General features: G+C 35.6%; 20 protein-coding genes, 1 long non-coding RNA gene and 1 pseudogene across 42 annotated transcripts in view; 9 read left to right on the top strand and 13 right to left on the bottom strand.

Annotated features, from left to right (window-relative positions):
* Positions 1–708, bottom strand: part of LOC118042037 (AT-hook motif nuclear-localized protein 10) — a 4,398-nt gene extending 3,690 nt beyond the window's left edge. For 2 of the 4 annotated variants that reach the window (XM_073407634.1, XM_035049569.2), the window contains exons 1-2: positions 553–708; positions 1–110 (exon numbers count right to left, since the gene is read on the bottom strand). The exon at positions 1–110 is cut by the window's left edge and continues 485 nt beyond it. In XM_073407634.1, coding sequence (XP_073263735.1) covers positions 1–80 — 80 coding nt within the window. In that variant the 5' untranslated portion in view covers positions 81–110; positions 553–708. Of the gene's footprint in view, positions 485–552 lie in introns of those variants that run through there. The other 2 variants (XM_073407636.1, XM_073407635.1) reach the window with 2 other exon arrangements.
* A 3,164-nt stretch (positions 709–3,872) lies between these two features.
* LOC118042035 (serine/threonine-protein kinase ZRK1) lies at positions 3,873–5,445 on the bottom strand. The gene has a single exon (XM_035049567.2). It carries the CDS (start codon positions 5,214–5,216, stop codon positions 4,197–4,199), a length of 1,020 nt encoding a protein of 339 aa, XP_034905458.1. The 5' UTR covers positions 5,217–5,445; the 3' UTR covers positions 3,873–4,196.
* A 3,602-nt stretch (positions 5,446–9,047) lies between these two features.
* On the bottom strand, positions 9,048–10,999 carry LOC118042034 (serine/threonine-protein kinase ZRK1-like; annotated as a pseudogene).
* Positions 11,000–11,440: 441 nt separating this feature from the next.
* On the bottom strand, positions 11,441–14,469 carry LOC118042033 (SWI/SNF complex subunit SWI3B). The gene is made up of 6 exons (XM_035049566.2): positions 14,174–14,469; positions 13,650–14,092; positions 12,989–13,399; positions 12,387–12,525; positions 11,774–11,904; positions 11,441–11,695 (listed from the first exon to the last, which is right to left on the bottom strand). Exons 1-6 carry the CDS (start codon positions 14,340–14,342, stop codon positions 11,486–11,488), a joined length of 1,503 nt encoding a protein of 500 aa, XP_034905457.1. The 5' UTR covers positions 14,343–14,469; the 3' UTR covers positions 11,441–11,485.
* Positions 14,470–16,145: 1,676 nt separating this feature from the next.
* On the bottom strand, positions 16,146–20,913 carry LOC118042032 (uncharacterized). 3 transcript variants are annotated; one of them, XM_073407656.1, is made up of 9 exons: positions 20,045–20,913; positions 19,717–19,840; positions 19,463–19,595; positions 18,298–18,334; positions 17,952–18,195; positions 17,452–17,562; positions 17,251–17,350; positions 16,388–16,982; positions 16,146–16,308 (listed from the first exon to the last, which is right to left on the bottom strand). In XM_073407656.1, the coding sequence occupies exons 1-6, from the start codon at positions 20,273–20,275 to the stop codon at positions 17,465–17,467; spliced, it is 867 nt and encodes a 288-aa protein (XP_073263757.1). In that variant the 5' UTR covers positions 20,276–20,913; the 3' UTR covers positions 16,146–16,308; positions 16,388–16,982; positions 17,251–17,350; positions 17,452–17,464. The 3 variants fall into 3 exon arrangements, with proteins under 3 accessions (XP_073263757.1, XP_034905454.1, XP_034905455.1); XM_035049563.2 differs by having other exon boundaries at positions 16,146–16,982; XM_035049564.2 differs by having other exon boundaries at positions 16,146–16,982; positions 17,952–18,192.
* Positions 20,914–24,236: 3,323 nt separating this feature from the next.
* LOC118042030 (cinnamoyl-CoA reductase 2) lies at positions 24,237–26,288 on the bottom strand. Its single transcript, XM_035049561.2, has 6 exons — positions 25,968–26,288; positions 25,643–25,818; positions 25,316–25,501; positions 25,044–25,206; positions 24,717–24,906; positions 24,237–24,544 (listed from the first exon to the last, which is right to left on the bottom strand). The coding sequence occupies exons 1-6, from the start codon at positions 26,077–26,079 to the stop codon at positions 24,406–24,408; spliced, it is 966 nt and encodes a 321-aa protein (XP_034905452.1). The 5' UTR covers positions 26,080–26,288; the 3' UTR covers positions 24,237–24,405.
* Positions 26,289–32,346: 6,058 nt separating this feature from the next.
* On the bottom strand, positions 32,347–35,039 carry LOC118042031 (cinnamoyl-CoA reductase 1). Its single transcript, XM_035049562.2, has 6 exons — positions 34,695–35,039; positions 34,213–34,382; positions 33,938–34,123; positions 33,612–33,774; positions 32,913–33,102; positions 32,347–32,739 (listed from the first exon to the last, which is right to left on the bottom strand). The coding sequence occupies exons 1-6, from the start codon at positions 34,810–34,812 to the stop codon at positions 32,607–32,609; spliced, it is 960 nt and encodes a 319-aa protein (XP_034905453.1). The 5' UTR covers positions 34,813–35,039; the 3' UTR covers positions 32,347–32,606.
* Positions 35,040–39,805: 4,766 nt separating this feature from the next.
* On the bottom strand, positions 39,806–41,141 carry LOC118042029 (uncharacterized). Its single transcript, XR_012169123.1, has 2 exons — positions 40,534–41,141; positions 39,806–40,391 (listed from the first exon to the last, which is right to left on the bottom strand). It is a non-coding gene; the product is annotated as an uncharacterized lncRNA (long non-coding RNA).
* Positions 41,142–42,796: 1,655 nt separating this feature from the next.
* LOC118042028 (3-hydroxy-3-methylglutaryl-coenzyme A reductase 1) lies at positions 42,797–45,584 on the top strand. The gene is made up of 4 exons (XM_035049560.2): positions 42,797–43,891; positions 44,136–44,317; positions 44,427–44,773; positions 44,924–45,584. The coding sequence occupies exons 1-4, from the start codon at positions 42,897–42,899 to the stop codon at positions 45,164–45,166; spliced, it is 1,767 nt and encodes a 588-aa protein (XP_034905451.1). The 5' UTR covers positions 42,797–42,896; the 3' UTR covers positions 45,167–45,584.
* Positions 45,585–56,462: 10,878 nt separating this feature from the next.
* Positions 56,463–58,386, top strand: LOC118042027 (AT-hook motif nuclear-localized protein 27). 2 transcript variants are annotated; one of them, XM_035049559.2, is made up of 2 exons: positions 56,463–57,053; positions 57,174–58,386. In XM_035049559.2, the coding sequence occupies exons 1-2, from the start codon at positions 57,026–57,028 to the stop codon at positions 57,932–57,934; spliced, it is 789 nt and encodes a 262-aa protein (XP_034905450.1). In that variant the 5' UTR covers positions 56,463–57,025; the 3' UTR covers positions 57,935–58,386. The 2 variants fall into 2 exon arrangements, with proteins under 2 accessions (XP_034905450.1, XP_034905449.1); XM_035049558.2 differs by having other exon boundaries at positions 56,468–58,386.
* A 3,058-nt stretch (positions 58,387–61,444) lies between these two features.
* On the bottom strand, positions 61,445–68,125 carry LOC118042026 (AT-rich interactive domain-containing protein 6). Of its 2 annotated transcripts, none has more exons than XM_035049556.2 (14): positions 67,764–68,125; positions 67,020–67,462; positions 66,798–66,931; positions 66,662–66,701; positions 65,404–65,456; positions 65,050–65,095; positions 64,605–64,697; positions 63,530–63,652; positions 63,396–63,438; positions 63,232–63,301; positions 62,828–62,894; positions 62,650–62,700; positions 62,225–62,317; positions 61,445–61,857 (listed from the first exon to the last, which is right to left on the bottom strand). In XM_035049556.2, the coding sequence occupies exons 2-14, from the start codon at positions 67,428–67,430 to the stop codon at positions 61,753–61,755; spliced, it is 1,329 nt and encodes a 442-aa protein (XP_034905447.1). In that variant the 5' UTR covers positions 67,431–67,462; positions 67,764–68,125; the 3' UTR covers positions 61,445–61,752. The 2 variants fall into 2 exon arrangements, with proteins under 2 accessions (XP_034905447.1, XP_034905446.1); XM_035049555.2 differs by having other exon boundaries at positions 63,390–63,438; positions 67,764–68,124.
* Positions 68,126–69,340: 1,215 nt separating this feature from the next.
* LOC118042024 (DEAD-box ATP-dependent RNA helicase 45) lies at positions 69,341–74,353 on the top strand. Of its 3 annotated transcripts, XM_035049554.2 has the most exons (4): positions 69,353–69,496; positions 69,628–69,653; positions 69,764–73,361; positions 74,099–74,353. In XM_035049554.2, the coding sequence occupies exon 3, from the start codon at positions 69,874–69,876 to the stop codon at positions 73,357–73,359; it is 3,486 nt and encodes a 1,161-aa protein (XP_034905445.1). In that variant the 5' UTR covers positions 69,353–69,496; positions 69,628–69,653; positions 69,764–69,873; the 3' UTR covers positions 73,360–73,361; positions 74,099–74,353. The 3 variants fall into 3 exon arrangements, with proteins under 3 accessions (XP_034905444.1, XP_034905443.1, XP_034905445.1); XM_035049553.2 differs by lacking the exon at positions 69,628–69,653 and having other exon boundaries at positions 69,341–69,496; XM_035049552.2 differs by lacking the exon at positions 69,628–69,653 and having other exon boundaries at positions 69,346–69,496; positions 69,714–73,361.
* A 2,879-nt stretch (positions 74,354–77,232) lies between these two features.
* On the top strand, positions 77,233–80,447 carry LOC118042020 (protein PIN-LIKES 1). Its single transcript, XM_035049549.1, has 10 exons — positions 77,233–77,403; positions 77,522–77,601; positions 77,703–77,827; positions 78,318–78,439; positions 78,614–78,817; positions 78,921–79,013; positions 79,394–79,494; positions 79,641–79,693; positions 79,775–79,960; positions 80,180–80,447. Exons 1-10 carry the CDS (start codon positions 77,269–77,271, stop codon positions 80,302–80,304), a joined length of 1,224 nt encoding a protein of 407 aa, XP_034905440.1. The 5' UTR covers positions 77,233–77,268; the 3' UTR covers positions 80,305–80,447.
* An 82-nt stretch (positions 80,448–80,529) lies between these two features.
* LOC118042022 (cell division control protein 2 homolog D) lies at positions 80,530–82,894 on the bottom strand. Its single transcript, XM_035049551.2, has 8 exons — positions 82,541–82,894; positions 82,035–82,176; positions 81,865–81,926; positions 81,657–81,768; positions 81,461–81,554; positions 81,288–81,357; positions 81,057–81,195; positions 80,530–80,963 (listed from the first exon to the last, which is right to left on the bottom strand). The coding sequence occupies exons 1-8, from the start codon at positions 82,792–82,794 to the stop codon at positions 80,871–80,873; spliced, it is 966 nt and encodes a 321-aa protein (XP_034905442.1). The 5' UTR covers positions 82,795–82,894; the 3' UTR covers positions 80,530–80,870.
* Positions 82,895–83,144: 250 nt separating this feature from the next.
* Positions 83,145–87,341, top strand: LOC118042021 (serine/threonine-protein kinase ZRK1). The gene is made up of 3 exons (XM_035049550.2): positions 83,145–84,336; positions 85,397–86,167; positions 86,583–87,341. The coding sequence occupies exon 1, from the start codon at positions 83,271–83,273 to the stop codon at positions 84,240–84,242; it is 972 nt and encodes a 323-aa protein (XP_034905441.1). The 5' UTR covers positions 83,145–83,270; the 3' UTR covers positions 84,243–84,336; positions 85,397–86,167; positions 86,583–87,341.
* On the top strand, positions 85,037–87,280 carry LOC118042023 (cinnamoyl-CoA reductase 1-like). Its single transcript, XM_073407514.1, has 6 exons — positions 85,037–85,154; positions 85,503–85,588; positions 85,700–85,885; positions 86,122–86,167; positions 86,583–86,681; positions 87,237–87,280. The coding sequence occupies exons 1-6, from the start codon at positions 85,037–85,039 to the stop codon at positions 87,278–87,280; spliced, it is 579 nt and encodes a 192-aa protein (XP_073263615.1).
* Positions 87,342–88,549: 1,208 nt separating the features above from the next.
* Positions 88,550–94,609, bottom strand: LOC118042019 (pyrophosphate--fructose 6-phosphate 1-phosphotransferase subunit alpha). The gene is made up of 19 exons (XM_035049548.2): positions 94,247–94,609; positions 93,711–93,883; positions 93,329–93,441; positions 93,071–93,145; positions 92,861–92,974; positions 92,707–92,774; positions 92,495–92,578; positions 91,978–92,031; positions 91,637–91,717; positions 91,451–91,544; positions 91,295–91,368; positions 90,978–91,088; positions 90,831–90,875; positions 90,687–90,743; positions 90,273–90,377; positions 90,065–90,181; positions 89,778–89,881; positions 89,452–89,617; positions 88,550–88,890 (listed from the first exon to the last, which is right to left on the bottom strand). Exons 1-19 carry the CDS (start codon positions 94,334–94,336, stop codon positions 88,762–88,764), a joined length of 1,854 nt encoding a protein of 617 aa, XP_034905439.1. The 5' UTR covers positions 94,337–94,609; the 3' UTR covers positions 88,550–88,761.
* A 3,473-nt stretch (positions 94,610–98,082) lies between these two features.
* On the bottom strand, positions 98,083–101,399 carry LOC118042018 (splicing factor U2af small subunit A-like). 8 transcript variants are annotated; one of them, XM_035049541.2, is made up of 4 exons: positions 100,330–101,399; positions 98,672–99,434; positions 98,479–98,576; positions 98,083–98,386 (listed from the first exon to the last, which is right to left on the bottom strand). In XM_035049541.2, exon 1 carries the CDS (start codon positions 101,229–101,231, stop codon positions 100,398–100,400), a length of 834 nt encoding a protein of 277 aa, XP_034905432.1. In that variant the 5' UTR covers positions 101,232–101,399; the 3' UTR covers positions 98,083–98,386; positions 98,479–98,576; positions 98,672–99,434; positions 100,330–100,397. The 8 variants fall into 8 exon arrangements, with proteins under 8 accessions (XP_034905432.1, XP_034905434.1, XP_073263741.1 ...); XM_035049543.2 differs by having other exon boundaries at positions 98,496–98,576; XM_073407640.1 differs by having other exon boundaries at positions 98,527–98,576.
* A 1,032-nt stretch (positions 101,400–102,431) lies between these two features.
* LOC118042015 (mitotic spindle checkpoint protein BUBR1) lies at positions 102,432–107,076 on the bottom strand. Of its 5 annotated transcripts, none has more exons than XM_073407610.1 (13): positions 106,936–107,075; positions 106,605–106,794; positions 105,810–106,254; positions 105,671–105,730; positions 105,338–105,482; positions 105,072–105,229; positions 104,270–104,351; positions 104,108–104,174; positions 103,989–104,043; positions 103,307–103,478; positions 103,129–103,211; positions 102,885–102,962; positions 102,432–102,769 (listed from the first exon to the last, which is right to left on the bottom strand). In XM_073407610.1, exons 3-13 carry the CDS (start codon positions 105,980–105,982, stop codon positions 102,706–102,708), a joined length of 1,137 nt encoding a protein of 378 aa, XP_073263711.1. In that variant the 5' UTR covers positions 105,983–106,254; positions 106,605–106,794; positions 106,936–107,075; the 3' UTR covers positions 102,432–102,705. The 5 variants fall into 5 exon arrangements, with proteins under 5 accessions (XP_073263711.1, XP_034905425.1, XP_073263710.1 ...); XM_035049534.2 differs by having other exon boundaries at positions 106,574–106,837; positions 106,936–107,069; XM_073407609.1 differs by having other exon boundaries at positions 106,605–106,837; positions 106,936–107,069.
* Positions 106,989–107,626, top strand: LOC118042017 (calvin cycle protein CP12-3, chloroplastic). Its single transcript, XM_035049537.2, has one exon. It carries the CDS (start codon positions 106,989–106,991, stop codon positions 107,421–107,423), a length of 435 nt encoding a protein of 144 aa, XP_034905428.1. The 3' UTR covers positions 107,424–107,626.
* An 11,787-nt stretch (positions 107,627–119,413) lies between these two features.
* Positions 119,414–125,765, top strand: LOC118042014 (squamosa promoter-binding-like protein 14). Of its 2 annotated transcripts, none has more exons than XM_035049527.2 (11): positions 119,414–119,826; positions 120,292–120,903; positions 121,135–121,328; positions 121,654–122,252; positions 122,364–122,438; positions 122,616–122,723; positions 122,810–122,927; positions 123,160–123,295; positions 123,379–123,523; positions 123,624–124,226; positions 124,578–125,765. In XM_035049527.2, the coding sequence occupies exons 2-11, from the start codon at positions 120,329–120,331 to the stop codon at positions 124,998–125,000; spliced, it is 2,976 nt and encodes a 991-aa protein (XP_034905418.1). In that variant the 5' UTR covers positions 119,414–119,826; positions 120,292–120,328; the 3' UTR covers positions 125,001–125,765. The 2 variants fall into 2 exon arrangements, with proteins under 2 accessions (XP_034905418.1, XP_034905416.1); XM_035049525.2 differs by having other exon boundaries at positions 119,415–119,826; positions 121,408–122,252.
* Positions 125,766–133,181: 7,416 nt separating this feature from the next.
* On the top strand, positions 133,182–135,041 carry LOC118042013 (protein RGF1 INDUCIBLE TRANSCRIPTION FACTOR 1). Its single transcript, XM_035049524.2, has 5 exons — positions 133,182–133,362; positions 133,464–133,546; positions 133,654–133,854; positions 133,946–134,161; positions 134,297–135,041. Exons 2-5 carry the CDS (start codon positions 133,544–133,546, stop codon positions 134,591–134,593), a joined length of 717 nt encoding a protein of 238 aa, XP_034905415.1. The 5' UTR covers positions 133,182–133,362; positions 133,464–133,543; the 3' UTR covers positions 134,594–135,041.
* Positions 135,042–137,556: the final 2,515 nt, after the last annotated feature.

Below are 137,556 nucleotides of genomic sequence, written 5' to 3'. Positions count from 1 at the left end.
GGTACCTCGGTTTTATGTTGCATTCCTGTCACACTAAAAGGGTCTCTGCTTGTCATCACCCCTGTCTCCGACCCCGACATCTTCAGGTCTACTAAATTTTCAGACAACCTCTGTCCTAAGAAAAATCACTTTCAGATCACTAAAAAAAACCTCAAGATTCACACTCTTTAAATTTCAAAAATTTATTGCTCCCAACTGAACCGTGCAAGAGAGGAGCAAGGAAGTTTTTTTTTTTTTTTTTCTTGTGGCAAGAGATCATTAATTTGTCTTAAATTGTAAGAAAAAAAATAAAAAAACTAAACTGGAAACAGAAGAATCCGCGTAAATCCAGGGGACATAAATCTAGACAAGAATCTAGTAAACCCATAAGAGAAAAAAATAATAACAACTGTTAAAACAGAAAATAGGAATCCTTTTTTGAGAAGAAAATCTGAAAAGGAAAGTATTTTGCGTAAAGGAAGGAAAGAATTTCGTCATAACTTTTAATTATTTTTTAAATTAAAAAGAAAAATAGGAAAACAAGAAAAATAAAATAAAATAAAATAGACTTACCGATAAATTAGGAGAAAGTAAAAGAGATGGAATTCACAGGGGTGGAGGAAATGAAGAGCTGCAAAGGGTATTTCTCAGAGAAATGTGAGAAATCTGAATATTAAGTTAATAATTTAATTCAAACACTTTTTTTTTATTAAATAATCTTCGGGGGGGGGGGGGGGTTTCCTTTCTCATGCCTTTCCCTTACGGTGAGAGAGAGAGAGAACTTTACAATTTTTTTTTTATATATATATAAAAAAAGACAGGTAAAAAGTAGGCCTAAATTTGCTTCCGTGTTTATTATTTTATTGTATTTAATGCAGTCCTATGTTACCCTCCCTCTTTTTCAAATTAACCTTTGTTAATTTAAAGGGGAATAGCTGATAAAATTTTGAATTTATTTTTTAAAACTTATTAATTTAATTATTATAAATTTTAAGGTTATTTAAGACTTATCTGATTATTAATTAATTTTTAATTTTAATATATCAAATAATTAATTTAATACACATAAACTGTACTGAACACCATATATATATATATATATAGTCTTTGCTATAGAGCAGTGTTAAATTGTTGTGCACGCATCCACGTGTCGATCAGAATTTAAAAGAAATCCTTAGTTTTGCATGTAAGTCAATTCCCAGCTAGTATTAGGTTCATTCCTACTCGAGGAATGTTATGGGATGGAAGTCATGACAATTTTGCATCAATTGTTTTTTTTTTTTTTTTTCCATTTAGCCCCTTTTTTTATATTATCTTCAATTCATAATGTATAAAATTTAATTATTGTTATTTGGACATTTGTACAATTGGACGGGAGTGGTGGTTAGTCTATTCTTCTTCTCTTTTAAATCCTTAAAAAAATTCCACTTGTGCGCGTTAAAACTGGTAGCTGGACCCGAAACCTTGTTTCACAGTAAATAAAAAGAGTAAGTTGATTTTGTCCCCTCATTAAAAATTTAGAATACTGTATTTTACAATACTGAGGGAGTTGGCGAGGTTGTTGGTCCATGAACTAAATTAAACTGTATTTTTTGAAGTTTTTGGTTTGAATTTACTTAATTCTTATATCAAGTGATGAATAGCCTTAATTTTAATTTTGGCCCTTAAAAGTTACAAATAAAACGTTTCACAAGTTAATTTATGAAGCCTAGTTATTAGTAAAAATAAGTATAATTAAATGATGTTATTTGATTTGAATATTTTATTATTATTATTATTAATATAGATGTCCGGCCAGCAGTACCTTGCAAACTAATCCTACGGAACCTAAAGTTAATGACCATGTAAGTTTTCAGTAATAATGAAATTTATGAGACTTAAACTGATAACTTATACAAAACAAACTTAGAGTCCAACCAATTAAGTTATAAATTTTATGAGTTGAATATGTTTTTTTTTTATCTAGTGAGTGTTGTATATATATATATATATATATATATGAAAATAGAGGAGAGGTAACTTATTGGTGGGTGAAATAGTTATGGCAAGCAAAATAAGGAAATATCGTTTTAGCATGAGTTAATTAATATAATCGGAAGGTTTTACTTATTATCATTGATACATGTTTACGTAATTGAATAGAATCCTAATCTGCAATTTAATATTGCTGATAATTAAAATTACAACCTTCTTGAGAAAATTAACATTAAAGATAGATAAAGTTATTAAATACGTTTCGACTCAAAATCTAATCATAAAACTTAGCTAAGTTAATTAGATAAATTATAATATAATGTAATTTAAAATTTAATTTAAATAATGTTTTGAATTGATGAATCATCAAGTTGACTTGAATGTTGAGTTAATAATATTAGTGATGAAAAATTATTCATCAAAATGAAAAGAAAAGAAAAAAAGAAAAGAGAATGGATGCTAAAAGATTCTCAGCAACGATCTTTTTCTTTAATCCTTTTGCCAAAGAAGAAGAAATATGTACAAGTAGAAAAGATAAAGTTTGAGGTGTTTTGGATTGGTAATTAATTAGAATTTTGGACCGCAAGCTCTTATCGATCTGGTTTTTTTTTTTTAAAAAAAAAAAAAAAAATACTAAAATGGAATCTCAGGGACTTACAAAAAGACACAAGAAAAGAGACAGATATTTTTATTACTATTATTATTATTATTATTAAAGAATAATTCTCCATTTCCCTTCTTAAATTTTAGCTAGCACACTGGGAGTATTTTGTTTGAGGATAGAGTAGTAGAGTTGTGCAATGATTTTCACGCAATCATTTGTCAAGAATCAAACATTAACTCAATCATTTCAAAACCCAAATCAAGATTTTTAAGTTAAAAGGTCTCAAAAAAAAATTATTTGCAAGGATGCTTCTAAATTATATTCCGAGGAAAAGTGTTAAGAATAAATTGTAATTGATATTACAAAAAAAACAAATGGAAAAAATAACAATAATCGATAAAGGTGGCACATTTAATATAATGTTAGATAAATTTAATTTATAATAATTTAACTATTTTTTCAGGAATGAATCTTCCCAATTTTTAGATAGGATGATCATTTTTCATTAGTAATTACGATGAAAAGCATGGTTTTGAAACCTATATCCATAATCACATGATGTTTCATAAATCGTTGTACGCTAAAAAGGATATTAAATTTTTTATATATATTTTTTTAAATTAGTAGTGGTGATTTTTTCGTTATGTTTTCACTTGATTATTATTATTTTTTAGCATTTATTCTAATTAAAGGTAATACATAACTGCTGAATTTCAAGTGTGGCAGAGGGCTTTCGTGTTTATTGATGTGAACAAGTTTAAGATATCTATTCCCCAGCCAAGGTTTGATTCTGAATCTTTTGATCTCTGTATATACAAGTAGCAATGCAAAAACTCAGGCATGGTGGTGGGGTTACTAAATTTAAGTTCTGTTTTACAATATTATTGCAGTTTGTCGATGAAGAGTCGGTGAAACCGAGATCCGGAAGGTGTGTGAAAACTACTTGGTTTTGCAGGCTGTTTCATCCTTCAGGTTCATTCGATGACATGAACTACCTGTAAACCAGGTATCATTCTTTCATTCTCTTCTTTGGCGGCTATGTGTTCAAAATTCTTGAGTAATCACATTCGATTCGCATGAATCTGCGACTCGCGAAGAGAGCTTCTTAAAGAAGCACCATGTTAGATTTGGATATGGACTCACAGCAAGGACAACTTTTGTTGAGGTCAAAGAAGAAGATTGAATCACTGTTTTTTGTTTTTCAACTTCGACTATCAAATAAATATAAAGGGTATGTATGTAGGTGTAGATGTGGAGTTCAAGATTTTACCTTGAAAACAACAGTGTAGTAGAGATCCCTTTGCTTTGCTAAAAATGAAATTCAAAATTCAGCTTTATTCCACAAATCCATTAAGCACAAAAGTCCCTTCATCAACAAAAGTTTTGTATAATTGAAGATAATTGTGCTTGCATTCGCTCACATATGGAAGGGGTAAGAACTGGACTCGTTGGTAGAGCAAACCATGCCTTCCAATCAGGCCACTGAAGATGGCCACTTGATGGTAAAATAATTAATAAGAGAGTTTATCGGACTCAGATTACCAAATCTTAAGAGACGCGATTGCGGAATCTATGCAAGTCGCAGAAGAAATATGGTACTGGATGACAAGCATCTTGCGGGCTATAAGGATGTCCATAGCTACGGAGCTGCAGTGATGGATCTTTCAATTCGCTGGAGTTCTTTTGCTACTTCTATCATTAGTGGCCTATCTTCTCCTGAATGATTGGTGCATCTCAAGGCTAGTTCAATGAATGCTTCCAGTTGTTGCTGATCAATTGCTTCTCCCCTGTTTCCCCTAATCCTAGGATCCACAGCTTCATGTACCCGATCCTGTTCAACCAAGTCTTTCACACAATTTGTCACAGAGATTCGCTCTTGAAGTGTTCTTCGTCCAGTAAGAAGAAGGAGCAGAAGCACCCCAAAGCTGTAGACATCAGTCTTCTCTGTCACAATACCAGTTTCGAAATAAACAGGGTCCAGGAAAAAGAATGTCCCCAAAATCACGTCCTCTTCGACTTGTGATTCCCCTTCTGGGATTGATATGGAGGGAGAGAAATTAGAGAGTTTGGCATCATAATTCTGGTTGAGGAAGATATTTTTAGGCTTTATGTCTCTGTGGATGGTTGGCCTGGGAAATGCAGAGTGGAGATATGTCACTGCATTTGCAATTTCCTTGGCAATTTTCAATCTGGTTCCCCAAGTTAATGATCCATCATGAATAAGTGTTTGCAGACATCCATTCTCTGGATATTCAAAAACTAGAGCTGGACCTGCTGGGATCTCCAAACAGCAACCTGAAAGCTTGAGAACATTGTTGTGGCTGCTCATCTGCGACGAGACCACGATGTCACGGTAGACCCCTGTATCGCAATCCCTAAACATCTTGATGAGAAGAAGACGCTGTTCAAGAATTCCTTCGTAACATTTAAAATTAAAATCATCTACATCTTTGAGAGTTTTAAGATGAACGCTTGGATGGTAGTCATCTATGGCTTTTTGGAGCTGGTTGAGAGAGAAGTTCCTGATAGGATTGGATCTACCATTACAAAAGGCAATCAGCTCTTCCAATAGCTCACCTCCACGATCCAAAAACAACCTCTGCCTTTCCCTCTTATGCATTATCTTATCCAACCATATCCAGTGCCTTTTTCTCTCCATCTTGTTTTCCCCTTTCACTACAATTCAGCTTAACTGAAATATCACCACGTTATATATCTCACAATTTCTTCCTTCATATGCACCTTCTTAGTTGATCACAGGAAGGTGCAGAGGAGAGACACCTCAGGGAAACTGTCTGCCCTCCCTAAAACAAGTCAAGAAAGACAAACGTGCTAGAAATTTACTTTGTATACAAGGCACTCATAATGATGATAATGATAATTTAAATGCTAGGGAAATTTCCAATTTTGTTTCTTAACTAGCTAGTTATTAAAAATTTGGATTTGGGATGACATAAAGTTGTTCAAGCCATGATTAAAAATTTCTTTCATTTTTCTTGGAAACTTCCATTGAAGAAAGGTAAGTTTACTTTCTATTAAAAATTGCTAGTTTTTTTTAAAAAAAACTTGGATTTGGGTATTAAGTTTTTTTTATTTCTTCTCATGTTTCTTTTCTTTTTTTTTTTTTTTTTTTTTGATTAACGTGGGTGTCCGGGCCAGCTTGCGCGCACCTCGACTAATCCCACGGGCCCTGAAGTTAACGACCATGTAAGCCTCCAGTGGCCATCATATGAGCAACCTGGGGTTTGAACCTGAGACCACAGAGGGAGCAAACCTCTTGGTCCCAAGCTTTCGCCACTAGGCCACCACCTAGATGGTTTTCTTTTCTTTTTTCTTGGGGTCGAGGGCAGCACTCCCTCTTCTTCTCTTTTAATACATTAATAGATCTTGAGAAAAATAAATAATAATAACTACTACTTTTCTTTCATTATCAAACAATAAAAAATAACTTAAAGGAAGTACTTAGCTTAATGATTAAAAGAGTATATTTCCTTTTTTGATTATTTAGGTTCAAATCTTAAAATTAATATCCACTATAATTTATTAAATTTCTTTAAATATATCAAACAATTTGAGAGAACATCTTTAAGATCGTTTGAAGCACAAAAATGTCCTTTCTTGTATAATTTCTTGACTGATCCTCATGATGCTCTTCAACGTTGCAGTTAGATTCTCTAGAATTTCTATTGTTGAATGAATTCTTTTTCTTTTTTAATTATAATTGCTTCTTTCAGTTGTAAAAGAAAATATCTAAAAGCGCAGAGCCCTTTATACATTGAGAAACCGATTTTAAACTACAATAACTTTTGTTTCTAGATATTTTTTAAAAGTTCATTTACCTTACAAAAAAAATATTAAAATAATTTTGTTTTTTAATAATTTTTTATAATTTTAATGAGTTAATATAAAAAAACTAAAAATTTATTTTAATACATTTCAAGTAAAATATTTTATACATCAATATCAAACACACACTAAAATAATGTTCGATTATTGTCCCGAAACAGTAGGGATAAAGATAATGGAAATAGAGAGGAGACTAGATAGGAAAAAAAAAATTGAATTTTGGTAATAATATACAAGATAAAATGATTGTTTTTGTATCTTTTTTTGTTATGGTGTGCAAGATAAATAAAATATAAAAAAATTATTTTATTCTTAATATGTATTGTTTTCAAACTTATATATTTTAAAAAATAATTATATTTTTTTCTTTAATTTATATTTGTGTGTTGAAATTAATAATGTTATAATAATCTTAGTTATAAAATCAAGACTGACTTAAGTTATGGATTGATCCGAGTTTAAAAAAGAAATAAAGGAAAGGTCGACTCGACCTGATCTGATCAATAACCTAATTCAACACGGGATAAAACACGCATAAAAAACATGTTGAATTTTATTCTAGGAATAAAAAAAAATATATTGTTTTTGGAGACTTGTCATTTATTTACATTTTATTTTTAAAATATAAAAATTCACTTTAAAATTATCCTCGAAATAGATTTACTTTTTATATTTTTATTTTCATATCTATTTTTTTAATCATATGTATTTTATCTTTATATTATTTAAAAGTTTAATAAAAAATGGGCTTATAATAGGAACCCTAAGTGTTTGTGGGTTTGTTGGACCTAAGAATTTTCAATGTGTGTTGGGCCGAACTCAGTCTAAGTGGACTGTTTGTAGACGAGAAACGCACTGGGAGAGATCTGTTTGTAGATGGGATCATCTTTTCCCTCCCTTTTAATCAATCAAGGATGCCATGAAATTATGAATAAAACCTTAATTCGATAAAATCAATATAATTCTTAAATTGTTTTCATTTCAAAGGTCATTTTTTTTATTCATAGTTCAAAAATAAATAAATAAAGACTGTTCAATTGCTAGAATGTTCAAGAATACAAGTGTACAAGAGGAAAAGGTTTCCTGCGAGCAAAAGAATCAAAACAGAGATTCAAGAAATTGCGTTGAAAAACAAAGCTGTTAAAGCAATTTCTTGATCTTCTTTCTTGGAAATCTCATATGCAACTCCTCCCTATAATCTCACAGGATAAAAAATAAACAAAACAGCTTAAGATGGCTGGTGGAGAGGACGCCACTATGCAGCATAGGATTTGCTTTCTCGGTCCTTTTTATTTTTATATTTTAAAAATATTTTTTTAAAAAAATTTAATTTTTTATAATTTTTTCTTTATTTCAAATTAATATTTTTTTTTAATATTTTCAAATCATTTTAACACGTTGATATTAAAAATAATTTTTTTTTTTTTTAAAAATATCAATTTAATATATTTTTAAATAAAAAATATTTTAAAAAAATAATTATAACTACACGTCCAAGCATACCAATTAATACTTCCAAACATACCGAAAAGATTGTGAGAGAAAAAGAGAAAGCAAAGGTTGAGAAACGAGAGTTAAATAGGAAGTATTGAAATTCTTATAAAAATTTGTAAACAATTTTACATGATTATTTATAAGAGTTTACTAATTTTACACAAAGTTCACTTTTATTAATTTTCAAATCATATAATTTTACTAGTCAACTTACTGTTTCAAAATAACCATAAGCCACAAAATAAATTAGTTGCTAGTAAGTTGTGACATTAATTTCAGATTGCTTTGCTATATATATACCAATTTATTGTGACCTGAGAATGAAAATGTGGACGTCTCAGAAGGAAAATAAATTATTTGTAAGGATGCTTCTAAATTATATTCCGAGGAAAAGTGTTAAGAATAAATTGTAATTGATATTACAAAAAAAAAAGGAAAAAATAACAATAATCGATAAAGGAGGTACATTTAATATAATGTTAGATAAATTTAATTTATAATAATTTAACTATTTTTTCAGGAATGAATCTTCCCAATTTTTAGATAGGATAATCATTTTTCATTAGTAATTACAATGAAAAGCATGGTTTTGAAACCTATATCCATAATCACATGATGTTTCATAAATCGTTGTACGCTAAAAAGGATTTTTTTATTATTTTTTTTAAATATTCACATCAGTTTTTTTTAAAAAAAAATTGTTCCTAATATACATATAATAAATTTTATCACTTTTATTAATTTTTATTAAATCAATTCATATAATATGTATTTATAAAAAAAAAAAATCTACTTGGTTTTGCAGGCTGTTTCATCCTTCAGGTTCATTTGATGACATGAACTACCTGTAAACCAGGTATCATTCTTTCATTTTCTTCTGTGGCGTCTATGTGTTAAAATTTCTTGAGTTATCACATTCGATTCGCATGAATCTGCGACTCGCGAAGAGAGCTTCTTAAAGAAGCACCATGTTAGATTTGGATATGGACTCACAGCAAAGACAACTTTTGTTGAGGTCAAAGAAAGAAGATTGAATCACTGCTTTTTGTTTTTCAACTTCAATTATCAAATAAATATAAAGGGTATGTATGTAGTTATAGATGTAGAGTTCAAGATTTTACCTTGAAAACAACAGTGTAGTAGAGATCCCTTTGTTTTGCTAAAAATGGAATTCAAAATTCAGCTTTATTCCACAAATCCATTAAGCACAAAAGTCCCTTCATCAACAAAAGTTTTGTATAATTAAAGATAATTGTGCTAGCATTCGCTCACACATGGAAGGTGTAAGAACTGGTCTCTTTGGTAGAGCAAACCATGCCTTCCAATCAGGCCAGTGAAGATGGCCACTTAATGGTAAAATAATTAATATGAAAGTTTATCGGACTCAGATTACCAAATCTTAAGAGACGCGATTGCGGAATCTATGTAAGTGGCAGAAGAAATATGGTACTAGATGACAAGCATCAAGAAGCATCTTGCGGGCTATAAGGATGTCCATAGCTACGGAGCTGCGGTGATGGATCTTTCAATTCGCTGGAGTTCCTTTGCTACTTCTATCATTAGTGGCCTATCTTCCCCTGAAAAAGGATTGGTGCATCTCAAGGCTAGTTCAATGGATGCTTCTAGTTGTTGCTAATCAATTGCTTCTCCCCTGCTTCCCCTAATCCTAGGATCCACAACTTCATTTACCCGATCCTGTTCAACCAAGTCTTTCACATGATCTATCAGAGGGATTCCCTCTTGAAATTTTCTTCGTCCAGTAAGAAGAAGGAGCAGAAGCACCCAAAAGCTGTAGACATCAGTCTTCTCTGTCACAAAACCAGTTTGACAATAAACAGGGTCCAGGAAAACAAATGTCCCCATAACCTGATCTTCGACTTGTGATTCCCCTTCTGGGATTGATATGGAGTGAGAGAAATTAGAGAGTTTGGCATCATAATTCTGGTTGAGGAAGATACTTTGAGGCTTTATGTCTCTGTGGATGGTTGGCCTGGGAAATGCAGAGTGGAGATATGTCACTGCATTTGCAATTTCCTTGGCAATTTTCAATCTGGTTCCCCAAGTTAATGATCCATCACGAATAAGTCTTTCCAGACATCCATTTTCTGGATATTCAAAAACTAGAGCTGGACCTTTTGAGATCTCCAAACAGCAACCTGAAAGCTTGAGAACATTGTTGTGGCCGCTCATCTGCGACGAGACCACGATGTCACGGTAGACCTCTATATCGCAAACCCTATACATCTTGATGAAAACAAGGCGCTGTTCAAGAATTCCTTTGTACCATTTAAACTTAAAATCTTCTAAATCTTTGAGAGTTTCAAGAGGAAGGCTTGGATGGTAGTCATCTATGGATTTTTGGAGTTGGTTGAGGGAGAAGTTCCTGATAGGGTTGGATCTACCATTACAAAAAGCAATCAGCTCTTCCAATAGCTCACCTCCACGATCCAAAAACATCCTCTGCCTTTTCCTCTTATGCATTTTCTTATCCAAACATATCATCTGCCTTATTCTCTCCATCTTTTTCCCCATTTCACTACAATTCAGCTTAACTGAAATATCACTACGTTATATATCTCACAATTTCTTCTTTCACTTGCACCTTCTTAGTTGATCACAGGAAGGTGCAGAGGAGAGACACCTCGGGGAACCTTAAGATGATTTTTTATTATTCCCAAACAATTATTTTCACTTATTTTATACTTTTCGACTTGTTCAATTGCTAGAATGTTCAAGAATACAAGTGTACAAGAGGAAAACGTTTCCTACGAACAAAAGAATCAAAACAGAGATTCAAGAAATTGCGTTGAAAAACAAAGATGTTAAAGCAATTTCTTGATCTTCTTTCTTGGAAATCTCATATGCAACTCCTCACTATAATCTCACATGAAAAAAAAAAAAAAAAACAAAACAGCTTACGATGGCTGGTGGAGAGGACGCCTCTATGCGGCTTAGGATTTGCTTTCTCGATCAAGACGTGATGGATCTGCTTTTGGCCCGGCGGCGCTCGTTTGCAATAAAGAGGGCTTCAGAATGCCTAACAAGCGTGTAAAGATTGTGAGACAGATAGAGGAAACAAAGGTTGAGAAACGAGAGTTAAATAGGAAGTATTGTACTTTTTATTTATAATGTGTTTATTGTGATAGTGATTGTTTTTTAAATAATATTTTATGCTAAAAAATATGTTGATTTTTAATTTTTTAAAAATTATTTTTAACATCAGCATATCAAAACAATACAAAAAATACAAACCAAACTCAATTTAAAAAAAAAAAAAATTAAATTTAAGCAAAACACAGCACCAAACATGCTTAAAATTTGTAAACAATTTTACTTGATTATTTATAAGAGCTTACCGATTTTACACAAAGTCCACTTTTATTAATTTTCAAATCATATAATTTTACTAGTCAACTTACTGTTTCAAAATCACCATAAGCCACAAAAATAAATTAGTTGCTAGTTAAGTTGTGACATTAATTTCAGATTGTTTTGCTATATACCGATTTATTGTGACCTGAGAATGGAAATGTGGAGGTCTCAGAAGGCGAATAAATTAACATTTGATTAATATAAAAATTGAATACATCAATCAGTTTTTGCATTTTCATCCCCTCGTTCCTCTGCTTTCAGTGTTGAACCACGTTCGTCGATTTTTGTTGTTAAACTTCTTTTAGATAAAACGCTGAGCTGGTCAGCAAAGAGAAGGTTCTTCATTTGGTCCAGCTGCTGCCACTCTTTCTCCATCTGCAAATCCAACTCCTCAAACCGAAGAATCTTATCTTGAATCTCTTTCATCTGCAAAACCTTGAGGTTGTTAATAACCATAGACACGTTCAAGAGTGAAAAGGGGCAAGGATAAAGAATCCTGTGCACCTGAACTTCTGTAATCCTGGAAATTGCTGTCTCCACATCCGACTCTTCCTTCTCCAGAAGTGAATTCGCATCCAAACAAGCTTTTACTGAAGCGTTTAGATTGGTGTCACCATTTGATGCAACACCAGAATCTGTACCCAGAAAACAAAAACTCGTTATGTTATGAGAGTTGGATGGTCTAGATAAATTATCATTCCTGATCATAGCACGACTGAGGGCAACAACTCTTTAATTAGGTGATGTATGGAAGATATAAAACTATTGATTGGCAAATGTAACAAGGTTATTGACAAATGAACTTCCTTTCATTGATTAATTTGAACGGGTTTTATCTATCAACCTTGCTCTTAGCTACAGATGCAGCAAAAGGACTCACTCAGTACTTGAGTCTTGACTGAGATTCCATTATTTAGATAGGATATGGATGACAATTTGTAGGCTTATCGCTCACAATCTAAGTAGATTGTGTAAACCCCCTTGAAAACTAGTAAAGATGATTAGAATATTCCCAACTGACCAAACCCTAGCTTTTCATAATAACAAAAGCATACAGCCTAGAGAATCTATTTCACATCAGTGCACCAACGCAATCTTTTGGAGAAGCTGATCATACCTAGGTGCTTTGTAACCCTAGAAACATATTCAAGACTGCCTTTACTTCCCCCATATTCCACCTCAGTCAGAGTAGTTACAGCTGCTCGAGCCGCAGCTTCTGCAACCTCTGTGCCCGCCAAAGCTGATAAAAAAGCAGCCTGAGAAAATTTCAAATAAATATATCAGTGCATATTTGACATAAAATTATATATAAAAAAAATGACACTACATGGATTCACACCACAGCGAAATTGAAACCAAGTATAATGCAAATCAAAGTTGATTTTTAATCGTATGTTCAGGGAAGCACAGGAAGAAAATTATACCAGGTTACTTTTAATTATTGTTTGAAGATCAAAAAATAGTCTCACGGACAATATTTTTGTTGCACAGTATGCGGTCAAGTTTTGGTCAACCAAGTGGTTCCTAAACCAATCAAATCCAGCACACATACGTCTAATAAATCTCAATGTTCTATGAATTTTGATTGAAAATGGCCTCTCTCTCTTTTTTTTCTTTTTTTCTTTTTGTAGCCATGATCTTTTCATTTTTTTTTGAGACAAACATTTTTGGTAAAATTCTTCAGTACTTTCCAACTTAAAAATGAATGGAAGACTATACCTGAGCCATTATTGGGTTGCTTGCATCCACAAGAGGTGAGAGACGTATTTTTTTACTTGGGGATGGAGAACCATTACCATTTGGTCCAGATTCATCATCATCACATTCCTTTATTTGGTTATACTTGCTGTCAACATCCCCTACGTCTGTATAATCAGTAAAAACCTCTCCAAAAGGAAGCTTGATAAAATGAGTAATGCAGTCCTTCTCACTTCTACCACCAACATGTTGCGCAACCTTCTTCCAGTCATCCCTGTAATGCATAACAGCTTCAAGAAGTTGCAAAGTCTCTTTCTCTGTCCAATCTGTCCTTGCCTCTTCACTTATCTCCACCCGCCTGAAATCCGATGAACTGACACCAACCCGATAGTTTCCACGCACATAGCACCGGGCACAAAGAGTTATATCATACTGTATAACAATAACAAACAATAAACAATAATCCAAACCATCCATATACCATCTCATCCATACATTAGTTTACACAAAAAAATTCAAACACCACTGTCCGACATTAACATCCAATTATTACATAACACACAGGCATGTGCTCTAGACATTGAATTAAACCAAGCATTGCATCAAATTCAAAATCAAGAAAACAAAGACAACATCAATCCCTAGATCGAAAAAAGCATTTGCTAGAACAAGAGAAAGTTACCTTATCGCAAAAGAAGCAAGCAATGCTACAGAGAGACTTACAGCCACTGCACAATCTCTTACAATTGTCCTTATTATTACTAGCATTAGCATCACCGGCAGTCCCTCCATCACCACCACCACCACCGGCGGGCGAAGCAGCAGTCTTGGAAGAAGAATCCTTGCCATCTTCCCACTTCAATTGCTTATTCAAAGGGGAGTAATTGATCAAACCCCAAGCATCCAAGAAATCAAAAACCCTACGAATGGACCCCACGTCACCAACGAGAGTCTTCCTGATTTCAGTAAAAGTGAGTTTGGCGGAAGGGTTTTTCCTGAATTGGGAGATGATTGAGTTCCTGTAGTACTTGTAAACACTAGGGTTTTTCGAAGGCGATCGCGAATCGAAGAATTCTGGGAGGAATCGGACCTCGCATTCGTGTATGTTGTCCCATGAAAACCAGCCTATAAAAAAACAAAAAATAAGTAATTCAAATATAATGCAATCATGTAGGAATGATGGATAAGGGGTTTTGGAGGACTTACGGGAGTAGCTAGGGATGTGGACGACGTCTGGTTCGGAGGAGGGAGGAGGTGGTTGTGGTGGTCGGGGAGAAGGGGCGGCGGTTGTGGGAGGTTGAATCTCAGGTTTGACGGGAGAGGATAGAGGGATTTTGGGGTGGAGAGATGGTGGTGCGGGTGATACTGAGGCCATGACTGCTGTAATAGGCGCTCGAATGAGAGAGAGAGAGAGAGAGAGAGAGAGAGAGCTCTGCTGTTTCTGTAGCTGAAGGTGGGAATTTTTTAACGAGTCGTAATTTCTTTCTTTATGTTTTTAACGAGCAGGCAGGCTCCTTCCTTTTGAGGTTAGAGACTAGAGAGTGGTGTGCTGTTCTGCTCCCGTTAAAGCGACGTAGTTTGGTGCGCATCCAATGACTGAATTAAAAAATGATGAGGAATTAATTATGACTTTGTACTTGTATTAGAATAAATTAATTAATCCCTGTAATTTTAAAAATAATCAAATATTTTTATCAGTATTTTAATATTAGTTGTTTTAATAAATTCTTTCTTTTCTCGTCAATTATTCCATCCATTCTATTTTTTTCTTTTCATATTTATCAAAATAAAAAAATAGAATGAGGAAAAAAAGTTATAGATAAATTTTAAAATACATAAAGTCTATAGTTTCAAGAAACATATATATTTCTGGAAACTGCAGGAACCAATTGATTATTTTTTCTAAACTATAGAATAATTTATCGTAATTATTTAGCATGAGAAGAGTTGTCCTTCTCCATCTCACAAAATGAATCTCATATTTTTGTGAGATGGAAAAAAAAACAACTCTCCATATATTTAATATTTTCTAAACTTTATAGCACTTGTAATTTCACTTTAAACTCCTTGTACCGAGTGAAAATAATTGTCAAATGTTGGGTTGCAGCCAAATTGTTTGACTAAGGCTCCGTTTGTTTGCAGGAAAGTAAATTCCTTTTGGAAAGTGAATTTCGGGGAAAGTAAATTCCTGGAAAGTGAATTCCGGGAAAGTATTTTCCGATGTTTGGTAGTGTTATGAAAAATAAACTGGAAAACACTTTCCAGTGTTTGGTTATGTCATGGAAAATGAGCTGGAAAATAACTTATTAATATTTTTATTTTTCTCAAGTTTATTAAAATAATGAGGAACAAATCTTACAAATTAAAAAGTTGAATGAGAATGAAATTGAAAAAAAAAAAATTTCATAAATTATCTCAAATAAAACAAATAATAATCAAAATAATAGGGATCAAATCTAAAAAAATTTTAAAAAATGAAAAATAAAGAAATTAAAAAATAATAATAATCAACATTTCATAAATTATTTCAAATAAAATAAGTAACAATCAAAGAATGAGGATCAAATTTGATAAATAAAAAATTTCAATAAAAAAATGATAAGAAAAAAGCAAATAGCAATTATAAAAATAAGAACCAAAGTTAATATAAAAATAAAATTTTAAGAGATGAAATTGAAAAATAAATATTCAAAACAAAATATATATATATATATAGCAATCAAAAGTTTGAGGATCAAATTTGATATAATCAGCAAATAATGACATTTCTAAATTTTTCACACCTTCCGGAAAGTGTTTTCCCCTCAAATTTTTCAGGAAAACACTTTCCTGAAAACCAAGCCAAATTTTCCTTTTACTGGAAAGTGTTTTCCATTGACCAACTTTCCTACTGGCAAACAAACACAAAAAAGTTTGGAAAATACTTTCCCGGAAACCACTTTCCGGAAAACAAACACAGCTAAAAGGAAAACACTTTCCTGAAAACCAAGTCAATTTTTTTTTTTGACTAAAATTGACTGGAAAGTGTTTTCCGTTGACTAGAAAGTGTTTTCCGCTGACCGGAAATTGTTTTCCGTTGACCAACTTTTCTAATGACAAACAAACACAGGAAAATTTGGAAAATAGTTTCCCAGAAACTACTTTCCGGGAAACAAACAAGGCCTAAATTTGCTTATGGTTCAACCCTTTTACAGGAAGTTCAATTACTGACTTTATTTATGTAAAATACAAATAAAATATTCCTTTCTCTTAAGTGTCTGTTTGGCAACACGCGCTTTGCCAATTCACAAATCCCAATTTTATAAAGCCAAACACACAAGGCAAATTGTTGAGCCACCAACCTGCAAATAAATGGATCCGACCATGTAGCAGATTCTTGTGAAAGGGGAATCAGTTCAGTACAATGGACACTTCGCTTACCTCTTTATACGTAGTTTCTTCTCTACCTCCTGTTGCTTGAAGGGGCCAAAACGCTTGAACTAAAGTTCATATACAAGATATTTGGGCAGACCTTGCAAGGAGACGACTGTCCACACACAACTTTTTTTTTTTTTTATGAAATTAAATATACGTGAAGCTTCCCCCATGTTTTGAGGTCGGCTTTCCATATGATCCGAATTACAAAGACTTGAGAGCCCAAAAAAAGGGAGAACCGCTAGTACTAGTATTAACAAAGCACCAGTGATGGTTAAATACAATGCAGGACACCAACAAAGACACGAGACTACCTATACACCCAAATGCTGGGACTACTAGACTATAAAAGAATCATATGTTGATTCTAACATGATGGTTTCTTTTTACGGTTTCTTATTATTCCTATGATATGGCTGCCAGGAACCAATTCCAGCATCCATAAAATGCATTGCTGCCTGTTACTCTTCCTGAGTTTTGGCAGCATACAAGAGTTTTCTATACACTAGGGTAAAGGAAGAATTTCCCACATCCCTTCTCCACCCGTTCGGGGCGGCTCAGATCCCCCTCGACTTCTCTGGTGAGCATGATTACGTATGACCTGCACATCATCAAATCTGTAAGATTAATACTTTCCATGCAATTATCTTAAGGGGATGGTTTCAAAAAAAGGTTGATACTGGACTCCAACAAAGTGAAGGGGATGGTTTATGCCTTCATGGTATGGTTTGAGACTCGCCAAAATCGAGCTTTACTTTCTAAATAGCAATAGGGTAGTAATTTTAAGTACCGTAGTTTCTAGTTCAGTACAGGACAAGCTCTCATTTAGCAGTAAATATGAATGCTTACAGAAAACTCAAAGATTGTACCTCTAGAATGCAAGGTAAATAGTTTGCAAGGCTAGATTCGAAGCCCGCCACTCAAGTAGCAGTTCCGCTGCTCTTAGTCCTGCTGCAGTCTTAAGGATACCTAAGATTGAAAAACAATCGGTCCATGTTACAACATAATGGTGGCAGCATAGGTTTGAAAACATTGTACCATACTTCCCATGGCTGTTTGATGCCACTCACCTTGATCAGCTCCTCACCCAGTGGTTTGGTCAGAACCGCTACTATGCATATATTGAGGAGAAGGAGCAGGAACAATAAACTGTTGCTGTGCTGGAACAGCTGCAGCTATACCTGCAAACCAATGCATTTCCTCAATCAGGTTTACCAGTGTGGTTATTTTTTTATGCAACATTCATCAGTTAATTCCATAACAATGCCACTTCTTTGGTAGGATTTTTTACCCTCCCTTTATCATCGAAAGTTTGAGATTATTAGTCCCCTCCTCAATGGGTTCTACTTGTTTCTGAGCCCACAACAGGTACCATTTTAATAGTTTCACTCTGTGAACGGAATTTCCCCTCACTTTCACATCTAATTTCTTAGCACTTTTGGGCATGAAGTCAATTTATGATGCCAAAAGTAGCTATGAAAAATATAGACAAGATCAGACAACAGCTAGTTTTCTCTTGTCCTTGACATTTGAATGGAACAGTGAAGAGATTTTGAGCTGAAATGTTAACCTGTAGGATATGGTGCTTGAATCGTTGGCAAAGGTGAAGTTGTCATTGCATTGACACCTGGTCCACCAAACTGCATAATATGATGACCTGGCACAGCATATCCTTGCATTGTTGTATAACCATGACCTCCAGGAACATTTTGACCGAACTGCCCATAAGGATACATGCCTGTGTTCACTGTTCCAGGAACTCCATATATCTGAAGGTACTGCTGGCCAGCAGCATAAGGGTTGTAAACACCCTGCTAGTAAGAAGACAGCAACAATATTCAGTATCAAGTCATCTTGGTAGTTTTAAGACAGTTTGAAAACCCAAGAAAAAGATCCTAATTCCTGTCACCATTTACCTGTTGATAAACGTATTCAGGTCCATATGCTGCATAGCTGAATAGATGAACCAACCATAGAGATGGCAAAAAGATCAGTATAGGGAAAGGAATTTTACATAGAAATCATATTGCATGGAGAAAACAAAGTAAACATATCATCATAACACTGAGAGAATCCAGGATTTTTCAAGCAAACTACATGGTTACTTCTCCTAAAAATGAGCTCTCTCTCAAATATGTCCAAAGGATAAATGCACAGTGCGATGGGCGCCACACCCCAAAAACTAATGTTTCCAGTTTATTTTCTTTTCTATATACACATTTCAAACCATGACTGTGATCTTGCCTGTTCAATAAACAATGAGCTGGGGCACATATCCTCTGCAACTACCACTTTTTGCATTCCTGCAATTACCAATCACACCATGTCACATCACTGTAACTTGGACAAAAGGAACCCCGAATTCTAGGAAACAGACTTACTTCTAGAGCAGCTAGAAATCTCAAACTGACGTTCAATGATGTGATTGGTGTGTATATGAATAGCCACGTATAAGGGAGCTGGGAAATGTAAAAAAGAGAAAGTAGTTGCAAAGGACATATACCCAATCTAACTTGAAAACCGTGGCCACTCTATCCATAGTTTCATTCGCTTCACAACATAGGTTGATGAGTAAATGCAGAGCATACGAGGAGCAATAAAGACTACTTCTAGAGTTGAAGTTAGGGTTCTGCCTATATTAAAGTAGACATCAGTATTGCGAACAATAGAAACTACACCTAAAATTTAACCATGACCCATCAAACAAATTTTAGTCAACTAGCCTAAAAAAACAGATATTTACAAATTAACAATGATCTGACATAAAATTCCATATTGAACTCTACTAAATTCTAAGCGCAACTCCTGGGAAAGTTAGCAGGAATTGACAGGAAACAAAATATGGCATTGCCATGGCGTCTTTAAAAAGCCAACCAGATACGTAAATACAAAAAAGAATACATGACTTCAGATAACACATAAATAAGGAGGACAAAGAATAATAAAAAAAAAAAAAAAAAAAAACCCTTCTTCACATATCATGAAATTGAATTTGATACTTTGTACCTGCCAAATTGAGGAAACTTTTTAACTGCAACAAGTAGAATTATTGTTTACTTTGGAATGTAGCATAAAACCTACCCATATGGATGATACATCAAGCCTTGTTGGTAGCCATAAGAAACTGGTTGCTGGTAGCCAAAACTTCCAACATAAGTCCCTCTGGGGGATTGCACACTTGCAATGTATGGGGCAGCTGGTCTCAGACGTCCAACTAGAAACAAAGCAGCAAGCAGAGGAAATTAGCCCGAATAAAACTAAAGAATTGAATCATATTGGCTTTCCATATTCCTTATCCAGTACAAAATTGTTCTTGCATTTAGAAGAACCGATACCATAAGGCAGTGGTGGCCGAGGTCGTCCAAGTGAAGCCAAATTACAGTTAGCCCGTCTCCCATCGATCATCGGAGTAGGATCAGCACAGGCTCTCCTAGCTGCCTCTGGTTCTCGGAAAGTTACCTACACCCTCCACACAAATACAATTCAAAAACCCATGTCATTCTTCATCCATCAAATAAAAACACACCCCATTTATCCACAATGGAAAAAATCCAGAATTTAACAGCTATCTAGATCACTTTTAATCATCAAAATAAGCACAAGATAACCTTGATCAAAACGACTATTAATCAAGCATGAGCAAGTGAATAAGTAAATACTAACAAAACCATAGCCTTTTGATCGGCCAGTGTTCTTATCGGTGATCACAACAGCCTCAAGAATATCACCAAACTGCTCGAAATAACGACGCATGGTCTCGCTCTGGGTCTCCCAAGCAAGGCCCCCAACAAAGACCTTAGTATAAGTTGTATCTCCAAATGGAGAATTCATGTATTGAAACCCTGAGCTTGAGCTCGATCCCGAGCTAGGACCCGGAACCGCTTGATAAGCCATATTGACAATTGAATTCAATTCAAACAACAAAACCCAAAAAGAGAAACACGAGAAGAAGAAGCAAGAAAAAGCTAGTTCAAAATTCAAAATTTTTATAAGATTCGAAGAATAAAAAGGAAAGGAAAGAAGAGGGTGCTAAGAAGTGACATGCTGGTTTAAAAGAGAAGCCCCAGAATTTGATGAGATATACTGAGAATCCATTGAATTCTAAAGGGATCAAGAAACAGGAGTGTTGTTTTTGACAAAGATCGGAAAGCAAAGTGATGGGGTTGAATAGGGGGAGAAAGAATCACAATCACAATAAAAGGAAGAAAGTGAAAAGGGGAAAGAAAAAGAAACCCTAGAGTTGAAGTGGGGTGAGGTCGGTGGGATGTAAAACAGAAAGAGAGAAGAGCGAGTTGGACTTGTGTTGTGTGGGAAAATAAAAGTTGGATGGTCAATGCTCGATATACTACAGAGAAAGAGAGGGTACTGTGTCAAAAAAGAAAGGAAAAGGAAGAATCTTTTTTAGGAGGGTGATACTAATAGTATTGACAGGAGTAAATATTTATTGATGATGTTGGTGGGGATGAAGAGAAGGCGGGGTGGAGGAGGAGAGGGGTGGAAGGAGGAGGATTCATGATTTGTTGGCTGGCAAGACGGGGAGGAGAGAGAGGATGGAAATGTAAAAAAAAAAAAAAAAATTAAAATAAAAGGTGGACCCGGATGATGAACAGACAGCCAATGTGGGTCCCACGCCCTCTCTTAATCTAATCTCTAGTGGGAAATAAATACAGATTATTATTAAATACAATTTATGTTCCAGCTCCCTTATTTAAGTTGCTTCCAAGGATAAGTTCTTAAGATTATTTAAAAAAAACATTTAAAAACATAATTATTAAACCTAATTTAGATTGATTCTCAAGTTCTAAGTTAAGGAGTTAATCAAATTATTATTTTAAAAAAATTAATTTAATTTTAATCAAAGCTAATAAATTTACAGTCAAGTTTGTATTGATTTTTTTTTACAGCCAACTAAAGTTAGAGAATAATAGGATTTAAAAATACTTTTACCATTGATATAAGAAGAAGAAGAAAAAACAATACTCTCTTTCTCTCGTAGCCTGATTTTTATTTGTCGAAGTACACTGATGATATATATATATATATATATATATATATATATATATATATATATATATAAACAAATCTTACGCAGCCATGACAAGGATTATCCTGAGCTCCTCCTGTAACAGTTTCCAAACTATATTCCATGTTTATGTCAAAATTATTATCGCAGTTTAATTAATGTTTGATCACTAATAATAATACATGATTAACAAAGGTGGCAATTTGGATAAAGCTCGTGGAGATGCACGTGGCAAGAGGGGCCCTCTCACTCACGATGGATGATGCTGGCTGAGACATGCATCATTGGTTTCTATCATCGAGCTGGCAGGTAGGTATGCCCCTTGACACTTACTGACTGCCCTGCCTCGTTGTATGAATTCTTCTGATCTCCTCATGTTGTCCTTAAAGTTAAGTTCTGCTTTCACAAATAAGCTTCAATTAATGTTTTTCCCCCCTTATAATTTTGATATTTTATATCTAAATTATTTGTAAACATTTAAGAAATATCAGTTGGAAATATAAATATATCTGGTCAGAGGGTGAAAAGATAATGGGAACCCAGTTTATGTTTAAAAACATGGCAGGCGTCTTGCTGTACTTTGATGGGAACGCAAGGGTCATTTCGCTTTCTGTGGACACGAGCCACAGGGGATCGGCTATGGGCAATTGAACCGTGTTCAAACCAGTGGCTAGGGTTTGGGTCCATTGGGGGCCTAATACACCTGTTATGGACCACGATTGCAGCACTGGAAGGGGCCACGGGTCCAAAAACACTTGTCTGTATCATGTGCTTTTCTCTTTTCCTCTCTTTTTCTCGTGGTTCCCGAGACATGCGATTGATTTGCAGAGACAGGATTGCAATACAGAACTACTCCCAAGAAAACAAATGATGTTTCTCTTTCATGATGATGTTTTTGCTACAGCAAATTATTCTCGTTGCATTTCAGCAGTTACCTCTGAAACCATCTAGCCAAATTCTTTAATCACCTACATTTTATTTTAACTCATGTATCTTATTATAAATTGGAGTTTATTGTTATTTTATATTATATAAAGTTTTGCTAATTCGAATTTAACATATTCATTCTCCTCTTAAGTTATTGGACTAAATTTATTCTTTGATATATATAATCCTTAATCTTGAACCAACTTGTTATTGAATTAAAAAGCAGTGAAGCTTTCACTCGTGGGTTGTTTAGGAACGTGTTTTTAAAAAAAATTAATTGTTTTTTTGCTTAGATTTTTTTTTTGTTTATAAATTTTTTCATGTGCTGATGTCAAAAATAATTTTTTTTAAAAAAATTTTATTTTATTACATTTTCGAGTGAAAAACACTTTGAAAAACAAATGTTACTGTAATTCCAAACACCCTTTCAATAATACTAAACTTTCTTTTCAATATTGCAGCCAAGGGAGTAATTGACATTGACATAACATCCTAATAGTTATATGACCCCCACTTCATTACGGGTCACTTAGTTTAATTTAAAAAAAAACATTATATATGTAGGTTTTTTAAATATATTTATGTAGTTCAAAAAAATTTAATGCAAATCAAAAAGTTTATGTAATCAAATAAATCGAGAGCTATATGTGATAATAAATAAACAAATAATTATTAACAATATTTAAAAATATAACTTGAAAAATCAAGAGATAAATTTATATTAATATATTTAATCTCGCAAGACATGATATTTATTTGGTTATATTTGCTAAATTTTGTTTATTATAATTTTTTTTTCCCCATCCACTAATAATAGAAATAGACAACCATATTAAATTGATTGAATAAAATAAAATAAAATATTATGCAAGGATACATATATTAAAAATATAACTTGAAAACAAATATTTTTTAAAGTTAAACACATACAAAAAAAAAAGAATCATAAAAATCTCTTCAAAAATTAAACGCATAACCAAAAAATAATCATCATTTAAAAAATACTTTCTAAACAAAATAAAAAAGAGAAATTATATTAATTTAAATATAAATAATATTTTAAAAAAAAACACATATAAAAAGAAGCATTCATTAAAAAAAATTAGATAAAAAAAAGGCCTGCCAATCCTAATAAACCCAGCCAGTTCATATGATCTATTTTGTTATGGCCCATGATTGAGCCTTTTTTTTTGTTGCACGAGCAGTATCAGTGCAATTTGTTTTAAGAAAAACAAAAGGATAATGTGTCGCATGTTGAGGCACACAACACGTTGTCTAATCTTGTCTAAATTTCAACTATTGTGGTGGTTGAAAAATCAAAGTTTAAATTTATTTGTGCTCAAAAACCTGTTTTTCAACTTATTTTTTATCCAAAATACCTATAAAACATATTAAAAACCATGATAAACCTATCCATTGCATAAAAAAACAAAAAAGTCATCATAAAAATCAAAATCAACTTGAAATAAAAAATCAACTGGAGTTCAGATTTTATTTCTCACAAACTTTAAAGCACAGGGCTTCTTTTTTCTATTAAGATTTTGAATCAAAAACTTTCCTCCCTAAGCTAATGATAAAATAACACTTAATATAAACTACTTTCATAAAAAAAAAAAATTAACATAAATATTATTTATTTTTGTGGTTTAAATTTATGGTAACGACATGTTTTTACTCTACCACCCCGAAAGAAATGATGGAACCAGCTGTTACAGGCACGCGGAATGCACTGAATGCTTGCTACCAGGTTAAAGTGAAGAAAGTCATCGCTGTGTCGTCTATATTGGCCAAAGGATCAAGTGATGAATGAGGAGTCACCGGTCTGACTTGGGAGCTTGCGAGGTACTGTCTTTCCAAGACATTAGCAGAAAGGGAAGCTCTGCAATGTATGCTGTTACGTTTGAATTGTTTTTCGAAATGATTTTTGATTTATAAAAGATAAAATTAAAGGGTTTTTTAGGTACTTATGAAAATACCAGTCCACAATATCAAACACACATGAATTCTTACAACGAGGTTGAGCACTCAAGAAATAAACCAAGTAATCTTCAGTTTCAAAACAACTCGCAAGCTATTAGTTCTTAGCCAAATCGCCTCTCTCTTCGTAGTTCTTGACAGCAGCAACAAGTGATTCCTCTAATGATCTGTATTTCCATCCTAAATTCAGCAATTTCTCTGAACTCATGTCCATTGATGGCATCCCTCCAGCAAAACTGTCATAACATGGACACAACATGGTTGAGCAAGGCCACAAAGGGAAAAGAAGAGTACACGATTTCTTAGTATATAAAATCATGTACTTAGGAGTTGAGCAGGCCAATCGAAGGATGCTCATTATTTGTTGCCTTATTGGTGGGAATTAAGCTTGATATATAATGGATATACCTCTTGGGGTAGTTGTAATGGGGATACATTGCCTTCAACTTTTCTGCCAAATCCTGAGTTGTAATATCATGTGATGAACATATATACCTTCCCTCAGCTTCATCCTTCTCGTATACCAGCAAGAGTGCTTTTGCTGTATCGCGCACATCTACAAAAGAACGGGTTCCACTGTCTAGTGTTTCCAATCCATCTGTTTACCATGGCAACAACATCAGTTAGCTGGATCCCAAATGCCAAGGTTACAGTTTTACACACCCCAGCAGCTAATTGATGATACAATTCTTCAAATAGAAATTATGAAGCGGGAGTAATGCTTAGAATGAGAACCTTTTAAGTAACTTAGGAGGTATAAGCTACTGCTATTCATGGTTGGCTGCAACAAAGGCCCTATGATAATGGAGGGACAGATGGTCACAATTTTGAGCTCGTTCGTCTTTCCATATTCCAAAGCTTCTTTTTCTGCTTTTGTCTTGGCAAGAAAATACCATTGCTGGTTTTTATAAATGAACTTAATCAGTTAGCTTATGATAATTGAGCCAGGATACGAAATCAGCGAGTGCCTATATATAACTTTTACAAGGTTGATTCTAGATATATACCTCATTTGCCTTACAAAACTCGAAGTCAGACCAAGAATCCTCATTCATCGCCTGATCCTTTGGCCAATTTGGGTTTAGCATAACAGCAGCTATAGATGACACAGCAATAACTTTCTTCACTTTAGTTATGGAGCAAGCATTCAGTACATTCCGTGTGCCGGTGACTGCAGCTTCCAGCAACTTGTCCTGCAGAAATCTCACGTCACAACCAGCAGCTCATCAGCAAAAAATCAATTCCAAAAGTAAAAGGTGTGCTGCCTGTTAAGGAAGTGGAGAGCCTAGTCATTCAATTCTAGAAACTAGTTTTGATGTGGGCTAAGATGTCACCTTGGGATTAAGAATGCTGGCAGGATCTGTAGGAATTGGGCAAGCAACGTGAAAAACCCCGGCACATCCTGTGATTGCAGTAGAAAGACCTTCATAATCTAGCAAATCTGTCTTGAAGAGTTTCAGATTCTCTCTTGCGTTTTCCAGCTTCAACAGATGTGCGTTCTTTTCATCACCTTTAAAGAGATTGAATGAACCAGAAAAAAATAAAAATGGTGGAAGCTGTAGACATTCCAAGGCCAACAGACCAGTTAACTTTGATAAACAAACTCAAAGTTCTAGCAGTCAAATGATCAGTAGCAGGAGTTTAAGTTAAAGGAATTACTTGGGTCTCTCACAGTTCCATGAACCACATAGCCCTTTGAAAGAAGAAACTTTACCAGCCACGATGCCAAGTACCCTCCTGCACCTGTTACACACACAATTTTCTCGGACATCTTTCCTCACCCCCTCTCTCACTCCGGATTCTGAGTTCCAATTCTCCTAAAGATGCCTGCGGACTTGGAGTACCATATTTCTTGATGTCTTGTTTACTAAGTTACTAACCACCAATAAACACAAAAATAAAATGTTCAGTCATTTTCTCTGTTGACCTTGCAGTCTAATCTGGCAGCTGTTTATATTTGATACTTGAGTTAGTCAATGGCCGTCGTCAATTGAATTTTCCACCAACGACTATTCAATTCCATAAAAATCTTCACCTGCCCAAAATCTCACGGAGATTTGAAAATGACTCGTTTGTCATATAGTTTTGCTACTGGATAACCATGCCCACTGTCTCTCTGATTAAAGAAATTCCATAGTTATCTTTGATTTTGTTTTACAATTATAAATGTTTATGTATAAGTTTAGGGCTCGACCTATATTGTAAATACTAGTCGGGTAGCCCGTGCTTCGCTGCCGGCGGGATAAACCAAGAAAAATGTTGAGGTGTGTTGGGTTTCATTGTGCAATGAAATAGCAGGACCAAGAGAAATTTGATATGAAGCTGTATATAGTGAAGAGGCTCAAAGGTAGTTGTGTTATGCCCAGCAAAGAAAACTTAATATAGATCGCAGTTGAATGATGTTGTTCTCATAATAGATATATGCACGTGTAAACAGATGACATCATCTTCCTCAATCTGCTTGCAGATCTAAATAGACAAATATGTCAAATGAAGAATGGTTTTCTTCAGACAACACATGCACACATACTTTCCCACTGGTATTGCAAGTATTTCAGCTAATATTAGCAACAAAACATTCTTTACCACTCATAGAGAAGAAAACATTAGCGTCCTTCTGTGCAATGAACTGATTCTTTATATTTTGTGCAATCTCTGAACACATGCACAACGGACTTGAACTTGAAAAATTATTGCAAATATGACGGTAGTTCATGTGTCGCCTCTATCTTCATTCATTCGTGTTTAATCTATTAGGCATAAAAAGATTCTAATTATCATTTGATTGATAAAAAGAATCTTTTTATACCTTTCACAATTTGACAATGTTACGCCAAAGATTGGACCCTTTTCTCTTTGGAACCGAACCTAACTGCTTAAAAGTCATTACATCATCTTTGAACAGCTTTAACCAATAAGAGATCATCTTGGGTCATTAATCCCCAAATAATCTCTAATGATACAAGTCCTTGAGTTCATCAAGTGCACTCTTATGTACTCTATTGTATCCCCCAAACAAAACTTGGACGCTCTTTGTCAATAGCCTCGCACACACTCCTGGGGGAGATGAGTTGTCTATATGGACTGCAAAAATACAGAGAGCGACTCTTCCAGCTACAGAAAAATTGTTGATTTTTCCAAGCTGACAGATTGCTCTGAACTCTCTCAGCAATATCTTTTGAGGTCAGATATCAATATAAAACCACCTCCACTGCTGATTGCATTAGATACCTGTTTATAAGTGCTCTTGGAGAAGAAAATCTTGGTTTTGAAAAACACCATTTTTTTTTTTTTACCAAATGAGGCGCAGAACTTCTTTAAACATCCCAAAATAACATCTATATGATTTTATAGAGGACTCCACATAGTATTTAATCACCCCAACGAAAAGCAAATGTGAAATGCAAGCCCATCTTTTCCAACCCTACAGGATTCCATTTTCTAATATGCATTTGTTCTGTAATTAAATGAGTAAATTCTTCCGTGCATAATACAGAAAATATACCAAGAAAAAGGGTCACCTTGTCTAATGCCATGCGAGGGACTGAATTTTTCTGAAGCTGCTCCATTATAAAACAATTGCATAGAAAAGGACCATTAACGTGGCACGCGAAAAAATAAAAACAATATAGATCTCTATCAAGAGAACAACATAACCAAAGACAGAATTTATAGCATCTGTAAGCCAAGCATGAAATACATAAAAACACGAAATGCACAAACACAAAGACCTCCTGTCAAAGCCTGTTTCATCCACCATTGACCCAAACATCGTTTAATTAACATGTCTTTCCCTAAGTGCATCAAGAATCCAAAAAAGGGCTTAAAAGCTCAACATACAGCAAGAATAAAATCCAAGGAACAACTTCAAAATAAAACACATCTCTCTCAAAATCCTTGTCAAACACCTCGTGTGCAACATGTAAAGAAGATAGTCCAAACTAATTAAAACACTTAAACTAACCCTATTATCTGCCTCTTGTCATTCACAATGCTACTGCACAACTCTAATTTATTTTTTAAAACACGATTACACATAGATGGCTCGGTAAAGAACTACCTCATGGATGATGGAAAAGGCTTAAAGTCTAATTCAGTTAGTTCCCTAACACTAAACCCATGGATGCAAAGCAACTGGAAAAACTCAAAGCAGAGACCTAAACCAGAAGCAAGCATGGTCTGTGTTTGATCCATGAATGGAGGTGAATAAGTTGCATGATGAATCGTTATATAATTCCTTACATGCACATAAAAAAAGGCATGAAAAAGCTTGTTAATGCCTTCAAAAGAACTAACCTAACCAACTTATCCCTAAGCCAGCAAGCTACAACAACTATTCTTTCTCCAAATTTTAAACCTTTTTAAGATGAAAAACAACTAAATTCAAATTCCAACCCAAGAAACACACAAATAACCCCGCACCATGTAGCTTGCAACCAAATAGAAGAAGATGAATTTGAAAAATGAAAAAAAAAAAAAATTATAGATGCTTGAGCAGCAAAAAACGAAACTCACATGCCAAAACCTTGCCATATTGCCCTTGATGCAAGAGAAGGCCACTACGGCAACAACATTCGAACTCTGCTCTGAGTCGCTACCAACTACATAGAGAGAGTTGATAATACAATTCTAATTCATCAAGAAAAAAAAAAAAAAAAGCCAGCAACATCAGTAATAATTTAATGCAATAACACATAAATAACACCCAAACCGAAGAATTAAAATCCCACAAATGAAGAAATTAGAATAAAATCTAAAACCCAGCATGTAGTAAAAGTGCAGATATATCCCAGAAATCAAAACCCATTAACCAAAAACCACAAATAAAAAAGAATGCATTATTTCCGAACCAGGAAAAAAAATCATAAAAAATTAGGATTTCAAAGGATACAACTTTCTTTGTTGTTTTCACAGATTCCTATCTACATTGAAAGCGTCATCGTCGGCACCACCGACCTCATCATTGTTGGTGCAAGAGCAAGACCCTCTCAGTGGATCCTTTTCTTCTCCGTAACAGCCTCTCTCGTATATCTTTTCTCTATCTGTTTGGTTTCAAAAAAGAAGGTAAAGAAAAAGATTAGCTGCCAAGAAGTTAAAAAGCAAAGGAAAATTGTGGCCTTCAAACTACCATGTCTCTCAATAAATGGAAGGACACAGAAAGCAGGAGACGAAATTGAACAAAATCATCGCGAGATCAACAAACTTTCTGGCGATAAACACTGCTTGAATCCACAATAAAACACCTCACAATCCACGGTGTTAATCTGACCTGTTTTAGTTTTTTCTATAATTTCTACATATTTATGTACATAGAGTACCGGCCGGGACTCAGGCCACAAGTTAGGTGAGTTAAGCAATGAATAAAAATAATATAATTTTTTTTTAAGAAAAAAACCATGTCATTATGATTTTTTTTTTTAATCAAACGGTTAAAACCTGGCTTCTGTAGATCCAGTCGTCTGAGCGAAAATGATGAAAAGATCATTCGAAGTTATTAATACCGACCACAATCTACAATCTCGGTCAAGCAAAGTTCGAAACATATCAAGACTTTCTCTTATAGAATATTACAAGCTATATACTGCGTAAACATTGATGACGAGATCCACAACCGATGAGAAACGGGAACTGTAAATAACCATTCCATGTGAACATGTAGCTTGGTGATTAAGCTTTTTAGGATATCAGATTATGACAGGAAAACCTAGCTAGGATACAAGGTAGTATATATATATATATATATCTGCTGTAAGATTTTAGGATGACTTTAATTCTCAGCAAAATCAGCTGGCTAGACTTGATGATTCCTGACAGTATCAGCAATAGTCTCTTCTACGGACCCGTACGTCCATCCCAAATTCTGCAATTCCCTTGAACTCAACTTTATATCTCCTTCTACTTCAATGAAACTGTGATGACATAGTCAATCGATAATATAGCATTAAAAAAACAGATGAAAACAAATTTAAGGGTACATTATCTAGTGCTTTAATCATCTTTCATTTTCTTGCTACCAACGAGAATTACCTTCTGGGGTAGTTGTAGCTATGATACATGCTCTTCAAGTTGTCCACTAATGCAGGAGTTATAATCGAATATGATGTGCGTATGTATCTTCCTTTTGCTCATGGTTTTTCATATATCAGCAGAAGTGCTTCTGCCACATCACGTACATCTACAACAGGAAAATCACTGATCTCTGGCACGAAGAAGGATGTCGAAGCCATCTTTATAGTCTTAGCGGCTGATATAATCCTCTAATGTAAACCCTAATCTCTCTGTCATTTCCCTGTTATTATATTGTATGTTTATTTATTCACCTTTTTTTTAGATTACAGTCGGTGTTTTTTTGTTTCAACATTTTTCCCATTTGCAATTTGATTAAATGCCTGTTAGAGAGTGCAATTGGTATTTACAGCTTCTTGCAAGCTCTGTCTATTATTCTGGGTTTAGCAACTATCATTGTTTGAAATTTTAGACCTGATTGTTCAGTGCTAAGCTTTTAATTCTAACAAAAAGTAGTTTGATAAAAAGACTTGCACTGTTTTTGTGTGAGTTATAATTCTTGGGGTTCAAGGAGAAGTTTGTTGTTAAGTACTCAAGACTTTCTACATTTATGCTGGAATTTTGGATTTGGGATTCACACGAACCTCTTTTCTTTGTTTCGCAGGTTCTGAAGCCGGGGGGCAAAACACGCCTTGAAGATTGATCCCTGGTCTATAATTAGCGATCAATCATCTCTAATTGTATCTGCTGAATGTTTTTCTTGCTTGAGTGAAGAAGTTAGGTTGTTATATAACTTTCCCATGGTGTCCTTCAAGATTTATTTATTCTTAACCTTAAAGAGATTTGGTTGTTTGATTATGTCGGATCACTAATTCCGAACAATTTTTTCATCCTCTCTAGTGTCTTAGCTTTGTCTTGCTTCCTATCCTCAAAACCACACGTGCAAGAAAGGTGAAGCAATGAAGAAACATACTGCATTTTCCATAGTTTTACCATGGGGGATCTTTGATGGTATCATTGATTGTACTGGTTTACAAACATTTATACCACGATTCTGTACCTGCATGCTTCAGTTTTGTATACTACATGTTATCTTAGCTGTCTATATAGGTGCATAAATCGAGTTGTTTCTTTGCAATGGAGTGGATTCATCACATCAACTTTCTAACTGGTTTTCCGCCAGCAGGGTCGCTTTGTTAAAATGAGCGTACTGCTACTGACCAGTACAAGCAGATGCTATTGAAACAAAAGCTACTTAGGGAGGGACTTTGGCTCCTAACCCTAAGGAACATTTCAGATATAGCTATGATATTCGGATGCTGTTGGTCTTGGATAGAATTCAAACATGGTTATTCAAAATCTAGCTTGTAGAATAGATTCTTTGCTCTCTCTCTTTTTTTTTTCTTTATCTTGAAACAATATAATTTAAAAGATTTTTTACAAAATTCATAGTTTGGATTGACTCAGCAACTCATCTAAATTTTATTAGACCTGATCAATTCCTTGATTAGTTCTTATTGTCAAAACTTCAGACTTTAGAATACAGAGACTTGGTTTAGGGGTGTCTAGATCTTAGAGACCGATAAAGGATCACATGTAAACATAAAGGGCCAGAATCTCTTCCATATTTAACTTGAAAAAACATAAAATTAATATCTTTTCAAATCAAATGCAATTTAAAACACGATATTAATGGCCGAATAACATTAGTTTATGGGGGCTCAGTTTATACCATGAATAAGCCCAAATGTCTAATAATAATAATTAATTAGAGGTTAGATGGGGTTTAGTCCAGCTGGGTGTCATTAAGAACGTGGGTCTGGGGGGGCCTTTCCTCTTTCCAGCCGGATGTCTAATAATAATGATATCTGGGGACTTGTTTTTTAGGATTATTTTGTGTTTGAAGAGGTGTTAGATTAATGTTTTTTTTTTTAATGTTTTTTAATTATTTTAATGTTATGATATAAAAATATTATTTTAATAAATTTTAATTTTTAAAAATCACAATACAGCAAACACTTAAACTCATCACTTGTAATGTTCCAAGGATATTCAAATAGATCCAAGGTCTAAAATCATATATGTTAAATATATTCCCACTTTGTTCTTTAATATTCTGTGATAAGCACAGCTTAGTCTTGTTATTTTCAATGATATTGGTTTGATCAAACTGGACGAAAAAAATCCATACATGTCACGATATCGACATGGATCATCGACACAACATGCTAGCAAATCGCATTTATTAATTGAAAAAAAAAGGGGGGGAATAAGATGAACTGCCCATTTTGTTTAATCCAAGATTCCAGTCTTCTGATAGCTTTCCACCGAATCAATGAGAGTTTCCTCCAATGGCCGGTAGCTCCACCCTAGCCTCTGTAACTTTTCTGAACTCAGATTTATTCCTTCCTCTTCTTCAGTGAAGCTGCCGGTGCAAGAAGATGTGCAATCATATTGCCAAAAACAGAGAAAAATAAATAGGAAATCAATCCTTGCAAGGGTGAGTGAGTGGCATCATCTAACAAGAGAATCACAGTAGAATAGCACTGAACTTGAATAATATGGATGGATGAGTACAAGATCTTTCAAGTTACTTACCTTTTAGGATAATTATAGTTAGGATATATATTTCTCAATTTCTCCACCAAATCCTCTGTTCTGATTTCATGAGCTGTGCATATATATCTCCCTTCCGCCTCTGGCTTCTCATATACCAAAAGCAGTGCTTCAGCAACATCACGAACATCTACTAGATGTCGAAGCTTGTTTTCCAATGACTCGTACCCTTCTGCATTAGCATCTCGTGCAGAAAACCAGTGAGCAATGAGAAGATGGCATAAAACTCTGCTTCAGAACAAACCATATCTAAACTAATCTAAACTAACAAATAGAATTTGTATTTTTGACCTGGGTTTCAAGTTACTAGCCCTGAGAGAGCCATGAGCCACTGTTAGAGACTACAACAGCAATGTTGAAATATTTGAGTTTTCCAAGCATGAAAAACTAAAGTATGATCAAAATGTGGCAAGCTGTCTGGGAAGTCCAGAGTCCAAACCACAGGGTCACAGCCATCAGCACAAAATTGAATCAGACGCAGCTAAGGTTAAAGCTACAATATTAATGAATCAAGGACCAGTTTTATTATGAGTATTTAATACTCTTTAACTTTCATAGAATCTCAGTGTTAAAAATCATCAAAAGTACACTAAAAAAATTCCTTGGATTACTTGTATGTAAAGATGACATTTAACATGCACAGATAAAACCAGGTGACCTGGGCATCGTATGGATAGCTACCTTTCAAGAGTTTAATAAGAACCTTGCTACTGGCATTGACTGCAGAATGCAGATTTGGCCCCAAAATGAGGGAAGGGCAAATTGTTACAACATCAAGTCCACTTCTTTTTGCACATTCCCACGCCTCACTTTCTGCTTCTGTCTTGGACAGACAATACCAGTTCTGGTGCACAAATAGAACAAAAGATAACAGCAAACAATGGAAAAACTTAAATCGTCTGTGGGATTAACTCTCATGATATAGAATTACAAAATGTAAGACCAGAAAAATATGTTCAACTCAGGACTTCCAAATTTGCATTAAGAACTAACTTCAAGTTTATCACCTTGGTTGCTCTGCAGTATTCCTTGTCAGACCACCAATTCTCATCCATCACTTGACCCTTTGGCAAGCTTGGGTTCATGCACACAGCAACCACAGAGGACACAATAACAACTCGCTTAACCTTTGCTTCATCACATGCTCTGAGCACATTCAATGTGCCCTTTACAGCAGGTTCGATCAATTCTACCTAAAATCATTACAAGATAGCATATTTCTTTATCAATCACCATCAAACACACTGTCAGCTGAACACTCTAATTAATTAGGCACGCTTGCCTCAGGGTTTGGAACTGTAGTGGAGGGAACAGGACTGGCAACATGAAAGACTCCTTCACATCCCTTGATAGCAGAACAAAGAGAGTTGTAATCCAGTAAATCTGCCTTAAAGAGTTTCAGATTCTCAGATGCCTTGCCAATGGTTTTCGAGTGAGCATACTTCTCGTCCGCTGCATGATATTGTCAATAAATTTGCATTAAAGCACCATTAAAAAAAAAAAAAACAATTCCATATTTCCACTTGATAAAGGCTGAGCTTCGATTTTTGACAACAACTATCTGCCGAATCCAGATGCGAATGTTTAAAATGCGGCCATCAGTGAATCAATGACATGTAGCCAAAAAACATTACAAATTTGGGTATTATCGATTAAATGCTTAAAGATCTGAATAATACATGAAAATGGGGCATAGCAATACAGGTAACCCGAAGCGAGAACAGAGAATGAAAATAAATAGCTAAGAGTTTTGTAGATACCGACCGGGGTCTCTAACGGTTCCATGGACAAGATAGTTCTTAGAGAGAAGAACCTTGAGGAGCCAAGAGCCCAAGAAACCTCCAGCTCCTGTCACGCATACCCTCCCCTTCTCTCCTGCCATTTCCAAGCTTTCGTAATCAATCAGTCTTTTAGTTTAGCACTTGTCTGCAATGTTGTATTGCCTTCCACACAAAAATAGAAGTTCTTTTAGGGTTCCTTTATTTATTGGCAAGGAGTTGTCCTTTTCCTGTGTTTTGGCTTTCCAGCCACCACACCTTGAAAAAAAAAAAAGGGCCCCCAACTAGAAGAGCAAGCGGTTATTCTTGTATTCTTTTCTGCGAAATAGCCAACAACAACCGCTGGATGATGATATGATAATATCAAGATTTCCTTCGTCACGAATTTACAGAAACAAGTTCGAACTGCCATTAAAACGACAATACTATTCAAGAACAAAAACCCACGCCCTCTATTTGCATTCAAGTAATGAATCCAGATTATTGCAACATGCATCCACAGCAACAAAAAATATGTTCTGGAACGTACACTACAGGACTCTGTCAGCTTGTCATTTCCTAGCTTGGCAACCTAAGTGCGCCGGGGAATGATCCACGGGATGGACTTGTGATGGCACTTTTAATTTCCATTCACTCGTCTATCTTCGTTATCGCCCCAAACTTTAAGAAATTATTATAAGCTCTTTTACTCTAGACATGGTTATTGTTTACTCACTTGCATTTTCACTGCTGTGGATTGCACTAGTGTGATTTTTGACAAATTTTAATTTGATCCTCAATAGTTTATTTTGTACAATTGAGCTCTTTTAAACCCATATTGGAGTCTAATTGCATGTTTTTTTTTTTTTTTTGTAGTGAGAGTTGAATTGACCTGAACTCATGAAGATTTATTAGGGTTTCTTTTACCTTCAAAACACTTACAAAAAAACATACATAAACTTAGGAAGATTTATGGTTCGAGTTGATTTCGGGTTTTACTGATTTTTTGCATTTTTAGAGATCATGAATTGGTTTAACAAGATTTCTAGAGTGTTTTATAAGTGTTTTTAGGTAAAAAAAACAAAAAAAGCTGTTTTTCCAGTCAAACTAGTAGGCGGATTTTAGGCTTAACAAACAACGCATCATCTGTTTTTTGTTACAACTAGTTGGGGCGGACGATGCATCGTCCACACCATTAAACTTTTAAAAAATAAAAGGTTTGCATGCGTGCCTTTTTTTACAAGGACTAGCCGCTAGGCTTGGCCTCATTTTCTAATTTTTTTTTAATATTAATGGCTTTTTTGTGTGTTTTTTTAAATAATTTTTAAATTTATTTTTTAATTAATACCCTTTTTCTATGATTTTTTTGGGTTTTTTATCCTTCATTGAATAGCGATCTTTTTTTAATTATATTAGGTGTGTTTTATTTTTTCTAGGGTTGGTATGATTCATCTTTATTTTTATTTTTTACAATATTTTTAATATGTGTAACCTTAAATATTATATTTTTTTCTTTTATTTTATTCAATAAGTTTTATGTTTGTCAATCTCTATTACAAATCGATTTTCATAAACAAATTCATTAAACACAATTTAGTAAATGATTCATGTTGATATATTAAATATCTTGATATACATTGTTATCTTTTTTTCCAGTTACCTCTTTTTATCTTTAATTAATTTTTTTTATTTATACAATGGTTCATGATTTATTTAATTGGATGTGTGCATGGGTATTTTTGATTTACATTTATGAAATTTTTATGTAAAAGAACACGTTGAAGAATTCTACTTGTTCTGTATTTTTCATCTGGTGTTGGTATTTTCAATTTGATCCTTGTTTTTATGATTTTTTATTTTTTTTCTTAATTATTTTATAAAAGTTTTATTATTTTTAATTTTACATTGAATCCAAGTTGATAGTGTTTCGTTTTCTTCTTCTTATTTGTTTCAATCTTGATTTTCATTTATATATTTTTCCATTTGCTATTATTGTCTCTCTTTTTTTTTCCTTGTGAGTTAAATAAATCCAATTTATTTTGTTGGTTGGGGCTATTAGCTGAGTTATTAGATTTATTTTTAAAAATAATTTTCTTTTAAAATATCTAAATATTTTACAAGAAAAATAATACATACTCGCGATGGAGCGTGGAGACCAACTTAGTATACAATTAAATGGGAATCATAACAAAGAACATAGCTTGCCAATACAAGCAGGTGTTGGACATGGACGTGAGTTAAATCATAGAAATTGCTTAAATCATAGTTGTTGATGATTATATGTTCACACCGTATACTTCTATAAGGTATAGTTTTAATTGATGTAAATTCAGTCATGTGCTCCCACGCCTTTTAATAGTTTTCTGATTTTAGTCGGGCCATGCGGTAGTATGTCTGGCCCATGATTGAAATGACTCGGGACGCGGTTTGGTACGTTCAATTGAACGCATTTATGGATCGATTCTTTTCGTTAATAATAAATTCGCGACGTGAGTCCCAAAAACGTAAGCCCAGGGGACTCTTTAGCCATACGAAACATGAAGACGCAGCTAGCTGCATGAAACACGCAGCGAGGAGCTAAACGTGCCTTGACGCTGAGAGGTGGTGGCCAAGACTTGAGGCTGAGAGAGGAGCAAGGGTGTTTTCACTGTAATTGACTGTTACCTACTGTTGTTGACCACAAAACGCTAGGAAAGTGCAGGCCAGAGTGTGTGGACAGGCTACCATTGGGGACACTGCCTGTCTGATTTCGAAAAACAAAAACAAAATGGAACACTACTTGAATATATACTCGCAGGGAGAGTCCTTGGTTGGTTAGTTTAGGTGACAAGAGAATTGACTGGATTACCTTTATATGAACATATTTAGATGGATTCAATGTTATAAATGTCACTTTGAGTTGCAAGCTGAGATTTTCTTCTTCATAAACGAAAACTCTATCGTAAATTGACTTAGAAATTAAAATATCCTCTATAATATATATATATATATATTCTGTCCATCGATCATTTGCCATCAGTACTCTAGATGGTTTCATGAATCAATCTTATCGCCATTAAGTACTCTTGTGTATGTTATAAAACTGTTTTCTTATTTAAAAAATTGTAATTATGGTCTTCACAGTCCAGAATTAGCATGAATTGACGAGAGGTGGTGCTGGGTGAAAGAGAGCCACTCGTCAAGGAGTGGATGCTTTTGAAAACAACCACAGTGTAGACATTGTCTTTAGTCTTCGACGCTGTTCTTGCCAAGCATATCGTCAATCCCACCAAACACGTATCCCTCCGGCGAGCAAGTAACTCCTGGCAAAAAGAAGTTAATCTAGCCACTTCAGTGCTGTCGAAGCAACTGCAGCTTTATTCATTGTTTAATCCCTTCCAGTCACTCCCAGTAACCATCGCTTGTGATATTTCTAAAGATAACCAAATAGATCCAAAGGCTAAAATCATAATCATTACATGTTCTGTCGTTGGACTCTCTCATAATTTCGTGAAACACGCTGCCTCGTGGACATTGCAGTGGATGGATGGGATTCTTCATCGTTTTGAGGTCTTTCTCAAGGGTCCTGTCCTGTTCCGGGACGAGTCTTCATGAGTTTTGTATGGTCTCGATTCTCAATGCGGCTGTTATAATTGTTAAACTTGACTTTCGAAGAGCCGCGTTCCATCAATTTAATTTTTATTTTTATTTGTTAAAATTGAATACTACTTGTAATTTTTAAATTGTTTTAATATATTGATATTAAAAATAATTTTTTAAAAATAAAAAAAAATTATTAATATGCATTTTAATATAAAAAATTATTTGAAAAGCAATCGCTACCACACTACCTAATATACTCGAAATTGATTTGGAAAGATTGGGTTTGCCTGTAAATTATTAAGTTAATTCAAATCAACTATTTTTATTATATCAATATTTATTTATCTTTATTATTTACATTATCATATTTAAAATTGAGTTAATCAAATCATTAAAGATTTAATCATGTTTAATTTATTTTACTAACTCAATGTTTTATTTAATTTAACTATCAACTTGCTTTGAATTAGATTTTAAATTTTAAATTTTTTAAGTTAACATGTTATATTAAATCAGGTTTAATAACAATAAATATTATATCTTTTGGTTTTTGTTTGGGTATTCTTATACTCTTTAAAATGATAAGACTAGATCCATTTAAGTTTGTAATAAACGTGTTTTTTAGAGAAGAAACATGAACATTGCATCAACAACTATGTGTTGTTATTAGATTACAATAACTTTCCATTTCTGAAAAAAGCGAAATTGTATACGTAATTTCCATTTCCTGGCTTATAAAGCAGACAAGTAGATTTTTTTGATCGGCACTTCCAAGCCAAACGATCATTTTAGTGGCCATTTCTACATTAAAATAAAATCTAAATTTTCTCATTACAAATAAAAAAACTATACATGTCGGTGAGAGCCAACCAGTAATTGATCATCCACCCCAGCTATGAACAGAAGACATGTTAGTCATGTATAATTGAAGGATGTAAAATGTTCCAGAGAAACAGCTGCTTGCCTGGAACTCACGTGAGCCGCGGGGGATTATTATTATTATTATTATTTATGAATCCAAAAGCAGAGCACCAAGTCCAGCAATCATTACAATCTGTCGGAGCCCGGCCAGCTGACAAGTTTTTTTTTTTTTTTTTAATCGAGCACATTAATAATAATAACAATACCAACAAGCAAGGTTGTCAATTCCGTTTCGACGGGTGTTTTTTTTTTTAATTGGAACGGAATGTTCCGGTTTCGGACCGTTTCGGCGTGCCGTTTCGGGATTGTACTGTTCATATATATATATATATATATATATATTCAACAAATATAATTTAAATTCAAGATAAATTATGCATGACAAAATACAAACACAATATCAAGCAACATAATTTTAAAATTTAAAATATTTCTAAATAGTCAAGGTATAATAATGACTTATATTTTACACATATACATATAATAATTACTTAGAAATTAATACAACATAGCAGTAAACATATATATACATTCAGTTTCATATAATAATTATGTATCATTTCTTATAATTAATAAGAAATTAATCCGGTCATGGTCACAAACCCAACAGTAAGATTATATATAAAGAAAAGATTACATTGAACTTGAATTAAATTAGATACAAGACCAAATTAAATTATATACAAAGAAAGTTCCAGCAAAGAACCCCTCCTCTCCTTCGCAGTTTTAATGTTCCAGCAATGTAAGTTTTCCATTTCAGAATTAAATTACATACAAAGAAAGACCAAATTAAAACCCCTGACATTGATATTATCATATTAACGTTCCAGCAATTAATCAGATTGATCCGCTGACATTGATGCCAAAAAAACCCCTCCTCTCCTTCGCAGTTCGCAGGGAAGAATCCAATAAAAGGAAACCCACAGTCCTGATTTTCTAAGACATCCCCAAAAGTAATTAGGATCTGAAGAGACTGAACATCCACTAGCTCTCTACCCTTCTCTCTTCCACATTAAGGGCAGTTCACAATTAACAGATGCGCGCTCTCTCACAATTCACAAACCCACAGTCCTGATTTTGAAGAACTCCACAGTCCACTCACTAAAAAGTAAAAACAGAGCTGATTATCAAAACTCCACAGTCCAGATTATTTACAGCAAAACTCCACAGACCAGCCACTGAGCTTTTGTTGTCATCTCCGCTGGCTCAAGAAAGAACCACCAGAGCTGAATTATCAACCTCATTTACAGCAAACCTCCAAAATAACAGAAAGGCAGATACCAATTCTGACATTAACACGGAGACAATGAAAGAAAAAACAGAAAGACCAAAAAGGATCGCACCTTAGCTCTGCAGGGAAGGGAGCGGATGGCCAGCGAGGTTTGATGAATCTTCTGGTTCTGTCTTCTGTGTGATAATCCTCTTGACGGGGAGGTTGAGACTTGAGAATTATCAACCTCTTTGATAATTCTTTGCTAGGTTGCAGGGGGCGGCTTCTTCTCTTTTTTGTTGATTGTGCAGTTATTGGCTTCTTCTTCGGTCGGGAAGTCAGTGGCTTGCTGCCGCATGGAAGAGCATGACAAACAACAGAGATTCAGAGAACTAGAGAAGACCAAAGATTGTAATTGTTTTGGTCGGGTTGAGTCTGCGAGGAGGAAGAGAAATTAGGGATTTGGTTAAGCAAAAGAGAAAAAGAGCACGGGTGTAGGGCTGTAGCAGTAGCACGGGTGTAGGGCTATAGCACGGGTGTAGAATGTTGATTGTAAACCGGGTTTAATTTTGAATCGAACCTTGAGTCTTTGACTCGGCGGCGTTGACCCGAAACAGAACGCATTGATTTCGGCCGGAACGTTCCGACCGGAATTTGCCCGGAATTTCCGGATCAGACCGAGATTTTACACGAGACGAAACTTGTTCCATTTTGTTTCGTTTTTCTAACTGGTATGAAATATTCCGGGTATTCCGGCCGAAACGGAACGGAATCAACAACTTTGCCAACAACATACTTTAGAAAAATAAAAATTGGATGGCTCTTCCATTTATGCATAACAATTGTCATAAATTGTTAAATATTCTAATACAAATTACATTGAAAAGAAAGGAAATAAAAAAAAATATCATAGAAACTTCCAAGACGATAAAATTAAATTATCAAAAATATATTATTTAGATGAGTTGACAACTTCAAATAAGGATACTAATCATGACTAGAATAATTCCTATAAATCATGTAATTTATTTGTTTTTGGACCATTTATATGGTCCATTATAATTATTATTAATGGTTTTTTTTTATATAATTATATTTATTTTATTGACATTTTTATACCGATATTGATTGGGTATTTCTTTTTATAACTGGCTAAATTATGTTCTTTTTATATAAATATTTTATGTACCGTGTTATTGTAACCTTTTTTTTCCCCGAGTGCTAATGTAAATAAAAAATTAGAAGTAATTATTTTTTGTTCAACTCGGTTTTTATTAAAAAAAAAGTAACCAAACCAAAATAATTTTTTTTAAACAAAACCGAAACCGGTTCGAACCGGCCGGTTTTTGTTTGGTTTTTTAGGACAAAACTGGTTTTTTAGGTTTGACTCGGTTTTTTAGGTTTGGATCGGTTTTTTTCGGTTTGGGTTTGGTTCGATTCGGTTTTTTCAGTTTTAGACTTATAAAACCAAACCAGTCTGTTTTTAAAAAAATTTAATCGATTTTTTTTCACGGTTTTAATCGATTTTTTTTCACGGTTTAATTTTTTTCATTGTTTTTTATTTTTTCAATTTAATTAATTTTTTACTCGTCCCTAAAAAAAAACTCCTCAGAAACGCCAGCAACTGGCAACATACCTCCCAGACAGTAACTACAACATGACCCCCACTCCCAATTTTGCTCTTTTGCCACCAATAAAAAAATAAAATTAAATAAGTAAAAAAAAACCCTTACATAAATCAGCTTTCTTGGTCATCAAGGATACATTACAGTAGGTCTTTTCACAGCGACATTATTATATAATGATTTTAATAACCATGCTAAAATCTTACAATTTTTTTATTACTTAATCAAGATATTTTTATATTGATTCGTGTGTTAATTAAAATTAGTTAATTGTTTCTTAGAATGATTTTAAATAATATTTTTTTAAATAATGGTTTTAAAATTTAAGTTTTAAAAATAAATAAAAATATAATTCATTTCACCTATTTACTAACCTCTAATATTACTCTTAGCTCATAAGTAAATATAATATTTATATTTTCTTTGCTGTAAAAATAAAGAGGAACTTCTTATAACTTTCCAATGCTAGCAATAAATTCGAGCTTGGTTAGTAATATAGTTGTGATTATTTTTTAAATAATTTTTTATGTTAAAATATATATTAAAAATATTTTTTATTTTTAAAAATTTATTTTTAATATCAATATATTAAAATAATTTAAAAATATCAAAAATATATTAATTTAAATTAATAAAAAAATAAAAAAAATTATTTTTTTTTAAAAATATTTTTAAAACGAAAAAATAATGTCTAAACAATTAACAGCTAGACACGTCGTAGACAACACACGTGTCGTCACACGCTTCCCTTATAAATTTCTCTCCTGATGGCCTCACTTTACTCTCAGCACAACCACTACGAGTGCTATAACAGCACGCCCGAACTTCCCCAAGCAAAACTCAGTTTAAATTCATCCGCCGGAATATACGGATGGACTCCCGCCGCCTGCCACCTAAATCATCACGCACCACGTCCTCTAACGACGGCGGTCCTCTCCACCATAACCAGAAGCGACTTGCCCCTTCCGTCGACAACCGCTCTCCATCACCGACACCGAAAGCATCAGACGCGCTTCCCCTCCCTCTCTACCTGACAAACGCCATTTTCTTCACTCTTTTCTTCTCCGTAGCCTACTACCTCCTCCACCGGTGGCGTGAAAAGATCCGTGACTCTACGCCACTCCATGTCGTTACTTTCCCCGAAATCGCCGCCATTGTTTCCCTAATGGCTTCCTTTATTTACCTTTTAGGATTTTTTGGAATCGATTTTGTTCAATCATTCATCACGCGCCCTTCTCACGACGCGTGGGATTTGGAAGATACCGACAATCCTAACTACCTCATCAATGAAGATCACCGTCTGGTTACTTGCCCTCCGCCCGCAAACGTCCCTCCCATTTCCATATTACCCAATCCTGAGCCAATAATTACACCTTTAGCCTCCGTGGAAGATGAAGAAATCGTTAAATCCGTCACAGAAGGAGCATTGCCTTCTTATTCGCTTGAATCAAAGCTTGGTGATTGTAAACGAGCAGCTGTGATTCGACGGGAGGCGTTGCAGAGGACAACTGGGAAATCTCTAGAGGGTCTACCTATTCAAGGATTTGATTATGATTCAATTTTAGGACAGTGCTGCGAAATGCCGGTGGGCTACATCCAGATTCCGGTGGGGATTGCTGGCCCTTTGTTGCTGAATGGGATGGAGTATATGGTCCCAATGGCAACGACAGAGGGTTGTTTGGTTGCAAGTACGAACAGAGGTTGTAAGGCAATGTACGCTTCCGGTGGGGCTACTAGTGTTGTGTTGGCAGATGGGATGACTAGGGCTCCTGTTGTTAGATTCGAGACGGCGAAACGAGCCTCGGAATTGAAGTTGTTCCTGGAGGATCCTGACAACTTTGATACTTTGTCCATTGTTTTTAACAGGTCAGTTTTCAATGGATCCTCTATTCCTGTCTGAGTGTTTCAGATTTTTTTGATGTTGATGGCTATCTACTGTACATGTATTTGTGGTGGTGAGGATTTTCCTGATATTGTATGCGGCTGCATCGTTTAGTTAAGAAGAGAAATTATGTTGGTTGTTATAAAGGGGAAAGATAGGACAGCTGTGGAAAGGGTTGGATTTCCATTTCTGACAGTTACCTGATATTACTATTATTGATGGTTGCAGGTCGAGTAGGTTTGGGAGGCTTCAAGGAATTAAATGCTCTATGGCTGGGAAGAATCTTTATATGCGATTTAAATGCAGTACCGGGGATGCAATGGGGATGAACATGGTCTCTAAAGGGGTTCAGAATGTGCTTGATTTCCTTCAGAATGATTTCCATGACATGGAAGTTATTGGCATTTCTGGTAATTTACTCTGCTCTTCTTAACTACACTCATAAGACCAACTGAGGTTTAATTGTCTTCTTCTTGTCTATAGAAGTTCATGTAGTTTATATGTTTCACAATTGGGTAGGTAATTTTTGTTCGGACAAGAAACCTGCGGCTGTAAACTGGATTGAAGGACGTGGGAAATCGGTTGTTTGTGAGGCAATTATCAGGGAAGAGATAGTCAAGAAGGTGTTGAAAACAAGTGTTGCTTCCCTTGTGGAGCTCAACATGCTCAAGAATCTTGCTGGTTCTGCTGTTGCTGGTGCTCTTGGTGGATTTAATGCCCATGCCAGCAATATTGTCTCTGCAATCTTCATAGCCACTGGCCAGGATCCAGCACAGAATATTGAGAGTTCTCACTGCATTACCATGATGGAAGCTGTTAACAACGGAAAGGATCTTCACATCTCTGTGACTATGCCTAGCATTGAGGTAGTTAAAACTACTCATGTTATGACACTGTCGTTATACTAGCAGATTTATTTATTTAATGATGCAAACTGTTAGTTATAATCCTTCATTATCGGAGTTCTCTATTTGGTATTCGATGATTTAAGCTGACAGAATTTGTGTTTCTATCAGGTGGGTACAGTTGGAGGTGGAACTCAACTTGCATCGCAATCCGCCTGCCTGAATCTACTTGGTGTAAAGGGTGCAAGCAAAGAGTCACCTGGCTCAAACTCAAGACTCTTGGCTACCATAGTAGCTGGTTCAGTTTTAGCCGGGGAGCTCTCTCTAATGGCTGCCATTGCACAAGGGCAGCTTGTCAAGAGTCACATGAAATACAACAGATCGAGCAAAGACATATCCAAAGCTGCATCTTAGTGAGAAGGCAGTGTGGTCCAGCAATGACGCAAGGGAAATAAAAGAGAGAGAGAATGGTGTAGTAGGAAAAAAAAAATCAAGGCTATCGGTACCATGTGAGATTTGATTAGCTTGCACTGGTGTAAAGGTGCTATTGCATGAAGTGGGGGGGAGGAATGAGAACATGGATAATCGTGCTTTGTGCTCCTCCCTCCGCTCTCTCTGCAAACATGGCTGTATCCTCTGATCACATGTGGGCGAGTGATTCTTCCCACCCTAGTATGTGTTTCTGTCTTGTTGTGAATGTTTCTACTTTCTAGTTCTTTCCTCTCTACTCCTAGTTGTTAATACTTAATAGACAATTATTATGTTTGGAGTTGGGGACCAGAGTGTCTCATGAGTGATTGAAGTTGTGGCATTGTTTTTACTTTTCATTTCATTACCGAGATGTGGGAATGCTTTTTTATTCTTGTATTTTAAAATATTTTTTATTTAGAAATATATTAATTTTTTTTAAAAAAATATTTTTATATATTAAAACATTAAGATAATATAAAAATATTAAAAAATAATTAAAAAAAAACATAGAGTTGCCCGGAGGGAGGCCTTACATTCGTGGCTTGTAATGAGTCAAGGAGTTGCTTTGAGAGTGTACTCGATTCTTTTCCTTGGTTGGCTAGAATTTGAGCCTTTGTGTATTTCCTGATTAGTGAGCATGGTCACGTCTTCTCGGTGGATTGCTCTTTCAGGTTGTCTTCAAACCTATTTCACGAGTTTAAGACAATTGTCGAGATAGCAATGACACAGCAAAAGCCTTTACCAAATAAGTAAAGATGGCTAGAGTACCCTACACGGCCGGCCTTCCGATTCGACTTCTGCCGGTTCATTAGCCCACTGTTCAGCCTGCACCCCAGCAATGTTAGGGGGGGGGGCATAAAAGGACAAGTCAGTAATTCACTGTTTTGACTCTCTCAACTTCTTCCCAGATCAACAATAGTGCGATTTAAACAGTAGAAATGGATAGATGAGTTTTGTTTTAAAAGTTATTTTGCAAATTTTAAAATTATTGAAAATTTATATGATTGTTAATTTTAAAACTTATGAAATTAGTTAAAATGCACGCAACCTAATCAGATATTCATGTTAATCTAAATAAATAAATAAATAAAAATAAAAAAAACAATGGTGACATTTGCTATTTTGTTATAAACAGAACAGGGCTTTCATCAAACCTTATGATCGGTCGAAAATAGGGGTTTCTGTTTCCCCCATAAACAGCAAAGTGAAATTGGTAAACTTGATAATTAGTACAATTGAATCACAGCATTAAAGCCTGTCTCCTGTTTTGCGCTTTCATGGGTGTTCAAGTTTTTCGCTGGGCTGCCTTTGTGCTCGTTGCTACTGTTTTCTTACTTGCACTCGCCATTCGATAATTCTCCATTTATTCCATGTTTCAGAATCGGGTATCGTGTGACGTCTGGGCATGGAAGTCCCGAAGTTTGAATGGGTTTAGTTTGTTATGGTTGACACCCAGTTGATCATCATGTTTTGCTGCCTTCTTCATACTGAAACTATTTAGCAAATTTTGGAGACAGGTTCAGTTTATCTGAAGTGGTTTTCGGTGACCAAGGATGGAGCACATGTTTAGAAAATAGGGGTTTTTTACTTCATTTTAGCATGATTCCACCTTGAGACTAGACTAAGAACACAAAGGGGTGTTTACTGGTCTGCTGAATAAGCTTCAAATTAACGAGAATAACAGGACCTTGTACAAGTAGAAATCCTGACCAGAAGTTTACTACTTGCACTCACTCTGTAACACAACAAATTTTAGAAACAATCCCTGTACTGGGATTCTTAGAGCTAATGAAATCCCATTGCCTACGAGAACGAGATCTCCATGGAGGAGATTGACAGCAGCCATGTCCGGCATGGAGGAAGATTCAGTGTTTTCCACGTGCATCTCCTGGATTAAACAGAGGAACACTGGTGGTCTTCTCTCCAACGATGCTTCACAGCCACATACGCTGATTCAGAAGCATTGAATGTATCCACATGGAGAGAAGGGGTTATAATTATGGATCGCGCAAAACACATGGATGAAAACGTTGCCGCTTGAATTTCGAGGCAACATCCAAACATGTGGAAGAAGAGGCTTCATCAAGGAGGACAAATTTGGAGTTAACATCAGTAGAGCCGCCCTCATTTTTCAAGGTTTTGAAATGTTTGGTTGATATGTCGCTTCTTTTTCTTCTTTTTTTGAACAAGGTAATCAAACGTTTGGTTTGGTTCGGTTCATCCTGCATAATATATTTATAGCCACTAAACTTTTCGACAAGTCTTCCTTTTGATTAAGAATACACATGGATCCATCATTTTCTATCAACGGGGAAAAAACGTGAGAAGAAAGAAAATTGCTAAACTTCTCAATAAGATTTATTTGAATTTTACACGTTTTCTTTTCTTCTTTCTTGAGAAAAATGGGCCTCAAAATGTTTCTTTTGATTTTAGTTTATCTCGTTCAAAATGAAATACTTTCCCGATAATTATACATCAGCTACAAGCATGATAGTATCACTGAAATAATTAATTTGAAGCTAGCTTGATTTGCTGACAGGATGTGTGCTTTTTCCTCTATAAAAACTCTCAAGGGAATAATATATCGAATTAATTTTAGTAAAAAACAGTGTGGTGGCGTTAGGAGTTTCGTTCTCAATTCGTGCAAATAATACAATTTATTGTTCCCATCAAATTATCCTCAACAAAATCAAGTTTATCATTACAACTCTTCGTTAAAACATCAAATTTCTCGGATTAACTAGCCTTGCTAGATCCTTAAAAACTTGAAATTATTAAAAAAGAGGTGGTCCTGCGATGAGCCCAATGGGCTGTGAATTGTAGGCCTAAGCCTTTAAATGCCTTCTCTACATATGAACAACGGAGCCTTTTCTTTTTCTCGTTTTATCTTCAAACCTTTTTCTTTAAATTATTTTGTGTGGTCTTATGTACTACGATCTTATAAGACTTGATGGAAAGTCAATCTGCTTTTGTTCTGTGAAGTCTTTCTCAAGTATTTCTTCTTCTAGGTATTGTTTATAATGAATTCATGAGCTAAGGGTTCTTTACAGGTTAATTCCTCGTCCCCAGTCTCATCCTTGTTAATGTCATAATCACTCTCAACATTAGCATCCTCATCAGCATCATCTCCACCTCCCTGTAATAATAATAATAATAATAATAATAATAATAATAATAATTGTGTTCCTTTTCTTGATATAGCTGAAAAAGTACATCAAGGTTCAGGTTGAATTTTCATTTTTTAAAATTGTTTTATTCTGATTTAATGTCATAAATGGATGTATTAACATATCTAGGTATTTCTTAGGTGTTTTCAGCTAAAACAATAGTGATAAATGAGTTTTTGTTTAATTAAAGCTGTTGGAAATCTAACCTTTTGCCTATCTAAATCGTTTAGAGATAAAAAAAAATAAAATTGTTTGCTTATTTATTTATTAAATATTATCATTCAATATTTTATTAATTTTAAATTAATATTCATAAATTATTTTTTTTATAGAATTATATAAATACAGGAGTATGTATGTATGTCATAGATTCAATTAATGACAGTGATAAGGATCAAAGGAGCAATACAAAGGGTCATAGTTGCTCAATCTCTCTCTCTCTTTCTCTATCTCACACACACACCATGCTAGCCATGTTAGATAATACCTGCTACTGCTATTGTTACTGAAAATATAATTTTTAAATGATAAAATTAAAAAAATAACATTAATCATCTCAGATTAATCTATTAAGCATTATTTCTGGTTCATAAATCCAGAATAACCTAATACAAAAAAAATAAATAAATCATGAAATCTAATTATCTATCAATCTCATAGTAAAAGATAAAATTAAAAAAATATATTAATAAAAAGAAAAGAATAAAAAACGAGTCAATTGGATTAACCTGTCAAACCAGTGATCTATGTAATCAGAATGAGACAACCTAATAAAAAACAAATTTAATATTAAAAAAAAAAAAGCATTGATTGAAAAAAAAAATAAAAAACATCATTGCAATAAATAATGATTTGTGTGAAGGGATACAATAAAAAAACATCATTGCAATAAATAATAATATTAAAAAAAAAATATTAATATGATGTTTTTTATGCCAAATAAATCTTGAAACGCAATTACAAAAAAAGCAAATTTCCTCAAGAATGATCAAAACGGCAGACTTAGAATTTAAATGGTGAGATTAAAAGTTTGTCCATGATCCTCATCGAAGGATAGACCTAGCTGTAAACCAGGGACTCTGTCCATCTGGTTTTCACCAGGAACGAATGAATGCTTTGTTCCACCTGTAATCATGAAAAAGAAGCAAACAAAGCAATCACTACGAGTCTGCACGAAAGGAAATGTAAATTAATCCAGTGGGTTTTGAAAGCAAAAGAGCCCAAAGGTTTGTGGGCCCAAAAGGTGGCGACGGCTGGTTGATCGTATCTGTGGACTTGTTGATCATATTCAAGGCAAAGGTCATCGAGTTCCACACGACCAAGATCCACTACAGAACATGATCACGTGACCGTGACAATCAACTTGGAGGCACCAATTATTGCTTGAACACGCACCAACCACCCATCCAGGTGGAGCTCCATCACGTGAACCCATTGCTTGTCAGCACGTCTACATGTCACCTGTTTTGTCCTTGATCGCCGGCCCCCTCTCGAGAATAGAATATTCACTACCGTTTTCGCTCGACTGAGTTTTCTAATGGATTATTGATTGAATTCGGAACGGGAATATTAGGACTCCTCCCCCACTCTCTCTCTCTCTCTCTCTCTCTCTCAGATGACTTGGCATTACCACCACAGCTACGTCCGTCCTGGGCTGGTTGGAAAGTCTGCTGTGTGAAAACCTTGGCTGTGGCTAGCTGGAGTAGCTAGGGTTCGTCGTTGGAAACAAGTAACGGCTTGCTATTGGCAGGTAATTTCGGGGCCACTGCCATCAGAATCGAAGGGATTTTGTCCGGGGGACTGAATCGAAAACGATCCCTGATGGGATTAGATGACAAACGGGCTCGGTGTCCACCACATGCATGGCGCCACAATGCTCACACCAGTATAATTTAATTATAAAGCCATCTGCAACTTGCTCATGCTTTTCACTATAAAATTAGATTATTTGATAGTGCTGTTAGGCTTTTGTCAAGCTTAATGTGCTCCTTCTCCCTTTAATTATTTTCACTCTCCGGTCCCAATCTTCAACTTATTGAATCGTGGGCCACTTCACTTGATGACAATATTGACACCATACATGTTTGTATTTTCAACTTTTGCACTGAATTTTAGTGGCAAGCTAGCAATATCTTAGTAAACCATGGATGGCATAGAAAAGGGAAAACAAATTCATTAATATTGCAGTCTAGGTTTATATATAATATGATTGTAATCATGATCTCATGTTCAAGTTAACTACGTCCTTTGTAAACGAACAAATATCCCATCAAATAGGTAACGTCTAGCTATTGTTTTTAGATTTTTAAAAATAAACTTACATAGTATCAGATGTTTCTGTTGACAGAAAGTATATATAAATTTACTCTAAGCCTATATAAAATAAATTTATTTTATTTTAATCAAATTCATTTTTTCTTAATTATTTTAAAGCAAGATGCTTATTTAAAAATTGTTAAAAGTGATTCCCACGTCAAGGATTCTCATACCCTCCTTTTCTTCTTTTTAAATCTCCATTGTTCTCAACTCGAAAAGCCTGATTTCTTTATTTATTTGCAGATCGTGTATTTAATAATTGATATGGCCGAGATTAATCTAATAATGTACTGAACTTGATTGGTCATGAACTGCAACGAAATAGTAGAAATCTAACAACCTCTGGAATCATATAATTTGATGGATAGATAAATAAATAAAAATAAGGCAGTCATACTCACCCGCGGCAATCAAGAAAAGGAAATTTAGTGTTTCTTTTTTTAGGTTTCAGTATAATACTTTGTCATCTGTCTACTGGACTTACAGTTTGTATACATGACAAAATATACATTACAATAAAAAACTATTAATCCATGGTATCGTTATTGGGGTGGAATATTATATGCTGTGTAATTCAAGTTTCATCCACTTGGCCTAGCTAGACACGCTACAGGAGATGCTGTCATGATCGAAGCTTTAATTTCAAGTTTTTCTTACTTTTTTTCCTCCGTATAATCTGTGTTTTTTGAATAAACAATTGTCTCAATGGAACAAATCTTGTTCGTAAATACCATTAATATAATTATAAAGTAGTATTTAATTATTGTTTTGATACAGAACAATTAAATAGAAATAATGAAGATAAAGATGACATGTCTTCCTATCTTTTTTGTTTTTAAAAGACAAACTTATTTCAAAATTATTCTAGAGACAAATTTATTTTAATTATGTCTCTGTTTTTTTTCTTTTTAAGTGCTAGACATATTTTTATTATTTATATACTTATTTCATATGTCTTGAAACGTTAACTAAGTTGAATAATTAATGTAACAAAGAACTAATTAACGAGTAGCATTTAAATGTTGATTTAGAGGTTGGATTATGTGACTGTACGTAGTTGAGTTAGAGGCCGGGGGCCGGATGATCGAAACACTGAAATGCATGGTGGATTAAAAATGCTCAAATTAATGATTTTAATTTTTTTCTTCCAGGCATGTCGGCATTAATCGAGCAGAGTATCCAACATGCTGACGGAGGGAAATCAAGCTGCTAGGGTACTGGTCTCCATGGCAGGAGGGACCTATATATATTGGTACAAGTGGGGTGGTGCTTTCATGACTTGAAATGGAGACGTGAAGGAGGGAGAGATCAAGCTGTTAGGGTATTGGTCTCCATGGCAGCAGGGACCTATATATATATATATATATATATTGATACAAGTGGGGATGGTGCTTTCATTACTAAAAAAGGAGACGTGATTGTTAGCTTGTCATATATATATTGAACGTAAGGCAAGGCTCAAGCATGGTATGTCAATTATTACAAATTCTCCAATTCAGAAGATCATTCCTTGCTAGTATTAATTTCTGGGCACGTAAATATGCCACTTGTGCAACAAATCTAATGACTCTTAGGGCAAATATATAGTAAGAGTTAACTTGGCAAAGTGATTGACGTGACATGTGAAATGGGCAAGGGCCGTTGGTTTCCCGCGACACCAATGTAAAAATGGTGTGGGGTTGTGGGGGCAGCTGGTCATGCATCAGCTGGGAGAGAGCATGTGGCTAGCTAGCTGAGGACGACAGGGGACAAGACGATGCTTGCTTTGCCTTTTGCTTCTGTCTTTGCCTTGAACAAATTGGACACTCCCTCTCCTTATGATATATACAATTAAATTTACTATACAAGAGAGGTTATAGCCACGGATTATAATTTGTCTTGAACCCTTTCAATGACAAGTTTATTAAAAAAATTATTCTTTTGGATAAACAACATCTCACTATATATATATATATGTTTTTTCATTCGATGTACTTTATATTATTGTTATTTTTTAAGGTTAATAGCGAGATCGACTTCAATATATAATCTATGTCAGATATTGAATTATTTATAAAAAATAATGTTAACATTTTTTATGAAAAGAGAGACAGTCTTTTCAAATTATAAATTAAAAAAATAAAAATCCAAAGGGCTATTAGCAACCAGAGAAGTGTCAATAACAACACCTTATGCAAAGTATACATATATTTAAAAGCATTTACTCTATTTCCTATCTCAAATAATAATAATAATAAAAGAAAAAACATAACACAAAATAATAATATTATTAATAATAAAGCTAATGAATGAATGTGAGTTAGATAAATTAACTTAATGATACTAATAAAGTCCAAAAAATCCAACTAGCATAGTAATAGGGCTCCCGGGTTGGATAATTTGTTATTCAATTTGTCTTAGTAATCTCATCCATTCTCCCTAGCCAAGATAGTTGATAGCTTATACTTGGTGCTTGGTAGTCCAAGGTGGTTTGTAGCTAGTACTTGTAAGAGGTTCTTTTTGGTGGAGGTAAGGACTCTTTAATGCTTAAATAAGTATCTTTTTAGAAAGAGAAAATACAAGAATATTCTAGAGAGATATGCGCTAAAAATATATATGCAATAGAGAATGAAGATTGTGAACCTTTGTTCTAAAGGTCTCATAATGAAGGTCTAGAGTGTAATTTAACTCTGATAGCATTTAATAAGAGATAAATATCCGTGTAATATTACTCTGATAGTATTTAATGAGGGATAAATATCCATGTAATCTTACCCTGATAACATTTAATGAAAGATAAATATCACCTATATCTATATTAATGCTTGATGGGAATATGGTAGGTCTTTGGAGAACTTTTATATACCTAAAATGTATAATTTTATCCTGATAGCATTTAATGAGGGATAAATATTTCTACATCAATATTAATATCTAATAGAATATGATGGGTCATTGGAGGACTTTTATATACCTAAAACGCATAGGGAATTAGGGTTTAAGACGTCAAATGTAGCTAAATCTATGAAGGCTAAGTTCTTCCCCGATGTTAGACCCAAGAGAAATTGGTGATACCTTTGGGTGTGTCAAAGGAGGATGGTCATTCCCTTGGCATGCCTAAAGGAAAATGGTCATTACCATGGACTTGACTAACTATCAAATCTAAGTGTCTTGGATCTGACATGATTGTTAAACCCACGTTGTCTTGGACTTGGCGGATTGCCAAGTTAAAATGTCTTGTGCCAGACCCACATTACCTTATTCCTTTGGGTGTGCCAATGGAGGATGATCATTCTCTTGGGCGTGTTCAAATGAGGATGGTCGTTACCTTAGACTTGGCTACCTACCAAGTCCAAGTGTCTTGGGTCTGGTATGGTTGCTAGACCATGTTGTCTTAGACTTGATTGGCTGCAAAGTTCAAGTGCTTTAGGTCTGACATGTTTGTCAGACCCATATTACCTAATTTTCTTAGGTGTGCCAGGGGTAAATGATCATTCCCCAGGGCATGTCCAAGGGAGGATGGTCATTTTCTTAAGCGTACTAAGGAAGGATAGGTTGTTACCTTAGACTTGGCAAACTACCAAGTGTAAGTACCTTGGGTCTGACATCCTTGATAGACATGCGTTACCTTGAACTTGACTAACTCCCAAGTCCAAGTATATTGGTTCTCGCATGTTTTCCAGACCCTCGTTATCTTGGACTTGACTAATTGTCAAGTCAAAATGCATTAGGTCTTGTATATTTGCCATACCCATATTACCTCATTTTCTTAGGCGTGCCAATAAAGGATGGTCATTTCTTAGGGCTTGTTAAAGGGAGGATGGTCGTTACCTTAAACTTGGCTAACTTCTAAATCAAAGTACCTTGGATTTGACATGTTGCTAAACGCGTATTATCTTAAACTTGGCTAACTACCAAGTTTAAGTATTTTGGAGCTAACATGTTTGCTAGACCCATATTACCTCATTGATTTGGGTGTGCCAAGGGGGGATGGTCATCCCTGGGGCATGTCAAAGGGAGAATAGTCATTCCTTTAGGTGTGCTAGTGGAGTATGGTCATTACTTTTGGTTTGGCTAACTGTCAAGTCAAAGTACTTTTGGTTTGACATGTTTACTAGACTCGTGTTATCTTGAACTTGGCTAACTGTCAAGTCTAAATGTCCTGGGTTTGGCAACTCATATTACTTTAGACTTAGCTCAATGTCAAATCTAAGTATCTTGGATCAGACATGTTTGTCAATCTCATGTTATCGTGGACTTAATGAAATGCCAAGTCCAAGTGCTTTGGCTTTGATATATTTGTCAAACCCATGTTATTGTGGACTTAATGGAATGCCAAGTTTAAGTGGCATGGCAAGGAGGATGGTTATTCCATTAGGTTTTCTAAAGAGAATGTGCATTCTCATGGACGTGCTAGGGGCTTGGCATACCACCAAGCCTAGCATTCCAGGGCTTAGCACACTATCAAGTACAATCGCGGTTGGGTCTGGCGCTAGACCTAGTTTACCTGGGGCTTAGTACACTGTCAAGCCCCCACTTAGGGCATGCTCATTCCCTTGGGTGTGCCCAAGGGAGAAGGGTCATAAGGGTTTTTTAAACTCGTTAAAAATAGGTTTATCAAATGTACTCTTATATGCTAAAGTATTACAAAATTATAAGGAAGCAATTAATATATTAACTTTAATTTTGTCTTTGCTTAATTAATTTTTTTACATCACCTATTTTCCACCACCACGTTTCCTTTTCTATTAAAAAAGTTTTACCTTTCCTTGCTATCCATATTACTTCTTTTTTTTTTGAATATATAAAAAAAAAATATAAAGCTAGCTATGTAATGGATGAAAATCTAACATGACAAAGAAAACATAAAACAATAGTTATAGTAGAAAGTAGTATAATAAGTTACGAACACTAATTACTCTAAGCTGTAACATTGTGAAATAAAAATCAAAAAAAAATATTCTTAATCTAGAATGATTGCTTTAAATATGAATTTGTTCCTAATATGCCAATTAATCCACTATTCCATAGAAAAATCATTGTGGCAAAATTTTTTTTTTAATAAATATTAAAGAATAATATAAATCATATCTTGAGATATCATCTAATAGTTTCAGTTATATTGGGTTGAGATGATTCTTTGACATGATATTAGAGTCTTAATGACCAAACGATTAAGAGTTTAAATCTCAATATCCTTATTTATTTAATAAAAAATTAAGTACAAAATAATATGGATCTATGCAAGTTTCAAGTTCAAAGAGCTTTCACTTGAAAGGGTATAGTAGAGAATAATATAAATTATATCTTGAGACCTCACCTAATTGGTTAAACTTTTAAGTGAAATGGTTCTTTTATGATCAATCCTTACCATTGCTGAAACAAATCAGCTAAAAAAATAAGGTATACACCATGAAAATCCCCATCACCATATATTTTCTATCTAGTTAACAATTTTTTTTCCTTGAAAAAGATGTATATTTATTACGAAGTAGTATATATGAAAATTAAGAAGGATTAGAGTTTAATATAATAGAAGATTAGTCTGGGTATCATAATAAAACTGATTAGTTGATCATTTTAGTTAATGATGTCTTTCTTACACATATGATGTAAAAAAACTCAATATTTAACACACGCGCGTGATCTCTTGATTGGTATTAATTAAAAGACAAGAACCGGTGGACCATAGGCTTGTTGATTATTTCTAATACATAGTATGGTGTAATTAAATAAACAAATCCATTACCTAATGTATTCTTGACCTTTCGTTTGATATCAAAAAACAACGACCAAAAGACTAAACGCCTACTGACAATTTCTCGGTAGGAATTCTAATAAACCCTAATAAAATAAATTCGAGATACCTTTATTGTTAAAGGGCAAGAATAAAATATTATAATCCGGTATCCATTCATAGCACATAAATGATTCCCTTTGCTTAATTCCCTTTTCTATTTTTTTTTTTCTCTTCACACGCCAAACTTCCTATAATTTCTTTTCGTTTCCATCTTCATCTTCAAGAAATATTGCATATTAATTAGTCTAATTTTTGTTTTCACTTGCTATAGAACATATATTTGATAGTATATATTAATTCCTCTGATCTCTCAATGTTTTTTTAATAGTTTATCAATTTCTTTGGAAAAATCTTGACATGAATTTTTTTTATTTTTCTGGTTTCGATGATCTGAAGTATATTTTCTAGCATAAATTATTTAAGTAAAGACGAAATCAGAGAGATCAAAAGAGAAGAAGTGAAGAAGAAGAAGAGATCAAATTAAAGCTGGCAAATAATAGCAAGTGGTGGGAGAGAATAGATGTGGCAAGGACTGCCACCATGGCTGGTTATGAATCAACTTCTACAGGTAATAACTCTCGCTACCTTCATCACAATCACAACCTTCTCAGACCTGAACTTCATCTGATTCAAAGACCTTCAACCATTCCTTCTTCTGATTCTAAAGAAAACAACACCCCTTCACCAGATCATGCCAAGCCAATTGCAACCAGTGATCATCACCCGGATAGGACTACTTCTGGCACTAGCTCTGGGGGCGGCGGGACCATTCCTAGTTCCCGCCCTAGAGGCCGTCCAGCTGGTTCCAAGAACAAACCGAAGCCGCCCATTATTGTAACACGGGACAGCCCTAATGCCCTCCGATCCCATGTGCTTGAGGTGTCTAGCGGTGCTGATATAGTGGAAAGTGTGTCCAATTATGCGAGGAAGAGAGGGATAGGAGTTTGTGTTCTTAGTGGGAGTGGGAGTGTTGCTAATGTTACTTTAAGGCAGCCAGCTTCTCCCGCAGGGAGCGTGCTTACTTTGCACGGAAGGTTTGAGATCCTTTCTCTATCTGGAACCGTGCTTCCTCCACCTGCGCCACCTGGTGCGGGAGGGTTGTCGATATTTTTGTCTGGTGGACAAGGACAGGTTGTTGGAGGGAATGTTGTGGGGCTCTTAATGGCTGCAGGTCCTGTGGTTTTGATGGCTGCGTCTTTTGCTAATGCAGTTTTTGAGCGTTTGCCTTTGGATGATCAAGAGGAAGCTGGGGAGGTGCAGGTTCAACCCACGGCTTCTCAGAACTCGGGTGTGACTGGAAGTTGTGGACAGATGGGTGATGGTGGAGGAGGCAGCAGCACTGGAGGAGGTGGTTTTTTTCCTATGGGAGGAGCTCATCATGGGACCTATCCATTTTCAGCTGATTTGTTTGGATCATGGGGTGGAAATGCTTCAAGGCCTCCATTTTGATTAGGGTAAAAAGGGTTTTATTTTTATTTTTTTCCAACGAGTAGTGATGATGTTAATTAGGAAGAAATTAGCTTCAGAATTGGCGTAAGAGACTTTCTAGTGATCAGCTTTGAATAATTGACGATGAAGCAATGCTCAAGGGAATATATATATATATAGATAAAGCAATCAACTTGCTAGTATATATTTTGTATTAATATATAAACTTGGCCGTGATGTGATGTTCTGGTGGCTAAAAACATCGAGATCCGTCTCCTAATTAATTTCTTCATTGACAAGAGGAAAAGGAATAGAAGAAGAAGTATATTCATGGCGAGGCTGCCTGGTATCACTTCCTTTGGAACCCAGATAGGAACTAAAGCGATGAAATTCACAGATTTGTCAAGGTCAGCAAGTATAACTTCATGTATAAACCATTTTGGGTTTTAATTTGGTATCGTTCCTTTCCCTTTCCTTCGCTTTTTAACTGCTTAATCAGGTCAATAATTAAAATTTATATAGTTTGACGCACAACTCTGGCCAGCTAGCTAGGGTTTAATACATACATAATTCCTGTGCAAGAAATATTATGTGGTTTTTGTTGTATTAGAATAGAAAAATGTGCTGCATCGATCGGTTTATGAATTTCTTCTTCAAATTAATAATACACTGGTGGGAGTTTTCCTGATACACTAGTCCTTTAATAATATTATATCATACAACAAATATTCATATATACAACCTAGCACTGATTTTTTTCTTAATTAGTCCATTAATTAGTGTACATCCTTTGTTTTTAGAATTATATATCTTCTTTGTTTGAAGGAATGGAACACCAGAATAAAGATCCCTCCTGAGCGGCTCAGCTCAGCTAGCCCCAGAGTACTGCAGTTGTACACATATATCTTATTTGTCTTGCATGTGCCCATGTCTTCTTCCTTCATTTTATTTCTGCTTACCCACCTGGGGAAAGGCACCTGTGAAGAACCTTAGAAGCCTGTTATTCCATTTACAATAAAAGAGAGGGAAAAAACCTAGTTCTGAACTTGGAGAACAGTAGATGCCCTAGCTAAGGTGTCTCTTTTTTACTCCAAACCCACGTGGCTAGATCAGCTGCATTGCAGAGAAGATTTAAGAATCATAACCCCAACTCCCAGTGGCTTAATTTCTTCATACCTTTGCTACAATCTTCTCATGGTACACTCACATCACATGTGCACCAGAGTCTTTTGTTTTTGCTTTGCCTGTAATTTGGTCTATGCACAACATTAATTACACTACATGTACTTTCTTAATTCTTACGCAGCAAACACATTGAATAAGAAAAAGCGTAGGACCAACATTATACTACAACTAATTATATGAATATTTAACTAGCTATAGCCAGCTCATATTTCAATATGATATATATATATATATATATGATGAAATCTTGATTTAAACTTGAAGGCCTGCTCGTGCTTTGACGTCTATGCGATTTGCTTTGGCGTGTATATATAATTACCAACTCTTAATTAAGAATATTAGTCATAGAATGTTTTTCAATATCCCAGCAGTATGCATACCAATGCAACAGCTCATGAAACACTTTTTTTTCCTTTTCCTTTTCTGTTTTTGGTTGATATAGCGCCTCAAGACCCTGGGATCTTTACTCAGTTAATTGTTATTAACTAAATAGAAGAAGAAGAGATTAGAGAAGAAATATTTTTTTGTTGCTGAAGACTCTAGTCACTCTACTGAATAGTATATAGAGGTTCATGCATGTTTCAGAACCTATTTTTTCTCCTCCTTAATTTTGATATATAAATGAATCGAATTCTTGCATGATCTAGATGTGTATTTTTTTCCTTGTGGTTTCAACATACATATATTCTCGATAGCAGGTATTATATATGAATTCTAAATGTTGGGGGGAAACACAGCGAGTAGGCATGTTAATCATCATGACACCTCACATCTTCCCCCCTCCTGTTGCTAGGGAAGCCCAAAAGGTAGTGTTAATGTTATGTTCTACAGTGAAATTCCGACACCATTAATGTCAGTGCACTGTATTAGGGCCTGTTTAGGGCATGCTCTCTTGTAGTAGTCCAGTACTGTAAGTTTACTATAGCATGCATGCAAGCAGCAGCAGGTCTTGGATTCCCTCCCTCCCCACCCACCCTTTTTCCAATATCTTCCTATAAAAGTCTGGAGCCAAATTCAAGCTATAAAAGTGGGAGGTGACGGAGTATATATGCTTAGGATAAATTAAAAGCGAAAGAAGCATGCATGATTTCGGAGAGAGAGGTCCATTCATGATTTCTACTGGTGCAGTAAGATATAGCTGGTGAGAAATGTAGCTTCTTTTATATTACATAATGTGAGCTGTATTAATATTCCTCATGGTAATATCGGCCAATTCAGTTGCTACAATCTACAGAAGTTACGGTAAGGGCTAAATATATAGAGATGAGAAACTCAGGATGATATATGCATGGTTCAATTTCCCATCAGAGCTAATCGTAAGGCCTTAATCAGAAAATGCTGATCACCAATTAATTAACGACATGATAAAACAATGGCAGCCACGTTTGTAAAGGTTCATTTAGCTCCTAAGACAGAATCATCAGCTTTCTATTATGTGATAAAACCTGCCAATTATGTCAAACACTTGGAAATAAAATTGAAAATAAAATAATGTGCGGGTAATATTTATATGCTGTTTGTTTTTTTTTTGTTTTAAAAATATTTTTGAAAGAAATTAATTGTTTTTTTTATTTTAAATTATTATTTTTAAATATTTTTGGAACGTACTAATAGAAATTTTTAAAAAAATAAAAAAATATTATTATTTTAATATATTTTTAAACAAAAAATATTTTAAAAAACAACAAAATATAAAAAGAGATATTCCAAAATTATTTTATTAAAACAATTTATTTTAACATCTTTTTTTATATCCCTATCTCACACGTTAGATCACAATCCGAATCCAATTTTTTCTTCTCTAGATGACAAAATTTAAGAAATCCAAGAGGCAATAAGACCCATATTAGGGTAAATACTTTAAGAACGTGAATCGAGGGAATTATTTCATTGTTCATTTTCATGACTTTTATAGGCTACTGTTGTAAATTTAACTTTCATGGCATCATTTACCTTTTCGCAGCTAAAAAACTTGCGTCCATAGATAGGGGTTTGTATTTTGCTTTTGATTAGAATACAGAAGGCTGCTGCCCTGTCAGGTGGAATTACTTCGGAAACATCAAGCTCCGAAGCATGCGGTTTGTCCGGGTGAAGGCTGGAGTGGAATATATTGTGCCCAAGTGCACCAGCTTTCAGGCATCATTAACATCTTCCCAATCATATTGCACCAGCTTTCAGGCATCATTAACATCTTCCCAATCATATTGCATATTTAACACAAAAACAGAACATTGGAATTTGGATCAGGTCACCGTCGCCAAGGCAGGAAACATATCTGCCATAAGTTTGTCACAAACTGGTTTCTGAAAATGCCATGGGAATGGTTTTCACTTTTCAGTCACAGGATCAACTCAAACTGCTACCAGCAGCTATTTATAACCGCAGTCGTACACAGGGTTTCCAGCCACAGGATCAATATGGCTTCCCAGTGACATGCATCAGTTTTACAATTAACACATCTTCTGAAACTATTCTGCACATTGCACATGATAAGCTGGCATCTACAAAGTTCAGTAGTTAGAGCTACTTTAACAAGGTGAGAGAAACAAAAACAATCCCAGTTATTCCCTTTCCAGCCTTTGTCTGTCTCTCCCAAAATTTATGATTTCTACCTAGAAAAGTTAATCGATGTCCGACTCACACAAGAAGGAAAGTCAAGCTGATCCGTGCTCAAAAGGGACACGAACGTGGAGTCGCCCATGCAAGCTAACAACAGCAGATGTCTGAAGTGGATCAATTCTCGTAGGTAAGCTCACAACCTGACCAAAAAAGACAATTTCAAATGTTTTTCACATACAAGTTCAATATTTTAAAGCAATAGGCCATCACCACAGAACATTCAATCCAACCACACAAATACCACAAACAATTTCACCTTCTAAAGAGATGCTTTACATAATGAATGATCCAACTGCTGGCAGAGTCGGTGACTAATTTTTCTCACACCCCATGTCATAGTTATAAATAAATGATTCCCATGCTCTCATTGATGCCAGCCCTCCCCTGGGCAAGTCATCGTGAATCCATATTGGAACAGAAGTACCATTTACTCTTCAGTCAAAGATTATAAAGCAGAAGCACCTCTCTTCTTTTAAAGTTATTATTCTTTTGGGAAAAAAACAATACCTTCTTAAATGGTGTTATACCCCAAGGATTGTCCAGCTGCTCTGGTTGACCCGTTATAACAAGACGTCCAACAGGATCTGATTGAACCCGAACCTGATCCACCAAATAAAAAGCCATTTCATGCATATTCTAGGCCGAGTGATATAGTCGATAATAATGTTACTAATGAATAATTCAAGTTCTAAAAATGAAAGAACAAACATCTTTGGTTCCTGCAACTATTGTCCTGGTGCAAAAGAAAGAACCACCTTGCTTGGTGTACAACCAAATAAAGAGATCAGAAAACTAGCTCACTAACTTGTTATTGCCAAGCATGGCACGATGCATTCTATCTATAAATTCCACCTAAATATCATCAAGGAGGTAAGAATGAGAGCAGGAGAGACAAACTATGAGAAGGGGCAAAATCAAGAGAAGGTGCTTACTTCTTCACGGAGAAGTCCTGGGACTAGAGCATATATCTCATAGCAATCTTTCTGTGTATAGGAGCAATAAATTAGTCAGTAAGCTATAGTGGAACGAACTTGACAAATAGGTCAGGCATTCAATCGAAAAGGCTCAGAAGTACAGAAATTACGAGAAAGGAAAACAGCAGATGCTTACACTTTCCCGCACATTGATCTTCACCCAATCAGCAGGGGGGCCAATATCAGCAATTTCAGCATCCACTCTAGTAAGGGGAAAAACATTTAGCCTCAAAAAGAAAACACCTTATATCATGTGTGCAGTTAGGTGTAAAACAGGGTACTTCTTGGACTGATCACATTTTATGGATGATTTTTTTTTTCTTTTTCCAGTGGTAATTTGAAACCAGGAACCTAAGAGAACAGCTACAAATAAGTCATGGTTCAATTGTTGAAAGATAAAATCTACAGTTGCTACTGTGCTGAAAGATGACGTCATAAGAAACAGCAGGATCATCTAATGACCATTTAATAAATAGTATGAATACAGTGGTGAACAAAAATGAGAAAATAAGTTGAAAAGGAATGATGAACAATCTTAACTCCTTATCTGGTTCAGCATTCATAGGTCTCTCGGCAAGTTCCAAGTTAGTCGTCTTCTGTCTGTGCAAACCTATCTCAGAAAACCGGGATAAAAATAAAAATGTATATCTGTGTCAAAAACATGCCAACTAGGAAGATCTTCAATCTAGGGGTTGTACCGATACTTTTGAGAGGCTTTTCACGCCTTGCAAAATTTAAGCTCTTGACCTGCTCAAGAGAAATGAAAAGCATCATTTCACCGCAATGATATGCACAAATATAAATATAAAAGGAAGTGTATGTTATTGTCACAACAAACCTTAGCAATCGGCTCGCTAACCTCACCATGTCCAAGGTGACGCTGAGCATGCCAACCCTGCATAGCACGAGCAGCAGCATCCCTTCTTGCCCTGCCAGATCCAGGCACTTGGTACCCACTTGCCTGAGAGAGAGAGATGAATAAAAGTACAAATTAGGAAACCAGGGACAAAAGGAATGAGAACCAGAAACCATAGAACTTAATTCTACTAAACTAGTTTGTTCCAAACAACTTCAGCTCACAAAATCATCAGTATATAAGTTCCAATAAAAACATTGTTTTCCCCGAGCTTAAGAAAATACATAATTTATACTTGCACTAGCCATAGGCTTCTGGTTTTCTCCTCATCTTGTGGTTTCCTCATAGTTGAGTATTAACAGTTTATAAGTAAAACTAAGTTAAATCCAGTATGGTTTATCAGCAATTTGTATGGCTGACAAGAGACAAACACTAACAATAACAATTGATCACTTTGCATAAGCATCCATATAGTGATGCACACAGATTTCACGTTCAGCAATATGCCAGGATTTATCATCCCGTTTCATCCAGTGTAACAGACTCTATAATCTTTTGTGCCAGAAATGCAATTGATCAATTAAATTATGTGCATGTACGTACACAACCAAAAAGATGCATGGATTTTAGTGAACTGTGAAAACTTTAATAGCTTTTAATCATAGAGTGCACTTTTCTCATCAAATAAAACTTTGTGACCATATGTAGCACAAGTTGTAATTTTGAAAAAGAAATCTATACATGCTATAATAATATGAAATGATTGCCTACTCCCTATATTTGTAACAAATGAAGTCTACTTTAGTAAGCTCAATTCAAAATAACCAAAGAAAAAAAAAAGAATTTTTGATGCATTGATTTCTAAGCACAACCACAAGTTCAACCACTTGAGTTTAAGTTCAGTTCAATATTGTAAAGGAACGAGCACAAGCCAAGCTTTTATTCAATAGCACTGAGCAGTTCTGTACAGGCTCTAGTGATTCTCTCTTTTTTAGCAGGTAAAAGATTTTGGAAATGCTACAGTCAAACAAAAAAAAAAGCAACAAAAGAAGTTTACCTCCTTTTCAACACTAGTAGCCTGATGCAAGGGTGAACTAGGAAGTTGAAGCTCACCGGTTTCCTTCTTATGCTTTTCATATTCCAGAAGTGCCTGCAGTAAATGAAGGATCAGGAATAGAATTACAAGAAAGTCAAACAGAGAACAACAATCCATTGGTCCACCATTTAGTTTTTAAATCATCCACATAAGGACAGCTAAACTCACTTCAATCCCAAAAAAGATAAGCCTGAACACTTTTCAACACTGACAACTTCCATATTAGAGGAAAACAAAACAAAGTTTTAATTTAGGGTTTTATTTAACCCATCGAGTTCCAACACTTGTTACTGAGTACAAAATGGATATATACATAGAGCATTTTCACCACAAAAAATAATAATAAATAAACACCCAACAAAGAAAGAAAGAAAAGGAAAGAAAAAAAGAGAAAAAAAACAATTACCTTCTCATAGAAAATGCGGAATGTCCAAGACACCGTTGTGCAGGTCCTGTGAGAGACACAGAAAAGTTGGACGAATTAAATGATAATTTTTTTTCCAGATTTTAACCATCCATATAAATTATTGCCACCCATTCATAGCCCGCAACCAAGATGCAAAGACCAGAAAGAAGGTTATGGCAACTGTCTGCAGCGTGAAAAGAAAATACTGAAAAGAATTGTAACTGAAAATGCTTAACGATCCCATGCCAAATCCATGAAGATTTTACAAATTACTTAAAAAAGACTTGGCTTTATAATCCTATGATAAACCATGCAAATTGTACAAGATTGCTTATAAGAATTATCCTTTCTCACTTGGGAGGGTGGAAAGACTCTCCCACTTGCCGCCACAACTTGTTCGCAGTAACCTACATATATGAGAGATCAAAAGCAGCTGTCATAAGTTAATGGCAATAAACACCTGAAAATCCATGAAATATAGTGTTGAAGTACAAAACAATTGAAATACAGCATATAAGTGCATTGAAGCTGCATCTTCATACTCAAATTTTTTAATCAGATGTTTCTATTCACAATAAGATCGGAAGAAAATAATACAGGCACATAAACACAAAAGGTATCATGTAAGTGGCAGGACTGTGTAACTACAAGTACTCCATTAAATTTCTGGAATTATACAGATGTTAAGATCCTGAAACATATCATGTATCCACATGTTTTTACTCCAGAAGCTGGATGGAGATCAAGCATTTTCTTCATTATTACCCAGGTCAAACAAAAAATCAAGCCCTTATGCTTTATTATTAAGAAGAAATTCTGTAACAGCAAGTTCATAAAATGCTGACATTTTCTCTGCTAATGATACTGATTTTCTTTGGATGTGCCATACTTCTCCAACCATTCTCATTGATGTCCCTTATCTTTTGGTTAATCTCATCCATTATGACTGATTCTCAATTTTGTTCAATGTAATCGTTGCTTCAATTTTTTGCCTTTCATTATCCTACATTTAACCAATGTGATTAGAATGCCAAATTCCTCTCAAAATTAAGCTAGCATTACCAAATCCCATTAGCATTAGAATTTGGTAATGCTAGCTTAATTTGGAGAGGAATTTGGCAATACTTAGTTGCAGTTTGTAAAAGCAGGTGTGCTTTTCAGTTTTGAGGAGGAATAGAAATAAATTTAATAACTTTTAAACTCCCAATCAAAAGGACAAACCTAAATTGTTCCAGACATGATAAGAAAAAAGAGGCTGTCAGCACATGCAGGCGTTTTGAAGCACAATGCCCATTATGCTCGACAACAGGAGCACAGTAACCTGATATGTTTCAAGCAACTACTAATGCTACTCTTAATCCCTTTGCTTATTTATAATTTGATCTAGCCACAAATGTGGGATATTTAAATTCCCAGTAGTAGATAGTCAACACTACTGATTCAGTGTAACAGTTTCTGCTGCAAGGTTTTCATATTTCTTGCACCAATTCCAGAAACTATGTTTAACATACAACTACAAAATCCATTCATGTGCAGAAATGTTTTGCCGCTAAAGCCTAAAACCCACGGAAAATGAAAAATGGTACTGAACAGCGAAAGAAAATACACATACCACTTCATAGCCACCCAGTTTGATCACAGACCTCCATAACCTAATTCCCAGAGGAAACACGACAATATTAACTCAAACCTACAAGCCAGATACTTATCATTAGAAAAAACTCAAACTATTTTCACATAAAACTTACTTCAGGCAGTTCAATGGCTCCCCATAAAACTTGGGGGGCTTGAAATCCATGGTATTCTGCTTATAAAAAGTTTCCAGCTCCTTCATGAATGCAGCTCGCTCTTCTGGGGTACCTGCAACATCAGCCTCCCCCATCTACATTTCAAACAACATATAATCATTCCATCACAAACACTACATCCACTTCCAAGATTCCAAGCATTTGGATGCCAGTTTCAATTACCTTAATATCCGTCCACACGTTCTTGGACTTCGCCGCACTATCATGCTTTGCTTTAGGAGTCGCATGCCTCCTCGGAGTCGATGGAGTAGCAGTTTGTGGCTGATTTTGAACACAGCCACCATCATCTCCATCAGTTTTCTCTTCCCCCGCTTGCTGATTAATATTTTCATCCGTATCATTTTTCTCATCAGGCAAAGCTTGGGTATCACTCATAGGAACATCAGTTGCCAAAGTCACAGTGTGGTCATCGTCAGCAACCGGTGTCTGCCCATTCTCATTCGACTTTTGTTCCACTGAAGCATCAGCAGTTTCATCCTGCTCTTTAACAGAGGCCTCACTCGGCTTCTTAGCTTCCGAGTCTACTAGCAAATCTTGTACCGTAGCCATTTCACTATCTTCCATTTCGCTCATTAATATTAATTTTTTTTTGGGTCCAGCTCACCCTGTAAGCAAATATAACGAATTGTTACTAATATTATTTTTCTATTACCTCGTATTAAACTAAATTAAGCTAAATTAAATTAATATTTTTTTGGAAAACGAATAAAATATGGGGATAATTCACGTTAGCCTCTGGTAAAAAAATTTGTGAAGAAAAATAATAATAATTAAAAAAAGAATTATCACTCCCAAAAATCCAATTCTAGTTTTTTTAAAAAAGGATTTTCAATGTTTAAACCTAACTATTATACAATTCAAGATTCAAAATAAAGGGCAAATAAATAAAAAGTGGTAAAAGCTTGCCTTTCGGAGATTGGAAAGGCGGAGGTTGAGAGAGAAAACGGCAGCGTATTACGGTTTGAATTTGAGCAGAAGCGGGCAATGCAGGTGAAGAGGAAGGCAGAGAAGGGTGAAATCGATTCTTATCCGACGAGCGTAGAAGATATGGTGTGGTCAGTGCCAGACCCAAAGCAAGGACGGTTCGATTTGCGAATTCTTTCGAATTTATCAGCGAAGACGGGGTTAATAATTGTTGAGAGAGCAGAGACGAGGAGGAAAGTAGGGGAGCAAATCCATGGCTGTGGGGTGTGAGTGAGGATTTTTCTTTTCTTTCCCTCTCTGCTTTGATATAAATAAATCTCCTTTGACTCTCGAGGAAATCAAACACCTGGCTGGACGCATTTTTATTGCGGGGCTGATGCTGATCTGCCTTACCCGCTTACCGTGCCCTCAATAAAGACCATATTGCCCTTGTGTTTCTCCGACTGTGCCCTTCCTTCCTTTCCTACATTAGCTAAACAAAATTCCTTTTTTAATAAAAATTATAAATAAGGAAATTCATCTTTTTAACAAAACTTGAGAATATTATTGATGAGGTGCTCAAATCACGAGGGCTCCAAATTGGAGAGAAGGCGGTTGATAACCTTGTGTTGAGATGTCCTTGAACAAATTTATTTAATGGATTGGAGACCTTTGGGTGATCAAGTTTCTTGTGAAATGTTGTTACAGCAAGCACGTGTGTTCTTAAAATTTAAATAATAAATTGAAAAATTAAAATCTCTTATCCAGGACATTTATATAACCATGAGCAATGTCAATTTACATGAATAAAAAGGTCATGTAGAGAAAACACTTTAATATTTATCATTATACTTAATAGTTCGCTAACAAATTAAAAATAATGATATCTAGAAAAAACTTTGCTAGGTATAAAAGTAATCTAGCATAATTCTGAGAGGTATAACTCAACTTCTTAAATTTTAGATTTATGTTTTGAAGATCACCAATTTAAATCTTATAAATTTTAGAATTATTGAAAGCTTACATGGTCATTAATCTTAGAGCTCGTGGAATTGATCGAGATACATGCAAACTAACTTAAACTTATATAATAATAACCTAAACATATGGATGGAGATGTAGCTTAAAATTATGCTGGAATGATTAATTAAGGTATATTTTATTTTATTTAGTTTTATTTAGATTGCTTCTTAAAATATATTGTAAATTGTTCGTACACTAATTATTTCTTAAAACCATGTTTTTAGATTTATCAAGTATCTAGAGTAGAAGACTTACCCTTAAAAACCGATATAAAAATGCCCATAATCATGCAATTAAAAAAAAAAAAGAGTTTCAGTTTTCTTGGAGAGGAGGAGCAATTATTGCCCAAGACAAGGTTGGTCATGACCAATCCAGTTTTTGATATTAGAGAATCAAAATATTAGCCCCATCTCTGTCTTTGTTGGGTCAAGGGCCCATTTCTCAAATGTACCCAGCCTAAGTCCAATCCAGATGCAAACCAAACGGAATCCTCATTCACCAACTGGCCCGTGTACTACGGCGTGGAGTCTTAACTCTTAACAGAATAAAAGAGGCCGGCCCTTATAATATAAACACGAACACGAACACGAACACGGGATAAAAAAAGAAGAAGAGAAGAACGGAAAGGAAAGATCGATCCCCCAAATCCAGTGGCAGTAAGCAATTAGGGTTTTCGAGAGATTTTTCTCTCTTCATTTTCAAAGACGTTTGAGGTAATTTTTCTTTTCCTCTAGTAATCTGTTCTCATCTCTTTGCTCTTCTTCTTCTTCTTCCTCTTCTTCTTCTTCTTCTTCTTCAATGACTGATACAATCTAATTTTGAATCGGGTGGTTTATTAACGTAGTTGGGTGGCTGGCTGGCTGCACCGCCGTAAGCTTTTTTTGGCCACAATTGAAATTTATTTGCAATTTCTGTTCATTGACGTGCTAGGGTTTATTTCCGAGTGTTCCATTTGATTTTATTCTTAATTGACTGGCTAGACCCCAAGGGGAAGAAAGAACTCGGCGTATTATATTAGAAGCAGGGGGACCGGTTATGCTTATTGATGTTTCATTGATTGAGCATTAAAATAAGTAACGAGCGAGTAATTATGGAGGACGTGAAACATAAATCTAGAAAAGATGATTCGGAACGGAAGGAGGAGAAAGAAGATTCAAAGAGGAGTCATAGAGACAGGGATAGGGACAGGGACAGGGACAGGGACAGGGACAGGGATGGAGAGAGGCATCGAGACAGAGAGAAGAGAGAACGTGAAAGCATCAGGCGTTCTGAGAGAGACAAGAGTAGTGATTCAGATGAAAAGGAAAGGGAGAAAGAGAAGCATAGAGACAGGGATAAGGATAGAGCAGCAAGGAGTAGGGATGGTGATAAAGAGAGAGCTAAGGACAGGAACAGAGATAGAGACAAGGACAGAGAGGAGAAGAGGGATAGGGACAAAGAGAGAGAAGAGAAGAGGGAGAGGGAGAGGGAGAGGGCAAAGGAGAAAGAGAAAGAGAAAGATAGGGAAAGAGAAAGGGAAAGGGAGAAGAGGGAACGTGAAAGGGAGAGAGAGAGAGAAAGGGAGAGGAAGGAGCGTGACAGAGAAGAAAGGGAGAGGGGGAAGAGGGAGAGAGAAAGGGAGAGGAGGACTAGGGAAAGGGAAAAGTGTAGGGAATTGAGCAGTGACAGTGATGATGATTCCAAGGATCGTGATAAGAAGCGGCGAAGAAGAGATGATGATGACTACAAGGAGAGAGTGCGCGAACAGAGCATTAGCAGGTCAAACAGGCACAGGGATAACAGTGAAGAGATCCTGAGGAAAAAGAGTGACGAGGAGGACTCTGATAAGAATGTGATTAAAACCCGGGAAGAGGAGTTAGAACAGGAGCAGAAGAAATTGGACGAGGAGATGGAGAAGAGGAGGAGGAGAGTCCAGGAATGGCAAGAGCTAAGGAGGAAGAAGGAAGAAACTGAGAGAGAAAAGCATGGGGAAGAAGCTAATGTTAATGAACCCAAGACTGGTAAAACCTGGACTCTTGAAGGAGAATCTGACGATGAAGAAGCACCTCCCACTGGAAAATCTGAGACGGATATGGACCTGGAGGAAAATGCAAAACCTGATGAAGAAGTTGAAGATGCAATGGTAGTGGACACTGGGAATGACATCTCTGCTCCACAAAATGAGGATGATGCCGTTAATGGGGATGAGGAAATTGATCCACTTGATGCTTTTATGAATTCTATGGTGTTACCTGAGGTTGAGAAGCTAAACAGTACTCTGGTTACTCATACTGCTGATGACAGTAAAGCAGACTTGAAGAATAAGGATAAGAAGGAAGAGCGAATCAATGGAGAACAGAGGAAGAAAGGCTCTCATAAATCTCTAGGGAGAATTGTTCCAGGGGAAGATTCTGATTCAGACTATGGGGATCTTGAAAATGGTGAAGATCCTCTAGAAGAGGAGGATGATGACGAGTTCATGAAGAGGGTGAAGAAAACAAAAGCTGAGAAACTGTCCATTGTTGACCACTCAAAGATTGATTACAATCCTTTCCGGAAGAATTTCTATATTGAAGTGAAGGAGATCTCGAGGATGACTCCTGAGGAGGTTGCTGCGTGTAGAAAAGAACTGGAGTTAAAATTACATGGAAAGGATGTGCCAAAACCAATTAAAACCTGGCACCAGACAGGACTCACTAGTAAAATTCTAGAGACGATAAAGAAACTTAATTATGAGAAGCCAATGACAATTCAAGCTCAGGCCCTGCCTATAATCATGAGTGGCCGGGACTGCATAGGCATTGCAAAAACTGGTTCAGGCAAAACCCTTGCTTTTGTGCTGCCAATGCTGAGGCATATCAAGGACCAGCCTCCTGTGGAAGCTGGAGAAGGACCGATTGGGCTTGTAATGGCACCCACAAGGGAGCTTGTGCAGCAGATCCACAGCGATATAAAGAAGTTCGCTAAGGCCCTGAGTATCAGATGCGTGCCTGTTTATGGAGGTTCTGGTGTTGCCCAACAAATTAGTGAATTAAAACGGGGGACAGAGATAGTTGTCTGTACTCCAGGCAGAATGATTGACATACTGTGCACCAGTGGAGGAAAAATCACTAATCTTCGCAGAGTTACATATCTGGTCATGGACGAAGCTGATCGGATGTTTGACATGGGGTTTGAACCTCAAATCACTAGAATTGTCCAGAATATTCGGCCAGATCGTCAAACTGTACTCTTTTCTGCCACTTTCCCTCGACAGGTTGAAACTTTGGCTCGTAAAGTACTGAATAAACCTGTGGAAATACAGGTTGGTGGGAGGAGTGTGGTGAATAAGGACATCACTCAGCTGGTTGAGTTAAGAACAGAAGATCAAAGGTGGCTTAGGCTTTTAGAACTACTTGGGGAATGGTACCAGAAGGGAAAAATTTTGATATTTGTCCAATCACAGGACAAATGTGATTCATTGTTTAGGAACTTACTGAAGTTTGGTTACCCTTGCCTCTCACTTCATGGGGCTAAGGATCAGACAGATCGTGAATCCACCATTTCGGATTTTAAGACCAATGTCTGCAATTTGATGATTGCAACAAGTGTTGCAGCCAGAGGTTTAGACGTGAAGGATCTAGAATTGGTGATCAATTATGATGTTCCAAACCACTATGAGGATTATGTTCACCGTGTTGGTCGGACTGGCCGAGCTGGTCGCAAAGGCTGTGCCATCACATTTATCTCCGAGGATGACGCAAGATATGCACCAGATCTTGTAAAAGCATTGGAACTCTCTGAGCAAGTTGTTCCACAAGATTTGAAAGCTCTTGCTGATGGTTTTATGGCAAAAGTGAATCAGGGTCTTGAGCAAGCCCATGGAACAGGTTATGGTGGAAGTGGTTTTAAATTCAATGAAGAGGAGGATGAAAAGAGAATGGCGGCAAAGAAAGCACAGGCAAAAGAATATGGCTATGAGGATGAGAAGTCTGATTCAGAAGATGAAGATGAAGTTGTTCGGAAGTCAGTCGGTGATGTCTCGCAGCAGACTGCCCTTGCTCAGCAGATAGCTGCTCTTGCTGCTGTCTCAAAAGTCCCCATGTCTGCACCACCAATTTCTCACTCTGTTGCTCAATTGCTTTCTAATGGTGGATTACCTGTTCCTCCCAATCCAGGTCCAGCCGTTGCTTCTGTTACCGGGCTGCCTTTTGTTCCAAATAATGAAGGGGCAGCCAGGGCAGCAGCACTTGCAGCTGCCATGAATTTGCAACACAACCTGGCAAGGATCCAAGCTGATGCAATGCCTGAACATTATGAAGCAGAGCTGGAAATCAATGATTTTCCCCAAAATGCTCGGTGGAAGGTTACCCACAAGGAAACATTGGGCCCAATTTCAGATTGGACTGGGGCTGCCATTACTACCAGGGGGCAGTTTTTTCCACCAGGCAAGGTGCCGGGACCAGGAGAACGCAAGCTCTACTTGTTCATTGAGGGTCCTACTGAACAGTCTGTCAAGAGAGCTAAAGCTGACCTAAAACGTGTTTTGGAAGACATCACGAACCAGACATACCAACTTCCTGGTGGAACTCAACCAGGAAAATACTCGGTTGTATGAGTGTAAGTTCAACTAAAACTTTCCTTATTTCATTTTGGAACTTGACTACACAATGATGTTTGATTGTTTTTGTTTCTTTTTTGCACATATCTTTATAATTTATCCTTTTTTTGTTACTTTTAGTTTCCTTTTCTTCTTGCTCGTGGAGTTGGGCAATGCTTGAATGGTGTTTATTTTAGTTGGAAAATTGTACAGTTAATGTTTTTTCCCCTTGAAAATATGGATGATTTTGGTGCGTGGAAGTCAGGGAAGGATTAGATACTTGGTTCACGGGGTTTCCCAAGAACATAACAATACCTTTGTAGAGGATGATGAGCCAAAAGCAATCAGTCGTTTCCTTTTTTGTTTAATTTCTGTCTCTCCTCTCCTGCTATTATTGTATCATGTAGCTTCTCAAGATATCCATAAGCTGTTAAATTTGATGTCCATTTCGATGTCTCCTTTTCCCTTTTAATTCGTGTTCTTTCTTTCTTTTTGTTTTTTTCCTCTTTTGTTTCATTTCCCCATGGCTCGAGGGACGCTTTAAGCCTATGCTGGCATGTCCAATGTATCCTCTGCCCACATTTCCTTTGTCTATGATGGCTGTTGAAGAGATGGCGATCTGGTGCGAAGCTTCTGCTTTCTAGTTCCTATAGGTTAACAAAGTGGATTGTTTGAAGCTCCTGTGCTGGCATATTTTGCTTTCTTTTTTCCTTGTTGCATCGCCTTTGGGATCTGAAGTCTTTTTTGGGTTTTGCAGGTCTGAGTAGAAGAACTCCAAAAGTCACATCTCGGAGAGGCTTGCTACTCCAAATGAAGAAAGCATAAACCAGAATAGAAGGATGGCAACAAGTTTATTGTTGGTGTCCTGGAATTCTTCTTTGACCCTTGGTTCTGCCTGGATTGGGTTATCGGCAACTCTGATTGTGCAACTAGAAATGGATGTGAAGCAGCTTAATTGTTTAGCTTGATTAGTAACGATTATTAATAGAAAACAGTTCCAAATTTTGATCCATTTACACAACAATTTCTATCATGAGAAAGAATCTGTTCTGCTAATTCACATTTTAAACGCCTGCCTTGTATGATGGAAAATCTGATAGGATAAAGGGATGGAGGTCTTGTTGACCTGGAACTGGAAGGAATTTTTTGATGTTTTGGTTTCAAGCAGGGTGCTACTGGTTGAAAGCAGCAGGGGCTAAACAAATTGTTTTTTATATTGAACTTGAATTGACCGAGTCCCATTACAAGTTTTTTGAATGTAGAAGCTTTAGAAAAATCTCCAAGTCCGGTAGAAAGTCTTTATATGTAGATTAAATAATAATTTAGGTTGTTTACGGTGCCGGAATAGTTTCGTTGGAGGACAAGGCTATAAAATAAATACTTGTAGGATGATTTTGAAAAAGAATTTTTGTCACTTTAACCGAACGAATAAAAGGTGTGTGTTGTTTTTTTTAACCCCTGAAATAATAACTAAATGCTACTGAATAATATTTGATCTGTCTTCTCTTCCTTCTCGAATCCTATATAATTTATAAGATAGTGTTTGGATACCTACAGAATGGATAAAGACAATGAAGTGGTTGAAGATGCCGAAATAAATATATAAAAATAAATTTGTTTTTGGAATAGTTTTTTAGTTAATTTTTATAATCTTAAATGGGATAATTTTGGTGTGAACTTTTGTATTTTAAAACAGGAGGAGGTACAAAATTGATATATTTTTAGAGACAATATTTATTATTTTTTATTTTTAAAACATCCTTGTAAATAAATTTAATTTTAACATTGTTAATTAAGATATTTTAAAATAAAAATAATTATTAACATAGTCTTAAAAATTCAACTCAAGGGTTGATCCGAGGCAAAGATTAAGTCACTGGTCAAGGTCTGAGTCACTAGTTGAGTTAACTCGGATGGACTTGAGTTAACATAAAAATAAAAATGATTATTATTATAGTTTTAAAACCCGACTCGAGGATCGATTGAAGCAAGATTCGAGTCACAAGTTGGAAAGATCAAGCCATGTTGCCCCGATTCAAGGTATGAACAAAAGTGATTATTATCATATTTTAAAACCTGTCTCAAGAGTCGACCCTAAACAAAATTCAAGTCATGGATCGGGAGGGTCAGCCTAGCTAACCTAAGATATTTTTTAAAAAGTAATCAAAACAATTTTATTTTGATCAAAATAAATTTTCAAAAAAAAATCAACAAATTTTTTATTCGTGTTTTATATTAAGTTGACTCGAGTTTTTAACTAAATAGATCAAGTCAATTATTTTTTTATTTTTTTTTAATTTGGACCAGTCCAGGTCAAAGTTGGGCTAGTTTCAAGTTAATCCATTAGACCGGTTTTAGTTTTATAACTAAAATTATTATAATATTATTAATATTAACATTAAATATAAACTAAAGTAAAATAAAAATAATAATATCTAATTATTTTTTAAAAATATAAACATTTGATCATAATATATATTAAAAATAAAATAGATTTTTTTTTATATTTTATTATATATTGTACACCATAACTAACTAAATAAGATATAAAGATAATTAGATTATTATCACCGCACTCAATTTTATCTCTATTTTTTTTTTATTGTATTTTCTTCTCCTTTTTTTTTATCCGTCTGTTTTTTAGTATAGAGACATTAACCAAATAGTATCTAAATTTTAATCCTCGAATATTTTGGGATTTCACACCTGGCAAATCTTTGTTGTTTTACCCTACCTCTTAATGTTCTTCGGGAGTTTCCAACAATCCTTAAACTCCTGACGAATCTTACAAGAATGTTCCTGCAAACCATACATCATATTGTAATCTGGCCGTGTTGAAGCAAGCATGACCGATTCGATTGGTGGAAAGTTTCGTAGTGTCGAGATAGAAATCTCTAGATACAATCATTTGAAGTGATAAATTTACAATACTACGTTCAGGCCCTTTTCCACTCCAAATGATAATTAAGGGACAAAAAGGTTGAAGGCATTGAAAAAATGCAGCTGGTAAAGATTTGGTCTGTGTTCAACCTATATGCAATTGAAGCTAAAAATAAACCTGAGAAATTATCAAATATAAGTGAAGCTATAAAAAGAATCTGTTTGTGAGTGGTGGGCATTTACTTGGTACTAGGATTGTGAATGTTTGGCTCCATAAATCAATGGTGGCTAATATGGTAAGCTGCTTTCTGACTTCCTTATTCACCAATGGCGAAGAGAAAGCAGACAACCTCCACCATTTTTTATATGCTACGTGTTGCTTTCCTAGTTTTATTTCCCTTCTCTCTCTTCCAAAAAAGGAAAACAAAGGAGGGACCGCGAGAGGTAAACGTTTCTTTGAATTTTTGTTGACTTCTATCCTTCAAAATTTCTTTTTCTTGGCAGGTTCTCATCCATTTTCATGAATAGGACTGACTCCTTGCACGCACACGGGCACATATATATATATATATATCTCTATATCTATACTATTATGTGCTGCACATAGAGTTTGCATGACAAGGTAAATAAATCCTCCCTGGAGACAAAAGCTAACATTGAATTTCTTCTCTATGTTTTATCGTACATCATTGGCAGCTTTGGATAGTTTTTTGGAGCATTCTTCGACAACTGTTTCCATGGATCTTTGTTTCTACTTTCACTTGCTTTAGAATAATGGTATTTTGGGATCTGAAATAAATGCCTTGTCTGAATTTGGCAGTGCTGCTTCTTGCCTCCATGTTACCTGAATAACTTCCGAAGTCAACGACAGCCTTTGTACAGTTAATTTCGCCCTTCCTACGATGTTCAAATGTCCCTTATTTTGTTTGGTTTTCTTCTTCTTGGTGATGTTTTAGTTGGAAATTAAAAGAATCTCATTCAAGTCATTGGTCTTTTATGCAGGAGCTTGGTGAAAATCATCTCTATATTCGATACAGAAACTTTTACATGGGGCTTTTGGATCTCTTGATTGCTTCATCGATTCCTGTCTTGAAAGTGCTTTTGATAACAGCAATTGGATCATATCTAGCTCTTGATCATGTTGATGTGTTGGGAGAAGATGCTAGAAAGCATGTAAATAATGTAAGCTGCTGTTGACGCTTGTATTTAATTTGTCTACCAAGACAGCTCCCGAGAATTCAAACCCAGCAGTGAACTGTTGAATCACTTACTACATTTTTTTGTTTGTTTGTGTGAACAGATTGTATTTTATGTTTTCAATCCAGCCCTTGTGTCCTCCAACCTTGCTGAAACTATTACATATGACAGCATGAAGAAGATGTGAGTCATATTTATGTGATTAATTTGTGTTATATCCTATATATGCTGTTCAATGTTCGATTGTAGCTGCTGATTTTAATAATATTTGATTGAATATACAGGTGGTTCATGCCATTCAATATTCTCATCACATTTGTCATTGGTTCCTTGCTTGGCTGGTTTGTTGTCCAATTCACCAGACCTCCCTCACACCTGCATGGCCTCATCGTGGGTTGCTGTGCCGCAGGTAAACACTCGCTTCATGTTATCTGGCCTTTCCAGGTGCAGGTCTTTCAAAGTCTCGATGTTTTAATGCCATATCCTAAGCCACAAGACACTTCTGTCATAGCTAAGTTGCCAGAGGCATAGAATTCCATTGCCCCTTGATTCCCCGTGATAGCAGTTCGTGTTGCTCGGATTTGAAAGGCAGCGGCCAGAGAGTCATTACCTTTACCTGGACCTTCACATGCCTGGTTTAAAAATCTTTCCACCTAGAGTCGCAACCAAGCGATAAACAGGAAATCCTAATGATTGAATTTTGTTTTTTCTCCTACAATAGTAGATGAATCGCCTTTGTTCAGAACCATCCTGTATAACTTGGATATCAATCAACGTGGTTCTAGTTTGATGAATTCACCACTTGTTTTTGTTCTTTCCAGCGCACGTTTACCCTCTTGTGACAATCCCTTTCACAATATTTATTTCTTCTGATTTGACTTCCATGTTGATGTGGGCAGGGAATTTGGGGAATATGTTTCTTATCATGATCCCAGCAATTTGTAAAGAAAAAGGAAGCCCCTTTGGATCTCCTGATATCTGCGAGACATTTGGATTGGGTTATGTTTCACTTTCAATGGCGGTAGGTACTTGATAGTTATCCTATCCGCTCGCGTTGCAAACTATTTATACCTGTATAATATTAATCCCCCAAAGCATAACATACTGGTACAGGAAACATAATTTATCATGTCGTCTGACTTTGAAGATTTAATTGTGGTATTAATCTTATTCATTGCTCATGGCATCTCTACAGATTGGAGCTGTTTATCTATGGTCCTATGTGTTTAATATTGTGCGGGCATCTTCATTTCCGAGCGTTAAGCAATTCGATAAGATCCATGTTGATGAATCTTCAATAGAAACACCCAAATCTGAGCTGGGGAGTTGCAAGGAACCACTACTAGCTTCTGAGAACCAGGCGGATCGATACGCACTGCGCAGCTCAGCATCTGATGAGGTTGTTTCCTGTACTGTATCATTTCCTTCAACCTTTTCACCTTTTACTTACAGCCACCATCTTTCAAGGAAATTATAGATTAATCCCTGGAATCCTGTGGCAGATGGTGGTTCGCAGCGGATTGAAGCAAAAGATCGTGGTGGTCTTCAGAAATATCAATTGGAAGTCTCTGTTTGCTCCTTCTACAATTGGAGCGGTATGAGCTTATTGCTTTGCATTTTCGTGCACATTTATCTGTGAATACACTTCTGGTTGAATCTGTATGGCGATTTGTAGAGCCATCACCTGTGTTCTTCGACTTGATTTTTGCCATGAAAACTAATTCTATTATCTTGGCTTTTTTTTTTTTCCTATCATTTGGAGGGGTTTGGTTTTTCTTTCCTTAGAGACAACCTGGTCAATAATGGGGTTACAACTTAGTCATCGTACATTTTCTTAGTTCTGGAAAGAATATTGATCCATAGACTTGTAGCTATACGAAATTACAGGGAGGTGCTTCAATGTATTATCTGATTTGACTAGGCAACACTTGGTTATACGTTGACCTAATTCTCACCATGCTCATTCACTGGGCAGATTGTTGGGTTTGTAATTGGAGTCACCCCACTGACCCGGAAACTAATGGTTGGCAATGACGCTCCTCTTCGCGTGATTCAAGACTCTGCTTCCTTGTTGGGGTATTTTACACATTGCACTCAGCTCTAGCTGAGCTTAACTTGATTTAGCAACCTCTGTGTTTTAACTTGCAACTAGTTGCTCATTCATTATCTATCCTCCTTTCTTCTTTTCACTGAGCTTCTTAGTTTCCCCCCCTTGCCTGTAGAGATGGAGCCATCCCAACCCTCAACCTGATAATGGGGGCTAACCTTTTGAAAGGTAGCAGATTTTTGTAGAATTGGCTGTTTTGGTTGATTTCTAGAAGCTGCTTGCTCAAATTGACTGGTGTGTTTCTTTCAGGCTTACGAGGGTCAGGAATTCAGAAATCTGTAATTTTTGGCATCATAGTTGCCCGTTATATTGCCCTGCCCCTAATTGGCATTTTCATCGTTAGAGGAGCACTCCGGTTCGGTTTTATTCCTCAAGATCCTCTGTATCAGTTTATTCTTTTGCTTCAATTTGCAGTTCCACCTGCAATGAACATGGGTAATATATTGATACAATTTCTGCATATCTTGCTGCTGCACCATTTCACACATTTCTTTCACACGGTTATTGCCTTGCCCCTCGTGGGTAGTATATGCACGAGTTTCTTGTAGCTTGAGCATGAGAGGCATGCTTCTTTCAAGCATACTCTAGCAGACCACAGAGCCGAGCCAGTTACTGAAAACTGGAATCTTTTCTTTGTTACTGCAAATTTGGCAGGTACCATCACCCAGCTGTTTGGAGCGGGAGAGACTGAATGTTCTGTTATCATACTCTGGGCTTATGCCTTGGCTTCAATTTCACTCACTCTTTGGTCAACCTTCTTTATGTGGCTGGTGGCTTGATTGCCCTAACATAAGGCGTCATATCTTGTAGGAAAGATAACTATACTTTGTAGGTTACATAATGATACATAAATGCACAGGTTTACTTGTAAATGGAAATGCTACCTTACAAGCTGATGAAGAGAACATTGTTTTTGAAGATCTGTGCCATTTTTCAACACTCTGTACAAAATATTTTGCAGAAGTTTGCGGGTGCAATGCGGAAAAATATTTTGTACAAGTTAATAGCAAAACTTACTATGAGTTTGATAGAAATGGCAAGCAATAATGGCATTAAATTGATGAAGATTCAACATTAAGCAATCATCCTAAGACAAATATAACATGATTTGATCAGTAGTATGCTTGAGTGAAGCAAATAGATTTTCAGACAGAACTTCTTCTAGCTGGTCCTATGATCATCAAAACAAGGCTGCCCATCCTAATCACACCATTGTGTTTCTTAGAGACATTCCTTTCAGTAGTATGCTTCAGTAAGCAAATAGATTTTCAGACAGAACTTCTTTTAGCTGGTCCCTATGATCATCAAAACAAGGCTGCCCATCCTAATCACACCATTGTGTTTCTTAGAGACATTCCTTCTCCAATTCATCAAAGTAAGGATGTTCCATGGCTTTCTTTGCTGAGATACGCTTTGAAGGGTCATACTGCAACATTTGCTGCAAATACAAGCATTTGAACAAAGTAAATTACAGCGTTGATCTGTGCAAACTATCAGAAACCATTCATTGTTGATGAACATGATGACTCACTGATAGTAGATCCAGCCCATCCTTGTCCAAATTAGTTACAGCTGACGACAAACTCTGAGGTTTCCATTGGGGATACTCATGCCAGTTCATCAGGTTGCTTACTCCTGGCCACATTTCTTCATTTGGAGTACCTAATAACCTGCACAAGAGTTTCAAAACGTATGAAGAGAAACCCAATTGATAAAGCAAGACCAAAGCCTCCATCATTATGCAAGAATCGTCTTGCCAAACCTGAAAATATGCAGGAGCTGTTGTAGTTCAGAGTCTCCAGGGAAGAGTGGTTGCTTTGTGGCCAGTTCAGCTAGAGTTGAGGCAAAACACAATCACAACAATTGAGCAATTCTAGAGTTGGCAGATTGGTGGATAAAATTAAGGACAAGAGAAAAGAACAAGGAAATCCATACCAAATATACAGCCAACAGACCATACATCCACTGCAGTTGAGTAATGGGTAGCACCCAGAAGGACTTCAGGAGCTCTATACCACAAAGTCAATATCTGAAACAGAAATCCCACTCAATTAGCTCAACAAATTGATGTAAGAGCATGACAGAAGAATGGTGGTGGCAAGCATGCATTAATTTAATTTAATTTAATTACCTCATGGGTATACTTCTTAATAGGAAGTGTAAATGCTCGAGCTAGTCCAAGATCAGCTATTTTAAGCATCATTGTCTTGCGGTCCATCAACAGGTTATGAGGCTTAAGATCCCTGAGAGGATGAGAGATAAAGGGTTAACATATATGATGATTAAAATGGATATTGTAAATCAGAATTGTTAAGCAAAGAAAAAGAATAAAAGGAAACCTGTGTAAGACTCCATGGCCATGGCAGAAAGCCACACCCTTGCACAATTGATACATCAAGCTCTGCATAATAATAAGGATCATACAAATTTGTGATCAGATTAAAAAGAAAAGAAGAAAAACCTCTCAAGCTAATATGATAAAAAAAGGGGTAACGTTGAATTTATATACCTTGACATTTTTGACAGGAATGTTCTCTCCAGTTTGGCGGAAGCTTCGGATAAATTTCTTGAGATCGGTGTCCATGTACTCAAAAACCAGATACAGAACTGTCTTGCCTTGTTTATTCTGCCCTTGTTTCACGTCCATCAAACTATGAATTAATGACAACATTAACACATAATTAGATGATTAATTAACCTAATAATAGAAGAGAAGATCGGATCGGATCGGATCAAAATTACTTGTCTAATTTAGAGCAATTCACATCAAATTAATTGATAATTCTCTTTCAGAAATCCACAATTAGGAAATGCGGGAAAAAACCCTTAATTGAAACGACAAATTGGAGGAATTGAATGACACATCACAAAAATCCCAAATTCAGTTTATCTAAACCCTAAATTTACCGAATGATTAAAAAACTCTACAGACCCATGCAACATAGATCGTTAGTAAACAGAGATGAAGCCCTAGCGAGGAAGTAGATCTAAGAAAAGCAGAGAGAGAGAGAGTACCGGACGATGTGAGGGTCTCTGGAGAGCATACGCAAGATGGAGACTTCACGAAGAGTGGTGGGTGGGACTCCTTCATCGTCTTCATGGAGACGTGTCTTTTTTAGAGCAACGATCTTTCCAGTGGCTCTCTCCCTTGCTCTGTACACTTTACCGTACGTTCCCTCTCCTACTTTCTCTAGCTTCTCGAATGCATCCATCGCCGACACCACCGTGTTCGTTGCTGCTGCTGCTACTACTCCTCCTGCCTTTTCCATTTTCAAACTCTCGCTTTCTATCTCTGTTTGTGAGTTGAGAAAAAAAGTGTAACAGAAAAGAAACCAAAATACACGAGATTTGTGTCCTTTTATAACCTCTTTCTAACTGCCTCTCAGGATCGTTTCCCAACGGAAACTTATTTTGAATTTCAAAAACTGGGCGGCACAAACAAACGTCTCTACTATCTCCTCCTCCTTAGCCTTTTTTCCGACATGGATGGTCCAAGCCCGATATAGGCCCATTCACAAATTAAAATGCTTAGCTTTAGCCCCTCAACTGCATGGAATACTGGGTACAGGCCCAAATAAGCCATAAACAGATTGTCTATTACGGCCTCGACCTCGCTCGCTGGCAACCATGGCAACTCTAGGAGGACCAAATAATTTTCGACTTTTGATAACTCTGAAAATTATCTCCTCGATAATATTAGGTTTCCTTGAATAGTTAATTTGGTTTCAGCTAGGTTGCTGGGTTAATGGCGAAGAGAAGGCAGAGCAAGATATTATTGGATCGTGGAAGTGAGTTATTGGAGGAAAGGATCAGATTTTGTGATGGTAGATGTAGATCAAATCCTATCAGGAACTTCTCTGTTGATCAAATCTGCAGAGCCATACAAGACTTCCAAAAAATTCACCCCGTTCAAAGCTATATAGAATTTGAATGGCAAAAGGGAGTTCTAGATGGGCGTCTTGTTTTCATCAAGAGGAATGCAAGAGGCGGTCAAGAGGTCTACCGTGACATTGTGGTCTCGTCGCAGATGAGCAGTCACAACAATGTTCTCAAGCTATTAGGTTGTTGTTTGGAGATCCCAGAAGGCCCAGCTATGGTTTATGAATATCCAGAGAATAGACGTCTGGATAGACATATTCGTGATGGATCATTACCTTGGGGAACCAGATTGAAAATTGCCAAGGAAATTGCAAATGCCGTGGCGTATCTCCACACTGCATTTCCCAGGCCCATCATCCACAGAGACATAAAACCTGCAAATATCTTCCTCAACCAGAATTATGCTGCCAAGTTGTCCGATTTCTCTTTTGCCATATCAATTCCTGAAGGTGAATCGAAGGTTGGAGATGATCTTCTTGTTGGGACATTTGGTTTCTTAGACCCAGATTATACGATGACAAATTTTGTGACAGAGAAGACTGATGTCTTCAGCTTTGGGGTGCTGCTGCTCGTCCTTCTTACTGGACGAGCAACACTTCAAGGGGAAATCCATCTGATAGAGCATGTGAAAGTCTTGGTTGAACAGGATCGGGTACATGAAGCTGTGGAACCTATGATTAGGGGAAACGGGGGAGAAGCAATTGATCAGCAACAACTGGAAGCATCCATTGAACTAGCCTTGAGATGCACCGATGATTCAGGAGAAGATAGGCCACTAATGATAGAAGTAGCAAAAGAAATCCAGCGAATTGAAAGATCCATCACTGCAGCTCCATAGCTACAAATATTATCTGAATCACTAAAGTGCAAGAAACACTTTCACTTAATGCTTGCCAACAATGCAATGTAGCACTCAACAACTGATGCATTCGGTAGGATTTTAGTCATCTAGATTTCTTTTATATCATGTAGATGAATTCTAAGTTCCTAACTGTTATTTTACTATCTGTATGGACATGATCAGTCTCATGTGCTACCTCGTTTGTTAGTTTTCTTGGTTTCTGCTATTGCAGATTTCTTTTATGTACCTTGGTTTTGATTAATAAGTATCGTTCATTTAAAAATATATATATATAGTTTGCAATATTCTTGCAAGACCAACTCTTGTAATTCGGTAGGATTTTAGTCTTCTAACCTGATTCTAGCCAAACTAATATGAATTGATTAGAAATTTGTCCTTTTCACTCCATATTTTTCCTAAATTATAAACTTTCTTCATAGAATAGGCGTAAGATATGATTCACCACAGGGACCATGTACTTGTCAAACTTTAGCAGCCTTGAACTTGCAAACTGGGACTGGGGAATTGCAATTGCAAACTTGATTTCAGTTCAATCATTGATGGGGCTCTAAAGTATGGAGTATGTGCTGACTTATGGTGGTCCTTCCCTTTATGCTTTTGTTGGCATAAGCATACCACTTGCTGTCGTGTGCGATAGCTGCCAATGTACAATTGTTATTAGATTTCTAGGTGTGGGACCGTCCTTAGTTCAATGCAAAAGCTAAAAAGGACACGCTATGGCCTGCATAAAGATGTTTATCAACGGGGACTACTAGGGTTAGGTCTTGGAAATGGCATCGGAGAAGGGGAGGGTGTGCGTGACAGGAGCTGGAGGATTCTTGGGATCATGGGTTGTCAATCAGCTTCTCTCTAAGGACTGGCTTGTCCATGGAACCATTAGAGATCCCAGTAAGTTTAAAACTAATAGGATCTCTCTTTATCTTAAGTATTACATCATGCTTCACTTAAGTTATTATTACTAATTTCCTAATCTGATTAACAGTATCTTTTTTCACTGTTTGATCTCTTAAGGAAGTTTTTTTTTTTTGGCATCAAACACGGCACGATTCTTAGCACCTAGTGCATCTCAATAGCTCAGACTTATTGAGTGGAATTATTTCTTACGTAAATTTGTTGACCATGGTGTACAGCGGATGAAAAGTACGCTCACTTGAAAAAACTTGACAAGGTGACCAAGAATCTCAAACTCTTAGCAGATTTACTGGACGTCCAACTCTCTTTGTTCTGCTATTGAAGGATGCAGAGGAGTCTTCCATGTGGCCAGCCCTGCTCCCGCTCCCGCTCCCGCTCCCGCTCCCTCCATTGCAGTACCAAACCCCGAGGCAAGCATGGATACTTCAAAATGGTTTCTTTCCGATGAATTTACTTGAATAACTAAAATCATTATTTGACGGTAATTAGTTAAGATACATGCCTTCTCCTTGTGATCTAAGGTACAGTTGATTGAGCCAGCTGTAAAGGGCACGCTGAATGTGCTTAAAGCAAATGCTGAGCCAAAGGTAAAAAGAGTTATCATTGTGTCCTCTGGAAGTGCAGTTGTGAGGAACCCAAACTGGCCCAAGGATCAAGTGATGGATGAGACATGTTGTTCTGATGAGGAACATTGCAGAACAACTGAGGTGAAAACCCAGAAAGTTATTGCAGTGCAAAATTGGTAGTTCCAAGTTGAATATTGTCTGGCATTTGTAACGCTCTTCCCCATGAAATAATACATCTTTGTTATCATTTTTATACTAAAATATCCACTTATGTTTTGGTACCAGAAAGTGAAAGTGAAGCTTGGGAATACGCAAAAAAAACAGGGCTTGATGTTGTAGCAATTTGTCCAACCCTCATTTTAGGGTGAATTCTGCAGTCCACAGTTAATGCAAGTGCCAAGGCTCTTATTAAGATTTTGAAAGGTAGCTATTCAAATCACACCTAGTTTGCAAAATATGTTTGTGTTTCGTTTTTTGCCTATGTTTATGTGTATTTCTGATGACTTCAAGATAAAATACTGTTCAGGTTTGAGCATCAAATACTAGAATTGGTATTTAATTTATCACCGGAGCTTTAACTTGTACTGCCTCCTGTTAGTGCAATGCTGTAATCCTGTAGTTTCGATTTCGGAACTCAACAGCAGCTTGCAGCATTCTGTTGATAATTTCATTTTTTCGTTCTTGGAGAATTTAAATAATTACATCAAAAAAAATTGATATCAAAGTTTGCAAACTGTGGTTATACCTGCTTCAGCAAGTAATTAACTTGCCTCCCACGTCAAAATGCAAATCTTCTCATTACTATCTGGTGTTCTGCATGCATGGAATGCCCCTGCAGACGGGTGCAACTCGTTGGAACACAGGCTTCGGCTGATAGTAGATGCTCGTGATGTGGTTGAAGAGCAGGTTTTGGCATATGAGATGCCTGAGGCAAAAGGTAGATACATATGCATGGCACACGCAATCAAAGTTAAGGATTTAGTGGAGAAATTGAGGAGTACATAATATTACAACAATTATCCTAAAAGGTGAGTACTTCGTTAGATCACATTTTCAAACAAACAGATTTCATATTTGCTACTCTAATGTGATTCTTTAGGAGTTCTTTGTGTAATTGATGTTACATGTTGAACCTCATCTACAAGTATTGATTTCCATTTATGGTTTTATTCATGTTTCTTGGTAATCTGATAATACTCGTGCTTGTGATAAGTTCAGAAAAGTTACAGAGTCTAGGTTGGAGTTTCAGTCCATTGCGGAGGAAACTCTCATCGACTCCGTGGAAAATTATCAGAAGACTACTCTTGGATTAAACAAACATTGATATATAGGTCAATCTGCCCCACATTTTATGATATAGGTTTCAGTGTGAAGATATTTGGCTAGGTAAAAGTGCTTTGTCTGCACCGGATCAATGAGCCATATTAACATTAATGAGTAACATAATGCTCACTGAATTCTGTAATTCACGTTATTGCTTTGTTTATCATAGATGACAGCTTTGATTGCTCTGGAAATATTGTAGTTCCAATTTGAGCATTATGTAATTTCAAATCCAAGATTTTCTGGTGGCCTAAGGATCAATGTTTTCATTTGTTGACTATAATCCCCACTTCTGTTTTTGCACCAGAATTGCTAGTGTCTTTCTAAGACAGTAGCAGAGAATGAGGCATGGGAATATGCCGTTAAAAAAAAAAATGGAAAAGCAGGTTTGGAGCACAAATTTTCATTATTCTGCCTGTAGCCTACAGTTTGTATCTTGGAATTTTCAAGAGTAGTGTAGTCCCTATTGATAAGATTTTGTACGACCATTTGGGGGGGGGGGGTAGTGAAGCAAATTCTCAGCTGTGAATTTCTGCTTTGATGATCCAGTTGAAAGGGCCTTCGCCCACTTCACTTTATCAACCTCTTTTAGATCTTTGAGGCTTGTTTGCCTTTGCATTTTGCATCTTCAAGGCCGCATTTCACAATCATCTGCACCACCACCAAGAAAGCTTGAATATTAATTAGGAAAACCGCTTTATAGAATAACTGGAACGATAACCAACGAATATATCTCAAGTGTAATTTACACTCTCAAAGTAGGGGAAAGGATCACCAGCCAACTCCCAGCACCGCCCGCGGCCAACATGAATGCGGTGCGAAGTTGTAGTGGTGGAGACAGAGAAAGGGCTAAAGGATTGACTTCATTAGAGTGCAGGAGTAATTACGCGGGGTATGCGCATACCCCACCAAAGACATCGACTTTGGAATAAAAAAACAACGATTCCTGATAGTGTTAAACCATCCTTAAAAACGAGTTTCAAAACTGGATCAGGCAAACTGGTATTAGGGTTGCCTATGTTTAATAGAAAACCAGAAGCACTGGTGTTATCACAATCACCTCTCCTGTATCAAGATTTGGGACACTTTCAAAGACATCGATAATGGCGGTATAGAGGAAGAAGAGGGGTTTGTTTTCCGAGGTATAGGCCTGTTTATGAGCGGATTTGAATTCAGGGCCCCGGTGTCTCAGAGGCTGCTTTTATCAGAATACAAAATCCATAACGTAAGTTAAAGGAAATTGAGAAGGCAAAAGAGCTTGACTCTTGCATTGGGACATAATACAGAGTAGTACTTGGAGCGTGAATTTTTCACTTGGCTTCATTTGATACCGAGGGAGAGATGCAACCAATTCATTGATCAAAAAAATATGTGTCGATTTACCGACCCTCAACCCAGGCCTCGGGCAAGGTTAAACCTTGACCCGGCACTTGGGTGAGGTTAAACCCCGGACCACGCACATTAATCCAAAACGACCCAGCATTAACAAAATTTCAACTTTGCCTCATTATTCTCACACGGGAAAGTTACAGCTGATTAAAGAAGAAAAGGTGGCTTTATTACCAATCTAATTACCTACTGTTCCAAATAAAAATTAAGAAAAAAGGCACAAAGTGTTCCAACAGGAGTACGTAATTGCCAAACCACGGAACAACAGAGGTAGCTCGAGGAAAGGAAAATTTGAAGCTGTCCTCTTAAAGGGTTGTTAGGCCACTGGATGAGGTTGAGGACATCACAGAGAGAACTTCAGTCACAGAAGACATGACACTCAACGCAGCTTTCAGAACATCCTGAGAGCACCCTGGTTTCACAATGTTTCTAACCTGGGAAATTGAAGCAAAACGATTTCAGTGAAAGCAAACACATTTCGAATAGCACTCGTGCAATAACATGTAGTAAAGAAAATTCAGTCGTAGAATATTATGTCAGCTGATCCACCAGCGTTGCTAAATCAGTTTCACCCCACAAAGGAATAGCACATAAAATATGCATAAACATTTTAAACATATGAGAGCTAATACAGTGAATGTATGATGAACAAATACACAAAGAAGACACTAATCATCATGCCTCGTAACTAATCAAACAGTAATTCCATCTAAGGAAACTGATGAATCCACATATAAACCAAATTAATTTAAGTGTGTGTAGGGGTTGTGTTTGTTCGCAAGAAAGGATTCCTCATCAAGTCAGTTTGGGGGTTGTGGACACATCTGCGCGATTTTGGGTAACGGCTACTTTCATTTTATTTTCCGAGAACCCAATTGGAAAAAACTAATCTGATGGCCTTCATAGGCTGTGTGCAAAGGGAAAGAAGATAATCCAAAATATTGAGAGAATATCTAAAAGTGAAACACGTAATTGAGAGAATAGAAACTGAGCACCTTGTCAAGGTATTCCTGCAGTTTCTTGATCCGGCCCATGTAATCCGCGTCTTCAACAGAGAGAGATACAGCCTTAGAATCAGCACCAGGACCATCAAATTGAAGGGGACCTGGATTTCTGTACAGATCTTCCATCAAAAATCTTCCTGCATTTACTCTCAGCAGCCTGCAATTGAGCCATGCAGAAAATTACTATTGCATGCTTCTCTGAGTTCATGAGGACTTTCTGTAAGTTGTGATCACAATATCTACAAAGTTCCTACTTGGCTAATTCTCCTAGTATTTAAATAACATGTACATTTAATGGAACATTAAAAAGAACTTACTCATATGCTTTGCCTTTCAAATCCACGGTAGCTGGATGAATAGCAGGTTTTCCAATTGAAGATGCACCAGGGCTTTGAGCCCAATGCTTCACTGTCATCATTGCCTATGATTTTACAGAAAATAATCTAGATAAGCTATTATTCTGTATCACTGCAAGCATCACAAAGTAACCAGAACTGGGATGCAATGCATGCATCATGATTTTGCAAGGAAAAAGAACTTTGCAAGTAAAAAAGAAAACAAAAGAAATCTGCCTTAACAGGCAGAAACAGAATTAAAACTCAACTGTAATAGGAGCAGCACCACAACGCCACTTGTTCGAGGGATTCTTTAGGTTACTTATTGTGGCCATGTAACCATTCAAACCAGCGGCTAAAATATGGTAGCAGATGTGCCCAAGAACCTATGAAAAATAACACTCAATATTAAATAAAAGTCCCTGTATTGGACTTGGAAAAGGTGAGAAAACATATCAAACCTAATTGATAACATACATAGGCATAGTCACAATCGAATTTCGATGGTAAGGACCCTCGGGCCTGATAACCAAAAAAGTGGCATATAGCATTGAACTTCTTCCCCTTATATGTCCCTTCTTTCTGCTCAAAACACCAGTAGAAGCTAAGTCAATTGCATCAAACTAAAAATCATTACACAGTTGATGGAAACCAACAATAGGACCATTCCGCTTGACAAAACTTTCAGAGCTATATCAGATATATATAGCAACGGATCATGGATAGTTACAATAAGGAGACTTGTAAGATCTCATACAATCATTCATGAAAGGGAAATGTCAAATTATTTCAGCACCCACCAGACAAGTTAAAGATATAATAAAATCATCAGGGCTAGGTAATCAACAATGATAAAAAAAATAATATAAAAAAAAAGAAGCCATGTCATACCAGCCGCCTGTTCATTTCTGCCTCCACAAGATGTGCTAGAAGTTTCTCTGTTTCAATCTAGGGTAAAAACAAACAACAAGAAATCAATTTATCACTATTTTAAAATTTACTAGTTCCTTTTAATAAGAATCGCATGCTCATTACCTGGGATAACTGTGCTGAGTCATCTGATTCAGGATGAAGCAGCAGCTGTGCCATTAAAAATATTAATTTTAGTTAGGTAAAATACTCGTTTACTTAAGATTGATTGACACATATCTTGAAATACAAATCAGTAAGGGAAATTTAAACCTCTCTCTTGATAAAGGGTGGCAAAAATTCAAGTAAAGCAGATGCCCATGGTGAAAGCTGTGATGAAATGCTGTCAGGAGCAACACCTTGCTTGAGTAAACTGTGTATTTCCTGAGAGGTGCACAGAATTTCAGTACTCCCTTTCATGGGAAAAGAGAAGCAAGCTATCCCCCATACACACTGGCACAGAAATATTAGGTATGCATCTGGAGATGTATTCTAGGCACATGCACAGACTGTTTGTTTGGGACTGTGATCTTAGGGACAACACTCACATTCCCAAATGCTGCTAGGGAGGGAGATACAAAAGCAATTACCTTCAAGAGAGCATAGACCTCAGGAATGCTTTCTATGAGTCCCTCTGGCAGTAGAATGACTCCATGATTCTTGTCTGGTGCAATTAATCATGTGAGATGACCAATACCACAATTTATCACGAAACATGATATGCAACAACTTAGATTATCTAGAACCTTGCTCTGCTCGTGCTTGGACTGCATCACAAATTTTTTTGGTCAAGTCAAAAAGAGTAAGCTTCGATGCAGCCACCTCCTCACCAAGAATAACCTGCAAAATGCAGATCAAGCATTGTTTACGAAGGAGCCAAGTGCATAAAAGTGTCATTTGAAGCTAAAAATAAAAGTAACTGCAAAACTAACCATATTTGGATGAGACTGAAGTGTGCATTCCAGAGCAACATGAGATGCCTTTCGGCCCATGAGCCGGATGAAATAATAATACTGGAAAAGGAAATAATATGTTAAAGGTTACACAGACAAATTTCACTTTAAGGAATAGTCTTATATTCCTTGATCTTTTACCATCACAATTGTAATTGCAAAAGAAAAATCTCATCTAATTTCAAGACATCGTGCTGTAGTAACCAACTAATTTATATTTCTTAAGGTAGCTTTCTGTTAAATGAACTTCAAAAAATGAGACAACGACAGTGAATTCTTGACTGGAGGTTTGTGCGTCAAAAGATTGGTGAATTTATTACCTTCTCTGCAGAGAGAGCATCGGTGCACACATTGCTGATGAGCTGGGAATTAACCTGCAAGTGAGTAAACAATTTAGCTATACTAACTAGCCAAGCACCTCAGTTTCCCAAAGGACAGAATCAAACAGCACTACCAGGTTAAGAAAATAAGAAAGTAAAAAACCAATGAAGGGTGATGTTTTCATCCTTGATCATGAACCCAACCACTTTCATTATATTGCACTGCTGACACTGTGCAACATAGTTTCACACATTATCATATAGGAAATCTTCAATGCGCAAATGAGCAGTAATTCTATCAAGTTTTCCTTCTACATAAGCTGCTTGATTCAACACAAACTTATAAATATACAAATATTTCAACGTAGACAACAGTAGCTCCTGCTTAATTGACTTTGATAGCACCTAAACCATCTTTTCTTCTCTTTTTTTGGTTTTTGTGATCCATTTTACTAGGTGAAGCAATTTCCTCAAAGTGTTGATTAATGTAAAACAGTATGGTGTCATTTGATCATACCTTGCATATTGTATCGAAACCAACATTGGTTTCCACGAATTGATTCTTGAGATCTCCATTTAAAGTAACAGGAACACCAACCACCTGCAAAATCCAAACAATATATCTAGTAAATTGCAGAGGTTGGTGGCACAAAAATACGCTCGGGAAAAGTTGCTAAGGCTGCTATTTGCAACTGTTGCTGATCCTATGTCATAAGCATGCAGAAATACCTTTGTTTGGCATTTTTCCACAGCAAATGTTTCAGCAAGCTGAGCAGCATCTGTATTTGATGTAACTCCTTCAAAAGCAAAAAGCTTCCGTATTTAGTAATTGCTGTAAAATTGCATATGCATCTCTTCGCAAATACTAAAGTATCAAACTTACCTCCAATGATAACAAGGGCATCCAATTTCAAATCTTTGCATGCAGTTAGTGCTGCCCTAACCTGTTCGGTTGTTCTTATTTGATCTTTTGTCCGTCCCAGCAAATCATAACCGCCTTGTCAAGCATAACAAAATAACAAATTAGCCAAGTCTCATCACCAAAAAACAACCGAAGATCCCATCATGACATTCAGTTGGTAATAATACATACCTTGATTTTTGTAGGTCTCAAGAATGTCATCTGTAATTTCGAGTGTTTTCTGAGCAAAAAAACCTTCAGAACCTCCTGGTGACAGATAAAGCATTGTACAAGGTAGATGTCATTTTCTTAAAAGAAAACACAACAGGCTAACAATTACACGATGTGTGTTCGTGAGAGAAGTAAAACTGCAAAGAGACTGGGTAGAAATCCAAGACAATTAAATCCAAAGATGAAACGCTTGGATGAGATGTTGCTGCTTATGCTTACCTAGAAATCCAAGTAAGGTGCTTTTAGGATTATGGATTTTAAGAGCGTTTTGAAGACCCCATACGACATTATGTCCTCCAGGAGACTGTCTCCCACAGAAGACTATTCCCACCCTGTTAAGAGACAATAAATACACCAGCCAAATATGAGCCTTTTTATCGCACGCCCATTACAAGTCTTTTAACTTTTCACGACATCCAATATCAATGCATACACTCACAGAAACACAAAAAACAAAGAGAGAGAGCATTTGACCGGACAAGCCATCAAGTCGCTGATCATAACAGTGAATTCAAAAAAGAGCCGCACCAGAAACAGAAAAGGGAAAGGGAAATGGATGATTGATCAATCATTTAGAATGGAAATAGAAGAGCAGGCAGACCTGACAGCAGGATGGTCGGTTATAATCTGAGCATCAGGGACTTTAGCAGTTGCCCTGAGGAAGTGAGCCAAGGGCTGACCATAGGTGTGGGGGAAGGCTCGGCTTATGGCGTGGACATCAGCCGGGTCCGCACATGTGGTTACATCCCCAAATTCTACCCTGACGGTAGTCCCCTGCAAGATGCACAGGTCCCATACATATAAATACAAATCCAACTCATTAACTGTTAAATCTCTACTGTAATCAAAATAAATGAATAAGAATTATCAAGTATATATTAATCCATCCAGAACTAATAACTAAAAGAATCAAACTAATAAAAAAAATCATGATTCTCTCTCTCTTTCTGCTTAAGCAGATCTACCAGCCGGCAGAGAAAAAAAAATCGATCGGGCGAAAAGATCAATGAAACATCGATTACAACAAAATAAAACACAAGAATTAAATAAATCTAGAAAGCAACCAATGCTATAAAAACGATACGGTCAGCGTTGTTTGAAGAGCATGGAAGAGAAAAACCGGAGAGGGAGAGGGACCTGAAGACAGGGAGGGAGTCCTGGCTGGTAAAGAGATCGGAGTTTTTGAAGATCGGAAAGTTCTCTAGGGATGCCGAAATCGGAATCCATGCCTCTTTGCCCTTTCCTTCTTGTTGTTTGGTTGGTGAGTTCAGGTAGTAGGAGTGCAGGTAGTGGTGTGTTGGTCGGGCGTTTTTTCGTTTTGTAGTCTTCCTTGCTTCGGCTTTAAAAGACGGTTTTTATAGGGGGAAAGGGAAAGGAGGGGACCGGGCGATACTACCAAGTACCAACTATAAAAAAACAAAGAATAGAATAGCCCACCAGTTTTGGTTTTGGCCACTTGTATTTGATAATTCATTCATCCGCCTTGCTTCTAGGGTTTATTACAAGGCGCCCTCTCCCTCTTCTTCCTTCCTTACTTACCTGGAATTTATTTTGTTTCCCCTCCTTCTTATCCCCACTGTCACCGTAAATCCCTTCGTCGCATCCCCACTAGGATGTGCACTTTAAGTGTGTTAGGGGGCTCGGGGGTCATTGCAAGGCATTCGATGTGATAATGGTAATTATTGTGGTGTCGTGAAGTATATCCAAGTTGATCCAGCCGGGAATATGCCAGGAGGATATTCTGGTAATTTCAGGAGGAGCCCACTGACTTTGCTCTAAATCTCCGTTTTCTTACATCACAGCTGCCTCCGAGCGAAAAGGACAGGTCAGGTAAGATAAGGTTGGATTTTAATTTGCTTCGCCTCCCCATCGAGCGGCTTGAACCCCAAGCAAGGGGCCGCGATATTGTGCCCCTGGTTTCCTCACTTGTTAATGTCAACAATTGGACTCTTTGACGTTATCCCTTAACCCACCCTTTGCAAGGATCTCGAAGAAAGAGACTACCTTGGCTATGCATGGCGAGATGCGCGGCCCGGATGTAGCTACTATATTTTTATTCTTTATTGTTTATTTTTAATATCAATGTATAAGAACAACTTAAAAATATATTAAAAAAAAATAATTTCAAACTTAAGGAATTTTCAAGAACACCGCAAACCATTTGAACACACACACACATATATATATATTCGTTTAATAAGTATATAAATAAATGACCAAAACTTAATGAATAAAATACAAATATATAATTTTTCTAATCAAAAATAGCTCCACCCGTAAATTCCTTGTTATCAAATTATATGCTTATTATTAATGTTGTTAAAAAAGCGAGTTGACTCTTAAAATCTTATGATTTTATAAGTCAACATGTATCTAACGTATTAAATCAAATTAAAACTTGAAAAATAGTAAAATCGGTTAAACTCGTTCAAATTCGATAAAATTGGTAAAATCAAATCGATTTTTAGTTTGAAAAAAATATAAAATTATGCATTCTAGTATGCACCATAACATTTTTATTATTTTAAATTTATATCTTGCAAAACTTATGCAATTTGATAATGAAGGGTTTGATTTTAACTATAATTATTATAATTTTTGTAACGATATGAGTTATTTGTGGATTTCATTTTCATAAAATTAAAATACCTAATTATTATTCATAATTTTTTATGTAAACTATTAACATATCAATTGATATATTACTCTGTTTTAGATGACAAATATATAAAAGTTGTAAATTGACATGCTTGATCTTTGGAGTAATTAATGCCAAATGGTCTATTAAAATTTAAAATGACTCATTTTTTGTAAATAACAAAGTAAGTGGATCGATTTATTCAAAAAATAAAAGAATCAATGTGAATAAAATAAAGATATTTGAACTTTTCTATTATTTATTTTATTTTTATTTTAATTGTGTTATATTGTTAATTAGTACTTGATTGAAATTGTTAATATATAATTAGTTAAAATATTTTACTTATAATTTTATAATTCAAGTTATATTATATATGTCATGTAAAAAAAATATTTTTAACAATCTTGATTACCATCTCCTTTCTTTGCATCTAAAAACTTGTAATCAGATTATATGCGTACAAGACCTCAAGATAACCCATGGCCGCTGCTTATTATTATTTTAAAGATGACACATAAAAGGAACCTTAAAACATATCACTGCCATCCAAAGCATGGCCTCGTTATGATTGATAAAAGTCAAGCAGTCAACGTACGGAGACATGGAGACAAGATTTCAGACAAAATCCAAGATGAACATAGGATTGAGATTCCTAATTGTCAGAATCGGGGAACAACCTTGCTCTGCGTGCTCATCAAACATCCCACCAGCTTAGCATGATAAAGAGTTCTAGACCTTAATTACAAAACCAAATCCAGAGCAAAGAAGATTCACATCGGTCTGTTTCATCCTTGGTCTTGAAGCTTTGCATCTCCTGCTATTTGCTTTCAGTGGCGCCTGGACCATAAACACCTAGCAAATCTATCATGGCCTGATGCCTTGACGTGGCCGGATTGGAGACTGGTTGCATAAACTAAGGGATGTTTCTATTGGCCCGTTGCCCATTCAAGATAGTTTCGCTTCTTGAACTAAACAGAAATACACGAGGAAGTAAATTACGGGTTTACAGGTCGTGGGGTTGTTTTCACAGAGGAGTAACCTTAGGAAATGTGAAAGGATAGCATTTCGCCTCTGTAACACCACCACTGCATTTGCAAGGCAAGCTGCTGGTAATCAAGTAAAATGGTCGGGAAGGAAAATCATTAACAAAACCTTATTGCCCTTAAGAATTACTGTAACTCTATATTCATGGAAATTGTTCTCGGGAACAGTATAATAACTATCTTATACTTCTATCAAAAAATTTAAATCTAGTTTTCAGAAGCATTAATTATTTTCATATAATTCATTCATTTTAAATTTAATCAAAGATAAATATTTTATTTTAACTGCATAATAAATAAAACCATCAAAATATCGTTGGAAGCAAATATTTAAATCTGACACTAAAAGATGTTTTTGTATTTTTACAATGATTTTATATTATTGTAATTTAAGCCATGAGACAATTTAGTATTTGCATGAAAATAAAAAAATAATAAACAACGAAATGATGAAAATTCTAGTAGAATAAAAAATTATAAATCTTAAGATAAGGGGTATTTTCAACTTTTTACCATGGTTTTTTTTTTTTTAATTATAAAGATAAATCAATAACAATCATATTTGGCTAAAGAAGAAAATATGATGTCCATGTGTGGCGCACTTGGAGGCACTGGCACTCGTCGGGCAACACGTGCGGCGCCTCCCAACATCTAAGAATAATTTTTTTATCATGTTATTGGAAGTGTCGTCATGTTCTTTTCTTGTTAGTGGTTCAGTTTAGAACCAGTAGGTTTTTTTTTTATTTTCTATTATCTCTCTCTCTTATTTTAACTTCAGTTCTTATTTTTTTAATTTTTATCTTAATCTTTTTATAGAAAAATTATTTATTTTAATTTTATCATTAAATCCCTATTTACCAAATATTATATTCTTCATTTTTATCTTTATTCTTTAAATTTATATATTTTTGTAAATCATTTTATATATTCAAATATAATTAAAAATTAAACTTTATAATTCTTATATATTAAATATTTCATATATAATAACATGAATCATAAGTTTAAAAAATTAACACAATTTTATTTTAAAAAAAAAAACTTTTAATTCAGTTTAACTATACAAGTTTATCATCACCGGTTTTATCTGTTTTTTTTTTTGTTTTTTTATCTTATTCAGCACCTGAATATTTTTCTTAAAAAATAAGTAGTTCGGCCCCGGCAAAGTGGAAGGGACTCGTTATACTGATACATTAAAGCCGGTAGCATTTGGGCAGCTGCCTCCACAGTTTCAGGAGACTCCAGTAATGCAATGCTGCAAAAACTAGCACGCTGGTATAACCTTTGCATCCAATAAAACGTAAATTTTATATTAATTGAGAGTTTCTACTGGACGGGGACCGAAATAACCGTCCGTGTTAACAGCAAATAAGCAAGACCTCCTACGATCCTGGTTTTGCCTCTTCTGCACATCAAGGTCTAGGACTCACGACCACAAGCTGTTCCTGTTCCAAAATTTAAAATAATAATCTATCTAAAACTCGGTTCATCTGGTGCATGGACTTCTTCCTACTAACCACAGTTATCTTGGCAAGCAACCACCGAGTCAAGGATGTTGTATCATAACAAGAGTCTTTTGAGAGTAAGCCGATGCTGCTTTTCGAAAAAGAAAAAAAATAAAAAAATTGATAATCAGAAACTATTCCAGAAAATATTTACCCCTTTTCAGAGGACACAATACCAACATATTCAATACACTAACTGGACATGGACACCATGCCCTTTTTTCTGACCAACTTCGTGTTCAACTGGCCCAATTCAGAGTTCCAGAACTGATCCTAACCTAAAGACAGTTGGACAAATCATTAGAAAAACAAACAATGTTACTTTGCCTTTAATGAACTGAGAAAGAAAAAAATCATTGGAGTTCGTCCATACTCAAATGTAGAGCACAAAACTCTTGGGCCCCAGGTCACCCTGCCGCTTTGATGTATCTGGTGGCAGGAGCAATCCCTATACCTACAAGCTGCTAAAAAAGTGGTGATTTCAAGTCCAATGAAAAATAAAAGTTGCCAAATAAATTTAGTACAGGGTGGACCTTTATAAACATGAATGCAATGCTTTAGCCTTTTGAGCACCACTGTCAAGTATTTGTGGATCAAAGTTAACCAAATGCGCTTATTTAAACCTTGTCTCTAAAAAACCTAACCACAACTCAAAAGGAAAATCCCGGTCCGAAAATAGACAGCTAACAGAAAATCGATACTAGTCCATGCTCCATCATCGAACTTCTCAGGGATTACATACATGCATTTCGTAGCATGGACAAAACACTGCTCTTAAATCAAGACCCGAGGTAAAGTAGCAGTTTCATGCAACTCATAACACTACCTAGAGTTAACATATTATATAACTATTTTATCAATCCACGCTTGAATATAATGAGCACAGATTATCTAAAAACCTAATAAGGCACCATGCATCTCAATACAAGTTTAAAATGATATAGAAGAACTCCTGAGAGTAGTTAGACGCATAAAATGTTGCGAGTTTGGCTAGGTCCCAACTCCAGCAAGACAGTTTGGTTGGTTCCACTTGTTCTTGGTGCTTCAGGACTTCAACATCCTAGACTATTCTGGATCTTGGGCCAGCCTCAAGTTAACAGCATTGATCAACATGACACATCACAATGGCCTTCCCACTATATGAAAACAAAAACCTGATTGTTTTACTTCAGATTATGGAAAAGATTTTAGCAGGACAACAGAGTCCATACTTAGACATTCATTCACCAACGCTCTAAATACACAGCATTCCAAATGAGGCTTCCTTTGCTCAGCTACAAATTTCATGCAATTGACAAGTGCTTAACTCTAACTCAAATCACAACCACGGATTTTCACCAGCTGATAACAAGCCCAGTGTAGCAATCGAATATATAGAACTTATTTATCTGACCAGCAACCTCCCTGGGTTTTCTTATTTAAACGCTAAAACAATTTATTCCCCATACCCAGGTTCTCAGCAGCCTAAATAAAAGGTACAGCGAAGCCGTTACAGCATGATGTGGGTTGTAATAAAAAATATATTTGTTATAGAATAAGCCTATTGCATGTTTTTGCATAAAAACAATTAGCATGTCAAATGGAGGAGCTGGTCAATAACAAAACAACATACAGAAGATAATTTGAGCTAATGCTAACAAGCCCCAAGTAACCACTCAAGTATATCCATAACATACCAGGTTCGTACATCAGAAGAGGTCACTACATGCTGAGATAAATTTGAATAAATCACTTTTGGAATCGCCAGTAAAGTTAATATGCAAATCAAGCTCACAGTTTTACAATTCAGTTCAGAGCAAACCCAATACCAAATGATTGATAACCATAAGAAAAAACAGAAAATCCATCAAACAAATTTAACAGCAAGATGAATTAGGACTAAACTAATAACTGTTAACGGACATAATCACCAACATAGGTAAGGTAGAAACTAAAAAATAGTTCGAATCCTCAATAGGGACACCACATAGAGTCAAATATTCAAAGTTCAAGAAAACATGAAAACCAAACATCAGAGCCTAGAATCGTTACCAATAGGAGAAAAATGCCAGCATACATCTCCACTCCTAGTGCAACCAAAACAACACTCCCTCTTCAAATTACTGTTTCTCCTCCCTCTCTCTATTCCATTGCTCAATCCTAGCCCTTCGTTCCTCACTGCCTTCCCTAACTGGACTCCCATGTCTTTTTCTTCCTCCCTCTCTGTCATACTTGTCATTCCTCCTCCCATTTCCACGATAATCACGGTCTCTGTCTCGATCTCTGTCCCTATCCCTGGAATCCCTCTCACGCCTATCATAATCTCTCTCCCTCTTCCTAGGACTCACACTCCTACTCCGACTCCGACTCCTACTAACCCTATATCCACGATATCTTCCAAACAACTTTCTCCGCAAATCCCTCCCAATCAGCTTCACGTGCATAAAATTACAATAACCGCCACGGTTGCAGTTATTCTCCTCAAACTGCCTGCAGGTAGCTTCACGAAAATCAGTGACGGGAGAGAAATCTGCAATGATTGGGCGACCAGAGTAAAATCGTCCTTGAAGGGCTTGCAAAGCGGCGGCAGCTTGGTCTTCCTCCTTGAACAGAACATAAACGTTACCGATCATGTGATCAGCGAGATTATCACAAACATTGAGGCTCTCGATCTCGCCAAATTTGTTGAGTTCTTCAAAAATATCCTCGTAAAATTCTTCAAAATGCTCCTGGATCTTGTGCGGGTCAAGTGGCTGACCTTGAGCATCGATGCCAGGAGTAATCATGTCAGGACGCTGGTACATGTTGGATAATAAGAGAGTGGGAGAGATGGTGGGGCGGTTGTGGAGGCGAGAGCATCGATCGCCGTGACGGCATGCGCCAATCTTGAAGTAGAAAGGACAATTAACTCGGTCTTTCTCAGTACCGAAGATTGAAGCTAAGTGCTCCGCCATGGTCTTGTATTTGTTAGTTAGGGGTTGGAGGAAAGGAGAGAAAACCCTAATTCATGAAAAACAAAAAGAAAACCCTAAATTTGGAGATTTAGGGGATTTATCGGACTGGCTGTCGTTTCTGACTTGGGTTTGGAAGGTTCTAGTCTCTCTGTCTCTGCAAGGGGATGGACGTGTACCATTAATAAATTAGCGTGGTTCGAGTTATACAAATTTAAAGTTATTAGAATTTTATATAATTATTAATTTTAAAACTCATAAAATTAATTAAATAATCACAAATGACCTGGACACCACCGTAAGAGAATTATTGACTTGCAAATCATTTTTACTTTTACTTATTCTATTTTTCAAGTTAAAATACATTTTTGTACGACCTTAACGATAATATGCATTCGTAGGAATTTTATTTACAGTAAATTCAAAATAGTAAATTTATTAGTTAAAAAGATGTTAGCTTTTTTTTTTTTTTAAATTTGATGAGTTTAAATCATGACATCATTTATATGATTTTAAAAGAGTAAATAAAAGTCAAACCATGTGTTAGTGTTCTATAATACATAAGAAGTTAAAAACATATTATGTCAAAGACGAAGACATAAATGAATTTTTAATAACTATCTTTACTTTTCAATGGTTAAAAGAAAAAAAAAATCAATCTATGTTAAATCGAAAATTGCCTTGATAATTGCCATCTACTAAAAACAAAAGAGTGCAAAACAAACAGAGCTATCTGAAGGGATGCGCTGAGTTTTGATTTAGATGACATATCTCTCACATAAAAATTATCAAGGGCTAAATTCTTTAATTTGCACGTTCCATTCCAGAGAAAAGCGAGGCTTAGAAATGCAAAATGATTAATTAATCTTATTGCAGTACTTGAAGGTGATTCTTAAGGGGTTGCTACGCATGCAAGTATTATTAACACATGGAATAAGTCACCAGTGGCCTCTTATCCTGCAAAATCACCTCAGTTGCTGTCAACTTTATCTGAACTTTCGCCACCCTTATCGAAAAAGCAAGTGGAATGAATTTCTTGGTTAGTGATTCTTGTACTCGAAGCTATCAATTCACTCAATCAAGATTGCATCCGTTTGCCAGGTCCTCCCTTTATTAAACGATGGGTAATGATACAGTAATCTCTTAACATTTTGTGAATATGGCAAAGGAAAAAGGAAAATACAGAGAACTCCACAAGCTCCCTCCTTTGAACTTCCAGATTCTGAATTAAGTAAAAACTAACAAAATCTACACACATTTCATATGAATAGCACACTAGTGCTAGCTTACCAAATCAATAATTTCAGTGTTGATATCTCAACACAAAGTATACAATCTAAAATCTCAGCATGACTTGATCTCTAGATGTTATTTGTGCCTTGGATCATACGCCACTGGAAGATATGGATCAGGCTTTAGAGATAAAAGCTGATCCTGAGAACATGCAACGCTGAAATGAAAGTAAATATCCATTCGATTACCTAGGGAGGCTACGCAAAGGAAAATTCCTTAGTGGGTTCTCCCTTAAGAGATCTGTTTCCCTGCTTGTTGAAGATCAAGAAAACCAATTAGTTCTCACTCAAAAAATATATCCTCCATAAACCATAAAGAACATCCTTGAGTTGGCACACAAATAGTCAAGAAACTAGCACTCACTTCTTAATGTCTAGGCCGCCCCCCTGTCTCAACTTCAATGTCGAAGACATGCCATCGTGATCATGTGCTCTAACCATTCTGATAAGATATGATAGCAAGTTATTAACAGAACAAGGACATTAACATATCAACAAGCACTATTTAATGTGTATGGATACTGAAGAATTGATGTAATCTCCCTGATAAAATTATATCCGTCAATTAGAGATGACCATTTTAAACTTAGAAAAATGGTATTGCTTACTCGGAACATTCCTCGTCAACAAACACTTCAATGGAGGCACTTGCAGTTACCCCTCCAGCTCTAGCTCCAGGTCTCTGCGGAATCTGAGAGACAGCATATTCTCAAAGTTAAATGCCTGTTGGAAAGGGATTTTTATGAAAATTGGTGGCGAGAAAGCTCTTTTAAAAGACAAACCCACCTTGTATGTTGTCCATTTGGTAGGCACTGCACTATTTTCTTTGTTTCTCTCTTCTCGAGCTCCAAGAGTGCTCCAAGGATTCAACTCTGGCTTGGCCTTAACTGATTGACGTCCTGGCATGGCATCTATATTTGTTGTGTCTTTGAAAATAGAAAGGGGGGTCTTCTGAGTCCTAGAAAATTGAATCAGAAAAGCGTGTTACAAGTTAGAACAGAAATTCACATGATAATGCAGGCCGAGTTTGCTAATGTAAATCAACATGTCAACAGGCACATTCAGGTATAACACTTGCATACATACAACATGCAGCGTTGTTTTACATGGTTAGGGGAGAGAAATCATGGCACAGATTCTTTAATTGATGTAAAAAAATGCGGGCATAAACTGTTTGAAATGCAAGTCAATATATATTGCTCCTTCGGTAGAAATATTTGTAACAGACTTTTTATAGATGTTTTATAACTCGAAAAGGGACCACAGTGGAACCTGTGCACTGTTTCTAAATGGATATGTTGCTTCATTATACTTGGGTATCAAAATAACCAAGTATTAGAGATAAATGCATGCGGACCAGGTAGATCGATTTCAATTTTTCTTCTTCTAAAGGCAAATCCTAGAATGGAAAGGAATAGGAGATGGGAAATAAAAGAAAAGTAAGAACTGTAAAGCCAAAAATGCTTGCCTGTCTGGCTTCATTTGTTTATTTGCAAGTTCGGATCTCTCCATATTTTGCCTCCCTGCAATATTAGTGAGTTTTTAGCAACAAATTCAAAACAGCAGATTAGAGCAGTAGAAACTTACGATTATCTGCACTGGACAAGACAGTTCCAAAGCTTCGGACTGGTAGGTGACTTTCTCCACCGTCATCCTAAAAAGAAACAAAAGGACAGATGGAATAATAAATCACTTCCATTTATTTGATCATGTATCGACTAAACAAAATAATTTACAAACGTTGCATACCTCCACAACTTTTGGTTTTCTCATTGATCCAATAAGAAACTTCCTGTAGGCATCCTTCAATTTTTCTATTGGTTGAGCATCCCTGTAAAAGTAGATGTTTGTTGAAAAACAAAATTTAATTGTATAAACAAGTCCATCATTGCATAATAAAAACTAACGAATCCAGGATCAAACTGAAGGACGGGTAACTTGCGTGCTGTTACTTTTGTTGTAGGAAAAGCATGATAGAATTTAAACACGAAATGCCTTTTGCAGAGTTGAGATATCAGATCTCAAAAAAGTTTGACTGATGATAATGAACAAAAGATAAGACTGTGCTCTCAACATCCATCATGCGCTGCAGAACTTTTCCATGTATTAAACTAAAATAACATAATAAAGTCATTTACGTGCATGATGTGCAGATTCGCATTGCTTTCAAAAGTCTAATTGTTATTGTTTGCAAACACATATGCAAACACCTTAAAAGCTCTCAATCTATCAAGCATCAGAACAGTGAATTGATTTGAATGCTGCTAACTGCAACAAATCTTAACAGACACAAGTTCCCTCCCGGTAACTTCAGCTACATAACAGTGAATTGATTTAAATGCTGCTAAACTGCAACAAATCTTAACAGACACAGAGTTCCCTCCCGGTAACTTCAGCTACAGAACAGTTTCATTCTGAATTGTGAAACATCAGTTCTGAATTGTGAGGGGAGTGATATAAATCCAGGTCAAATCCGTATATAATAAATAATGCCCTTTAGAAATCAAACCAACTCTGTCGTATAGAATTAAAGTATTGGAGAGAGACTTACCTAGATATCCCAAGATTGAAAATGTCATTTGCAATTTTCATCTTAGACTTTGATTCCATATGCAAAGCATATGCAAGATAATAGGCAGAGTGTGACTTGCCAATTTCATTTGCATCAAGAAAACTGTAAATGACTTCTGCATCAACACAGTTTTCAGCCTGACAGAAAAAGCGAAGCACCGTTTTCATCACGACAAAGAGTCTCCAAAAGATTTGAAAGCACAGGTAAATAGTGAAAAGAATTGAGAAAGAAAAGTAAGAACCCACGTATTCTAACCAAACTTTGAGGTAACGGAGATCATCCTTGTACCGGTCGGAATGCCAAAAGGCACGCACACATTGTTCGTATACGAGTACGAGGCCTGAGCTGTCTCCTCCTTGTGGGAATGCCTCTTGAACCCATTTTATACACCTTCAAAACTCACCCCCAGTTTTACTACTTTAATATTATTATTCCAATCATAAGAACTATCGATAACAAATTATTAAGTACTCCACAACCTTCAAATCAAATGGAATTAAGAATAAAAATAAAAGAACATAACTCGCATGAATTTATGTTCATTAAATATCGATGATACGAGGAAGGATGGCACTTACTCGATCCATGGCAAGAGAGGGTCATCCCCTTCGTACTCATCAATAGCTTCGACCAACTTCCTACACCCATGAAATCAATCAGCAAGAACAACACAAGTTAGACAGAACGAATTTAAAGAAAAGAAGGATGAAGAAGGACCTTCGGGTATCCAGGAGAGATCTCTTGAGTTGATAATCTGAGTGAGATTTGAGGGCTTGATTCAAGAGGCCAACATTGCGGCCTCTTTTCAAGGGTCTTACATTTTCTTTGAACAGTTCCCACTCGTTACCCGTCTCTTGTTTTGATGCGAGAAACTCCGTCTCTGGATCCATCTTCTCCTCGTCACTTTCTTTTTTTTCTTCTTCTTCTTGAATCTTGAGAGAGAGATTGCAACTGTGATTGTGATTGGAATCAAAAACTAGCCGTTAGTTATACAAACTGATTTGAGGAATGGAGATCTGCGCCTTTCCTTCCTTCGTGCGGTGCACTGCCATTTCTTTGGATAAAAAGGGGGGGGCTCTGGGTCCGCTGCTTGTTTTGAAATGTTACCAAAGGGAAGCAGAGCGTGTGTGGGCTTGGGCCACGCATATAAGCGCCAGTTGAGCTGCGAAAAGAGAGGAGCGTTTGTATGGGCTGGGGAATGCCTTATACAGACCATCTTTTTGACAGGGTATACCAAGATTAACATCCTACTTTAACTTTCAAGGTTTTAACTTTGATAAAGTATTAATCAAAGATTATTTTCTTAAAATACACTAAATTGATGTGAGAGTTTATCAAAGAGAATGATTTAACTAATTGGGATGAAAACATCTTGATCTTGAAAAAAATTGAAAGCTACTTGTATCGGAAAAACAGACGCTCAAGTCTATTTTCAACAAAAAAAATAAAAGCCATTTTGAAATGCCCAAAGAAATCTATACCGCAGCAAATCCACTGCCACCTCCCTTCTACCTTATTGGATCTTCAAGGCAGGCAAAAGGGCCCTCGTGTGATCCACGCCGCTGGTTGAAGTAAAATGGAGACACCCTTATTAATGACAACGGATAGTGGTGGTGGTGGTGGTGGACCGTCATGCCAGGGCAGGGAGGCTGCTTTGGTAAATTCATCAATCGAAAGTCGAGTCCATGGATCTTATCAAAAGCTATCAACGACATAGCCCAACCCCATGAAATTACATTCATATCCTTAATCAAGTAATCATTCATCATATTGTTAAATTCTGAAAAAAAAAAAAAAAAACCATATATTATTGAAGAAGAGGCCAAAGTAGGTGGATAAGGACCTGTTGTGTTTGCTTTTGATTGCTAGAGAAGAGGAAAGAGGAGAAAGACGAGGATGGCATCTTTGTCCATGATTCTGTCTTCATCTAATTTCTCATCAAGATCTGATGTTTTTGGCAACAAATTGTTCAACGGAAGATCTGTTGCTGTAAAGGGTACTGGTAGGGAGTGGGGCGGTAGTAAGAGGGTTTTGAAAGAGGCGAGGGTGAAGGCAAAAATGGGGGGAGGAGGAGGAGGAGTGGCAAAGTTCAAAGGGACCCAGATGAGAGAGAAGCAGCTGACAGAGATGATAGAGAAGAAAGTCGTGGAAGCAAAGGAAGTGTGCGAGGGAGACGAGACATCAGACGAGTGCAAGGTGGCATGGGACGAAGTAGAGGAGGTGAGCCAAGCAAAGGCTGATTTCCGGCGCAGGTTGGAGAAACAGGATCCTCTCGAGTATTACTGTCAGGACAATCCTGAGACCGACGAGTGTCGTGTCTATGAAGATTGACTGCGCACCACCATCCCTATCAACACCGTCTATAGAAGCAGGATCCTCTCTCTATCTTTAAGTAGGTGTTATAATTGTACTGGTGTTTTGCTTCCCCTGATCCCCTCCTTGTAAATTACAAGCCCCCCACCCCACCACTGGTAATGCCAAAGCAACCAGGAAATTTTATTTTTATAATAAGCCAGTCATATTTATCTATTGAACTGTATGTTATCTTTTCTTGTTTAAGAGGATAATTTTAATTAATAAATTCTAAGTACTTGATCATGATGATGCAACCTTTGCCTAATAGAAAAAGCACCACTGTTATTCCACTAATATTTGTTCGCGCGCGCGTGTGTGGGTTTCATCACATCAACAGAGAGATTGCTTCCTTCAGCTTTGCCTTTGAATTCCTCTGAAGGGAGACGCTTTTGATGGCAAGCAGTTGGTTGCTCTTGGTATCATGAAATCAGCCATTGCTTGAAGCAATCTTACTGCCAGAAAGGAGCACCTCTAGCAGGTCCAATGCTAGGTTCCCACTCACAGATTGCGTAGAGAAATGGGCTTGCAGCAACACAGTGGCCTTCACATGCAGATTAGTGTATCTTGGATTTTCAAATGAAAACCTGTTTGATTGACTGATCGTTAAAGCACCTTCACTTCCCCAGGTCGTATTAGAAGTTGTGCCTTCTCTGAGGCTGAAGAGAGGATTTCCAGAACACATTTACTTGCTTCTTGATCACTCAAGGTGATCACAAAGTTTCCTGTGACTCTCTCCCTGAGATTGTAGTAGTTTGGATTTTGAGTGGGCCTCCTATACATGAAAGTAAACGTGAGATAACCTACAACATCTTGCTTGTTCTCAAAAACTCCAGCAACACTTTCAGTGTTAAAATTCCCGTGTAAGAAATGGTACAGATGACTTTCTGAGGAAAATGCTTCATATAAGAATTTAGTGTAGTATTTTGTGGGAGGTTCATGGCAAAGGATGACCACTTTCCAGGGTTATCTAGTATAGGTCGACTAGCCATCATCTGCAGAAGAGGACAATCCAAGTGAACGTATCACAACTACCAAATGTGCAGACAAAGGCACTCCCCGGCACATTGTTACTCAAGGAGCAAATGAATCCATCCAGCTTCAAGCAGTTGGGACATAACTTATCAATCCAAGCTGCTAAAGCCCTCATGCAAATAGCAAACTCCGTGCTATAAAGTGGCCCTCAACTTTTCTTCCTGAATCTTTTCAGTGAAAGGCTCCCATTCCATGGGGACCATAGCAGAAAAGCTGGCTTAATCCACCATCCACGCTCGAGTATGTCATCAGATCTATGGAAGTGAGTCACACATGCTTTCTTAGTTTCTCATTGTAACAAACACAATAGCAGGTTTTCCATTCTTTGCATGCAGGGCTATAGAAGTATCTGTCAATTGCATCATAGCTTGCATCCTTGTCTCAGAATTGGCAATATCTATTTCTTAATGCGTATTTCCAATCAAGCGAAGCTCGTCAATGATAAAAACACTAACTTGCTGAACATACTTGCGTTGTTTCCAGTGTCAGGACAAAGCACCATATCTCTGGGGTCCTGATCGATTATTATTTCACCCTTTTCAAGCAAGGGGCTATTTCCCCTGCAAACTCAACTATATGCCAAGACCTCTCCACCGAACTCTCCCCCCACCACGACAGCACTTCTTGACAATTGCTTCAAGAGGTGCAATGTACACTACGTGTGACACTGTTGGTCCCTTGCAGTATTGCCACTCCTTGTTGGTGCAGCACAAGAGTCAGCATAATTTCCTCCGCGATAACCCAAAATGGCTCCACTTATCAATAACACTGTCCTCCAGTTGAAAGTCTGGTGATATTGTATGTTCACTCCTCGACACAGTGTGAGGAACATGCTGAACGACTGCTACAAGATTAGCATTAGGAATTGGTGGGCGTACTTGTCCAGTTTCCTGTCCATCTTGGGGGAACGGATGAGTTCGCCATTCTCCTGTGGTGAAAGGTCATGATTTTTTTGTCCTGGCCAAATCTTTCTTAACCAACTTCATCAGGATTTCAATCGAGATCCCCCTGGACGCTCCTCCACATTCTCTATTGACCATTCCACACAAGTCCAAAGCCTTCTCTATGCATGTTAACCGGGCCCATCCTCTTCTCAAAACAATATCAAAATGAGCTCGCTTAAGCCAACCAACACCCTACAGAGAAAACAACAAATGAACAAGAATTGTATGCAAAACTGGAATTTATCCATTTTGAAAAGAAAAAAAAAGCATGAGCCAAGACACCAATTAGATGAACACAAAGCTGAACCTGGGTAATGAACACCGTATCAGATGTCAATGAAATGCCTTTAACTGTTAGCTTTGCAGCAAAACATTAATTTGTGCACTAGGCTCCTCTATGTTTAATTTCCGTAGTTCTTACTACTATTGTCTATTGCGACAACTGCTCCACTACTATTCCTACGTTGTTTTATGGGGTAGGGAGGGCTGTTTCCTTCGCTTTTTTTTTTCTTTTCTTTTTTTTAGGCTTTCCATTGCTAAAACAGCAAGCGTTGCCATCGTTCCACACGATACCGTCTTTTGAGGCCTACACCAGAAGGCAGTGGATCGAGAAGCCCTCTGGATTTTTTTATCAAAATCCAATTGGACTAAAACATCTCTTAATTTTCGAATTTTGATGCATCAACTAACTATCAGGTCTATACAATCCACTCGTTACTATTGGTAGTACAGTAAAGCACCTGCCTTCATCCTGGATTTGATCGTGTTTTTTAAATTTATCCTATCTTTAAAAGCATCAGCAGTCTAATGTTCTAATAGATGTGGATCAGGTGCTTACGCTGGAAGTTTCAAGGGCTGTTTCGTTTTGCTCCCATGTTTTTGGTGGAATGAAGCACGAGCTCTCTGCTCACTAAAAATGAAACTAGATAGTCCCATACCCTTCTTTCATTGTTTGAAATCTTGATAGGAATAAACTTAGAAATCGTACTTGAATCTGCAAAAGTAAGCATGGTCTGCCTGGTTGGTTGCGCTATGCTATTTTACAAAAAGACTTCATATACACACGGGTTTTATTCTATTTTACTAATTATATATTATAATAGATTGTTTACGCATTAGGTCAAATTATTTTGAACCAAAAAAAAAAAAATGCAGGGGTTGCTATCTTTTTCTAAAATAAAAAATATTAAATTTTATTGAATAATAAGATTAAAAAACATAAATTAATTAAAAAAAAACAACTTTAATCAACTTAGATAAACTTATCAAATACATGACACGAGTTAAAATACTGTAATAAACTAAAAAAAAAAAAAGCTAAAAATACAATCCAGGTCAACATAAGTTACTTATAAATTTGTAATCTGAGTCATGAGATTAGAACAATCTCTTAAAAAGTAAATTTAAATAAATTATGAGGAACAATTTACAATCAATCAAATATTGAATGATGTAATTAAAAAACAAATTTAAAAAATAACTAAAAAAAACAACTTGATTCAGCTCAAGTTAGCCCGCCAGACCCATGAGTCGAGCTGTGAGACAAATATAATCTTATAAAAAAAATAAATCATAACAAATTAAAAAATCTAGTTTCTAAATCAATAAAATGTCGAGACAACTAAGTTAACTCATGATTTAAGTCAAGAGACTTTGATGACCTTGTAAAAAGTAAATTGAAACAAATCATGAAGTTCAGATAAATTAAGAAATCTAGTTTCTAATTAATCAATAAAATGTGAATGCAGTTAAGTTAACTTATGACTCAAATCAAGAGACTTTGATGATTTTATAAAAAACAAATTGAAACAAATCATGAAATTTAATCCTCAACAAATCAAATGTTGAATAGTAAAATTAAAATTTAAAAAATAAAAATAGATCAACCCTTCCAAACTTGCAACCTCGATTATGATGTTATAATAAAGTGAATTAAAATAAATCATGAAGTTCAAATCTCAATAAAAAAAATATTAAAAAATAAAATTAAAATTAAAAAATAAATCACTATTAAAATGAATACTAATTTATAAGGTTTTGTTAATATTTAAACTATATAATAAATATGGGATTAACATTAATTATTGAGAGGGGGGAAATTGTTATTTTCCACGTAACGCTAGATGATTTTAGTCCAATTGGGGGTTGGATGAACTAAATTTTTTGTTTGATATCATAGTTAAATTGTATTTTTATTAATTTTTTTTTAATTTTAGCTTCCATGTAATTTTTTTAATTATTATTATATTGATATACTAAAATTAAAAATAAATTTTAAAAAATATTTTTTAATATATTTTTAAATAAAAAATAATTATAAACTCGAGGAGGACTAGTGGTGGTTGGATGGACAGCCCAACCCCATCTCGAGTGCGATGGTCAACCAAGGCAGTGGATTTATGATGCTATGAGTTGGATGCATCTACCATCAATTTTCTGTTTCTCCCTTGGATTTTTCTCTCTTTCTGGTTAAATTGCAATAATTTCCTCTAGTTGACTATCTATTCAGTATTTAAGATTTCTTTTCTAATTATTTATAACTCTTCAGTGTGAAACTGCAAAATAACCTTTCCATTCGTAAAATGACCACAAGGTAAGAACGGAATTTCCAAACGGTTTATTAATTATTACCGTGGAAACAAGTAGCAAAGGCCAAATGCAATGTTAAATGAGTGCCTGGAGGGGCATTGATTTTTATTTTTAAATGTGTTTTAAAAATATTATTTTGATAGTTTTAATTTTTTTTAATGATTTTTATAAAAAAAATATTTTAATTTATTTTTAAGAAGAAAAAAATCTTTAAACCAAAATACAAAATACACTCTAATTTTTTCTTTCAGATAAATACTTAAAAAAACAAACATGTGAAATATTGAAAATCTATTTTTTTACCGTTCAAAAATATTTTTAAAAATTAAGTTTTCTTATCATTTTAGATTATTAAGATATGTTACAATTAAAAATAAATTTTAAAACCTATTTTTTTTAATAAGCTCTAAACAAAAAAGTAATTTAAAAAATAACTAAAGTCTTATTTGTTTTTATGTTTTAAAAACATCTTCAAAAAAATTTAAATTTTATGTTTTATTTGTATTTTTAAATTATTTTATTGCACTAATTTAAAAATTATTTTTAAAAAATAACAAAATATTATTTTAAATATAAAATACTTTACAAAATAACCATGACAATATCCAACACATGCAATAATAAAACGTGCTCTGAAATAATTACGTTCACCATCGATGGTCCGTACATATAGTGGACGTTTGTTATGTTATGATGGGACGGCATGGGATGGGACTGCTCGTTGTTATCGGATTCGGTAGAGTCGTACCGTTCTTTGCTGTCAGATTGTACAGTATTTGTACAAAGACTATGAACATACTCCGTATTTTTTATTTTTTAGAGCAATCATATACTGTTTTCTACTACTGGTGTATACAATTTTAATTTCATTGATGATTCAATTTTTCAACGTTCTTGATCAATACAGCCGGCACTTCATGGTTTCCCTGTCTCGACAGTGCGTGGCCACGCGGTTTATACTGTATCATTGCCACGTGGTCCATTTCGTACAGATCACAAAAGGGGGAATTTTACGGCACGGTAACTAGTGAGTTAGTATTTGTTCGGTATTTTTTAAGAGAACAATTTAATTAAAAATATATAAAAATAATGTTGTTGTATAAATTAATCAAGGTTTAACTTGATAATGGAATTTTTTATTTAAAAATATAACCATCTCCTATTTTTTTTCTCAGGATGAAAAGAGTGATGTCCAGCCTCCGGAGTAGAACGTGCCACCAATGTAGTGTTTGCTATGTTCTATGTTGTTTAAATTTTAATTATATATAAAAAATCATTTAGGTCTTGTCTCGTGTTTCTTGCTGAGGCAGGATTCAGTGTCCTGAATGCACGTAAACAGATGCACCTTTTCCTGTTCTTTCCTTTTGTTTTTTTGAGATGATAGACTGTGGCGCGAGAATAGTTGTTAATTACTTGATCAAGTTCTCTGTATCTGAAGAGTTTTCTGCCAAGGTAAGCGACTGTTTGGTTCGCGACTCTCAAACATCAGGTCCGGCACAACAGTAAATGCCTTGGCTTGTACCACCGGCACACAATAGTCTTGGAACCACGTTTCCATTATTCATGCGCCCAGTAGTAGCAGCAGTGTACAGGGATAGTTTGGACTGTCGGAGCACTGATTCCGTGCTCTTCCCGTGCCTTGATTAGCATGGTAATGTGTGGTGTTGTCGGTGTTTTATTTCAATTATATATTCAATACATATTTAGTTAATCAATAGATATTATTATTTTATATGGATTTCACAGGAAATTTTTACTTTAAATTTTAATTAAAAAATTTATATAATTTATAATTTTTTTTATTGTATTTTTTAAACCATCACATAAACAACCACCATATCATACACATAACAAGCTTTTATCATTTTTTCTCAAATTTTAATCTACTATTTTAGGTTTTACACTCAGCGAGATAGAGACTGTTTGAAATAATAATGCAACTAGAGTTTTATAAAATTTAAAATTTATTTTGAAGTTAATATTTTTAGTGTTTTTTATTATTTTTATGTACTAATATTAAAAATAGCTTTTAAATAATAATAATAAAATATTACTTTAATATATTTTTTTAAAAATCACTTTAAAAAATTATTATTATCACTATTTTAAACACCTCTTTTGTTGGTCAGTATGCTGGATAAAGACCTTGTTTCAATTAAACAAATTTCTACTCTTATTTTTTTTTTTTTTTTAAAGCAAAAATTTATTGATATCAAGTGATAATATTAAATCATAGTTATCACAATAATTAATAAAAAATAAAAACATGGGTAATAATCATGGAATCCCGTGATGATCTCAAGAACCTATTTCTCAATATATATTCTGTAATGATGTTTTTGTAAAAACAATCTGTAATGATGTTTATGTAAAAGCATTTTTTTTTATTGAAAATACCTTGAAATAATATATATTTTTTAATTTTAATTTTTAATTTTAATATTAGAATATTAAAATCATTAAAAAGACCTAAAAACATCGCTTAATGTTTTTTCAAAAAAATAAATAAATATTTTAAAAAACATATTTAAAAACACTTTAAAAAATATATCAAACGGCATTGTTAAACAAACACTAAACTGGGAATTGTTTTTATATAACTTGATCTTGATGGATTAGTAGTTGGCCATCCCTATTTTGTTGTAAAGGAACCATGCATGGATGAGTTTTTTTACATGTAATTTCAAGTCATCTCATGTTACTGTGAGATTATAAGCAAGGATTACAAGAAAAGGTAAATTTACATTTATGGTGGGTGAAAATGTAAGTGGTTCTCACTTCTTATGATATCATAAAATATATGTTATTTTTAAAAATATTTTTTGTTTAAAAATGTATCAATTTTTTTTTTTTTGATATTAACATATAATAATAATAATTTTAAAAAATAATTAAATTTTAATAAAAAATAAACTCAACCTCGAGGAGGTCAAACAGGTAGAAAGTAATGGAATCAGACCATATGCATCGTCCCTTAAATAATAAATACAGAAAAAAAATATACAGCTGGTTTCCACATGCTACTGTGTCCGGACGATAGCATCACCACTCTCTATCTCTTTTATTGTACTACTACCACTACTATAGTACTAACATACGTATTAGTTACTCTTTTTTTTTTTGTCTCGACGAGTTGATTTTAATCTATAAAAACTAATTATTTTAATTTTTTTAAGCTTAAATAAGTTAATTCTGACCGAGGGTTGATTCATTGAATTAATAAGATCATAACAAATCAATTTCCATCTTTTTTAAATAAAAAAACCAACTTAAATCAAGTCACGAATCATGACTAGTACAATGCACACAAGTTGATCAGATTATTCACCCAACCCTGCCCCACCAGCACAGTACAGTATTAGATGCGAGCTGTTCACAAGCAAAGGCCAAGGAAGACAAGATTGTACGTACCAGCAGCAAATATAAAGTCAAGGACATCCGATCCAAGGTTGTTTGGGTAATTTCAACCAATACACCCAGAATAAATCACCATTATTGCAAATTTACAAGGAGTGTGAGGGCAAATTCAGATGGAGAAGAAAGACCAGCAGGATCTGGGAGCCTTTCTTTCGGTGGGGGGGGAGAAAGTCTGCCTGCGGGAGTGGTGTTTGAAAAGTAAAGAATAAGGGCGGCATTTACGTGACTCCAAAGACACCGAGGACCACGCGGTATCCCCTTTGTAACTGATGTTTAATTTGCCGCTAATCTCTTGACCAAATGCAATGCACCGCCCCTTCTAGCTCCATCAAATACTGATCTTCTTATCCCAATAATAATAATAATAATAAATTATATTAACTTCTCTTCTGTTACGAAGAGTTTTTTTTTTAAATAATAATAAGAAATGATCTTAAAAAAATAAATAATAATTAAAAAAATAAAAAAATTATAGGGGTTAAATCAACAAACATTTGTGATTTGATAAATTATTTGTAGATTAAAAATAATATGAGTAAAATTAAAAAAATATAGAGGGCTAACCAATACAATAAAATCACAAAAAATAATAAAAGAAGAAGAAAAATGGGCGAACCCGTAAATAACACCAAATAAAATAAATAGTAATTAAAATATCAAGAACCAGATTTAAAATACCAAACAAATAACAGGGGTGAAATTATGAAATATTTATGACTTGATATTGATTGCATATTTAAAAATGATAAAAGATGAAATTGAAAAATATTCATAAATAAAAAATGATTTGTAGATTAAAAAAAATAATAGAGTGAAATTAAAAACCATTTATAATTTTATGGCCTATTCTAAAATAAAAAATAATAATCAAATGCATATGGACCAAAAGGGATTCCTATAAAATTTTGCAGGAGCTAACATAAAATTCAAGGACAAAATAGAAACAAAAAGGAAAAAAACAGACGGCAAATTGTTTATAAATACTATTAAATATATAACTGCTACAATATTACCTCCCAGCAATCCCTCAATCCACAACAACATAGATATAAAATGATATATTAAAAAAAAAAAAAAAAACATTGTCAAGAGAGTCGCATTGTTCTTATCTTAAAAAATACTAAAACTATTAAATTATTCCGAAAAAATAAAATAAAATAAGCACTCCGGAGTCAAAAGCATGGGAATAATTTATTCAAATGCCAAGGTTATAGTCTTACCGTGTATTGAGAAAGGAAATGATAAACCTTAAACTCATGCAAGACTAGTTTTTGGAAGACACACTGTTCTAGGAATGGACTCGAGGGTTTTTAAATGACATAATAGTATGGACTTAGTGCACATGATGATTACTAATTCCAGGGACAGCTGCGTCGCAGATAATTTCCTGCATATATTAATAGTAGCCGATAACCAATAATCTCCCACAATTAATCAGAAAAAGAAAAAGAAAAGGCAAAATGGGAAATCAAATAGTTAGCCTTTGTTGACCACTGCAGGCAATAAAAACATCTTCCGAATACTTGCTCCTCGAGTCTCACGTGTTCAAGGTCAAAACATTAGCTAACGAAAAAACAACTGTTGACGCACTGAGGGCCTTGATTTGATGGTGGGAGGAGCTTCTCTTCTTCCGCTGCTCTTGAGTTCGAGTTTTCATGTGCATGCTTGTCATCCTCGTGGTATCTTATATGTTTACTGGATTTGCAGGATATTCAATGGCTATAGGATTAATCGTAGTGCGCACAAGCTGACCCGAACACTCACGTGAAAAAAAAAAAACAAAGAAAGAAAAAACAACCGTTGACCATTCTTTTTATTTCAAATCCAAACAAAAACTAAGCACGCGACATGATAAACCTCTATAAATTGATATTACAAGATTATAAAAATCAATCAATCAATATATTATTTAAATTTTAAAATTAAATTCGAATCAAATAAAAATATTATTTAATTAAAATTACTCATCTATTGAGTATTGATTTATCAATGTTATACTATATTTACATCTAATAAAGCATGAATTGAAAATAGTTAGTTATTTCCTTGTTTATATATAAAACTCAAGTAATTTAGATATGAGAGAATAGAAATGAGCTTTTCTCTTAAATAAAATAGAAGGAAGAAAATGAAAATCTAAGTCGCAACTATTAATTTAGATATTGTTTAGTATCATAATAGCTTATATTTTTAAATCAATCACATAGAAAAACTATTTGATTAGTTAAATAGATTTTTCCTTTGTATGGTCTCATATATAATCTCATTTTAATATTGATTTTGGAGGAGTTAAAATAATATATTTGTCGTTATTGGAGATTCCCTTTTCATTTATTTTTGAATACAAATCTATATAACAATATTTTTTAATAAAACACTTATTTTTTAAAAATCATAATAGTTTTTTTAAATATTTTTTTTATTCTACAATTACAAAAACTATTAACAAATAACTTGTTTATTACTGCAGTGTGATCTTTTAAAAAAAATTACTGCAGTGGATTATTTTGGTATGTTAATATTAATTTTTTTAATATATTTTAATATAAAAAATATTAGTAAACACAATCCTAAAACCCTACCAAACACGCACATTTATAAATTAGGAAATTTTAACGCAAGCAGGAACCTGACAAACGCAAGGAAGTGGGTCAACTTTTTACCAAGAAGTGGGGTTTGGATGATATATTGAGGGAGGCTTTCAGCAGCGAATCGAAGGAAAAAAGAGGGGAGAGAATTAGTAGAGAGGGTGGTTTCTGGTAAAGAAAGCAGACAGTGGTAGAGCAAAGGAGTCATCTTCCCAGTTCTGCCAAGAAATCTTGCATCTGCCACGTCGATCCACGTCATGCACTTGAAAGACTAGCAGCTGGTAATTATCACAGCGCCGTAATAATGCACACACGTTATCCCTTTTCAACATGGACTCATTGTTCTGTTCTTACTGGCTGTTTGTTTTTGTGGCATCCTAGTGCTTTGTAAAATAATTATTTTTGTTAATACTTTTACATTATTTTGATATATTAATATTAAATATATTTTTTTATAAATAAAAAATATTTTAATATATTTTCAAGTAAAAAACACTTTAAAAAATATTCGCTACTATAATATCAAACACTACCTTAAAACATTCACCACATTACTATAAATAAACCATATTAAAAAATAATATAAATCATATTTTAGAACCTCACATGGAAATTTAAGTTATTGAGTTGAGAACTTGATATAGTTCTTTGATATAGCATCAGAATCTTGATGATCAAGTGGTCGCAAATTTAAATCTCACCACTCTCATTTATTTGATAAAATTAAGCATAAAATAATGTAGACAGGTGTAAATTTCAAGTCCAGAAAACTTTATCCTAAGAGTGTGTATTGGAGAATAATACAAGTTATATTTATAGATCTAACATAACGGTTTAAGCTATTGCGTTAAGATAATTTAATGACAAAATCGATTACTCATTAATATGCAAAGTTATTGAAAAGAATTGTATATTTTTTTAAATAATATTATTTTATTTTTTTAAGTTTTAATTTAAATTAACTTGAGTTAATCTATTTAATTTATATCTTAATTTTTAAATCAAATTTATGATTAATACTCAAAGAAAAAAATTGCCAACATCATCCTAGTTTTTAATCCCCTTTGAAATTCAAAGAATTTATAAAATAAAATAAATTTATTATTCTTCCCACGAGAAATGTTTTTTTTTTTTTATATATACTTTTGGAGTATTTAATAGGATGTAAAGTTTCTATACGTTGTTGTTATAAGATTGTAATTAATTTTTATGAGAATTCGTATAATTAGATTTTCAATAATTAAACATTAAAATTTATGTATTAAATAATGAAATTTATTTATTTTTATTATTATCCATGTATTTCTCGTAATCATAGATAATTCATAGTACCGTCACGTTATAATTATCCAGGTGGAAAAGGAAGATAGCCTGACAGAACAGGAAGAGTTGGAGGGACGGATGGAAGAGTCGTGGATGATTCGTAAGTAAGTGGGCGGCCCAAACTACAACCCAAAAAAATGCTCGAATTTACAGTTTGTGCCAGAAACACTGAAAAAAAAGAAAAAAAAGTCTGCTATACCACTTCTTCTCCAAAGGTGAAGGAAAGGAAAAGGTCAAGAGAAGAGAAAATATAAGTTATTCAAAGAGACATCCATCCATCCTTCATCTTCCTCTTATTTGCAGATTGATCATCGTTATTATTTTTAATCTGCTGATTTGCCGCCAAACAACGTTGGACTTTGTTTTCGAGGATTTAACTCTCAGATCTGAGGTCTTGGTCGGAAATATCAGAGTTCGATTATTACAGGCAAAAGGAGATGCCGTTCTCCTCCTCCTCCTCCTCCTCCTCCTCCTCCTCCTCCTAAGGTATGTGTGTGAGTGAGAAGTAGATTAGATTTTGATTCTCTCATTTCACTAGATTTTCTTCCTTGTAATTACCAATCTCCTATTTTATTCTTTCACAGCCCAAAATTAACAATTTTTGCGACCTCTATTTATAACCCAATAATAATAATAATTTTTTTTTCTAAATTTATCTGGTATAGAACGCACCTCTACATGAACCGGACCACTGCTTGCCCTTGCTTACTTTATTATCTGATAGAGAACATACTTCTACATAAACGAGACAACTTCTCGCCGCCCTTGCTTACTCCAGACTTGGATTGGAGGCTTTCTTTTTCTTCTTTTTTTGTCCTGCAAAAAAAAAAAAAGCAAAAAGAAAAAGAAAGGAAATTTCTTTATTCAGACTGATATATTTTACGAGTAATTCTAATTCTGATAGAAAACCCATTTGGATTTTGGTTTTTATCTGTTTATTTATGTATGTAGGCTTTATTATCTGTGAGGGTGAGGCCTTTTCAAAGTCATGGAAGAGGTGGGTGCGCAAGTAGCTGCTCCCATATTCATTCATCAAGCACTTTCTAGTAGATACTGTGATATGACTGCCATGGCAAAAAAACATGATCTTTCTTACCAGTCTCCCAATTCTCAGCTCCAACAACATCAGTTTCTTCAGGCTTCTAGGGAAAAAAACTGGAATTCCAAGGCATGGGATTGGGATAGTGTCGATTTTGTTGCTAAACCTTCTGTAGCTGCTGAAACTTTACGGCTGGGAACTGTTTCTAGAGAACCTAAGAAAAAAGATAAGAGTGATTCCAAAAACAAATCCAATTCTGTTAATGAAGATGATGATGGTCTTGGCTTGAATCTAGGTGGGAGTTTGACTTCTGTCGAGGAGCCCGTGTCAAGACCCAACAAGAGGGTCAGGTCTGGATCACCTGGCAATGGTAGTTATCCAATGTGTCAGGTTGATAACTGCAAGGAAGATCTATCTAAAGCTAAGGACTATCATCGCCGACATAAAGTGTGCGAGGTTCATAGTAAAGCCACAAAAGCCCTGGTGGGAAAACAGATGCAGAGGTTTTGTCAGCAATGCAGCAGGTTGTCTTTAATTTGCAGATTCATATTTGATTGTTGTATCAGCCTTATACCACTAGATTAACTTGAGAGACTCAAGTTCTTCACTTAGTTTTTTTTGTTTTTGTCTTTTATTTGTAAGTGCTCTCTTTCTGTTTGATAGGGTACATATTGATGTTTTAATCTAATGCTTTTGCTTTGATAAACAAGTTTTTCCACTGTGAGCTTATATGAGACCTTCTATGCAATACGCAGGTTTCATCCTCTCACTGAATTCGATGAGGGAAAGAGAAGTTGTAGACGTAGGCTTGCAGGGCACAACCGACGAAGAAGGAAAACCCAGCCTGAGGATGTTACCTCACGACTGCTACTCCCTGGAAACCGGGATATGAACAATAATGGAAACTTGGATATTGTAAACTTGTTAACTGCTTTGGCTCGCTCTCAAGGTAAAACATATCTTCCAATGATTGACTTTTATGTTCCGCCCTTTGTAGTGTGCTGAAAGCTTTACCTTGAAAATCATAGGGAGGAATGATGATAAAAGTACAAACTGCCCAACAGTACCAGATAAAGACCAACTTATCCAGATTCTTAACAAAATAAATTCACTGCCTTTGCCAATGGATCTTGCTGCAAAGTTATCAAATATTGCAAGTTTAAATGTGAAAAACCCCAACCAACCTTCATTAGGACACCAAAACAGATTGAATGGAACTGCATCTTCTCCATCAACCAATGACTTACTTGCTGTTCTTTCAACCACTATGGCAGCATCTGCTCCAGATGCTCTTGCAATTTTATCTCAAAGAAGCAGTCAGAGCAGTGACAGTGACAAGTCTAAGTTGCCGGGCCCCAATCAAGTGACTGTTCCCCATTTGCAGAAAAGATCTAATGTAGAGTTTCCTGCTGTGGGCGTTGAGAGAATTAGTCGCTGTTACGAGTCTCCTGCTGAAGATTCAGATTACCAGATTCAAGAATCTCGTCCTAACCTACCATTACAACTGTTTAGCTCATCACCTGAGAATGAGAGCCGTCAAAAACCAGCATCTTCTGGGAAATATTTTTCTTCTGACAGCAGTAATCCCATTGAAGAGAGGTCTCCATCATCATCCCCTCCTGTTGTGCAGAAGTTGTTCCCATTGCAGAGCACCGCAGAAACTATGAAATCAGAAAAGATGCCAGTCAGCAGAGAGGTTAATGCAAATGTTGAAGGTGGCAGAAGTCATGGCTGTGTTTTGCCGCTTGAGCTCTTTAGAGGGCCAAACAGAGAACCTGACCACAGTTCATTTCAAAGTTTCCCGTACCAAGGAGGATATACATCTTCCTCTGGGTCTGATCATTCACCTTCTAGTCAGAATTCTGATCCTCAGGTGGCCTGTCATTAGACTAAGTTCTGTATTTATTAGACTAAGTTCTCTATTCATACTTGCATGTGCTAATATTGTTAAATTGTGTCAAATGGTTGTGTTTTTCATCTGCAGGATCGCACTGGGCGATTAATTTTTAAACTATTTGACAAGGATCCCAGTCATTTCCCTGGGACATTGCGCACAAAGGTGAGTTTATTGTATATTTTGGTTTTTTTAATAAATTTGCATGGAGACGCTGTAATGGATGCTTTTTGAGGATTTCTATCATGACCCATCATTTCTCTTTCAGACCTACAATTACTAACTGACAGTTTTATTGGGAGGGAATCTATCTAATACATGATTGTATCATTTCTCTTTCAGATATACAATTGGCTATCTAACAGTCCATCAGAAATGGAGAGTTATATAAGGCCTGGCTGTGTTGTTCTATCAGTTTATTTGTCAATGCCATCTGCTTCATGGGAGCAAGTGAGTGAACTGGTGTAATGAACCTTAGGAATTATAAACCTAACCTTATGCTGACCACTTGCAGGGTATATTTGTTGTTTTTGCAGCTTGAAAGAAACCTGCTTCAGCTAGTGGATTCTTTGGTTCAAGATTCAGATTCTGATTTATGGAGAAGTGGAAGGTTTTTAGTAAATACAGGCAGGCAGCTAGCATCACATAAAGATGGTGTGTGGCTTAGTGCTGGGTTACCCATGCCTCCTCTTTTTTGGACTTTTTGCCATTTGCATTTCTTTAGTTCTAACCTTGCCCTTTCTCAGCAATGATACTCCATGTGGCCAAAAAATTGGAATGGCAGCTATATATATATTGTTTTGGATTTTGTGAAAATTTTGGCTATAATGTGTCATTTATGAAACAATTTGATGATAATTCAATTGTTGTTTGCAATGATATTCAGGAAAAGTTCGTTTGTGCAAATCTTGGAGAACATGGAGTTCCCCAGAGTTAATATTAGTATCCCCGGTGGCAGTTATTGGTGGGCAAGAAACCTCTCTTCAGTTAAAGGGAAGAAATCTGACTGGTCCTGGCACCAAGTAAGAATTTAGTTACCCACCTTAATGCTTTTTAGTGACCTTGTCTTGCTGTTTTAAGTAAATTTTGTACATAATTGCTGTAGGATTCATTGCACTTATATGGGAGGATACACATCAAAGGAAGTTACGGATTCTTCTTCTCCAGGATCCATGTATGATGAGATAAATGTGGGTGGTTTCAAAATTCATGTTCCATCTCCTAGTATTTTAGGTCGTTGTTTCATTGAGGTATGACTCTGCACCTTCTTGTATGCCCTTGAAGTATAGAAATACTCAAATAGATCGCATGATAATCATAACGTGTGACATTTGACAATGCTACAAACAGGTAGAAAATGGTTTCAAGGGCAACAGTTTTCCTGTGATAATAGCTGATGCTTCCATCTGTAAAGAATTGAGGCTCCTTGAATCTGAGTTTGATGAAAAGGCTGCAGTCAGCAATATTGTTTCAGAAGAACAGACTCGTGATTTGGGGCAACCTAGATCAAGGGAGGAAGTTATACATTTCTTAAACGAGCTTGGATGGCTGTTCCAAAGGAAGAGCATGCCTTCTATGCATGAGGCTCCAGATTATTCACTTAACCGCTTCAAGTTTCTGCTCATTTTCTCAGTTGAAAGAGATTATTGTGTGTTGGTCAAAACAATTCTGGACATGCTGGTAGAAAGAAATACGTGTAGGGATGAATTATCTAAGGAGCATTTGGAGATGCTCTATGAGATTCAGCTCTTGAACCGGTCAGTGAAAAGGAGGTGCAGGAAAATGGCAGACTTGCTTATTCATTATTCTATTATTGGTGGTGATAATTCCTCTAGAACATATATTTTCCCACCAAACGTTGGGGGACCTGATGGTATTACACCTTTACATTTGGCTGCTTGTGCATCGGGTTCAGATGGTTTAGTTGATGCCCTGACAAATGACCCACATGAGGTGATGTTTCTTTCCCTCTTTTTCCTCTCCCTCTTCTTCCTTGCATCAGCACGTTCCTGTATCTGGGCTTCAGGGATCTACAAGTGCACTCTCTCATCTGTAACTCTTTAATTTTTCCACACAATAATCTAAATTGGATTGTATGTTGTACCTATCAGTGCTACTACCTTCAAAATAGCAATTATATGCGAATTTATATTTTTATTTGATGGCCTTGTGGGGAAGGTTGGGATCATGGTTAGAAGTTAGGAAAGGAGTTGTTATTATGCTGCATTTGTTGAGTGTGCTTGTTTTTTTACTCATATATTTTCTGCTTTAATGAATTTCTGGTGTCACCCTCTCCCCCTGCAGATTGGGCTGTCCTGCTGGAACTCTGTCCTGGATGCAAATGGCCTGTCTCCATATGCTTATGCTGTCATGACAAAAAACCACTCTTATAACTTATTAGTGGCTCGTAAACTTGCTGACAAAAGAAATGGCCAAATTTCTGTGGCAATTGGAAATGAGATAGAACAGGCAGCCTTGGAGCAAGAACATATGACAATATCACAGTTTCAGCGAGAGTGTAAATCCTGTGCTAAGTGTGCAAGTGTGGCGGCTAAGATCCACGGGAGGTTTCTGGGTTCACAAGGCTTGCTTCAGCGTCCATATGTCCATTCAATGCTCGCTATCGCCGCTGTCTGTGTTTGTGTCTGCCTCTTCTTCCGAGGTGCACCAGACATTGGCTTAGTTGCTCCCTTCAAATGGGAGAATGTGAATTATGGAACCATTTAGACAACAGTAGAAAAATGTACGCTTGTGAGGAGTAATGGAAAGCAGTTTAGAAGAAATGACAAAGGGGTCGTGAAATTTACAAAAATCCAGATAATTGTTTCTGATTATGCAGTTGAGAGAATTCAGGTAGATGGATAGACTCCTAAGTCCTCAGTAAGGGCATATAAGCAGTTGGACGAGAAGATGCATTGTTCTTTAGAGAGAGGAGGAAGCAAGCTGCTAGTAGGATAACATGATTCGGATGCTGCATGTTATTCTTGTTGGCGTTTGCAAACAGGAGTGCAGTGATGTTGTTACAGGTTGTGCCCTTTTCTTGGCCCATTTGTTGTTGGCAAATACACAAGTTTTATGATGGTGGAAATTTTTGGCTCTTACGATCATGAACAATGCATTTGCTGAGCAGAGGTGGAAGAAAGATGCATGAAAGCGCACAGAAGGCGGCCATGACTTGAATTCAGGGAGAGAGAGGAAAAAAAAGATGCTAGCAATTATACCATCAACGAGTATTTAATTCAGTTAATTTATGTAATGGTTTATTCTTCTTTATATATATATATATATATATATATATATATATATATATATATTTTCTTTTGACCCTTATATATATAATATCGAAAGAGCTAAGGTATTTTGCTGATTATATGTATCTAAACTCTTCACTGTAAAGCTGACCACTAGGATCAGTCAGAGGTAGGATATTGCATGATTGCACAGCAAAATATTTGTTGAATCATATTTAAAATAACAGGCATTTTTTTTATCTGCCTTGCTCCTTGCATTGGCGTAGCCGAGGAAATGGTGTCGTCTGATTGTTGCCAATGATTTCTTTTTTATTTTAAATAAATGGGCAAAACATGCATGCATGTACAAACGCAAATTACCCAGGCACAGTCCTACTTCCAGCAAGCTGAGAAAGGAGGCTATACTCAGTGGCGGAGCTAGGATTTTTTAAATGAGGGAGCAAATTATATTTGTTATTATATGTTATACATACATGTGTTATATATAGAAATTAATTTGAAATATATATATCAACTCAAGTTAAGCAAAATTAATTTAAGAATACTTTTAAAATAAAAAAAACTTATATTATAATTGTTCTCTTCGAGATTTAATATTTTAAAACTGTTTCATAATAATTTTATTTTTAATCTCATGAAAAATATCTTTCTCAATATATATAACAAATTTTTATTTATTTATTCTAAATTTTCCAAGGATTGAGAAAGTTTTTGGCAGTAATTTTATGCTGACATATAATACATAACATCTAAAATCATAGCTTAAAAGGATTGTCACAAATTAATGTTGTTCTTGCTAGCTTGTTGTTTTGTACAAGTGGATTAAATATAAATATTAAATATATATTTTTTAATTTATTTATTATGTCCTTAATTTTTTTAGTTCCTGTATTTCATTTTTAATCATTAATAAATTTATTATTATCATTTTTCATATAAAATTCATAATAAATACTTACCAGTTCATCAAAACTCATTTCATTTCATATTTATTAGCATATAATATTATCCATACACATATTAATTCAACAAACCCATAAATTATTATAAACCCTAATATTTTCAAATAAAACTAAAATTATATAATAAAACAAATAGAAAAGTAGTTTGGATATTAATTTATCTACTATTAATTTATATAAATTATTTAAAAAAATAACATAGCTTTACACCATGAAATAATTAAAGTGGAATCAATAATAGCATTGATGAATCGGACTATCAAATAGAGGACCAAAGACATTCATTCTTGTGCTTTTACCTCACCATCAAATGCTCCTCTTGCTGTGGAGGGTTCCTAATTAATTGGGAGGGGGAGGGGGCAATTGCCCCCTCTTGCCCCCTCTTGCCCCTACGTGGCTCTGCCACTGACTATACTTGACCAATTTGCCTGCTAAACAATTTCCAGGCCCCCATCAGGACACCGGCCTTGATGAGATTGTGGAAAGCAATCGCCAATAGCCTAGAAAAGTAATAATGTCTTCCGAAAACCGGTCTTCTTCTTTAAGGGGTTTGGACCGTTTGGTGCTTGATGATCTCATTAAGGGAGTGTCGAGAATATATATATATATATATATATATATATATATATATATATATATATATATATATGCTGAAAAGTTGAAACTATATGCAGAAAAAAGCGGAGGGTGTGCAAGAAATCAGCAAAATAAAATTAAATCATCTAGGTTTCTTCTACTTTGATTTCACAACCAACTCCATAATCAATTCTTTTGTTTTGGAGTTGGAATCACTTTTGCTCTCTTATGAAAAAGAAAAGAAAAAGAAAAACCTGGCGTGGTTCTTTAAGGAAAAGAGAAAAAAATATATGGAATGCACTGTGTGAGTCCACAATAGTTTCCCTCTTGGCTGTTTTAGGCTCTGTTTGTTTGCAGGAAAGTTGTTTTTTTTTGGAAAGTGAATTCCAGGGAAAGTGAATTCCGGAAAAGTATTTTTTAATATTTGGTAGTGTTATCAAAAATAAACTGGAAAACACTTTCCAGTGTTTGGTTGTGTTATGGAAAATGAACTGGAAAATAATTTATTAATGAATTAATTTTTTTTTCAAGTTTATCTAATATATATAAAATATTTAATCATTTACAATAAAAAAAATTGAAATCTAAAAAGTATAATGATGAATTTTTTTTATTATATCTTATATTCATACATAGCTTATTTTATAAAATATAACTATATATGTTATATCATATTATAGAGAAATAAGCTTGTGAAATATTTTTTTAAGTAAAACCTATTAATATATATTTTTTTCAATTTTAAAAGCTTAAAATAAGTTTTTTTTTCATATGAAGAAAACCAAATTAGTTTATGGTAAGAGTTATATATTTGAGTTTTTTTTTTTGGTATAAAGAATTTTTTAAAAGATAAATACATACAAAAATATTTTTATGGGTTTTTTGGATAAATATTTTTTTTGTACAGGTAAAGGCAATTATCTCTTTAATATTAAAAAAAAAAAAGAAAAAAAAAGAAGCAATCCCCACCCAAATTATTACAAAACCCCACCAAAATAAATAAATAAATAAAATCAAATTATTACAAAACCCCACCAAACATGCCTATCACTACAAGCACTCCCTCTCCATGACCGATCCCAAACATTTTTTTTCCTCCTTTCTTAATATTTCTCTCATTCATTCATTCCCTTCCAATCTCACTCAAATTTTACAACAACACACACACGCAGAGAGTAATTTCCTTCCCCTGACTTCACATTTTCATTTCACAAGAAACAAACACGCAGACTGGCTCCTCCTTCACAAGCTTATAATTTCATTCCCCTCTTCCATTCCCTCTCCCTCACGGTCAATTCTCCTCTCCCATTCCCCTGTTACCTGTTCCCTCTCCCTCCCCCTCTCGGTTGATTCCCCTGTCCTTGTTCCCTGCCCTCTCCCTCTTCGTCGATTCCCCTGTTCCCTCACCCTCTCCCTCTTGGTTGATCTATCAGTTTCCCCGTGTTCCCTCTCTGTTTCTCTTGCCATTTGTGCACAAAGAAGCAAAAATTCAAGACAGAAGCAGGACAAAGATGAAAGATTGAAGGGGCAACATGACTCCTCCTTCCCAGTTCTCCTCTCTCTCTCCCCCGGCTACTGTTAAAAAAAAAACAGAGATCTTCCACCTGGGATATTGTGGTGGATCCGGGGATGAGGTAACGGGGAGGGGATGCTTTTTGCTGGGGAAGATTGATTAACACAGTTTGGGGATTTTCAATGCCTTTCTCTGCACTTGATTTTGTGCCCTTGATTTGGTTTATTTGTTCAGAATACAAATGCCGAATGTGAGTGATGAATGGAAAAATTGTGTTTTTTGTAGCTTGATTTGTGTTATGAAAATGTTTTTTGCTAGGGAAGATCGTGATTTGTGCTCTTTGTTGTAATAAAAAAAGGAAAGTGTTTTCCTTTCTTTATCAGAAGAAAAACACTTTCCTTTCTCAAAGCAACTGTTTTATGTTGATCGGAATTAAGTTTTCGTTGACTTACTGTTCCATATTGTTACCAAACATGGAAAAATAAGAAAAACGAATTCCAGGAATTTGTTTTCCTTGAAACAAGTTTCAAACATAGCATTAGCTTTTTATATAATCTGTAATCGAGAGAGAGATCATTGTCTTCCTCCTTTTCAAGCCTTTCTATTCACAAGTACTTGGTGGCTAGTTAGCCACGTAACCCTCCCTTGCAATTCCTGCCCAGCCTAGTCAATCGTGAGCAAAAACTGTAGTAATCTACAGTATTATTTTGTAAGAGAAGCTATAACATTTTTCTCACATGATTTGTTTTTTCTGTTAATTGTTGGGCATCATTATATGTAAGTTTCAAACAATAAAATCTTGATGTCTACAAAAAACAATTAAACACATACTGAATCCATCTTTACACGCATAGTAAAATAAAATATATTATATAGGTTTTTAAAAGGATTTGTTTTGACTTTATTCTTAGGATATAAATTTTGCAAATTAAATTTCAATTAAAAAAATTAAGGATTGATACCAAATAAAACACTATAAAGAATTCAGATTAAACATTTTTATCTGTATGATCTCTGGTTAATTTACATGATTGTAATAATAGCAACGATAATATATTAGTAAGATTTTGATAAAACAATTTGATTATTAAATAATTAATTACATATAAATAATGGAATAACTAAAATTGTGCCATCCCCACAACACATGGCATGCAACCACTTGATAATTAATATTCATGTACATAATAGTAAAAGAAATCAGGAAGCATTGATTGCTTTGATTGGGTCTAAATGCACAAGAGAGCTGCTAGTTTATGGGCCCAATGGGTCGAGTTGGGGGCCTACGAGTCCACTTATGGTCGGGTCAAAGAGAGAGGAATTAAAATTCAAAGCAATCCATAAGAAGATAAAGAAGGATATGGGTATTTTTATGTAATTTAACTGGTTATGTTCTAGATTTGTTTTTAATATGTTATTAGTTCGAGTCTTATAAATCTCAAAATTATTGAAAGCTTATATAATGTTAATTTCAAGGTCTATAAGATTAATTAAGATATATAAGCTGACTCGAATATTTATATTAATAATAATAATAATAATAAACAACGAAATGTGCATCTAAAGCTTGAGCACCAAAGGGGAAGGTCGCGTGCGTTTGTTTTTTTAATTGGAGTGCCAAATCCGCCGAGTGGAAACACAAATCATCATTCAACGATTCTGATCTTCGAGAGAACAATGACAATGGGGGTGGGTTGAGGAAACGATGCTGCTAAAATTAATTAAGGCACAGAGCATACATCAATCAATATTAACTAAGAACCCAATAGAGAGGGGAGGGGTGGCTTCCTCCATCCAAACACCTTCCTCGGGTCTTGTTTTGCCGAGGCCTGCGCTGTCCTGTCACCTTTCCTTCCTTACTGCGCCGCCCACAAAGAATCATTTTGATCTCTCTTTGTCCCGCATCTTAGGCTACACCCGTTAGTGGCAATCCTTGTGTTGTTGCAGCCATGATCTGACCTCCGATAACTCCCACACCAATCTCTCAAAGGCTTAAGAGTGTTGCCGGCAGGCTGATACTCCCAACGTAGAGCTTCCTGCCACTTTTATCACGGCTCTGTGTATCCTGAGATATCTAGCCATCTCTGACCTACCACGCGCCATAACCCACGGCTCACACCTTCCGGGAAGATATGTAATTGATTCGGGTTCTCCTCCACGGCGGTAGCATCTCCCTTCAATGATCACCCCTCCTCTGGCCAAGTTGTCCTTAATTTGGTGGCATGATACCACGTCCAAGTCTTCATAACAAGTGTTTCACTCCTGGTGATCATGGTTTCAACTTTCAAATTATATTCCAACATGTGCCTCTGTATTCTTAACAATCTCTGCTCGGAATTTCTTACCATAAACTTTGAAGTACCCTCTTTGAACTGAGTATATTCCAGCTATCCCCCCTCCAAGCAAGCTGGTCCTCCCGTCTTCTACCACTGAGAGGTAGACATAAGATGTTATTCCCATCACAAGGCATAAATAAAGAGTTAATCAAAGAAACATTCCTAGTACCAGTTGACTTTGGTCCCCTTTCTTCCTCCATGTTCTTACTGGTTTTAGTTTTTGGAAACTGAGGGGTAGAGGGTGGTCTAGATTTTGACTATGGATTTGCATGTTCATAATTTTGAGCCTATATGAGCATTGTTTTCATTACTTTGGTCCCAGGATTTGCTTCTTCTTCTTTTTCTTTCCACTTTCATCAACTCTTTCTAAAATTTATTCCATACATTGAAAATGTACTCTTATTACTCAAAAAAACAAAATAAAAAACACTATCATTTCTTTCATTCATTGTCGATCTCGGATCGGTTTCACACTAAGAAAAGAAATAAAAAGTTCAATTAGCATGGACCCATGGTAAGGGTTTTAAATTTAATAGCAAAATCTAGGAAGTTTTCCCTTTCTCTTTGTCTGAGGATACATTAAATACAGCAAGATTATGGAGGAAAATCTTGCTAAGATAATATATTATTCAACAATATGATATCATATCAACACGATATGGCAACTGGTTTTATTACTTATTAAATGTATTTGCTCTATTTTTTAAAAACATTTTTGTGTGCATGTATGTATATAGTTTTGCTTCTTTTAATAATAATAATAATAATAATCGAAAACTTATGTGAGAATACATTTGGGTGTGGTGGGAAAAATTATATAATGTAGAGGCCAAACCAATGTGATTCAGTGGACTTGATGAGTTTAAAAATAATCTGAATGATTAGTAAAATATTAAAATAATGACATATTGGATCGATTTAAAGCAACTTGAGTTAATTTGTCAAATTCACAACATAAATCACAAGATCATAGTAATTATATACGAAACAAATAAAAAAAATTATGAAATCAAATTCTTAATTAACTCAATATTAAAAGATAAAATTAACCTGCTAAACTCAAAATATGTGTCATAAGATTAAGATAACTTCATAAAAAAAAAAATCTAAATAAATCCATGTAACCTTGTTAAACTTACCATTCAGATCATGAGATTATGATAACTTCATATAAAGCAAATTAAAATAAATAATAAAACACAATTTTCAATTAACTTATTGTTGAAGAAAAAAATAAAAATAATAAATATAAAAAAAGAACACAATAAAATGACATGAGTCAACCCCAAGTAAATTCATAAAACTCGTGATCCGAGTTATAAGACCGATATAATTAAATAAAAGATAAACTAAAATAAATCATAAAATCTAATTTATAATCAACTCAAAAAAAAAAATGTCAATAAAAAAAATTAAGTCAACAAGGTTAATACATTAAACCCACATCACTAGTTATATAAGTGGGACAACCATATAAAAAGCAAACCGCAACAAATATTAGATAAAAAACATAGTTATATAAAAAATTACAAAAAAAAAAATATCATGAATTTTATTTTGTAAGATGATACATGGTAAAAACACTGGATTTTTTTATCAATTATAAAACTCGATATCATGAGTAAGGTAAATCAAATTAAGTTAATTTATTTCAATTAAAATAATTTTTTTAAAAAATTAATAAAAATCAAATTTAATATCAAATTGGTTTTTAACAAGTTGATTGGATAAGGAGCTGAGTCATCGAGCATCAAATAAATTTTATTCAAGTCTTAAACAAGTGAATTGGATGAGAAGCTAAGTCATCAAGTATCGAATGAGTGAGCAATTTTTATCAAGTCACCATCCGGGTTTAATTTTATGCTGGCTCCACGTGTCCATGGTTTGACTCGTAAATACATATGCTCATCACACGTGAGATCTGGTAAAAGTATTACAGAAAAGGTGCCGTCAACTCGTGTGTTTGTAATCATAATCATGGAAAACACACTTAAAATCGGAAGGCTGGGCTTGGAGATCACAGGTTGATCGAGGGGGTGCCTTGAATTTAATTAGAAAAGAAAAGAAAGTGATCGGACGTGTGTGAATAAAGCAAATGGGAATCTGGGTGTTGCTGTCCCTCTTCAAGTCCGTCGATATATACCACTGCTAGAAAATGTGGGCACGTTTCCATGCTCCCATTTTCACTTTCTCACTGTTTTTTTGTTTTTGTTAATACATATTAGTAAAATAAAAATATGTGCTGTTTCTGTGACGGCCTTATAATATTAATATCATACATGTATTCATTTCTATCACAGAGTATCTTTCTTCTTCTAGTTCTTCTCTCGAAGGCACATGCACCCACCTATATATATATATATATAAAAAAATTACCACTCAGCATTCTTTCTCTTAATCCTTGCTTTCTTCGATCGGCGTGGCGGTTTCTTTCTACTCCAACTTGTCGAGGTACGTGTCTCAGTCAGATGAATCAGTGTCTCTCTTGCATAATCTTTTTCCATGTAGTATGTGTTGCTAATGAGTTTTCTGGTGTTTTTTTTTTTTGGCAGCTGTTTATTATCTATAGTCATCAGGAGCAGAGGTTGTAGAAGATTGAATCTTTATCAATACCAGTAGTGATTACAAAGTCATGGTATTTTCATTTTGGCATCTCTCTGTCTCTACTACCCTGTTTCCGCTTCAATCTTGTTACCGTGTTCTTGGGATTTACTCATTCTAGTCTGTGATAATTGATGGCAGGTGAGTCCATTTGGGCAAATGGGGGACCACGACATGGGTCCACCATGGTTAATACCCATGCTTAGAGCAAGCTATTTCATTCCCTGTGCAGTTCATGGTGAATCCAATAAGAGTGAATGTAATATGTTCTGCTTGGATTGTATGGGAAATGCTTTCTGTTCTTATTGTCTTATTTATCACAGAGATCACCGTGTTGTTCAGGTTGGTCGACTCTGTCTCCATATTATCCTCGATTTTTTCGATTGATTAATTGATTGAATGACAACCTGGTTGAACGCTTGGGTTGCTGCAGATAAGGCGATCTTCATACCATAATGTGGTGAGAGTAAATGAGATACAGAAGTACATAGACATATCATGCGTACAGACTTACGTCATCAATAGCGCCAAGATTGTGTTCCTCAATGAGCGCCCTCAGCCAAGGCCTGGAAAGGGGGTCACCAACACTTGTGAAATTTGTTGTCGAAGTCTCCTTGATTCATTCAGATTCTGTTCACTTGGATGCAAGGTAGGTTAATTATGATGGTTTCCCTTCTCAATTATTAATCGGTTCTCTGCTCTGCTCTCCTCTACTGCTCTGTTTTGATAGTTTAATACAATATTCATTTTTTGTTCGAGTAAAGTGGTGTTTGCGTTTTGTTAGCTGGGAGGCATGAAGCGGGGTGACCCGGACCTTACATTTGCGCTAAAATTGAAGCAAAATAGGGATCCGTTCTTTGGTGGGTCGGAATCGGATGAGTCCTCAACCCCAAAGAAGATTCGCAGGACACATGCTTTCAATCGTTTGATGGACGGGCTCTCAATCTATTCCTCCAACAATGATGGTGCGGAGAGCTCTGGTGATGATGCAGCTACCAACATTTCTCCGGCTACTCCTCCCCTTTTCAATCATCGTAATGCAAGGAGAAGAAAGGGTATACCTCATCGTGCCCCATTTTAAGACTCCATAACCCTCCCCACCAAAAACATTAAAAAAAATTGGCAAAACATTTAGCATTTACCAGCAGTCAAACAAAAACAAATCTAAAAATGACGGCAAGGAGGAGATGGGATGTGGGGGAATTTGGTTACATCTCAAGTTTCTTGTGTAAATACTAATAGGATGGGAGGTGGTGTGTTTTTAGTAGCTAGCTTTGGAGTAAGGGAGTGGTCCCTTCCTATAGACATTTAGCATTGATTACTGCTGGAATTGAGTTTCTGAGTCAGGAATTTTACCATATCCATGCATGTACATATCATAACATGTAAATATATAACTGTGGGGTTTTGGATTTGTTGGAAAGGGAGCAATAAAGGGGTGGGCATTGTGATAGCATGGAATGTATACAGAACACCGTGGTTTGTCCTCGTGGATAGTGATATTTAAAGTTATACCTTGTGTTCCGGCATCTCCTCTGTGATCTTTTATTTCATATTCTATATAGTATATATGTGCAATCTGAGACACCTTTCGTCTATGCATACAGGGGAGTGGGGTTATTTGCATGGAAAACTGAGCTGACAGCTTCTTATTTTGGTCATTAATGGGTCCATTGTGAATTGTAGAGCCGTGTCTGTGTGTGTTTTCTCTTATACATTCATGATTTTGTAATGAATATGATGGAGTAGCTAGGGAAGTACAGCCATCCTGGTCAAGTTTTAGATAAAGATTCTCAAGATGTAAAGCAGACCACATACGTCTTTTTGGTTTTTTTTTTTTTTTTTTGAGGGAGAGAAAGAGAGAGCAATAAAACACCATTCCTGTTAAAAAATAATAAGATACCATCCCTGAAGATGAAAAAGATGGTCTAATGGTTCTTGATTGATTTTACGCTTAATTTTCTTCCGTTTTCCTCACCCAAAATAGGATGAGGGTGCATAAAGTATAATTCTCCTTTTAACATTGTCAAATTTCTCTGTGCTAAATGCTAGCTTTGCTTTCACGTAGGAATTGGGCTTGAGGCGAAGGTGGGTTCTGTTTTATGGTTAGCACAAACATCAAATATCTCTTTCTATCCCCCTAACAAAATGGGCACATCATCAACTGTATTTTCATTCAGTCGCGGTTTCCAGTTAACACAGTTGGATTTATTTTTTCTCTCATTTCGTTGTTACCTAGATGTTTGTCTACGAGGCTAACCGTGTTTCGAAAGGTGATTGATCGTAAAAAGGCATATATTTTTCATGATCTTTGCGCGGCCGCCCTCTTGAAACGCTGTAGCCGCATAAGAAGAGCACAGGCCCTTAAATCTTTTGGTAGATCGATGATATTCCCAAAGGCCGGGGGTGATTATATATATGTTGTCAAGCCAGTTTGCCAAGTAATAGTGTATTGTGAGGTGCACGTTTTGAGCCTGGAAATTAAGAAGGGAGTTAAAGATATTGCAAGTTGCATAGAACGGTAAAAACAAAAATCAAAAGCGGATGAATTAGGAGTCTAAAATCTTGAGATGGGATGGTGTTCAAATCAGAGAAAAGCTTAGGAGACACGAAATGCTCGGAGGGACAAGGACGGCCATCTCCAGATGCTCCTAAGATCCCAATCTTTCACCATCATCCTTCACTGTTCTCTATTAATTAAATAAAAAAATAAGTGGATGAGAGCCTTGTGGAATCTGAAAGGCTGCGTTGAGCGCACTCTCCTTCGCCCACCTCCCCACTCATCAATTTGTACCTTTCCCCTTCTTATCCCTTCACTTAATATTTGTAGCTTAACAGGAGTCGTAGAGTAGCAGTATCCCTTTCGTAATATATAATAATCCTCCATGAAAATTCGAAGTAGAAACTCCCTAAATTGATTGTTTAATTAATGAATTATTGGGGGCCAAAAGACGGTTGCAGCTCGTCTTATTGAGGTTCAAGTAATGGTGACGTTTCCAAGGTTCAACTTTCCAAGAAAATCAGCTTAACTTGGTGGCAAAGGCGAGAGTTTACGAGGCTGCTTTGTCTGTTTGTGCGGTGCCTAGTCATTAGACGTCTAAGGGAGTGCCACGTTTTGTTCACTACATGGTTAGGGTGGACACATGCCCCATCCCTTTGGGTCATGGGGCCATATTCAGCCACTTGTGCGACGAGAAAGAGGAGGCGGAGGAGGTAGAAAGGATCGGTACTAATGTCATCACTTCAGTTTCGGTTCTCCTTGTCTGTCAAGAAACTAACTTAAAAGGATGAGAGCATGCATGATGTCTCGCAAGTTGGCGTTCTACTAATGGGTGCCACTGTGCATGATGCAAATTGGCTTTATTCCCCCTCCTGTTTCTCGCTCTAATTAACCTGCTTTCAGTTTTTGGATTTTATATCGATACACCGAGTGAATGGCCCTTCATCATCATCATCATGCATGATCCTCATCATCAGATTAAAACAGGAGAGAATAAACTAATGGTCCTCGTGAGATCACATTGTTGATAAGGCTCTTCCCTGCGTACGTTGTGGTGTTGCCTTTGGCATGACACGTCGTCATTTCTCATTTTCCATAAAGCACTCCTCGTGAATTTACAATCAACCCCACCCTCCCTCCACAAGTGTTGCTTTCGGTGTTTCTAGTTTATTAGTTGTGTCGTCTTCCACCCTCTGCCTCTCTGGTAAGCTCTCCAACCTCTGCTTTTGTTCTCACTCGGGTTGAATTGAGACTGTTCCGTTGACAACTATCTATCAAATTAATCACACTTGCTTCCAAGACGACGACGACTTCTAATAAGTAATCAACTACAGAAAATCTCTATGTTTAGGCGCAGCAACTCGCACAGCTCAATGACTTCGATCTGGATTAGCATAAATCAATCACTGTGTTCTTATTCTTTGGAAATATGATTACGATACAATCATTTCATTATTTTGCACATTAGTTTTTTTACTAGATTTTCATGATTCCTGTATACAGATAGATGACGTGGCAGACACAGAAATCAGGCCTGGCAGGAG

This window comes from Populus alba, chromosome 2 (assembly GCF_005239225.2).
Source record: "Populus alba chromosome 2, ASM523922v2, whole genome shotgun sequence".
Taxonomy (NCBI): Eukaryota; Viridiplantae; Streptophyta; class Magnoliopsida; order Malpighiales; family Salicaceae; genus Populus; species Populus alba.
This window is presented reverse-complemented; position numbering and strand designations above follow the sequence as displayed.

Coding starts and splice junctions, on each gene's coding strand:
- LOC118042019 (XM_035049548.2), bottom strand. CDS start 94,336: ATGGATTCCGATTTCGGCATCCCTAGAGAACTTTCCGATCTTCAAAAA. Junction 93,146..93,328: donor CACCTTACTTGGATTTCTAG/GTAAGCATAAGC, acceptor ATCTGTCACCAG/GAGGTTCTGAAGGTTTTTTT. Junction 91,089..91,294: donor AGGTCTATGCTCTCTTGAAG/GTAATTGCTTTT, acceptor TGCACCTCTCAG/GAAATACACAGTTTACTCAA.
- LOC118042013 (XM_035049524.2), top strand. Junction 133,855..133,945: donor GAGATCACCGTGTTGTTCAG/GTTGGTCGACTC, acceptor GGGTTGCTGCAG/ATAAGGCGATCTTCATACCA. Junction 134,162..134,296: donor TCTGTTCACTTGGATGCAAG/GTAGGTTAATTA, acceptor GCGTTTTGTTAG/CTGGGAGGCATGAAGCGGGG.
- LOC118042033 (XM_035049566.2), bottom strand. CDS start 14,342: ATGGCCTCAGTATCACCCGCACCACCATCTCTCCACCCCAAAATCCCT. Junction 14,093..14,173: donor CCACATCCCTAGCTACTCCC/GTAAGTCCTCCA, acceptor GTTTTTTTATAG/GCTGGTTTTCATGGGACAAC. Junction 11,696..11,773: donor CCAGGATTACAGAAGTTCAG/GTGCACAGGATT, acceptor AAGGTTTTGCAG/ATGAAAGAGATTCAAGATAA.
- LOC118042031 (XM_035049562.2), bottom strand. CDS start 34,812: ATGGCAGGAGAGAAGGGGAGGGTATGCGTGACAGGAGCTGGAGGTTTC. Junction 34,124..34,212: donor CTACAGTTCCAAACCCTGAG/GCAAGCGTGCCT, acceptor TAATGATTTTAG/GTAGAATTGATCGAACCTGC. Junction 33,775..33,937: donor AATACTGCAGAGCAACCAAG/GTGATAAACTTG, acceptor TTTGTGCACCAG/AACTGGTATTGTCTGTCCAA.
- LOC118042023 (XM_073407514.1), top strand. CDS start 85,037: ATGGCATCGGAGAAGGGGAGGGTGTGCGTGACAGGAGCTGGAGGATTC. Junction 85,155..85,502: donor TGGAACCATTAGAGATCCCA/GTAAGTTTAAAA, acceptor CTGCTATTGAAG/GATGCAGAGGAGTCTTCCAT. Junction 85,589..85,699: donor TTGCAGTACCAAACCCCGAG/GCAAGCATGGAT, acceptor TTGTGATCTAAG/GTACAGTTGATTGAGCCAGC.
- LOC118042021 (XM_035049550.2), top strand. CDS start 83,271: ATGGCGAAGAGAAGGCAGAGCAAGATATTATTGGATCGTGGAAGTGAG.
- LOC118042017 (XM_035049537.2), top strand. CDS start 106,989: ATGGCATCTTTGTCCATGATTCTGTCTTCATCTAATTTCTCATCAAGA.
- LOC118042024 (XM_035049553.2), top strand. CDS start 69,874: ATGGAGGACGTGAAACATAAATCTAGAAAAGATGATTCGGAACGGAAG.
- LOC118042022 (XM_035049551.2), bottom strand. CDS start 82,794: ATGGAAAAGGCAGGAGGAGTAGTAGCAGCAGCAGCAACGAACACGGTG. Junction 81,927..82,034: donor TTCCTGTCAAAAATGTCAAG/GTATATAAATTC, acceptor ATTATTATGCAG/AGCTTGATGTATCAATTGTG. Junction 81,769..81,864: donor GGCCATGGAGTCTTACACAG/GTTTCCTTTTAT, acceptor TCATCCTCTCAG/GGATCTTAAGCCTCATAACC.
- LOC118042018 (XM_035049544.2), bottom strand. CDS start 101,231: ATGGCGGAGCACTTAGCTTCAATCTTCGGTACTGAGAAAGACCGAGTT.
- LOC118042028 (XM_035049560.2), top strand. CDS start 42,897: ATGGACTCCCGCCGCCTGCCACCTAAATCATCACGCACCACGTCCTCT. Junction 43,892..44,135: donor TTGTCCATTGTTTTTAACAG/GTCAGTTTTCAA, acceptor TGATGGTTGCAG/GTCGAGTAGGTTTGGGAGGC. Junction 44,318..44,426: donor GGAAGTTATTGGCATTTCTG/GTAATTTACTCT, acceptor ACAATTGGGTAG/GTAATTTTTGTTCGGACAAG.
- LOC118042020 (XM_035049549.1), top strand. CDS start 77,269: ATGGGGCTTTTGGATCTCTTGATTGCTTCATCGATTCCTGTCTTGAAA. Junction 77,828..78,317: donor CGTGGGTTGCTGTGCCGCAG/GTAAACACTCGC, acceptor TGATGTGGGCAG/GGAATTTGGGGAATATGTTT. Junction 78,440..78,613: donor ATGTTTCACTTTCAATGGCG/GTAGGTACTTGA, acceptor GCATCTCTACAG/ATTGGAGCTGTTTATCTATG.
- LOC118042030 (XM_035049561.2), bottom strand. CDS start 26,079: ATGTCCGAGAAAATTGTGTGTGTAACAGGTGCAGGAGGGTACTTGGCA. Junction 25,502..25,642: donor CCAGCATTCTTAATCCCAAG/GTGACATCTTAG, acceptor AGATTTCTGCAG/GACAAGTTGCTGGAAGCTGC. Junction 24,545..24,716: donor CATTACAACTACCCCAAGAG/GTATATCCATTA, acceptor ATGTTATGACAG/TTTTGCTGGAGGGATGCCAT.
- LOC118042014 (XM_035049525.2), top strand. CDS start 120,329: ATGGAAGAGGTGGGTGCGCAAGTAGCTGCTCCCATATTCATTCATCAA. Junction 122,928..123,159: donor GCTAGCATCACATAAAGATG/GTGTGTGGCTTA, acceptor AATGATATTCAG/GAAAAGTTCGTTTGTGCAAA. Junction 123,296..123,378: donor CTGACTGGTCCTGGCACCAA/GTAAGAATTTAG, acceptor TAATTGCTGTAG/GATTCATTGCACTTATATGG.
- LOC118042015 (XM_073407611.1), bottom strand. CDS start 105,982: ATGGATCCAGAGACGGAGTTTCTCGCATCAAAACAAGAGACGGGTAAC. Junction 104,175..104,269: donor GAAAACCAAAAGTTGTGGAG/GTATGCAACGTT, acceptor GTTTCTTTTTAG/GATGACGGTGGAGAAAGTCA. Junction 103,479..103,988: donor AAACAAATGAAGCCAGACAG/GCAAGCATTTTT, acceptor TCAATTTTCTAG/GACTCAGAAGACCCCCCTTT.
- LOC118042026 (XM_035049555.2), bottom strand. CDS start 67,430: ATGAGCGAAATGGAAGATAGTGAAATGGCTACGGTACAAGATTTGCTA. Junction 66,932..67,019: donor ACGTGTGGACGGATATTAAG/GTAATTGAAACT, acceptor TTTGAAATGTAG/ATGGGGGAGGCTGATGTTGC. Junction 65,457..66,661: donor AACTGGGTGGCTATGAAGTG/GTATGTGTATTT, acceptor TCATATATGTAG/GTTACTGCGAACAAGTTGTG.
- LOC118042027 (XM_035049558.2), top strand. CDS start 57,026: ATGGCTGGTTATGAATCAACTTCTACAGGTAATAACTCTCGCTACCTT.
- LOC118042032 (XM_035049563.2), bottom strand. CDS start 20,275: ATGGCTTATCAAGCGGTTCCGGGTCCTAGCTCGGGATCGAGCTCAAGC. Junction 19,841..20,044: donor GATCAAAAGGCTATGGTTTT/GTTAGTATTTAC, acceptor TGGAGGGTGTAG/GTAACTTTCCGAGAACCAGA. Junction 18,196..18,297: donor CTGAATACGTTTATCAACAG/GTAAATGGTGAC, acceptor TCTTCTTACTAG/CAGGGTGTTTACAACCCTTA.
- LOC118042035 (XM_035049567.2), bottom strand. CDS start 5,216: ATGGAGAGAAAAAGGCACTGGATATGGTTGGATAAGATAATGCATAAG.